General features: G+C 40.1%; 1 protein-coding gene across 1 annotated transcript; it reads right to left on the bottom strand.

The window, feature by feature from the left end:
- Positions 1-44,831: 44,831 nt before the first annotated feature.
- On the bottom strand, positions 44,832-116,035 carry KCNK10 (potassium two pore domain channel subfamily K member 10). Its single transcript, XM_065839436.2, has 8 exons — positions 115,531-116,035; positions 114,577-114,634; positions 91,374-91,702; positions 81,199-81,316; positions 77,839-77,999; positions 57,629-57,815; positions 54,403-54,545; positions 44,832-52,388 (listed from the first exon to the last, which is right to left on the bottom strand). Exons 2-8 carry the CDS (start codon positions 114,626-114,628, stop codon positions 51,759-51,761), a joined length of 1,620 nt encoding a protein of 539 aa, XP_065695508.1. The 5' UTR covers positions 114,629-114,634; positions 115,531-116,035; the 3' UTR covers positions 44,832-51,758.
- Between the last annotated feature and the right edge of the window lie 9,177 nt (positions 116,036-125,212).

Consider the following 125,212-nt stretch of genomic DNA (forward strand, 5'->3'; position numbering starts at 1 on the left):
AACAGATTGTAGCTAAACCATTTATTTTGTTTTCTGTAATCTCTTGTTTGCTTTTAATTCCACAGTGGCTAATTAAGATTCATAAGTAAATCCAGAAATGAGACAAATTCAGTAGAATTAACTGATATAACAATAATAACAGAGATTTTTACAATGCCCCTTTTAGTTATGAGTATCACATACACTGTGTAATTCCAGGCTATTAAAAAATGCTTGCTATGCATTTATTTAAGACTTGTACTAATGGCTCTAAGCACTGTGTCATCATTAATAGCAATAATAATTAGAACAATGAATCATTAAAGGAATCACTTCTGCAGCAGTTCATGTTTTTCCTTCACCTGTAAAAACCTTTTATTCTCTTAAATAGCTGAAGCAAGGGCTCTGAATCTCCCTATGCTTTGCCATTGCTGGCAATTAGCAGCACTAGATAATTAAGCAAACCCAAAATACAGCTTTTGGCTGACCCATCAGAGAAAATCTGCTTTGTGGTAGAAGCCTAGATAGTGAGGGACCTTCTTTGCTTTGATATTGCTCTTAATGGCACATAGGCCCAGAGAAAGACCTACCTTTTGTAAAGACACTTCAACATCATAAAGCAAAGGGACATATGCTGGCAAGACAATATCTCTCCTTGTGTTCAAAGCACTTTCTCCTCATAATTCATCTATTAGGACACAGAAAGAAGCAGCTGGTTGCTATCAATTATATACTAAAGGAGAAAGAAAAACCTGGCTTTGCCACTATTTCCATTACATACAGTCACTGTTCTTTAAATGTATTGCGCATGTGCAGGTGGTAGGAGATAATTGATCTTCATTTAGTTTCAAGGTAATAGCTTTCAAAGTTTCCCTGGAGACAGCACTATCGTGATGGATTCATTCATTGAACAACCATGAGACGTAATATGTTTCAATTAAAAAAAATTCCCCCTCAACCTGCAGTTCTTCACCTCTCTTGAAAAATCCAGTGAAATATCTTTTGGTAGAAATAAGGTAGTTTCATACATGTAGACATGTATGCACACATCTGTTCAACATTTGATGCAAGACCACCATTAGTTAAACTATGCTGGACATGAAAGAAGTAAAAGAGTCAGTTTCAGCCTTGCTGCAATGAGGTGTAAATCCAGATCATGTTTATTCATGCTCTGAATTTGTTTTGAGTACTTCAAGGTTTAGTCCTTGTTATTTGTAGGATTAATTTGGAGATATCCTGTTGATGGAAAAGTGTGTTAATTATTGTTATATCTTACTATATTTAGGTTTACAGAAGAAAGAAATATAGTTGATACTAACCTTAAAATGTACAAAGGGACAGAGTTGTTTTAAAGTTGTGATGTGAAGGCCAAAAAAGTATCAGCACAGAAGTATGTAATCCCAAGGGAGTTTGGCAGCATGTGTGAAATTCACTGGAGTTTGAAAACAACTCTTGTAGCAACAAACATTTCAGGACACTGTTATGAGTTTAAAAAGGAACTTCAGTCTAACAAGAAATGGTGTTACTATTTCTATACATCCACGTTGACAGACTTGAGCCACATTCAGCTTTTTTTGCCCTATAGACTCCAGCATGAATGCATCAAAATTCTTTATGAAAAACAATTTAATTATCACTTCCACAAAGTAGATCTGACACACTATAGACAGACAGATGAAGATTTCAGGACTGGAAAGACTAAGAACTGGAGTCATTTGCAGTACCTCATTCATTATCTGTATTCAGAAATTCAGTCCATGACTCAGATAGTTAGACTTGCCCTGATGCTCTCAGGCAATGGAGAGAATGGAGACCCCCCCCGGCTCCAGGCTAAATGCTGCTGTTTCCCTATGCCCCCAAAGAGGCAGTGAATTGGTGACATGGTTATGGGTTTGTTGCAAAGTTTGTACAAAATCTGTAAACATAATCAAAGCTGACTGTTCTAAAAAGAGAATAATTGCCAAATTGAATTGGAAAACAGATTGTTTTAATCAATCCACTTGGATGACACTTCAGTATATAAGCATGACAAAATGACTCTTCATTCAGGAACATGGGTGTGACTGTGCCTTCCGATTCTTTATCTATTCCACCGTAACTGAGCATGAATAATGTGCACTGGAAGCCAAATGTTACCCCAACTAATGGCATTAAGAATGAACGAATGTCTATTTGTGTAGCTGAACTATTGCTGAACCTGCAGACTTATGTAATTCTTGTTGCTAAGAAGCCCATTAGCATTGTATAATGACATGCAAATGGGTAAGACTTGTTCTGAATGAGAAATAGTAGACAAAAAAAACCCACTACATATCAAAATATACATCTAGAAAGCTCTTTGATTTCTGGTGGGGGGTTCTTAGCCAGATCATTGTGCCAGTCACTTCATGTACCTGTGCCTCTGTCCTTGCTCCTTTCTTTTTCTGTTTAGGCAAATAATTCTCCCCTGTAATTTAACAAAATACATAGCTTATATTTGATAATGATTAGGTAATAATGACTACCAAGATGAACAAGACTAACTTTAAAATTATAGATTGGGTCAAAATGAATCTTTACATTTTTACATCAACAGAAGACAATAATAGCAGGTAACAAGACTCCCTGTTCTACCTCTCTCTTCTTGCCTGGAACAAATATTTAAAGATCCCAAAATGCTCCACAGAATGAATTAATCATTTCCATTTTGAAGAGGGAGAAACTTAACACACTAGACAATACATGTAAAGTCATATGGTCTATCATGTATTTCAATAATTTTCTTCCAGCATTACATGTTTTTTAATTTCTAACTTTCAGCCCTGTACACAGCTGCATGGTCTTTTAATCCACAATTATGATTGTACACACTCCCTTTTGTATCACTCATATCCACACACAAATGTATATTAATACTTCATTTTCTTCCTCTGCCATGTATGTATGCAGATAATAGTTAGTTTTGGTGAGAAAACTACAATTTCATAATGTGAAATGTTTTCAGCTTTCAAATATATAGACAGAAAATTATTCACAACGCTAAAAGCTCCTGAGTATTTTTAATTAAATATTGAAAAGTAGAGTTATAGTGATGTTACTATGCAACCTAGCCAACAAAAACAACTATGAAAAGTCCTTCCAAACACTTAAAAATTTTTATTACTTACCCTCCTTATCAATAGGTGTTGATTATTAATTTTAAATAAAGCAATGGAAAGGAAAGAGCCAAGGCAGCCTGCTACCAGCCTCTTTACACTAATGGTTTGGAAGATACTGTTAGTATGCTCATACCCCTTCACTGAAGAATCAAATTATTTCAGCTTTCATACAGATAGCATTCAACTAAATTACTGAAGGTGCCCTTTACCACTTGGTGCATTGCCAGTTACCAAATGCCGTTACTTTCAAACTCAATGAAATGTTTTGGTACCACAAGGTTAAAGAGAAAACCTATTTGCAATGAATGAAAGGGCAGAAAATGTCACATATGGAAACAGAAAGACAGATTGAATAGTTACAGCAGAAGTCAGAGGTTCAAAGCATAGATGAGCTGTTTCCCCAGTAAGGTTGCTGGCTGTGAATTAAATGGGATATTCACCTTAGATTCAGGAGAATCTGCACAGTAAAGGATTTTGAATTGTGTGCTAAATATTTTATGCAGGCTCCTGTGAAGGAGAGGAAAGGTTAAGTATTACTTTTATATGACATTATGTTTAAAACATGTCAGAGGAAAAACTTGTAGTATAAAGTGGTGTGCTGTGTCAGGTCAGCCTTTCCATATCTAAATAATGCCCTTTAAACGTATGGATATTGTTGGGTTTGGGGCGAGGGTGAAACAGCCATGGCCTGTCACATGCACAGGTTTACATTCAAATACTGTAGTGTATAGGTAAGAATTACCTTCGAGAAGAAGTCTGCCTTCTGTTATTTCACGTGTCCTTATTGTAGTAGGCATTTTGCAATCTAAACTAAAATCAATTCAGATTAAAAGCAGTCATAAAGTCTAGACTCAAGTTTGCATGAAAAAGAGTCCCAGCTTGAAGTACAGGTGTAAGTCTGGAGCACACAACAACAGAACCTACTACAAATGGTCATCATCTTCGACAGAATTAAATTATTATGTGTATAGAAAATACTGGTGGTTGTGCATGTATACACTTTGCCTATCAAATCCAAGAAACTCCACTGACATCAGAAGAGGCCTTCCAAGTATGTTCTACATGATCTGTCCACAATTGTAACCACTAACAAAATAAAAGTATCAAGTGCATAGTCAGAAATCAACTGTCTAAATAATTAAAAACAATTAAACCAGGTTATCTTATTTCTCATCACCCTCAAAACTTGGGTCTGTAGGACAGCTGTAGATTTTCTCTTTTATTGTCATTTTAGCTGTACAAGGGCCTAGTCCTCAGCACTCTCATCCATTTGTCATTTCATTTTCCTCCAGCTAGTGATTTATGCTTTCCCTTCTGGCTAATAGTATCTGATTTCAATTACTTTACTTCCTTGGAAGTCCAGTTCCTACAACGAACTGAGAAACTGCCATTTTCTTTATTACCCTGGTCATTTTATTTTAACACAAACATCTCCTGTATCATGGCAACTTAGAAAGGCTTGTGCCTGCTACCTGAAATTGCCTCAGCTGTACATTTCACCATTCACATTCCCTTTTATGTTAGTTTTCTCCCTTTCAGACTCCTGAAACCCTTTTAAAAACTCTACTTCCAAAAACAGCTTTCTGTGACACATAAACATGTGAAAACCTTTCCATGTCAGTTAAAAAGATGTGAGGATGGTACAAATGTAAAACTAAAAGAGAACGTACGAGCTCCAAAAGCTTGGCTGAACAGTAGGGGATGCAGAAACAGCCATGGAGTACCTATTCCCTCTTACTCCCACACACCATAAAATATCTCCCCAAACTCATCTAACAGCCTCAAATCTTTAATAAAATACCCACAGCCACAACTCCAACAACAGATGGAGAAAGCAAGTGAACTCAAGGACATTCTTATTGCTCCAGGTCCTTTCCCAAGCAGGGAAGTTGTAGGACAGAACAGATCCAAGGCTATGATCCCATCCTACGCAGGCTTTGGGGGAGCCATGAAGACATGAAGCACAGACCAGCCAGCTCCTGCCACTTGGAGATCGAGAAAACTTCCCATCAAGCTCCAGCCGCAAACAGGATTGTTCAATCAATTTGTTGTGGGGTTTTTTATTTATTTTTTTAAGTTTGCAGCACATTTCTAATTGTGTATATGAAATGTACTAATTAGAAGACTTCATCATCTTATACGCAGTATCATATGAAAGAAAATTACCCTGCAGGCAGCGCTGGTCATTATTCATCCTTGTCAGCACTGAAGGTGTATTTTATTAATATACAGTTAAATGGGAGTCTCCACTGGAATAAACTGCAATCGCTTGCCATATATCTGGAAAACCCGTGACCCATGTTGGGAAGTGCTCTACATTCAGGTTAATTTACTTGACTGAAAGAGCATGTTCAAGCAACGCCACAGTGCTACTTACCTACAACGCAAGCAATTCATGAGGCTGCTTTCATTTAGAACAAGGTAAGCTGACTTTGAATGGTTGAAGTCCTTCACGGTCCATCCTGAATGACAGCTTTTCCACCAAGTGGCAGGGCTTTCTATGGGAGAATATTTCAGCACAGAAAAGCAGATAGAAATATGGAGATAAGCTAAATGAGGGATCTGCACTAGGGGTATTCAAAGAAGAATGAGGAGAGGCTAGTCCAGCCTTCCTTTCCACTTAAACATGTAAAGAGGGTATATCTTACCAAGCAAATCCTGCTTACTAATACATCACTTAACACAGCAAGCTGAGAGCTTATTTTTTGAGACTTGTACCCGTAACAGTGGCTCTCACAACCAAAGAAAAGAGGAGTGGAAAAAGTGGCCAGTTTGCCAAGCTATGAAGAAACTGATACAAAAGTACTGCCTTGTAAAAAATCCTCAGATGTACAGGTAAAAAGGCTTAAAACAGGAGAGGAACATTTCAGAAGCCAAATAATTTGTCCTCTTAAATCCTTCATATGCTTTTGACAATCTCCCCAAAAAGACATTTCACGTTGTAGAAGCAAAAGAGATTTATGCATGTATATAGTTTCGATAAAGCTTTTAAGGATGTAGGAGCAGCTAATATTTTGAGACTGGAACTGAACAAAAATAGAAATAAAATTAAAAATAAAAATAAAATTATTAACATCATCCCTGCCTTTCTAGAAGGAAGAAGAGATAAAACCAGTGGCATGCAAACTGTGCATGTCAGAATTTCCCTCTCCCCATTTACTGTAAACAAAGCTACTTGTGCAGAAGGCTGGGCCTCATCCTTCTCAGAAGTCAGTGCTTAGTAGTATTAATTATCTACACACTAAAGATAGGCTTTATGTGATTAGGACTGAAGTCCAGAATCAAGCAGAAAGTGAAGGCTGTCAGTGAGATGCAGATCTATTATTAAGTGCTCCTGAGCTGTCTGCCATACCTCTAAGCCCTGCTGTCGTTTCCAGCCGCTCCTCCTTCCCCAGGGATGTAAATCTGGGATACGTTCCTGAACCCAGAGAAACAGCAGGAGAGCTAAGGCTGTACTAAGGGCATGGAGAATCAGACCTGTCTTTCAAAGAGCTATTCTGGAGACAGCAACGCTGAACCGCAGCAGATGAGGTGATGAAGTACAAAACCTTCAGCAACAGTAGAGGGAACAAAGGAAGCTACAGACAAAGCACTTCTCCCTCTGTAAGATTACCAGTTTTTTATATCTGCTTTTATATGAAAAAAAAAGATCTTCTTTTGAAGTTTGAATTTTAAAAAAAGGTGAAAAGATAGCAGAATTTTTTGCTTTTACCAAAGCCAGTTATTTGCTCCAGCTGGTGATTTCAAAGTCTCCTCTACAAAAATATTTGAAAGGATGGGGAAAGCACCTGTAAGTAAACGAGAGCTTTGAACCAAAAATCAAAACTAGAAGATATAACCGTTTCTTTACATATACAGCCATCATTAAAGGGATAAGAGAGTTTGCTTATTGGAAGACATCTGATTTCAGTTTTACTCAAAGTTAATTTTTTCAAAGAATAAGAACTTGTCATATTTGCTACATCAAAAAAGAGACATCCTATAACACTTCTGTATCTATTGAAAAACTAAAATCCATTGGAGCCAGTGAGAATTCAAGAAGGAAGGAGTTGGGTATAAATCTCTGAGTCTTTTCTTTCCATACTCCCTGCCGATATTGGTGGTCATTATATATAATAATTCTCTCTAATCTTTGTAGTGTTTTTAAACCATTTCAGAGCAGTATCTCTGTTTGTATTTTTAATAAGGAAGGGAGATTATCATGCATGAGGAAACATATCTTTAAGCAACCAGGAAAACAAATGCACCTGGCTAGCCACCAGTTAATTGATGGGAATATAATCTGTAATTGTTGCACAAAAATTGTAATAATTTCCCTTATTTCTTTCCATCCTTCAGGAGAAAGGCAGCTGAACAATCTGGCAAGCCCTGGGTGTATTAAGTGATGCCCTTCGAAGCCCAAGGACCTAATGGCTGTGGCGCAGAGAGCTGGAACCATTAGGCCTTACTTTAATACTATATCACATAAACTTATAGCATTCCTATCGCCAGATCACTTCAGCTCCCTGTGCAGTCATTTATTTGTACGTTAATTCTGGGAGCAAAATGGGAGTAAAATATCACACAAGGGGCACTGAAACTTAATTCTTCAGAGTTTATAAAACCACTTGAGACATGGAGATGAAAGCTTATACTTTAAGTGTATAAATGCATATTATTTTCATAACCATTTGCAAGGACTAATTTCCCACTGCCTCTTCTATTACGCTTGTATTTCAGTTGCTTTGTTAATGGTCCTCAGCAGATTCAGTCTCAGCCTTTTTCCCATGTGTGCCAGGAGAGATACTTAAATACTGGACATTTTTTCATGGCCACTAGGAGCAGTCCTTTTCTTGATGCATCATATTACTGCCATGGAGCTAGATGTTTAATGTTATTATTGTAATCTTTCTGCCAACTACTGATTGACAGCAGCAAGGGTTGGGTTCAAATATAAAGGGATTACTAATAAAATGCCAGCTGGAGCATCTGCACAGAAACCCAGGGAAAAGAAAACTCAGTTTTCTGCCTTGACTTTATCTTAGCCAAGCAAATCAGTTGGCTTAACAATATTATCTTAAAGGGAGGAAAGAAAGAAAAAAAATAAATAAGATAAAGAAAGCAATGCACAACATCTAATTCCTCAAGTATGACAATATCAGGCAACCCTGTTCACCAGGGCAGGTGTTTGCCCAGCCCAGTGCTTTCCCCCTGCAAAGACATTGCAGCTCCAGGTGCCTATATTCACAGCTCTTGCTGCAGATCTCATAAGTGTCAAGAGCTCAGGGTAAAGACATTTTCAGGTGCCTACATAACGACTGTATTCTAGTCTGCCGGTGTCCCGGAACAAGTGCAAGCTCAGGACAGCTTTAACTCACTATAATGGAGAGTCTACTCTCCAGGTCCTACTATTTTCACAACCTTTCTGCTAGGATAGATAATAAAAATGCCTAAATCTATTCTTACTCAGTAAAATGCCATAATTTGCAGGGTGAGGGGTGATCCTGGTATATATTTGTCTGATGGTGAGTTGCTGTGCCCCAGAATGTTCATACATTCAGTTGAGGAACAGGAAAGAGTGGACAGAGATAGGTGTACATAATCCTTCCTCGGATTGTTTTATTTGGCTTAACTTGATTTTAAATGTGTCCTGAGGTTGTTGGCTCTTTCCTAATTCTTCCACACTTTATCATAAAGTGGCACAACAGCCAAAATAGTATGAGCAAGCTTATTTCACGTGGTACCCCAAGAATTCATTGGATCTGATTTCTGGTGCATCCTGGCTCAAGCTACATCTGAATCAGCAAACTGGAAGTCAAAGACTTGTTTTCTAGGCATTTCTGTTCTTTGAGTCATCCACCTCCTGGTTTATCATGGAAAATAATTATTCATTGTCACTATGATTGTTCTGATCCATAATCAAGGAAGCTCAATCCTGACAGATGGTCTGGAACTGTCTAGGTACAGATAAACACCACACAAGATTATTAAACTCCCTGTGCTGTAACCTTTCGTATTATGAAAGGATTATTCAAAACTATATAATAATCCAACAAAAGAGAGACTCACCTCAGCATTACTTGCTGCCAAAAGAATATGTTAAATATATTGAAAAGTTCAGACATTCTGAAATTACTGAGAAAAATTACACCTTTCTGGACCAGTATTCTTCAGAATAAAAAGGCTAATGGACCATTTCCTAACAGGGCAAAAACTCATCAAGAAAAAAATAGTGTTTGAACAAAGGCTATGTGGTGCTACTAGGAGCCTTTTTAGTGTTTTGAATCGTGATTTGTACACATGCTAACACTTTATAGGGGTCTTGTTTGCCTTTCTAGAGAGTAGTCAGGAGACATCTAGTCAAAATTAACTGCAGTCATCCTTAATTTAGGTCTGAGGTAGAAAACCACCAGCAAAAATTACTGAAGACCATGATTCCATCAAAAGAAAAAACTCATCCTGAGTTGTTGAAAATCCTACCTTCTTTTCTCATTTCTCTACAACGCAGCATTTGTGTTTAATATGCCTAGGTTTAGTTTGTGGTTGATACTTTTTCATGAGTGTCTAGAGCTCCAGCTGGGCTCCAACAGAGGTGCAGTATCCATCCTTCTTAGAAAACAAGCACTTATTTGAATCAATTGTGCGTCATCACTTCTGTAATCTCTGCATTCCGAGTAACCTAACCTTCGTAGTTAAACCCTGATGCCCTCAAGGTTGCATCCATATGTTATTGGAAAGGCAATTTACTCTGAATTAGGAAAAAAAGGGTCTCCTATTTCACCTGTGACCCCTCCATCACAAGGTGTTAGTACCGGCTGTGCAGCATTCCTGATTGCGTGGAGCTGGAGGCTGAGGAGGTGCTGCTGGTGGGCAGGGACAAGACTGATTCCGCATAAGCAAAGAAGCCTCAGAACATTTAGTGTTTTAGCTTTCTCTTTGCCATCGTGCTGAAAATCTGTATCCTTAATTTTCTGTTTCTGTGGAACAGTTATAAAGCAGGCGGGTGAAAGAGTCAGAAATCAGATACCCTTTTAACACACTGCAGTGGAAACTCACAGGCTAGTGTTTCAGATCTAAATTATATAATGAAGTTAAATGGTAAGAACAAAATAGCAGCTTTAAACCCAGCAAAACACAAAGAAAATTATGTTTATGTGACCATTGTGTTTCTCCACAAAGCTACTACTGGCACCTGACTGGAAAGTGAATAATATGCTTAAATATTACAGTGAAGAACATGGGGGAAAACCTATAAAGGATGGAAAAAATTAAGCACAGGCCTCCCAAGAATGTGCATGCAACTCCTGCCCAGTGCAATAGAAGGTTTCATGGACTATAAGAGGTGGGTGAGGGGATCTCCACCTACCTTCTAGACCAGATATCCTCATGACAGAGCCCATGGCATCATTCAGAATTATCAGGCCCCAAATGAAAGAACAACTTTTTATCACTGCAAGTATTTCTTCTGCTTCAAGAGTAAGGCCAGTGGAAGAAAGCAGTTTACCATGCTTACCTGTGTCTGTGCTGCCTGTACTACAGGTAGCCAGTAGCTGAATCAGAATTAGGTCTTAGGTCTCTTGACACCTAGGTCACCCTCCAAGAAAGCCCATCTCAAAGGTTTTCCAGTTATGCATGCTCACACAGGTATCCTTGCTTACTTCCCAAGGGCTGAATACTTGCAGATGTCACTAAAACCAGGCCTTCACCTGTTGAATATTCCTATTTGGACTATTCCTATTTGGATTATTCCAAATTTTAGCCTTAATCTAATTGCATATCACTTCCCAGTTTTGCACATTAAATATGTTGCACTTCGCAAAACTGAAATGTTGAGGAACTTTCAACTATTTTAAAAGGTATACACTTTGGTTTGTAAGAAATACAGAACTACATTGATTTAACATATCTGCTTCAGCCAAACAATAAAATTCACTTTTCAGTTTCACCCATGGCTAAGGACCATTTTCATGGAAATTCAATAAACATGAAATTGATACTATTTTGCAGAAACATTATGAAGTGGAGAGATGGAAATTTCACATCAAAAGCTACTTTCATGGTAAATGTTTCACCCAGCTCTCCTTTCAGAAAACCAATGTATTACTAAAAAGGTGTCTAAGGGGACACAGGAAATTGGAGGATTTTATTCCTCTTAAAAATAGGGGGCAAAAACTCTCTATAAAATGTTCATAATTCTGCATTCAAGCATTTTTGACAGAATCATTCTTACTGCTTCTTAGACCAGTGGATAAAGTGACTTCCAGCATCCCTTATAATTATTTTCATCTTATGCAATTCGCATATAATAATGCTGTGATTACTAATAATGCCATGAAAACAATTACTAGTTTGGTTATCTATACAGGAATCTACAAATCTGATTATCTAACAAACGAAAGTTTTTAGCAAAGCCACCTGATAGGCTTTTCAACTTTAACCTAAAACTACATCTTTTTGTCTCTTACAGAAAGAGAACTTAAAACATTTTTCCTCTTTTATTCTAAAGTGACATCTTCAGAAGGTGCGTCTCTGGTGTCATGTACCATTAAAGTCCTGATCTCATGTCTGTTGAAGTTAATACTTGTCTTACAACTGATTTCAATGAGATTTGCCTCTGACGGATAATCTATAATGATTGTTACTTGCTAATTTTTTACCAGTTTGTTTAAAATCATAAAGTACTATGTTGCCAAAAGTATCATTAAATGTAAAATAAACTTGATTTCCCTAATACCACCACCAAAATGTCTCCTATAAACCAACAGCCATTACACACAAACTCAGATATTCATCTCCATTTATCACATTTATTGCCCTTAAACAGAGACAGAGAAGGACAGACAAGGTGATGTCTATTATGATCTTTATGTTTCCTGCAAATTCCCTGCTTCCAACACTTAAATAATTGATCTCTGTGCCCCAGATATCATGAAAAATCTCCTATTAAAGTTTATTGGATATTTTGCCAAGCACATGAAATACTATCTGGAATTACACAGCTGTAGGTGAGGATGGTGTTGTTCATTAGTCTTCAACTGAGCCCAGGGGCACTGAAGTTGCTGGGAAATCTGCCATCAAATTCAAGTGGGCAGCTTCACCCCAATGGTTTCATAAAGCTCCTTGCAGAAGTAGGGCTATTACCACTTAACAAGTAATTTACATGCAACTCATCTGTAATCGTGTGGCACACTATCTTCTAGTCTATAAGACACTTCCTCCCTTAACAGGATTTTCCCCTCAATTTAAATAGAGACAAATTGAATATTACATTAACCTTTTTTTTTTTAAATTACTTTTTTTTCGGAATTTCAGTCTATGGAACCCAGACAATTGAATCATGTGACAATTTCAGGAGAAAAAAATGCTGAACTAACCCTGCTGTAGATTGTTCAGCTGAGTACTTATGTACTTGTAGGTGCCAGAACCATAGAATGTATAATGCAGCATTCAGATTTAAGGATTATTATTCTCTTTAAGCATTGCTATAAGAGGATCTCTTGTCTATTCAGTGTCAGGAGTCTGCTTATGAGTAGTGCCCATTTCCATGCTCCTTTGAACCTGTCTTGCTGGCTTCGTGCACTGGCAGAAGACAAATGTATACAGAACATAAATGGAGGTAAGGAGAGGGCAGGTAAAACACTGAGCAACAATGGGAATTTTCACAGGAAAAGAACAAATACTTGCATGTACCTACCAAAAATATATTTCTGCTCTTGCTTACATTATTCAGTTCCCTGTAATCTGAGCTTCACACTAAAAACATTTCAGCTTTGCCAGATGTATTTTGCCATAAACAAACAGCCACCGTGACAACCATGTTACTTATTGCAATGCTTTTAAGTTTTAGAGATGAGCAGGGAAAGTTTCATTTGCCTTCTACGATCGATTTGATACTTCTGCTATTTGGTTTTGCAGCCACAGAATCAAATCTTTGGGACCATTTTCATTTTAGTCCAACTTGACTGCAATGACCATGGTTCTACCAGAAATTAAATTCCGTCTTTTGTTTTCAATGTGCAAAAACAAAGCAAAGTATTACAAAGTAGAAGACATATAGGAGGTACATTTAACTACCAGATACCTCTTTTGTTATTCTACATGAATAGCCTTGATGGTCCAGCTTTAAGCAGTACTCTGGTGCTGTGGCTGTGATTCAGAGGCAGCTCACATGGTGAGCAGCATGGTGATGGGTCACTCTCTGAGGGAGCTCCAAGAAACACCTACATGGTGCAGAAAACCGTGAGTCAGATGTCAGCAGCTTCCCTCTGAAATACCACAAAACAAATGCCTTATTATGGTGCAAGAGTGATGGATTAAAAGTTAAATTAAAGCTTGAGCTAGATTATTTCAGATAATATAGCTGTTACACCCATTGCAGCCCAATGCTATCATTGGCCTGTACTGTGAGCTGTTATATAGCGTTTGGCTCAGTCAGAGGTGATGTCCAGGGACTGATGACTCTCAAGCCTTTTGGATGATGGGGATGCCCGCTGCAGGTATTGTGTGAGCACGGTGTGCTTGGGTGTCTTGGTGTGACATGGTTAGGCACTGGTCTGTGTGTCATCACCACATAGCACAGGAGGGAAACAGGATTTCAGGATTTTAAACTTGAGATTTATGAAGCTCTGGTGTGGTGGGCTGCACCATTCCCAAGGTATAAGGCGAATCTGAGGTATGAGGACCTTGTTTTTGACCAAAGATTGTTTTGCCTAATATCTCTTGCATAACATGGATGTACACATGGGCACGCCTGTCCCCTGCAGAAGCAGGAATAACAAGTGCAAATGCCTGGAGCAAGCTCCCACTCTAATGACTATGTTATTCCACAGATTCCCCCTTGCAGTCTCAGTTGTCTCCTTGCTCACAGCCTGCCTGGTGTTGGACCGTGTGGCTGTTCATCCCAACTCCAAACCACCTAAAAATGGGTCCAGCATGAAACTCAGTTGCAGGGTTTTGAGACACCATATTTCACAGCTACTCCTGCCATTACAGATGTGGAAGAGCCATCCAGCTTGATTTCTGTCATGAACTTCATAGACTCCAAAAGTGAGGGTGGCAAGAAATATTATTCATCCATCTGAGGGAAATGGGGGCCTGAATTCAAGGGTCTTTGACACTGACAGTCTAGGAGAATCCGGACCCCATCCTTCACACATTTCTGCTCACATAGCCTGCACACTGTAGCTGTGTGTACTGTAGTGATTTTCTTATGACCACTGAGATAGGATGAAAGGAAAATAAAAGATCATGTTTAAGTGTTTGCATCAAATAATCCAGCTCTGTTTTAATTTGCTAGAGACCTTTTGGTGGCAAACACTCCTTTGGACAGGCTGCAGTCTTGACCTCTAGTAGTGTTTGTAACATGTGAAAAGATCATGATTAGCCCAAGTATTCTCCAAGGAAATTTTTTCATATATCGCTGCTTTTGCTTGCACTCTGTGGCAACCTACACTATAAATCTCATGTTACATACATACGGACAGAACATGACTCCCGTAACTAACCTCACACACTCAGTTGCTTATTTATTGCATCACACATACATTGAAGCCTGAAAATTATTCAGTAAGGAAACCCACATATCTAATAATTAACAGGTCCGTGACTTTGCAGTCTGTCCGTCAATAATTCAGGGAAAGTGGAACTCCTCAAATTATTATTCAGTGAAAAGCCTGTTGTCTTCACTGCATACAGGAATTTTTTAGTGTCACACAGCTTGAATGGAGGAGTAGACATTTTTACTCCTGTTTCTCTACACAGACTCTTCTCCTGCGCTTGTTCACAAGGTATTTCTGTAAGCCCGCCTCAAAATGTCTGCAGGGAAAATATTTCTTCAATTGCAATGTTTTTTTGCTGTAAGACTATACCAAATTAATTTGGAGGTGGCAGTGGGAAGGGTAGATCAGAGCTAAAACAGAAAAAGCAACACAGAAAAGAAATGTAAGTGCCTTAAATTTGTAAATAAAAATTATTCAAAGTAATTATTTTTCTCGCAGCTTCTTACATCAAGAAAAGAGATTTAATAAAAAGACCTATAACCAAAATAAAGGCTTTTACAGCATCACCCAGCCACTGGCTGTGTTTTGTTTTCTGTGGTAAGAACACGCATGAATAGTTTAATGTGCCTGTCACAGACTGTTTGTGTTTAATGTACCTTTGAAACATACTGCGCGATTCATTCATAAAGTCAACACATTCATGTGGACTTTCTTCTGGGTCTTTCATTACCTGAATGTGGTACATCTTGTCTAAACATAAATGTTGTGTGACACTTCCATTTAGAACTGAAGGTGAAACTCCTCTTTGCTTCACCAAACTCGCATTGAATTTCTGTCTTAAAATAAGCATAGCTTTTAGTTGACTGCCTTCTGTCTTCAGGCAATTATACTTCATGATTTCAAGATATTGAACTACATTGATTCAAGACATTGGTTTTGATTTTGCTCTCTATGGAGTGCCTGTCTATATCCAGTTGTGCAGTAGCACCTGGTAAAGGGATTTCCTGCATGCTTACTGTTCTTTAATGACCTTTAATTAAAATTAATTTTCAATTTTTCAAAATACTGCCCTGCTTCACAGACCATGCCATTAGGATTGTTCATCTCAACAATTCTGCCCATAGTTCAGTCTCCAAACCCTAAGAAAGCACCAAATCTGCAAAGCATCGTACAAAAATGGAGAAAGACAAATGCATCTCACACTCTCACTGAAGAAACAAAAATGAAATTATGGAAGCCAGAACTCATGTTTGTTGAAGTGAGCAAGAGAAAAACTGCTTTTTCAGTATACCCATTTGTGTATCAAAAAGACTTTCAGTTTCCCTTGAATAGATTATTAAATTATCCACTTGCCCAGCATCCAGGAGGTTCTCAGCTGGCTACCTTCAAGTTGGCAGAGGCAGGAATGTACAGGCTGTTTCCACAGTGGTCTTCCATAAAAGAAATTCTCACAATAATCTTCCTTTTAATCAGAATTTCATTATCTCACAAGTCATACAGATTGCCATCATTCTAGACACCAGACAGATTACAGATGACACGAGATATGAGTGGGCAGGATGGGGACAAAACAGCTAGAATAAAACAGAATGAACTTTGCAAGCCAGACATATTTGGCTGCTGTACATTTGTGCTTTTAATATTTGTTAGGAGCACAATTCAGCCTTCTACTAAATGTTGGCAGTTTGGTATGTGGAGTCTCATTACAGCTTCAGTCATGACCCAACTGCTTTAGTCATGCAACAAGTTTAGATACATGACTTCTGTTGCTCATTTGTTTTCCTGTGACAGAAATGTAAAGCAGGTACATAGGCCCAAAGACATCCTTCTTCTTTCACTGCCTCCACAGTTTCCTTTGTCAGGAAAGCCCAAGAACTGTTTTCATTCATCAGGTGTTGAATACTCTGTGTGTACGTGTCCTTCAAATCATCGTTACATTTATACTTGACAGGGAATTAGGTGGTACAAGGTTCACTATCAGTTATAGGTCCTATTATGTTACAGGAATCCTCATCTGCTAAAATCCCTGTTGAACAGCATCATTACCTCTAGTAGTACTTTTCCTCTGTACAAGTTAAAAAACTGTCCGTTGTCTGCCATGTATTTTTGCACCTTAGGAAGTCATCCACATTATTCTAATTCTCTCTCCAAGAGTACAAGAAAAAAGCAGTTTCGATGGGCAACAGAAGCTGGACAAGCATTCCACTAAATCAAAGATGCCACTACTGCATGATGTTGAAAAGCAGAAAATGGTTAATTATTATAATATTTGCCCTGATGTGCAGAAGAATTACAGTAATGCAAGTAGAGAGTTTCAGGACAAAGCTTACTTTTATGTCAGTATTTTAGAGAAAGGAAGGAAAGGGAAGGAAGAGAAAGGAAGAAAAAAAAAAAAGAATGTAAAAGCTTTGGTCTTACATTATTCATCGAAAGTAGGTGAATAAGTGTCTCACAGTATAACGCTGGATATTGCAAAACTAAACTATTCAAAACAAAAACCAAGCACTGCATGGGAACAGTTCATGGAGGGACTGTTTGTTTTTATTAAAAAGGAATTAATGATAAAGACTTCAGGCATCACACAGCCTTCAGACCAGAATAAAGTAGTAAAATAGTCACCTAGTAAATAAGAGGTAGCATGATTTAATAACAAAGTATCAATATAATGCATAGGTGACAGTGAAGCCTGTGGATGAGATATACAATCAGTCGATTTTGGGAAAATATGACCTTCTACACCCAAGCCAGTCAGCAAATGTCAACAAAATCTGGACTTCATGCACCCCATCCCCCAGCCCCACCACCACTTTCAGATTGAATCCAGCTTAAAGTGTGCTATAAACAGGAAAGTGGGGTCTTTGGAATTTGTTTTTCCCTCCTACGCATTGTTTTGGATTGTTCCTTTATGTGGGAAACCTACAATTGATGCAACTCTGACAGACATGCAAAATGCTGTATCTGCAGGGCAGGTACCTGGCATTGAGCTTGGCCCACCTTATCCACAAGTCTTCTGTCTGTGTCACTGCACACTGGAGTGGAAAGGAGGGTCCTATCAGCGCATGTTGACAGACCATCTCCAAAACCAAAACTTTCTAGAGAAGAGACTGGACACAGTCCAAATTCAGGTAGCTACTGCTTCCCAGGAAGATATCTGCCATATGTCCTAGAAGGAAAGGTGGGGTAGAAGTTGAGGAGAGGCTCACTCTGGGGCCTCAGGCCCCTCCATCCCTGTGAGAGGCTGTTCCCACCTCTCAGCAGCAGCCACAGTGCAGTGGGGACACGGCCTGAGCAGATACAGTTGATAGCCCATTTAATCAGGTCTGCTGCAGAAAGACAGAGAGCAACCAGCTTTATTCAAAGCAGGCAAATGAGGCTTGACCAAGTCCCAAGAAGGGCACACGATTAGAAAAGCAAGGTTGAGCAGACCAAGCAGCACTAGAATAAATGGTGGATACAACACTTGTGCATGGTTTTGTGAGAGACGGTGGCTCTCAGCACACGGTTTGAGTGTGTGTGAAAGACAGTGGTCCTTAACACACGGCATAAATGTGGAAGGCTGAGCTATTGTGAATTATTTGTCTCAAAGCTTGCTTGCTAAAATAATATGCTTAAGGCCTGCTTGTTCCAGAAAAATGCTTGCTCACACTGCTTGCTTAATTGGGCCTGCTGTAAAGGCCTAAATACAGTGAATTAAAGTGCAAAATGCATGGTCACGGTGAATTGCTAGAAGTCAAAGAATGCTTCAAGCTTATGTAAGCCCAAGTGAAGCTCCAGCGATATCAGCTGCCAACATCTGCAATGAAGCCTACAGTGTGCTCAGGCAATGCCCACCACCAACTGCCATAAAATGACCAAGTTACGACTTGCAAGTGTGGCCATCCACCACCAGGACCAACACCTGTCACCTGGGACTGGTGGACCTGAGACCCAAGAGCTGCCAACACTTATCGGGACCTGGACTCTGATACCGGCATGACCCGAGATCTGCAAACTGCCAAGCGTTACCAGGACCTGAGACCTGCAAACTACCAGTGCTACTGAGGCCTGAAACCTGAGAGCTGCCCCACAGGAGACAATGTTTGGATCCCTGGCGGTGACTATCTCTTGCTTATCTTCTTGCATGCTTGCTTAACTTTCCTTCTAATTTCTCCCCCTTTGTTGCTCTAGATTTAGGTGTGAAAATGAAATAAATTTACTCTGTCTTTAGGCATAAAAATTAAATAAGATTGTTTAGTGGCAACTGACCTCATTTGTATCTTAATGTCACTCTTGGAATAATTTTTGAACCTTCCTGAGTCCAAAATTGGACCAGGACCCCACAGGCTTGCAACTGCAGGTCAAGGCACACAGCATTTCCTAAGGCAGTGTAGATACAGTTTCCAACACCAGCAAAAGTTCACAGAGTACCCAACCCAAGGTATTTTTATTCCACATTGGCATTACAGTTCTTCAAAGCTGCAATTTTATGATTCATCTAGATTGATTGTTATAATAGCAAATCTTTCAAATTAGTACAGTTTGTTTGCACTGAAGAACTGGGAACAGTCGTGTGAAGGAACCTACAAGCACAATATGTGATTTTTCCTACATTCATCCCAATTCAAACAGATGTATCCATCCTGTGCTACCCATTAACATTTTAAGTGACAGAAAATATCATTTGCTGACATACAGAGAATATATAATTAACAGCTGGCTAGTAAAAGAAACAGCTCACTGAAGAACATGTTGGAAGTAAACTGCTAATAAATACATTTGGAAGCATACAGTAGTATATTAACTCATTTATGTGATCCACAGAGAACTATGATTTGCCATAATGAGATACCGTCAGGATTTTTTGTTTATTTCATTTACCTGGCAAACTACTACAATCAAATGGCAATAAGGAGGACTTCAGAATATAAATTCCTGACCAGTTAAATGGTGTTTAAATCATGAACTTAACCACACATTTATTAAAGTTCTGTCTTCAGTGCCCCAGCGCTGCAAGCTGGAAAGACAAAACCATATTCCATCTCATATGGTTTCTGCTGGGAGACTTTGAATACGATTATTAGGGATTGGGGGAGGCATGAGAATTAATGCTGTAATAAAATCCACCAGTTTGTTATGAGCAGAGAAACAAAGATCTTTTTGTTGTTGTTGTGTTTACACTGAGGAATAACTTAATGTAAATATCTATTCCATTTGCAGTGTTTTCCATTAGAAAGTCAGCATTTACCTTGAGATATTTGACTAAACCTACAGGAGCTGCTGTCAGATACTGTAAGGGCAGAGGAACATATGATATAGGTAAGCATAGTTTTATATTGTGGATAGCTGGAAAAACTTGCTGTAATATCTAATTCTGCAAAATTTTAAGAACATATGCTTGCATTTAAAATTTGTAAACATGCAAAACCCCGTGTGTTCAGCAATGTACTGATCCTAAAGTACTGTTGAAAGATTTCCGTACACGTAGTTCCTACTTTGAACACTATGTGTGTTCTCCAGCAGTAAGCCGGGCCCCACCTTACTGAAAAAGCAATAATAGATATTTCCTGTCTTCAGTCTATGTTTAAGAATCTAAATCTTAGTGACATTTTCTAACACAGCTGCATTCATAAGGATTAAACTGCAGAGTATCTTATAAGCATGTTATAGACATGAACAGTAATTTACCGGTTAGAAACAGGTATTTAGAAATAATTATAAACAATAAGCAATTCATTGGATTTCATAAGCTATCTCAATGTGAAATGTCACTGAAATCTCCTTGATCTTTTATCTTTTTCTGCTAGCTATAGATATTTAGGAATATTCTCCTGTCTTTCCTTCATTTCCTTCTGGTTTTCACAAAATTAGGTCCTTCAAACAAAAGCAATGTGACTTATAAAAGAGCGATTATTATTATTCACAAGAAAATTGTCCCCTCGCATTGTATGTATCCATTTTTTGATGTGTGAATAGGGAACTTCTGAGGTTTGAACATAACTGTAGAAAGATGGGAACCTAAGTATCTCTAAACTTGTTGTCAGTGGATCCAAATTCTCTGCAACCGGGCCATTGCAGAAGTATTTGCACACATTCAAACCAATAGCAAACCTACTAAATCAGGTTTGGCCAGTGCTCTCCAAGCAGAGCTCTGAAGGGTGAGATAGTGAACAACCATGCTCTACACATCTGCCATGTCAATGCTGTTACCTGCTGAAATGGCTGTCTTTTGATGGAGTTAGAACAAGCCAGAAAAGGTGAGACGTAGGAGAAAATGTCAGAAGCCTTCATTGAGAAGCTAAACACAGACAAGACTGTGTGTAAAAATGGCACTAATAAAAAACGAAATTCAAGTATGTTCAGCATCCGAGGACATTTGCAGTTGCTGCTGTCCTACAATATACATGGTTCAGGTTCATCTCGCTCTGAAATGCAGCTTCTCTTGTGTTTCCTGTCTTTGCTGCAGATTTTATTGCTCACACAGCAGATTGTGTTGATCTGAAGAAACCAGAAAGAATCTTGAAAGAAGTGGTCACAGCAAAAGAAAGCTGCGGTGTGGAAACAGACATCAAAAAAAGATTTTAAGACATGTTTTCTTTTCTCCTTTCCTGTACAGTCTCAGCTGAAGTTACAAACATGACAAAAAAAGCAGGAGCTTTCAGTATCTGTTTTCAGAAAAGGCTGTTGGCTGTGAATCTGGATTCCTTTGTTCAGAGAAAGAGAAAATTTAGGAACAATCAAAGCATCACCACAATATTGATTATCAAACCATCCAACTGAAACATGGAGCCCTGTTATGGAGTACTGCAGAGAAATGGGGTTACTGAGGGAACTACAGAGGCAGACTGTCAGTGTTCGGTGATGGATGGGGAATGCAGCTCAAGAAGCTGACAAAGAGCTACCTATTGTCACAGTCAACTACTTGATTCTTTACCTGACAATGGAATTATTTTTCAAAAAGAAATTAGGGCAAAAAGGAGCCTTGAAATACATACTGTGCATTTTTTTAAACTGTTAGTTTTACCTGATTCTAGACTTTTTTTTTTAATCAACAGAACAAACTATTGGTTTAGGATTGCAACTGCAACAGCCTGGTAAAATATGTCTCCACAATCCACAAAGATCAATGGTTAAAAGGACTGAAAAGCTTCATTCTTCATCTACTTCTTCTGGCTAGGAGAAAAGAAAAATCAGGAAAGAAACATCATCATCTTCCTTTGTATCAAACTTCCAGTAAAGTCACTGTTTCCTGACACCAGATATTCAAGACTATTACACTGATGCTTATATTTAATGCTTTCTACATTTCTGATGTTGTTCCAGACCTGTGGTGTTTTACTTATAGTCAGATGCTCCTTCTCAATGAGAGCTCAGAGTAGAACATTGCTGACTACATGTGAGCAACATCAGATGAGAACGTAGTCCTAAATAGATTTGTATCTCATCACGTGCATACATAAGACATATGCCCATTTTAGGACTGATAAATATGAGCACAAACAAGCAGACAACCCAGTGAGTACTTCACTTCAGAGAGTGGAAGATCCTTTCTTTCTAGTCATGGAAAGTGAGAATTCTCAGTTTCTGCTTCCAGTCCAGATGAAAATGGCATCTCACAGAAGGCTGTTTAAAATTTGAACATCTGAATTGTTTGGCAGAAAACCTGAACTTTCGTAAAATGCAGTATATTTGCTTTGTATTTACCTTTTAATTTCATGGGGGTTTTAAAATATTTGCTATAAGACTGTAGAATTCCTTATCGATGTCAAGAGGGATTTTTTTTAACCTCTTATATGTTGCCTTAGATGCATCTGAAATAGTTTATAACAGATCAAAATTAGCAGGGTTCTTTAAACAGCCCCTGATCACGCAGACCTGTTTGAACAACCTTGCCAGCTATGTTTATGCTCAATCTGGGACCTTGATGACAGAAAACCAGAAAGCAATGGTGGGTGGAAGAAGAAAAGAAGTAACCTGCTCCTTTACCTAGCGAAGTGGTTTTGCGGGACAACCTGTTCTCTGCGGTTAAGTGCAAAAATTCTTAGGAAAGGAAGTATCAGACCCTGCTCTCAGAAATAAAGCAATTTGCGACCTAAGCAAGTCAATACTAGAGGGGCTTTCAGTGCTCGCTGTGCTGGTTTTTCAGCTGTCTCCACGTCTGCTCCCTGCTCAGACAGAAATACCTGCAGTTGCTGTAGTACTCTTCTAAATCAGCCTTGTGTCAGCACACTAGTGGTCCAGAACTGAGCTGGGATTAATCTTTCTTCTTCATTCTGCAACAATATCCCTCTGTTCCACTGGAAGGAAGCCACAAGCCATTTTTTTTTCTGGGTTGTGAACAACGTAACATTATATAATGAGAAGTGGAGAAGAGAGAAGCTTATGTGAAGAGCAATGGGATGTGATCTCTACTTCTTTTTTTGGGTAAAACAAAAAAAGAAACTGTACAGGCAACAAAGAATAAGCTTTTTGAAGAAGGCAGAAAGAATCAGTGTCCTACTACTAGGAACTTGCCTTTAAAAGGCAAGCAAAACAGGCTTCATGGAAAAAGGGAAAAAAAAACAAAACAAACAAACAAAAAAAAACCAACCAACCAAAACCATGCATCCATAAAAACTACACTAAATTCAGAGGTAGCCTTCAAGAACTGCTATGTAATATCTGCCACTTAAGACAGAGACTCCTTTACCATATAACCTCAAAATATGAATTTAATATGATGCTTTTGATACAGCTAAAAAGCCATACATGACACAGAAGAATATTAGCAAGGTCATTGCAGGAGTGTTTATACAATACAGTCCCTGCTGCTTGAGTTAAGTAAGTGTAACCTGTATTTGAGTTCTTGCATCACACCAAAACTGGCTGTACCTGTTTGCCTTAAGATTTTAAGTTTATGAAAATGTCAGCCACAATAACAAATCTGTGGCTTTGCAGGTATGCCAGGAGTATGTGCTCATAACAGGACTTTTCAAATGAATCCTTAGAATGCAGTTCAGCTGGACTTGGCCTAAGGATAGAATATTCCCACAGTCAATTATGTTGTATTAAGTTTCGCAAGTCATTTCAATTTAAATTTTATATGAACACTGTTTAAGTACTATGGATCCACTTCCTGGGAATTAATTATCATCTTAAATGAATGGACGAACCATCATCTCCACAAAATAATTAACTCACCCCAAAATCTCCTTTTCCTGATCGTTATTAAAACCAGAATACATTATAATCAAAGTAAATACAGATATTAATCACCATTCAGGAAAGGTTTGGGAAGTGGGTTTTCTGTTTGTTTTGGTTTTTGACTGTGGTCTTTCAAGCACTTGTTTCATAAGAACTTGGTCAAAACTGTTGTTAGTTGTGCAATGAAATGGTCATCTGTGCAGCCACTTGATGAAACTGGGGAGAAATAACACCAATGCCTGACTTGGACACTTCTACATAGACATGAATCCACAAAAATACCATTAATTGGTTTTAATGTAATTTATTACATACATAAGAAACATCAGTTCTGCATATATCCGTCCTGCTGACAGCCCAATCCCTACTTGGGTCTGAAGAATAGCTTGGAAAAAGGATGGGCAGGACTCAGCTGCTTACATTAAGGAAATACATTTCTGCCCACTTCCCCAAGGTCTCCTCAGATCTGGTTTGTATGTCAGAAGTTTTACCAGGAGCCCAGGACTAGGAATCACACCCAGACTGACACCTTCTTAGGCTGCCATGTACACACACAAACCTATCTGAGGAGTGTCAAAGGGAAGTCCACAATATATTCCACTAAATAGCACAAGCCACTTCCAAACACCTTCAATTAAATTAAAATCTGTGGTAAAGACCAAAAAAATCACAGCTATGGTGTGCCACAGGAAATTATAAGGAGACATCAGTGGCATAGCTGATGCCATAGGTCTGTAATTAAGTTGTTGCTATTATAAATCAAGCTGTATCTTGATGTCCCCAAGCTCCAAGGGACACAAAGCACTCACGTAGTTCTCGAGTCAGTAAAATTAGTGCTCTGAAAGAAGTTCACACAAAGGAACTGATTCTAGAAATTAATTTCCATCACATGTTTTTTTCCCTATCAGTCAGATTAATCATCTGTGGCACAAATGCTTTTCCTTTATAAATTATTCTCCTTCCATTACCCCATATTTGTCTGAAATATACTTAAAACAACTCAGTCTAACCATCTCTCTGGCAAACTATGCTAAACAAACGGTGGTGTGCTTCAAATAGCAGTTCCCCAAATCATCCTAGTGGACTTATTTGCATCCATTCTAACTTAAATCCCTTTATTGACAGCAATATGCAGTATTGCAAATCAAAGCTTATTGAATGGCAAAAGCAGGTTCACATCAGCTAAAATTCCTTTTCAGAGATGAACCAGCTGAACATTTCTTAATCATCACCCAGTCAACCCATCCACCCAGACTTTTCTCCTGTTCTTCAAATTGGCAAATACACAGTTTAGAGCAAAAATTGTTTTTCGTAATGCAGTAAGTGCATGACCTGGCATTTTATGCAGGTAAGCTCCAGTTAGAACTTCATCTAATTCTGATTATAAAGGAACTTAGTCCTTCTGTTGAGGCCAAAAGCTCTCTACAGGGTGTTTCAAAGAGATGGACCCAATTTTGTGGGTTGAATTTGTCCCAAATACCTCTCAAAGTGTCTTCTTCCACTGAGATCACCACTATCATGATTCTGGTTTTGGGGTCATCCAGATTAGTCACTAATGGTAACTGTCTTTAATGTATCCCCACAGGAAGAAGTCACAAATCGGGTCCATCTTTTTGAAACATCCTGTAATCTGTTTCTTTCCTCAGTTGACCGGCACAGTTCCAGACAAATTATACACCTAGCAAAATTTGTCATTCTTGGTCCACCTTTTCTTTTTATTTTTTTGAAGAAATCATTCTGTAAGTCTAAGAATCTCTTTTGTAAGAACTCTGTCCATTTGGCTCTGGAAAGCTAAAGATTATTGGAATGTAGTCTTTCATTCTGGGGAGATAGACTCAAGTTCAGGGCTTCTGAGTGAGAAGCAATGTGTAATGGGTTTCAGAAAGTCCAATATTCCCTCCAAAGATGAAGTACTGAGGGTATCTTGCCCTAGCTGTATTCTTCCCCTCAGGAAGCATTACAAGAAAGCCCAACAGGAGTCAATCCTTCCTCTGTATAACCCCTTGGTTAACCACTGAACTATGAGTTTAGTGCAATTTTTCTTGTGCTTTAGTGTCAGGAGGCTGGCAGCTTGAATGCATTATTATGAAACAGTATTTTATTCTCCATAGTTGAGACTAAAAATGGGTACATTTCATCTGCATTTCTACCCAATTTGTTCTCCAATCCAGAGAATAATGGGGCTGAACTTGCCATAGAAAGTCTCTTGGGTGAACGCAACAAACAACAATGTAAATTAGCAGGGAGCCTGAGAGGATCCTTAGCTGCCTGCTTCTTGCTTCTTTAACCTATTAAAATTTGAGAGTAGCATGAAAGGGTGGTTATTTTCTTTGCCTCCACCCTCCAACTGAAAGACCCTTGATGGTGGGATAAGAAATAAAAAGCAAAGGATCAGGAAATACTGCAAGGCTTTTCAGGTTAATAAAACAAAGAATGGCCTCTCATTCTGCAAACTGTCCAAGGTAATGTTCGGACTTTGGAAACCTAAAAGATATTTGGTAGATCTCAGTACATTTTTTAGTTTAATTACCAAATCTCAGTTTGGTAATTTTTAGGTGACAGAGGCAAAAAGAAGATATCCTTGCATTGGAATGACTCAACATCAAAACATGAAGAAAAAACAGCCAAATTGTCCTGTCTGCTTTCTAGTAATTGCAGAAGACTTCAAGTTTGTTATAAATGAATTGTTATGGGAAGACTTGTGTTGGTCTGTTTGATTTTCCTGCATTATGACATAGATTTACAGTTCTTACAACCTATGAAATTTATGTTTCGCAGTATAGACCCAGCTTAGTATAAATCAGATACCTTCTTGCCTAAACAGGCTCTGCCTGTAATGTGAAGACACACCCTGAATAGTATTAGCAGAGAAAAAAAAAAAGCTCTGGGGTCTGCACTTATTCTCCACCTGCTCTACACTTTTGGCAGAAATTAGGAGCCTGGGTCACAGGCAAGTGTTTTGTGCAGCACTTCTCTGGGAGAATGCTGCTCCTAATACAAATGACGTAGGAAATACCATAGGTTATGTAGCACTGACAGACTTTTTAAAGTCTCTTTTTTTCAGGCTGCTTTGCAAACTAAGGCCTAATAAGACTCTTAGCTTAAGCTGTATCATCTCCTTTTGACCTGAGAGGAAGGGAAATGTTCACACCAGAAATGAACTTTTCACCTATACACTAGAGAGGATCCCAGAATGAGATCTGATTAGCTTAGGTAAGCACAGATACAAAAATAAGCCTGAAGGTGAGGACTAGTTTGCTTATCTACACTTGGATCATTTAGTTACACCCACTTATACCTGTATGAGCTCTCCATTAGCGGTCAGCTAACAAAGGTGGGCTGTGCCCAGGCATAGCATTCCTGTGGTCCCAAACTCATGCTCAGGCTCCTGCCCCTGCTACCTCTCAACTTAGCAAGACCAACAGCCTGGGTGAGGTTCAGCACTAGTGACCTAGTCAGATATTAGCATTTCTCAATGTTGTAAAGTTTATAAGGATTCCACCATGAAGATGCTTATCTTTGTGTGTTAAGTATGTATGTGATAGTACCTTGAGCATTTCTTTAATGCAACATCAGCTTTACGGTACTTCTATTTGCCACTTTCAATGATAAACGTTTTCCATAGATTTCTCATAAAATCAGTTCTATAGGATACTTGAGAGGAAAAGGGCACTGATTCCTTTCATTTTGGTCCCCATCTCATATCTGGGATCAGCACAGTATTTCAATTTTGACAACAACAAAAAAAAAAAGATGCTTGGAGTTGGGTTAATAACTGCCTGCAGACTAGGAAAAAGAAGTCAAAAACTTTGAAAAGCTGTTCAGCAGTCATGAGACAAACAAACAAACAAACCCAGAACAAATCGCAGCTATCAACATGAATCTAAAACTACAGGCCCATAAATTCCTTTGGGCAGGTTATCCAAAGAAAATGGGTGATATGTAGGTAACTTCGAGCATATTTTTTTTTCTTCATTAGTTTAAACTAAAACCAAATGCAAATAGCATTTTTTGCTTGTAATGATCATACTCAAGCAGAATTCATCTGCCCTTGATTTTTTAAGAAAGATTGTTTCACCACACAGATTTCCTCCATAATGATTCCCTCTGCCAATAAAGCGAGACTTCATTACGTTTCCACATTTCTCTCGGGAGGAGTTTGGAGGGTTTTTTCTTTTATAATATAGTTGTACCTGCTTCTAATAACTTGCAAAACAGCTAAATTCTAGCTACATTGAGTTTCCCCAAATTGCGTCACTGGCTCTCCTGTGAGAAGACTCATATAGGTCTACTGAAAATAATTACTGTTTACAATGAGTTTCTATATTTCATAAAAAGAGAGGTCTTATTTTCTGTTTATACAAAAGTCTCACTTGCATGAAAAAGCAGAGATAAACAGTGTTTAGCAATCACAGGATTAACTGTTTTCCTTACAGGCATCTACATTCCTAATTATATTTTGAAACATAAAAAATATGATGGGAGTTTTCTCTCCCATATTCAAATATTCATCATGTTTTGAAAAGTCAATTTATTACACATTGGGAATTTTTGCATTTCAACCATCAGACATGCTTAGACCCCAGCTGTAATATTATATCCATTTTCAAAACAGGTGCTCATGACTTTCCTCCATCACCTCTACCTCTAGTGAAGATAAACATGCCAGTATTTACCATTTCAAAGAGACCAGCCTTTTATCTCTGCTCACAGTGCTAGAACTCAAATCCCTCATAACTTCTAATCTCTTGTGCACGGGTCATTGCAGAACACAGTTACAAAATCACTATTCCCTCTGGATCAAACACTCAACCAAAAACACCCACGCCCTTCAGTGTGAGTCCTTTGTGCTGTAATATCTTCTCAGATGTCACCTTTCTATCAGACAAAGTATAGTTGTCTTTCAGCCTTACCAGCTTTGTCCCTCCCCAGTTATCTCGCATAGCACACTAACCCACATATGGGCACTCTTCCCTCCTCCCTGCCACCACTGCCAGCTCATCCATCTATCTGATTTTCCCACACCCATATGCCCTTTCTGCTCCACATCACCCATACACGGTAAACAATTGAGGACTGTGACAAAATAGCCCCTAAATGTTGTGAAGAAGAACAAAAAAATAGTGAAAAAAGAGCAGAGAAATGTTTTTCATTCACACCAGGGGGAGTGAGCCCAGCTCCCTGAGGTCAGGCGGACCTGCCCTTCGTCCTCTGTTTGCACATGTGAGCAACATGGTGGGGCTGGAAAGGTGTGCTCAGGTCTACTGCAGCCATCCCTTGGTGAGCAAGGGCCTGGCCACACACCCTGCTTTTGGAGAGCACTTGGGGGAGCTGTCTGGTCAGGGACAGCCTGCCGAGCCGAGCCAGCCTTGATGGGATGTGAACTCTCAGACAGTAGGGTCCAATCAGGTCACTTACCTTTAGGTGTCTACTGGAGCACTAAACACCAGCCTTTGGATATCCAGCAGGCACAAGCAAAAGAACAATTCATATCACCGAGACCTAGGCAGACACCTACTGACTTCTCACCTTAGTACTCGCCATAGCGTGGAACATGAGCTGGGTGTCTAAACTCTCACCTGATGAAGGCTTCTAATCACAGATGTCCCAAACTCAAAATGAAGCCTCCACTTCCCCACCTCTCAGTCATCTTACACTCTTATACTGTCCCACTCCTTGTAGTATCTTGCTATTTAGAACACCCTGATGGAAGTCAGAGACATGAAAAAGTAAAGCAAAAAGGTTGTAGCAAGGCAAGAAATTGCACCCAGATTTACCCAGTGCCATGGTTAGTGCATGAATCCAAGGACTGTCATTTGGCCACTGCAGGCTTTCTGGGCTGGAGTCTGTTCAGAGCTGGCATCTCCTTCAGAGTCTGGGCAAGATCTAACATAAACAATAAAAACAGAAGTTTTAGATGTTTACAACAGTCCAGAGTGATGTAGTGAGATTTCAAGTGCATTTTATGTTTTTGATATTATTTATGTTGTTATGGGCCCCTCACTACAAGAAAGACATGGAGGTGCTGGAGAGAGTGCAGAGGAGGCGACAAAGCTGGTGAGGGGCCGGGAGCCCAAGCCTAATGAGGCGTGGCTGGGGGAACTGGTGCTGTTCAGCCTGGAGAACAGGAGGCTGAGGGGAGACCTTATCGCTGTCTACAACTACCTGAAAGGAGGTTGTAGCATGGAGAGTGTTGGTCTCTTCTCCCATGTAGCACGCGATAGGATGAGAGGAAATGGCCTCAAGTTGCACCAGGGGAGGTTTAGATTGAATATTAGGAAAAATTTCTTCATGGAAAGGGTTGTCAAGCATTGGAGCACGCCGGCCAGGGAAGTGGTTGAGTCATCATCCCTGGAGGTATTTGAAAGACACATAGATGAGTCTCTTAGGGACATGGTTTAGTGCCAGTTAGTGGTTGGACTTGATCTTGAGGGTCTCTTCCAGCCAAAATTATTCTATGATTGTATCTGACTTCAGAAGGGTTCACAAGCAGAGAGAGCTTCCCAGAGGGAAGACAACTTCCACAGAGCAGCATATTTCTCTGCTCTCACCATGTTTCACTTTGCAAGGAAAAAGCTGTATCTAACCCTGATAAAATCTTGGCCGACAGAAAAAAAATGCACTAAAACTGATCCCATAGGTCATTACAATAGAGAATAAGGGAACATATCTTCATAACAAGCTTGTACAAGACACATGAATATTTAGGCCTGCCTGAGCATGTCTGCAGACACGGCTGCAGGCGCATGGCAGCCGGGATACGCATCCTGCTGCTCTCACCTTGCAGCACAGGTAACAAGAGCAGGGACAATGCAACCACATGCACTCCCACACAGTTTTGCAAGCCAAACAGAGTGCAGATTTCCAGGGTTGGAGTTGTTCTTCTTAAAACCAGCTAGTGAATATACTTAGTCTTGTGGACCTGTAACAGCCCCCTCACCCCCACTTTCTAGGTCTGTTCCTATTTACTTTTGCTAGCTGTTATGAAGCTGCTACTGGGATACCTAGCTGTCCTGAAATTGCTTCTGCCGTATTTTTTAAGCACTAAAAGGATCACCATCACTGTGCTACCTTCCAAAGTTCCAGCTCCTGCTAACTGTGGCATCAAAGTGTTTCATTATTAAATCTAGCAAGGAGCTAATTTTTTTTTTCTATTGTATTTTACATTACTGCCTTGAGCCATATGGATGATAAGTAGTAATATAAATGACTGCTTCAGTTATTAACACTGGTGACCTTTGCTAAAACACAGTAAGGTGGAGAAAATCATAGTCAGGCTGCTTTGCTATATTGTCTGGTAGTCTGAACAGTGAAGTGGAGGAGAAGCAGGAGGAGGAGGATTTGATGCATGTTCCACTCCTACCTATCTCATGGTACTGTCATGTAAAGGAGTTTAGTGAGACATAAAGCTAAGATGGACATATCATCTGGCCCAGCACAATACTCTTACTTGGCGTGGAGAGCTAAAGCACATTTCTAAAATGCTCTATGATCCTCAGATAGACAACTAGATTCCCAGTAGTGTTCTGCAGTATTTATTTTCCTTGGATTGAAGCTCTGAGGAGTGTACTCCATTACTAACCACTTGGGGCTTGTCAAGATTATTTCATATGTTTGGATTTATCACAATGTTCAGGCAAGAGACTGAATAGGTAGGCGATCTTCTGCCCCTAGGGATGATATACTTAATTTGTGCTATGTGCATCTTCTGATTGCAAACTCCATGCTGAGGGGCAGGTGGGGGAGCTAGTGCAGAGGAGACAACAGCAGATTTCCCTCCCATATCCACCTACATTCACTTCACTTTGGGGGTGAATGCTGTAGCTCTGTCTTAAACCTCAGTCAGTGAACAGCCTGGAAAACACCAGAGAGTGAAGATTAGCAAATAAGAGCCCATTATGGCAGGCTGCTCAGGCAGAGAAGCTGCTCAGCTCCCTGGAGAACTTAGTAATCTACCATCGAGTTGTTCTCCGATCCTCAGTCAACTTCAGCTACGTGGTTTCCCCAAGGCCTATCACAGTGATTAATGCTGATTTTCTCAAGTGGAGACATTGCAGTGTTATCACTCAGTGGATGAAGTCCAGAGTGCCAGCCGGAGCAGGAATTGCTTGGGTGAGCTCTGTGCACTCACCCTGAGCAGTAAGGTGAAGGTACAACTTTTCTCCCCTGTGCACAGAGCCCTGGAAGCTCAAAGTAGAACCTCTGTGTTATGTAACATAGCCCTGTGAGAGACTCAAAGGCACCTTACCAAATGTGCTTGAGATTTCTGCTTTGCTGTGAGAAAGATAAAGCAGAGTGGAAAACTACACCTGCATGAATCCTTGAAATACAGGTGAAAACAGCAGGTGTGCTGATCTTCTAGCAAGGACTGAGCTCTGCTGTACCTGCATTCCTGCTCCTGTACCTCTGCCCAGGTGCTTTGGTGTTTTTTCAGAGATTCCCTTGCTAGTGAGGTAACGAAAATAAATTTCCTCTTTGTATTTCATTCATGGTTTGTGCTCATTCCTGCAACCTGCCTGTGTTGGCTCACACACTCACCACCAGTAAGTCAGTGTGTTCTCTGAAGGACTCTAACAAATGCCTGAGAAAACACTGTTAATGTTAACCTGTGATGCTTTGGGCTTCCCTCTCCCATGGGCTTGTGAATTAAAGAGGTGATGAGTGCCAGCAGCCCACACAGATTCCCACAAGTGCATCCTGGCAGAACTCCCTCCCCTTCTAAGCCCAGCAGGATCTGTGTCCACACAGAAGTCTGGTGATCAGTGACTGTCCCTGGGAGCAGGTGGCAGCTCTCTCCAGCTGCACTTTATGCAGCACCAGCCACTGCAATTAGCTGTAATGTAATTAGGAGTGAGGAGAAGAACATACTTTGCAGAGATGGTTTGGGAGCCTGAGGTAAAAGGCTTTTGTCCATCAGCTGGTGGGCTGAGTAATTTAAAAATCCTCAAATAAGTGATGCTGAGCTCTAGCAAGTTTCAGATGATCAGAGAAGGAATTTCATCTCTGTCTCATCTGAGAAAACAAACAATAAAGGGAGGTAATAAGAAGTTCCCAGTGGCTTCTTTTAAAAGAAGTATGTCATGAACAACATGAAATAACATCAAAAGCTTGTGTATAAAAATCCACATAATCTGGCACCTGTTGACTGTACACTTTTTTCTGAAAACAAGATAATGGAAAAGCACATTAAAAGGAGATAAGGACTCTGAAAGGTAAGACCAAAGGAACAATGGCTTCATTGCTGTGCTTCTGACAAGTCCAGGCAATGGCTGCAGTTTTCCCATAATGACAAAACGGGTGTTTTGCAGTGACTAGAAAAGCACCCAATATCCTCTCCCTCCTCATCATAGGAGTCACAAGGACAGAACATGAAAAGGGCAGGTGGGGAGGAGCTGCCACCTCAAGAAGGGGCAGAGGAGGAACACAGAGCAGACATGGCACAGCATGGCACGGCACAGCTGGAGGTGCAGCAGCCACCCAGGACCACTCTTGCCAAGGGTTAGCAATAAAGCCCAGAACCACTGCAGCATGTGCAAGGATGTATTCACACAAAAATGTTCATGTCATCTTGGTGACCAGATTCTGCTCTCCTACCATCTGCTACTGGTGTATTTACTGTACAGTGAAGATTGAAATGTATTAGAATAAGTAAGCAAAAGACCAAGCCATATGGTTTCCAGCAGTCTTTTGAATTATCTGCAGGCTCATCAGGAATCACTCAACCATCTATAATAGTGGAACACCGAGACCTCAAGGAGCCAGTGACACTTTTGCAGACACAATTTCATCTCTCTCTCCCTTTCCTGTGGGCCCCTTGAGCTTAGAAAGAACCCAGCACTTATTTCTTCAGTGTTGGGGAATCTCACGCTTCAGAGCTACAGCTAATTACTGCTGCAGAGCAGAGGGAGTACCAGGCAGCTACACACAGCACTAAGCAATGGAGGGCAGAGCAGGTTTGTCATCTCCTTGTTTGCTTAAAACCACTTTTTCGCAAAGCATCTGGCACACACAACAGCATTGCCACAAAGGATGGCTGGTCCCAGGTGGTATGCTGGAGTCCACCTTCAAATGGGAGAGCTCATCCCCACTCTCCTGGCTTCTTACTGCCTTTGGTCCCCCTGACAGACAGTCATGACCTGCCAGGCACAGTGACAGTACCTCCCCCCTGGGTGAAATGGCACAAGCCTTTTTTTGAAGTCAATCTTTAGTAAAAATGTATAAAGTCACAAGAGGGGGAGGGAGACAGGCAGCCACGTTGGTCTGGTTGAAAGAGGCAGATGTGAACACCTCTGAATGACATTTGAATTTGGCTCCTTTCATTAACCAAAGTCCTTTGTTGCCTTTATACCTGCTTAGGAGACAGCATAAAGGAGGTATTGTTGTCAAGCCATTCTGCAGCAGGCAGGAATCCACATTAATCACTCCACAGTGGTTGCTGACAATCTCAGGAAAAAAGGGCACATCCCACTTTGAACTACAGTGACAGTTAGAAGCCACTTGCAAATTAATGCAGATAACCTCGGAAGACTGTGGCTGGCTAACACAAATGCAGTGACTCGCAAAATGAAAAAAGAAAAGAAAAACATAATCAATAATTCAGAAGATTTCCTGAATGAGATATTAAATGATGCAGTGTGCTCCAAACCCTCAGCTATCTCTTTCTACTACAGTGAGCTGTAAGCAAGTTAAACATTTTTTGTTCCTCTTTGATGCATATATAAACAGATAATCTCATTGAAGTGGCATGGCATGGTAACATGGATTGATGATACTGGACATGCACAGCCCTGTTTTATTTATCTATTACCATTAGCAAGGGTCCCCAGAGACATACTGCTATATTGAAATGAAGTCCCCATCCTTATCCAAGACATGACACTGTCTACTTATACTGGTATGTAAATGCAGCAGTGTCATTTTGGATTTACACACCTAAGGAGTACAGGAGATAGTCTTTAGATAGTACTTGGGGACCTCGCTTCTTGAAAAGAAGAAAAGCTTTTCAAATAGTTCATTCTATACATAGCAAAGACTATAAATTATTTTGATTTCTTCCAAGTCCTTATCCGTTAACCACATAGGAATATTTTCTGAAACTTAATTTAAAATCCATATTTAATTTTTTTTCATTTTGAAATATGCATTTTCCTATCACCATATCTACTTCTAAACTCTTCAGTGAAATGAGTACGGTGCTGTCAGCTGAAGGAATAAGAAAGACCTGTGAACACTGGGCACTGTAGAGTGCTACTTAGTTGGTAGGACTTTTCCCCAGCCACTGCAGGACCTGTTCTAGCCCAAGCTATGCAAGACCCTGTCTTCTTCCCAATTTAAATTAATCTGACTCTTTACATAACCCTGCAGGTAAGCAAAGCTGCTGTGGTTCTCCTTTGGCCTTACTACGTGTTTCAGAATATTTCCTGATAGGACTGAAGGGTCAGTTTCCATTTTTCTATTCCTGTTTGCTCATACAGGCCCACAAATCCCTGCATTAAACCGAAGCGACTTATATAAGAAGTAAAATTCCAAAAATATTTACTCCCCTGCTCTCTCCATGTTGTTCATAAATCATTGAAAAGTCTTTTGATAATATTATGCCTAAGCCATTTCCTCAGTTTGAAATGGAACCATTTATTGTATAGAGTTTTCTAACTGGAATATAAATCAGAACTCTTTGGCAAAGCTTTCTCTTCCATGATTAATAGTCTACTGGATACAGAAATAAAGGTTTTCAAAACACAGTCTGTTGGAGCTAGGTGAAAATGCAATCTTTTTTTCATTTCATATCCTCCAGGTTACATTACCTGTAACAGACATTGAAAGGGTACAGAATGAGCCTTACATTTTTTCTCCTTGCAATTTTACAGGTGATGTGTAACATGTTCAACCCTCTTCATTTGAGAGAACAAGATTTTTGTACCTAGAAAGGACTAAATTGATGCATAAGTGACTTGATCTCAAAAGCAGCCAATAAACGTTAAGCTGATAGTGTGGTTCTACTCTGACAAGCTGCTACATAAAACTGGTAATTGAGCTTGACCACTTTGCAGTGTCTGTTCAAAGCCATAGCAAAGCAGTGCCAAAAGTAAATACTTTCTGCTCCTTACTTGTTACCCCAGCACAATTAATGCAGCCAAATGAGAGGGAACTGGACTCATTTTTTTTCCCTGTATTTTACTTGAACCTCACTGAGATCAATGGAGTGGCTCAGCCATCACAGGAGTTTCGGTTGGAAGAGGTAACAGCCTCTTTTAAGGCTGATAGAGCTTTAAAAAACAGATCTTCACTATGGCTGTTGAAGTAAAGAACTGACTCTGTGATGCTCCAGATGAAGGACGTCAGGATCCCAGCCTGCAACAGCTTTGTAAAAAGCCATATTTTCTTCAGTCACTGGAGGATGAACTGGGGCATTTTATGGTAATTAAAAAAACAAAAACAAAAACAAAACCACAACAAAAGCTGAATTAATCACAGCCTGTAAAAGAAGAGATGCATTACATGAAAAACACAGATTGTCACTGGATTTGGAAATAATTATGTACAAAGAGAAGAAAATACAATGTAGCATATGCAAGCATGGCCAAGTATTACCAGTTTCAAAGGAAAATGTTGCTGTACTACTTCAATTTTTTACTGCAGATTACAGAAGAGCAAACCAAATCCAGTGCTCACTGAGATCTGTGATTGGAATTGATTTGGAAGAGAAACATACCTTCTACAGGACCTAAATGCTATTTTTTCTTCCTTTGAAGAATGAAACAGCAGAAAAGATACTGGGTTAAGTCCATCTGGATTTATCAACTACCTACAATAAAGGAAGAAAAAGAAAGGGAGACTGCTGCTAAAAGTAAAGCTGTTGCCATAAGGGTGTATCGTCATAAGGAACTTCTCTGGGATGGATGAAGATGGCTATGTCTAGAAGCTCTCAGGAGAGCTCTGAATATCAAGCTTAGAGGGAGGTGCTCTACCCAGAAAGCTCTAATCTGTGTGTAAAAGGACAGCATGGGAGACAACCAGGAGGGACTCCACTTCCTGCAGGATTGTTCCATAAGCATTTGCTCAGGGCAGAAGAGGGACTGGAGAGCACTGAAGAGCCCACTCCCTAGCTCCAGAGTGACTGGCCAGATTGATTTGGGATGGCACTTCTCAAAGCCTATTGTAATCCTTTTTTCTGCCAGAAGCTCATATTCTTTCCATCTTGCCAGGGCAACCGATCATGACAAGTCAAAGTCTTGTATCAAAACCAACAGGTTCCCCCAGCTTCTAAGTCTCAGGTTCACTGCATGGCACAAGCTGAAAGGAGCACTTTCACTCTGCATTGGTAATGTGATATTTGCAGAGACTTAAATAAATAAATAAATAAATGAGGAGTACTGCAAAAAACATTGCTTTTGGCAGGGCAAGAGAAAAAGCATTGGCAAAAAAAGAGACTGGACACTTGTATAGCAGGACTCTGGAGAAGAGTCCTATTTCATGACTTCTCTAGCTAACTCCTCACTTGTCAGTTACTTCATTGGTTCGACTAGCCTTCACAGGACACAAAGGGGTAGTCATGAAAAGATGGAACTGGTAATAGAGACGGAGACAGAATGTCAAGAAACGTGGGGGTTCAGTGTGTTGACCGTGTGGAAGGGAGTTCACGAGGTAGTTCCAAAACCCAGCCACTGTTTCCACCTTTGATCAAAGAGTAACTCAAAATCCACAAGCAACTTGTGAAACGCTTTCGGAAAACCAAAACCAAAACCCTGCTGCTTTCTAGTTCCAAGGCCAAAAATAAAGCTCTGCTTGAAGGGAGAGGAAAACAAACTCTGCCATTTCTGAAGCTGATCTTTGTGGATTTGTGTAGATGCTGACTTTAATGTCCTTTTAGAAATCTGAAACCCCATGACTTCCTGAATACTTCAACTGGAAAATAGTATATTTTTTTTTTAATTGAGCTTTTCATTAACTAGCAAACATGATGGCTTCGTGGAGCCTTTTGCATTCCATTAATAATGCACCATCTGCTATAAACCTAAGATATTATACAAGGACTTAAACTGAACTGCATGCATGAAGCATTTTCTGAGGCATCCATGGTCTTATCTATGCATGAGTCACTTTTATATGGTCTTACCTATATATGTGTCACTTTTATACAGGGTTTATACAGCAAACAAGAAGTAAAACACTCGATAAGTGAGCACAGTGCAGAACACATGGCATGAGACAGAAAACCCATGACAAATATGTGATTACATAAATCAAAGATTGTCTCATAAAGTAGATATAAGAGGAAGTAAGGTGCACAGACAATCTTAATTCTGGTATTTCCTATTTTTCTGAGTGCCTGACTACAAATTTAACAATGAGTAATAAAAAACCAAAAAAGTACATGGAATCCTATCAAATTTTAATCCAGCGCTTATTTATAGGTGCAGCTGTGAGAAAGTCATAGTGTAATGGAGAGAGGAAAGCTGACCTGCTACTAGAACACATAGTAGCAAGTCAGTGCTAAAACCCTAGCTCTGACGCAGGTTTCTTTGTAACCTCAGATAGTACATTTCCTATGCTATAAAGTATGAATAATTATATTTCCTACATATATGTGACAAGAATTTAATTTTTATTCCTGGCACAGGAGATCTGTCAAGGAAGTTTTCCACTGAAAAAAAAAAAAAAAGGAAAAAAAAAAAGTATGTGAAAGTAAAACATATTAATCATCATGTCTCTAACACCACTGAAATTTCATGGAAATTCTATGACTATTAAAATACAATGCAGTACTTTAAATATGAAGCTGAAACAAATACCCTAAGGAAGAAAACATCCTAAGTTCTACTAGATTTCCCAAGCACTAGCTTGTCTTTCCTCATGGTTCTGCCCCATGCGCAGCAGCCTCAGCGCCACTCAGAGATTTGGTGAGCAACGGGACGGTGGCCGCCTGCTCCTGCTTGAACCAGACATGCCTCCTGCTGGCTACACTGTTTGACTCCCACTGCTCACTTGGCTTGACAAACCAAATTCAAGTTGAATACCATGTTGAATTATTTCATCTGGAAGAGAAAAAAATGACAAAGCATTTTTTTTCACTTCATAAGCCAAATTTTTTTCATGAGGAGTTAATAGATGGTTCCTCTAAACTTTCAGGGAAAGGTTAATTTTAAATGGAAATGTGATATTTTGGTTGAGATTGAAAAGATATTTAATGCAAATAGAATTTGGCTGGAGTTTTTTACTGCTTTTATATTTCTCAGAGAAGATAATATTTCATTTTTGTTTGACCCCCAAATTACCTTATTGTCTTCCAGAGTTTATATTTGATCTGAAAGATCACTGATTTGAGTTCCAGTTTTACCAAGATTGCATCTCTTTTCCAGTCTGTTCTTAGCCCAGTGGTTGAGGTTTTCCCATGGTATTTTGCTAACCTTGTGCAATTTTGCACTTAATGCTTGATCAAAATCCCTGTTTGAAGTGTGATTCAAACATAGTATCCCTTAATCCAATCAATGCCCATTTTTCTTTCCTACGATTGGGGAGGGGGGGAAATAACAACAACCAAAAAAACCAAACCCAAACTAAAAACCCATAAAACAAACAAACAAACAACACAAAACAACAACAACAAAAAGCACCACAAAAACCAACCAACACACCACAATCTTATTCTTTAGCAGAGTTTGCTTCTCTGGAAAACTATTGCTAGTACCTGTCAAGATATAAGGGCACTATTGTTACAATGTAAATGAACTGGTAAGACTTCGGTGATTATGATTGTGAAAATACTGAGAAACAAAGTGTGTATTTCTGCCTCTAAATGGACCAGAGATGCCACAGAAGAAGTCCCCCCCAACACAGAAGAAACCCCACATCTGACTACTCTGCACTTTTTTTCATTTACTGTTAGCACTGCAGTGTCCTAACATTTGCCTGTTTCACAGCTGATAACACGTTCAAATAGTTCCCCAGCCAAGGGACACTGACGTATCTGAGTTTACTGCTGAACAGGTTGACATTTCAGCTGATGTTTTCTGACCTTCTGCATTCCGGATACATATTGATTGTGACACAGGCTATTAACAGTTACATTAATGGAGATGAAAACCTCCCCCAAAGAGTCTGCACGTTCTTTCTACAGCCTATTTTCACCTCCAAAGGTCATAGGGCTGTTAAACAAAGCTCTTTTTCTGAGTCCATAAGCACCTGTAGATCTCCTTTTAATTCTTAGTACAAACTTATCAGTAAACCTACTAAATAACTAAGCAATACCAGCATACACACAGAGGAAAAGTTTTAACTATTTCCTCTTACTGATCTACATTTTTGCATATATCACATTATGGTTTTTTGAAACTTTTTTCAGCACCTGAGGGCATGCCCAATGTACTCATTTCCCCATCATCTGGGTGCTCCGTGGGAATTTACTATGCATGTTAATAACAGATAAGTCCGTCTAGGCCCATACACAGAGATCCACACAGTGACTGAAATGGTCATTGCTTAAAACAACTAGCCTCAGGACCAAAAATATGATAGTCAGCATTGCGTTTATAGGGAGTACCTCAGTTTTCTTGGCCTTCACAGCTACCCCTCACACAACAAAAAATCTATATCAGCAACTGCCTTGTAGAGAGCTTGGATTAAAATTACTATAGGTCAGCCCTTGCTAGGGGTGTTAATGAGGAGCAGATGAGAAGGAATACGAAACCAAGGCGGGGGGTGTGATCAATGTTGGCAAGAGAAGTTGCCAAGCACAGCCTGAACCTGTTTTGCTGTTGCTTTAAATTGGCTTGTTTGGGAACTGCCAAATAAGAGCTTATGAGGTTAGATTGCTTCATGCAGAATTTCAAACAGCTATTGCGAATTTATTAGTGCTCAGCCTAAGAAAGGGAGACTCAGTCTACAGAGAGGAAACCACCTAATTTAATAAACCAGAGCAGACTTAGGAAGGTAGGAAACTTAAGAAATGAAAAGCAGAAATTAAACTATTTATTCAAAGCTCTTGCTAAGCTGTGAAAGGTAAAACAATCTCTTGCTGGAAAGGAATTAATATTTGCAGGGTGAGATAGTAAGAATTTTACTTACCAGTTTATTTTAAGACAAGCCTAGACTTTCAGGATGGTTCCTCCTCTTTTCATTCCCGTGAAAAACCCAGTCATACACCTTCCCTCCATCAGCAAGACTCTGCTGTTTGCTATAAATCATTCTCAGCAGGCAGCTGTGTAGAAGCGATTCAAGGGAAAGAAGTGACAATTGCAGCTTATAAGGTTTGTTTGTGTTTTTTTAATTGACTTTAGTTTGGGTTTTTGTTTAGTTTTGTGTGTGTGTGTGTGGCATTGTTGTTTTGTTGTGCATTTGGTTTTGGGTTTTGTGGGGTTTTTTTGTTGTTGTTCTGGTTTGTTTGTTTGTTTGTTTTAACTTGACATATGATGCTTAGTTTATCAAATTGTTCTACAGCAGGATGACAAATGGAAATAAAACATTATAATTAGCTTTACTGTGCAGCATGCATTCCCCTCAAGATGGGCCTGCTCTGGGAAATAGACTGGACTGAACAGCTGAGCAGGCTGTTGTCTTTAAGACCCCTGCAGCTGGAGGATTAAAAACTTCAGTGTAAATCTGACAGCACAACTTGTATATTTCTGCACCTAAGGCTCACTGGAAATCTTGTTGTTGCTCAGATGGTGCTTATTTCCCTTGTAATAAAACATGCAGTCATCATTTGTCTGTGCTTAATCCCTCAGAAGCCTGCTGCTGCATTCACACTGCAGATCAGCATCACTTTGCCTGGCTCCAGTCTCTGAACACACTTTAGCAGATGTGACAAGGATTGCAGGAGCTCTTGCTTTTCCTGCTGCAACACCTTGAAAGACATCCCCAGGTCTGTAATGTGACATCATAAAAAATGGCCTCATGAGGTTCCTGTCAGTCTTGAATGACTCTTTGTGAAACAATCTCACTTTACACACAGTTTTATTCCTTTTTCAATTCTTGCATTCCCAGTTTGTGCTCTGGAACGTGCTGAGTACTTTCTTTCCCACAGACCCTTGCAGGAAGAAGAGATTTGCAGGCCAAATTCTGTCGTTTGTGGAATTTTGTGTGTCTCTGCGTTTATATGTGTGTTAGTGACCTGCTATACTGCTTGGACACCCACAAGTCTATGGGGCCAGATGGGATACATTCAAGGATGCTGAGGGAGCTGACAGAGGTGATCACTCAGCCACTTTCCATTATCTATCAGCAATCCTGGCTAACTGGAGAGGTCCCAGTTGACTGGAAGCTGGCAAACATGACACCCATCTACAGGAAGGGCCGGAAGGGTGATCTGGGAAACTACAGACCTGCCAGTCCAACCTCAGTGCCGGGGAAGGTCATGGAACAGATCGTCCTGAGTGACATCACACAGCACATACAAGAACACCATGCGATCAGCCCTGTCAACATGGGTTTATGAAAGGCAGGTCCTGTTTGACCAACCTGATCTCCTTCTACAACAAGGCAATCTGTCACTAGACAGATGAGGGAAAGGCTGTGGATGTTGTGTACTTAGACTTCAGTAAAGCCTTTGACGCTGTATCTCACAGCATTCTCCTGGAGAATTCTCATGGCCTGGATGGGTGTACTCTGCGATGGATAAAAAACTGGTTGGAGGGCTGAGCCCAAAGAGTTGTGGTAAATGGAGGCAATCCAGTTGGTGGCCAGTCGTGAGTGGTGTTCCCTGCGGCTCGGTATTGGGGCCAGCTCTGTTTAATATCTATATCAGTGATCTGGACAAGGGGATTGAGTGCATTCTCAGTAAGTTTGCAGACAACACCAAATTGGGTGGGAGTGTTGAGCTGCTGGAGGGTAGGAAGGCCATACAGAGGTATCTGGACCAGCTGGATCAATGGGCTGAGGCCAATTGTATGAGGTTTAACAAGGCCAAGTGCCTGGTTCTGCACTTGAGTCACAACAAGCCCAGGAAGTGCTACAGGCTCAGGGAAGAGTGGCTGGAAAGCTGCCTGGCAGAGAGAGATCTGGGGGTGTTGATAGGATCTGGGTGGTGGGATAGGAGCCAGCAGTGTGCCCAGGTGGCCAAAAAGGCCAACAGCATCCTGGCTTGCATCAGGAAAAGTGTAGCCAGCAGGACTAGGGAAGTGATTGTGCCACTGTACTCAGCACTGGTGAGGCCCCACTTGGAATCCTGTGTTCAGTTTTGAGCCCTCATCATCAGAAAGACACTGAAATACTAGAGAGTGTGCAGAGGAGATGATGAAGCTGTTGAGGGATCTGTAGCACAAGTCTTATGAGGAGCGGCTGAGGGAACTGGGGCTGTTTAGCCTGGAGAAAAGGAGGCTGAGGGGAGACCTTATCGCTGTGTACAACTACCTGAAAGGAGGTTGTAGCATGGAGGGTGGTGGTGTTTTGTGGTTTTGGTTTTTTTTTCCCCAGGAATTACATTATTCATGTTTTTTCCTGATTTTGGTTGAACATGGAAATCAATTGTCCACTTCAAGAAAATCTCCAGTGTCCTCTGTGGAAATGATCAGAAGCCTTTCTGGAAAGCAGCTTGACACTTGCCAGACCAAGCAACGTGCTGTGAAATCTTTGTGGAATCCTCCTTCCTGTGCTATTCAGTTTTAGCAAGTTAGTTCTAAATATATCATTTTTAATGCAATTTTAATCTTTTTTCTACCATGTAACGATTTGTTTCAAAAATAGTTGGTGTTACACAAAATAGCAGATTGGACTGAGAAAACGGTGTTTCAGCAAGAATCCTAGTGCAACCCTTATCATACTGCATACAGATTTTGGAGCAGAAAACGTATTTCACAACATGTCACATTATCCACCCTGTTGCTCTTTTTTTTTTTTTCCATTGTCTTTTTTAGTCACCTCTAGGGACAATTACTTGGGTCAGCTGGCCGGACAGATTATCTGGCTGGAGGACTCAAAGTAGCCTTCTTTATATCCCAGGCAATGGGTCACAAAGTCAGAGCAGACAGCTGTAGGTAGATAGGGTCAGGCCCTGGATATGGAAATCAAGTGAACAAGCAGAATGAGAATGTGCATAAACTAGAAAATGCAAATAACCATTGCAAGAAAAAGCAAGTGATATAGAGTAGCTAAAGTAGGTCTGATTCAGAGACACGTGCTCATAGGGGAAAACATAATTTGGGAATAGGGGACGTAGGGGATAGGCTTCGAAGACATTTTTCTTCACCTACACAACTAATACACAAGTAGCAAGTATGAGCTGTGTAGCATGAACAGCATATAAAGAGTAGCACAGAAATGAGAGGGTTTTGCTCAGTCCAGAGCATGTTGGGCTTTTTTTTCTTTCCCCTCAGTGCCAAGAAAAGGCTCAGCCATGAAGGGTCTTTATATGCATTATATGGAAGTAACAACCATGCTTACAGAAATTGTCATATCCATTTACTGAAAAATGAATTGTAGTTCAAGGGTTTGCATCCTCTGTGAGTGTACTATGACTGGTGTGTGTTGCAGCTTCCCAAGTTGATGGAAAAACAAGGCAGCAGGGGAAACTGAGGCCTCACATAGAAGGTAGTTAACATGAAGACACCAAAAAAGCTGCAAAATGACAAAAGAATTAACACCAAAAGACAATCTCAACCTTGTCTGTGCTTCTCAAGTTCTAAAAGCTTCCCCTCTTCCCTCCTCTCTGCATTAGTAAATTTTTCCAAACATCCTGGCAAATAATTTCTGTGGAGAGAGACTAGCAAAGAGAGATGAAGCCTCCTCAAGGCTCCACTTCTTCCTTCCCTACTGACTGGTAATCATGTGCAGAACCACAGCTCCGTATGAGCAGATGTATGGCTGGAGGTTTGTGCCTCTCTTTTGAAACCAGCCCAGCACCACCAATTCCCAAATTAGAGACCAAAGAGAAAGGGGAAGGGGGGAAAAAACCAAACACGAATGTCCACCAGTAGTGAAGCAGCAACGCACTGTTTTCCACAAGTATGCACAAAAGGGAAGATTAATTACAGTTCCTCTGCCATTGCTGGATAATAGGACAACAGAGAGAGAAAAAACAAAACAAAACAAACAACAACAAAAACCCAAACAAACAAACAAAAAAAAAAACCACACACAGGAAAAGTGTTTTCATCAACCAGGTCTTTGTTGCATTTTTTTTTCCATCTTTGTAAAACATTACATCATAAAATAAAGACGATAGCAGCAAAACTTATCAAGATGGTACAAGCACATTCTGCTCTGTACCCTGGTAATGACATGTATGAAATTGTTCCTTTTCTGAAAATGCATTTCTAAAGCACCATAAAGTCTTACAGAGAGAAAGAGGGACAGAGACAAAAGAGCAGATAGAACATCCTGGCAACTGGATTTACTGATTGCTTATAATTTGAAGTTAATCAGGAAGAAATAGTAGGTCAGCATGCCACTGAAGTGTTTCCCCAAATTTTAAGAAAGTTTGTTTTGTTTTTCTTTTTTTCCAAAGGCAAGGCTGAAAATGACTAATAACGGTTTCTCAGCCCCGTCCACAAGGTCCAGGTCAAATTCTCTTAGAAATGAATTCAGTATAAAGCTACATTGGAACACTGGCCTGAATAAATTCGAATTGTTGGGAAGCTGTGATGCAGAGACAAATCCTGCCTTTTTCTAATTATAGCTACTATGACTCCAGGATCTGAGAAACTGCTAAATAGTAGGCTGAAAGCTGGTATGTTTGGCTTACATCTCACAATAGGCACTGTAAGCTTTCCTCTTTAAGCACGCAGCTCTCACAAGGAAAAAGAGTGTGTGTGTGAAATATATTTGGGAGACTAACATACTCTCTCACATGTCAAATACCACCTGCCTGTGATTTGGTCTCAAGGAGTTCAGCCAAGGAAAGCAAATCCTATTTGCCTCCAAAGGCCACCTGATAGACAAATCCCCGCTTTCCCCTAGAAGCAGTAGCACTAGTTTTAACTGGTGATAAGACTCACCTCAGATGTAACCCATAACCAGAGACGATGGAGCATGGAGGTTCACATCTACCTGCATGGGGGTGGAGGGGGCATCACCACTAAAACCATGTGCCAGAACTGGCTGCATATGTGTTGTGTGCTGGGTGGGCAGGTGCTCATGTTCGCACGGGGCCTTTTTTCAACCAGTTCCTGAGAACTCACCAGTCTTGTGGCTGGGACCTGCCTTTAGAGTGACCTGTTCAACCCAGCATGATCCAGCTCGCTGAGCATGTGCTGGCTACATCAGAATATCCACAAATTAGCTTTTGCAACTGCTTCCTCAGTATTTGATTTCAACAGCATGAGTCAACGGAGTCTAACATCATTACGTACTTCAGTTGCACTGGCAGGAGGAAAAAAATATGGTCCAGCCCAGCATTGCTAATAAGGAGGGTAACTGCTACTGGTAGCAAAGGAGATGGGGACCTCGGGAAGAATTAGGTAACTGAAAGGAATTCAGATCTGCAGTTTTTTGGATGATATTTTTCAGGCAACTAGTTTCATACATTAATCTACAAGCCCTTATCTGAGCTTCATAGAATTGTGTTCATTTGCATTTGTGTTTTCATTTATATATAATTGCCTAAGGAACTGTTTCTGAAGCTGGGCTGATCTGTATTTTAGTACGGATATAATGGCATCCCACTAACTGTAAATGGCACTGTAGAGATGAGTTAAAACAGCAGGTCTTTGCTCTAAAAAGCTTTAAAGTAACAAGCTAGCTCTGCTTTACTGCACTGACTTGATGGGGGCAGATTTCAGCCTTAGGTTAGAAAAAAACACAGTTCAAAACAAAGACATCTACAGGAGGGACTGAAGCAGTTCCCAGTCACCTTTTAAACTCGTATCTGCTTATTAGAAGACTATTAGTTCTAGGTTAGTATGCCACATAACATAAAATTTGGTCTTTGTCTGTTATTTATTTTTAGTGAGAGCAGCAGACATCATGCAGCCTGACAACACAAACAGGCTCCTGAGAAAACCAAAGCTGGCAAACAAAAAGCCCATGTACAGTATAAACACAAATTCTTCAGGAAAATCCAGGGTTTTTTAAGAACAGGGTTTCTAACACCCTGAACTCACAGACACACTTCCATTTATTATGGGTTAGAGAATTTTGCAGAAAGTCTCTGGCATTGCCCATTAATGGTTTGGAATAAGCAGACTTGTATTAGAGACATCATAAAGCCAAACAGCAGAAGCTCAGATGATTTATAATTTCACAGCAACAACCAAAATCAGATTTAATGACCACTGGGGTTTTTTATTTACTATTATTTCTAATAACACTTATTAGAAATAATGTTCCCTATTAAAGGATGACAACATTCACAGACAGACACGTGGATGAAGATACAAACCTTTTCAAAACCACTCATGCAAAATCTGCACAAACTCAGTGGTTAATGGTTCAGGAGGATCTACAAAGAAGTATCCCAGAATTCTCCTGCACGAGACAGTAGAAAGTGGGACTGCAGAGCTGAAAGCTGTAAGAAAACAGAAACTCAGTCTTCCTCTGTGTGTGAGGACTGTGCCTACAGAAAAACCATGCTTCCTTTGCTCTTTCAGGTCCCAATTCCTATGTCAAATCATGTCATGCTCAGTGCAGGATCTGAGAGCTAAAGTCAGTAAGTCATCATTTTGTTTGACATTTTACTTTCAGGCTGCTGTGAAAGGGTGTCATTTAGAGCAAGGAATTTGGGATATGGTTCAGACTACCTTTTGCTAAATCTTTCATTAATGGTGGAACAGCCTGACCAGAAATAATATCACAAGTTTTTAATAGGTATTATGAAATGCCAAAGGATGAGAATTTTAGCCGTAAAAACACTTGATATTTGAACTGCGATTCACTCCCAAGCTGTTGCATACAATTAAAACCAAGGGATGGCCTTTACAAGGAGAGAAGCAATTTAAGATATTAAAATGTCATTTTAGTTGTCAGACATTTTGGCCTGGCCCCTATGCATTACACCATTTGCACTTCCTGTATTATAATAAAAATTATGTGTACTGAGGTATTTACTAGGCAATCGTAAGGGAGAAAATATTTACTCCACTAGCAGATGGGCACCTTTCTCAGCAAGTCTCACAGACACAAAAATGGGTGGAAATGAAAGAGAGCATTTTTCTTTTATGTGAAAGGTCATCAAAGGCTCTGTTCAATATCTCACTGGGAGTGAATTCAGCATCACCCTTTGTCCCTGAAACTGTCATATTCCAAACCAGCAGGTGCTGAAGACACAGCTGATAAAATGTCAGCCAGGGACTCGTGCATGACATGGCCAGGCAGAACCTAGAGACACCGACACTGTCAGCGAGAGACTGGACAGCACATAGACAGAAAACTCAAAACCTTTAGAGATGAAGAATATGTCAAGATTGCATTGCCCTTCTATCACATCAAAGAACCAGTTCTGAATTTGGCCACCAAACTTTGCCTCCTCAGTCACTTTGTCCATGTTGACCTGTTTTCCATGATTTGCCTGCTGCCCAGCTCCCTTCTCACACAGACAAGTCCTACAAGACACTGACTTTTGCCTTTCTGGACTGTAATCAGCAGAAATGCCATGGCTGCGACTAAGCCTTATATTTCACATACAGGAAACGCATGTCCCATATCCTTACAGCTGCCTGTGCATCTGTGCAGGACTTTTCCACTATGGGCAAGCATTTCTCAGAGAACAACTCAGTTGAGGAACAAATAACACTGCATGGATGATGTTGGTTTGGGGATTTGGTAACCAAGGAGAATTGTTAGCCCAGTCGGTATGTATTGCATGCTTTCAGAGTCAGATGAGATGCTTTAATGTGCTTGATCCTTCACACAGGCAAAGCACAGTAGTGTAACCAGGCATCACTTTAATTCCCAGGACTCAAATTGCATGTCTGAGAACTTCCAAGCTTTGTCTGGAATTCAAATACAAATCAAAAACTACTGGAGAGTGTCCAGAAGAGGATCACAAAGTTGCTGAAGGGTTTAGAGCAGGAGACATATGAGAACCCAACAAAGTCACTGGGTTTGTTCAGGCTGGAGGAGACTGAGGGGAGACCTCATCACAGTCTGCAGCTTCCTCACAAGGGGAGGAGGAGCAGCAGGTGCTGATCTCTTCTCTCTGGTGACCAGTGACAGAACCCAAGGCAATGGCAGGAAGATGTGCCAGGGGAGATTTGGGTTGGACATTAGGAAAAGGTTCTTCACCCAGAAGGTGGTGGAGCCCTGGAACAGGCTCCCCAGGGAGGTGTCACGGCCCCAAGCCTGACAGTGTTCAAGAAGAGACTGGACAACACCCTCAGACACATGGGGTGAACTGTGGGGCTGTCCTGTGCAGGGACAGGAGTTGGACTCTATGATCCTGATGGGTCCATTCCAACTCACAACATTCTGTGATTCCATGATTCTATCATCTAAATTGTAGCTTTTGCTCCTAACTGCCCACTAGGCCACAGTAAAACCCCAGATCTGAAGAATATAAAAGCTTAGTGAATCCATGCTGGCACTACAGAATTAGCACAACATGATTTGCTCTATTTCTGAGTGACTTTAGAAGATTAGTTCACAAGTGGCACTTGAAGCTAAACTTCCTCCCAGGCCTGCTGAAAACCAGGACCATCAGGAGAGCTAAAGGACGTTGGTGCTCAAACAGACCTGCATCTCGCTGGTGTCTGCCCATGGCTTGAGGATGCCGGGATCTGAGGATGGCCACAAGCTGCCGCCTGCATCCCTGTGAAGCCCAGCACAGGGCTGGGTGGATCAGAAGCCTCCAGGAGCCACAGCAGCTCTTGAGTCAGACGAAACCTCCCACGGAATGGGGCTCACTGCCCTGCTTCCAGTGAGCTAAAGCCAGAGCACAGCCCTGTGCCTTAAGAGATTAATTGGTGAACCAAGCACAATTGAATTTCTGTTGGATCTTACTGAGTTAAAGCAATCCCAAATGACCTAAAATTTTTCAGACTTTTTTTTTCATCCTTAATGTTCACATAACAAAATTAGAAAGATGATATGATACTTCAAGTGAAGTGAACCAGCAGACAGAATTTCTTTCCTCCTCTGCACTAGTGGTATTTGGCTCGTTCCTGCAAACTGTGCAGACAATTAGATATGCAAATATATAACTCAAAATCTGCATTTGCATTGCCATGCTTCTATTCATAGCCATGGCAATCATGTATTCCAGTGACCACTTAGATTTTTGAGTTGGTACATTGTGCATAAAATCTCAGAAACTATAACAGAAAATGAAGCATGCATTTTTGTGTACGCAGAGATGGGCATGCAGTTCTAAACGTCTGTGTCTGGATGACTTGTGAGTGTCTGTATGTTTGATCAGCTTGTAAGGTTTGGTATGTCTCTGCCATCTCCATCCATGCTTACTTTACCTATAAGCCTACAGTTAGAATTGCAGGATATTTAAGATCTTGTGAAGGCGCCGGGAAAGCATCTCTGGCACAATCACGTGTATCTCATTTCCAGCATGCAAAATCTTCTATCTGCAATGGCAAACACAGTAGCCCACAGGCTGAGTCTATCAAAATTAGTGTGTCTTACAATTCCCATTAATTATTTTGCAGCCTTTTCTTTTAATATTTATTGTGAAGTCTAGGGACATTTGTACTTCTTATATGTGTACCTCCTATTTCTTATATCCATATATCCAGAAACTGCAAAAGATTTTTTTAAATGCCCATGGTCTGGTTACATTTCACTTTAGTCTCAAAATGCAGAGAACTCATGTTTAGATTTTATCAAGAGATAGCAAATGACAAACAAAGATAGTACCTGAATGGAAATAAAACAAGAAGTTCCAAATACCTGTTTAAAAACTTACAAAATATGATAGCATTAATGGCACTTAAAGCTATAAGCACTTAAAAGATTACCACCATATTTTTTCAACTTCTTTTCACAAATTTCTGTTTCTTCTTTTTTCTGAGATTATGACTGCAGCTCATGTCTAAACCCACACTCAGCAAAAGGCGCAGAGAGCCCTGAGATTCAATGGATACTCTGGCCCTCATGTGAAGAGTGTATATGGTCTTATGTCTATTTTTAAAAATTCAGATTCAGCTACAGAGAACAGCAGTTTGCTGACATGCAAGAGCTATAGCTTTCCTTCTGTCTTCATAGTCTTACAGCATTAAAATTGAAGATTTTTTCCAGTGGTAGAAAGTGTGAATGAGAAATTTTTAAAAATGGTTAGCCCACTATTTTATACACCTAGTTAATATCATTAATGTCCTCTTCTTTTATACAACATAGCACAACATGTTGCATTTTCTTCATATGCACTTTCTTGCCATGAGTTTACATTGAATCATTGAATACTTCCTACACAAGAAAAAAAATCCATTTGTTTCTTTTCCTTTTTTTATGTCACTGGTTAAGATAAATACCCACCGAGGATTTTTCTTTTTTTTTTTTTCTTTTTTTTTTAATGAAAAGAGCAATCCAAACCTTAAACATGTCTGCATTGATTTTTCAGACCAGCACGCAGCTGGTGGCTGTGTCCATGGACATTCTTTTGGAGTTTAGAAATATAATGCATCTGATTCAAAAATGGAAAAAAAAAAAAATCTAGCTTGGATCACGTGCCAAAACTTAAACTAAGCCTTTCTGAAAGTTTCTAGTTCACTCCAATCATTTCTCCTATTTTTTATCACCAGGGGAAGCATTTATGAATGCATATTCCATGACAAAGCTGCACTCTTTTTCATCCCTTTCAAAGGCTCTTATTACATAGCTGCCTTTTGTCTGATATTATGCCATGATGGGAGCACCCTGGTGATATTGTCATGGTTCAGTCTCTTCCTTTGTGTCTTGCCCTGGTATTCTTATACAGGTTGGAATTTCCATGTGCGTAGCTTTCTGTTGCCATTTTGCAGTGTTGTGTTCCTGAATTGTTTTGGCAGAGCAAGCTTGAGTCTTTATGGCACAGTGAAATATTCTTCAATGCTATATAATTCAGACTGAATAAGGAGTCTGTATAAGGCACGTGTCTCAATATATCTATATGTATATAAAAACACTAACATTGTTAATTCAAGTCAAGCATCTTTTACATTTGATTTCTGTCTTCAAGTAACGCTTTGTTTTCATGTTCCCTTTCTTTGGTTTTATTTGGGATCACTCCATTCTCCAGGTCTGAGTGCTGCACAATGCAGCTGGTCAGGACTGCAGTGCTAGAAGAGTTCTCAGAATTGCACATCTTCTCTGTCTCCTCTTCCTTCTTTTCTTCATCCAAGGAGTAGTTTCGGAAGGTCTCATAAATTTTACGCACATCCTCAGGGATGGTCTTTTTGAGGTCTTTATTTTTCCTCTTGGTCATCTTAGCAGATGATCCAAATTTGTTAATGATGTTGTCCTCAGATGCCCCCTGCCCATGTTTGTTTAGCTGATCTGACCCTTTAAGGCGCAGGTTGTTAGGCCTGTTATTGATGCTTTCCTGAGATGAGGCCTTGAAGCGTCCTGATTCCAAGGCATTAAAGACAGACCGCTTCTCTGGAGATAGCATGTCTAAGGAGTGGGCTCGCTGGTCCAGGCCCAGGCGCCGGCGCTCCATGCTCCGGATGGTGGCTGCCCGCTGAAGTTTGTCGTGGATCTCCACGCTGAGCCGCCTCCGTGTCTCTCTGAACTCCGCCGTCACATTCGCTTTCCACTCCACTGCATGGGCCTTTATTTCTCCAACCTTGACAACAAGAAGGAAGAAAAATGAACAAAAGAAAAAATATATCAAAATGAAGTGACAGTCTTTCCTACAGAACAGCAGCACAAGCACTTTCTTCTCTGCTGTAGAATGAGAGACCAGTCCCAGTTCCTGTGCGTACATCTGGACCAAAACATCAGCAGCAAAGTGGTTATACTGGGCAAGCTCTAAGCACACCAACTAGTGACTAGCTAATGGCTTATGTGGCATATGACTTGTCTGCCTGTTTCCCATTTTGCCAGCCCACACATTTTATAACTGTGTTACATAAGGGGAGGTGTTCATGCTAATCTGCCCTTGGTTAAGAACAAAACTCCTGATTTATAATGTCAGTGGTAGATAGTCAGGAGTGAGCAAAATTGATCACCCATAGTTATAGCAATATGCTTCAGAACAGCACAACGACCAGGGTAGCAACAGAGTAACATATTTTCCTGTATTGCTCATGGATGGAGCTGTTCAGTCCCACTGAAGGTTCTGTTTAGTGCCACAGAGCAATTAACATTGGGAATATCTATCTGATAATTTCAAGTGGATCCCTGACTGATCCAGTATAGGGTCCATTCTCAGAGACAAACAGATCTGTCTTGAATGGAGATTTCCATTGCATAACTGTCCAAATACCACCCTCTCAAGCCAGCTGGAGGAGTTTTCAAAACACATCAATGTTCTCTGTGGGTACCATAAGCATGTCCTTAAATGCCTCACTGTTATAGTTTACGCCTTTGTACCTGAGACCAGAATAATGACTAAGAATAAAGCACTGACATGGCTGCTGTATTGAATAAATATTTATTCTGAAGTGAGAAAAAAGAAGATAAATGACCAAGCAACATCTCAGGCAATGCAGGTCTTTTTCCAACTTCAGCTAAAGGAGAACAGACTGAGGAGCACGATGTCTGCAGGAGCCCACCAAGCTCAATCATTTGCTTGCACTGCTGTAGTCAGAACTCAGTTTCTGCATCCAGTGGTCCACAAGGAGTTCATCTTTTGTTCCTCAGGCTAGCTGAGTAGATCTGTATTCAGAACAGTATTACTTGTGGCAGCAAGCATCTCACATCCACCATGACAGATCAGATTCCCACCTGTGGGTGCCTGCTGATGATCAACTTAACAGCCAAACCCCTCTGTGAAGCCCCCTTCATTCATAGAAATGCACAGGGGATGCACTAGGCCTCAGGTAGCACAGCTGCCTTCATAAATGATAAACAGTGATACTCCTCTGCCAAACTTTGTATATGTCTGCTCTTTGGCTAACCCAGTCAGGTTAGCTTTGCTAGTAATGCAGGAGATGGCCTTAAAAATTGAAATTCTATTATCAACATCCTCCACAGTAGGCTTCAGCTCTAGAGTCATGGAAATTGCCTTCTGTTTTCCACTCTTATGTGAGTGAAGCATTAGCAATACTGTCTTTAAATCACAGAGGGCATGGTCTGAGTGAATTTAATCATGTTCTTCCTGATGCTGACTACTCAGTTTCTTCAATTTTTAATAATATGGTACTCAGTAAGGGGCCTGATTCTAAAGTATTATTCAGAAATATATTCCCCGATGTAGGGAAAAGTGAGAAAACTCAATACAAACCCCTGGTTTAAAGGCAGGTTCTTGTTTCATACTGAAGAGAGCCAACTAATGTCTTTAAAACCTATGCATCTCCAATTTTTTAAAGGGAGAACAGTGAAATTTTTATTACAATTTTGTAGACAGTTTCAGAGTGAAGGCTGGCTTCTCTTACTCCATAATTGCAATCCTACTGATGTATTCTGTATATTTGGTAGTACTGACAGAGGTGTAACAACCTAGGTTGCTTCAGCTGCATTTTTTCCTCCCTTTGTGAAGGAGCTAAAGATAAGAGCTAATTGGATACCAAAGGCAGCCAGTTGAGCAAACTACAGGGAATATTGAGCACTGGTTATGCAGAGGAGCATCCTTCTTTAGATAAGCACTTAAAGCTCTCTTATGAAATGACAAACTACTGCGAAATTACTAGTCATACCTCTTCTTTTGTCTTCTTAGATAGGACTCTTAACCAGTCTCCAATCATACTCAGCACAGCAGCAAAATAGGCAAGGCCAACAAGGATCCAGAACCACACTAAGGGTTTATACCACTCCCGGTAATGGATGTCAGCATTTCCTCCTGAAATAAGCATATACTTACGCTTAGGAATTATGAGATGTGAAAATTATGACAAAATATCTGCAATTCTGATAAATTCCTGAAAGTATTTCTTAACTCTTGTCAACAGTGCCGTAATTCTAATAACAGATGAGAGGCCTGTCAGATGGGAGAAACACAGTTCTTAATTTAAGACTTTCTAAAATTACCTGTCATTCTGCTGCTATGTGACCAGAGCACCTAGTAAACACTTTCCTTTATATTGCTCATACTCTGAAGCAAGTCTGAAATTCCTGCTTTTATCAAGCAGCATGATCACATTTCCAAGAAAAAAGTATAATACAGCTACCCTTCCTCATTTTCAACTGCCTGAAGCCTGGTAGCTGAGAAACTTTACAGTTTAATCCCCTCACATTATAGATTTTCTAGGGTTTTTTGGTTTTAACTACAGGATTCAGAGACCTATGTGCAAGAGAAAGAAAAGCAGCTTTGTCTTCCTCTACAACTTAGGATATCTGACAGGAAGCCAACTCTGCATCAGCTCTGATAATAAGGAGATATCATCTGCTTGGCTATCAGTTATAGGGATGCATTCTCTGGCCAGTGACTTGAGAGGAGATATAGATCAAATGAAGCAACAAATATCCTATATTGTTTTCACGCAAGTTTTAGGATGAGCTGGTAAAAAAAAGTATGAGGCATTTGGCAACTCTAATGGACTATAAAGAGCCCAACATAAATGCAGCAGCAGCCAGGCTGCTACCTACCACAGAACAGAATACACAGCAACCACAACCTTACTTTTGAGACTCCCAGTCCTCTCACATTGCTATGTGAACTGTAGAAGAAGAGACAGTGAGAGGCAAGCATGGCCCTGAGGTGAAGAGAGAGCGGCAAAGGGGCTGCACAGTCATGTCCCTCAACGCAGGTGAAGAAGCGTGACCCTTAGTGGTACCTCTGTCTCAAGATCAAGCCTACCAGGGCACTCAGGCAGAGGACTGCATATTTCCTGGACTACAGTCTTGGTTAGACAAGAGCTAGACACCAACCTGTACCTCTGTATAACTACAGAGAGCTTTTAGGATTTTGCCCCATTAAAATCACCAGACAACACAGTTCAGAGCTCCCCCCATAGCTTTTGGCAATTGGAGACATTCCTATGACTCTAATTTTATCCAGACTTTGTATGAGCATACACGCAGTAAGCAAACATCCCCATGGAAGCTCAGACATTTGAGAATTGGCAGGGACCCAAATATTGGTTTTGATGTTAATCTCTCCCCATGCACCGCATGAATCACTCTCTTTTTTCCAGTCTTTAAGAGTGGGAAACAATGGGAGGTGGGCCCTGCTGTTGCTACGGTACAGCAAGGCTCTTCTGATCATACAAGTCCCTGAGGAAGCTTGCTATGATGCTGATTGTCTAGGTCTGTCTCACAGAGTAATCAGGCGACTGAGAAAGTAGGAGACCACTTTTTTCAGCCTATCAGATATTCTGTTTTTTTCAGGTTCCATCCACAGTTTTATTTCCCACAATAGTACAAAAATCTTCCCAGTTTGGGAAGAGCTGGGACACATTCAAGGTGGAATAAATCAGCACAGCTCCACTGATGTGGTTTTACCCAATGCAATGTAGTATTTTCGCTTTCATGTTGAAGGGACAAAGATATGGAGAGATTGAAGTGACAGAAAATCAAAGCCACAGAAAATCTGTCCCAAAACCAGCAATAAACCCCAAATCTCCTGGTGATCACTTGCCTTAAACTCTTAGATCAACTCTGAAGTTTGCTCATTCAGGGTTCGCCATTTGATTTTTGAAAAATTCTGGTCCTTAGTAGCCACCCAGCTGTGGATTATATTCTCCTAATCATGTTGGATTTAGACCAATTTAAAGCAATATTGAGGGCTTTTTTACTATTATGCTATTAAAGAAAACAATATTGAAGTGTGATATGCTTAAGAAAAGTATTGTGAGACAGAATATCAGTGAGCTTCTCTTCACATTTACATGGTTAAAATGGACCAAGCTCATACAATCACTTCTGTAATTGAATGCTCATAAAATGCTTCTTTTTCATATCTGGAGCTCCCTTTGTTCAGTGCCTTTATTTCCTCAATAATTCATGTCTTCTATACCAGTGTGTCATTAAAAGGGAAGATCACAGTGTTGTCTACAAAAAGACTTGTCTACACCTCTTCAGCAAAGATACCCTTATATATCCCTGTAGTTTCATTTGATGTTTTCAACTCATTCATATTTCACTGATTTATAGAAAGTAACAAAACACTACCATAATAGGGCTGTTTGTAACACAGGCATCTTAATGCCTTTAGCTAGGACCACTAACAGGAATGAGGAGTAGGGGTCATGCGCTAATGGGAAAAAAAAAAAAAATCCACTTATTTTAACCACCTTTATGTTAGCAAAGCAGTAGAATGAAAAAAAATAAAAATCATCTCTCCAGCCAACAGTCTTAACTCCCTCTTCATAAACTGAAAAGGATGGATATTTATAGTTCCTGCTAGTAGTCCTAGCACTGAGATGCATACCCCATTATTCCTTCTCTTTCTACAGCAGTTTTTCTTAATAGGGTACCCACAACATCAAAATTTCTGCTAAGGTTAGAGAACAAAATTCAGCTTCTGAAATGCTTCAGCTCATGTAGTAGCAGCCCATTACTGCACGGAACCAGAGGTTTCTCCAGCCCTGTGGCTCAGCCCTACTTTGTAAAAGCTTCATCCATTCATCATTCTGGCTACTTGCTTCAGGAATCACCCTCAGCCTGAGACCTAATGCACTAATACAAATCTCGAATTCAATGGGAAAGTCATTTAACTTGTGCATAATTCATTGCACAGTGAAGTATAATCAGGATTTTCCAGGTTCCCATTATCTATACTGCTGAAAGCTTGCAATCTGCAGATGGCAAGGCACCTGGACATTAAATCAGTCTGGTGTCCTCTTGCACAGTAACCCCAACAGAAACACCAGGCATAATTTCACTGGAATATAATGCACTGTAAAAAGCCTCCTTCCCACAGTGGATAACAAATTCTAAGAGCCAAGGCCCTCATGCACAGCACCGAGGCTCAAAGCTGCTCACCTGCTACAAAATCACCGAAGCCAACAGTAGTCAAAGTGACAACCACAAAGTAGGTGGACTCCAAGGCTGTCCATCCCTCGATGTGTTTGAAGATCACTGCAGGAATGGTCACAAAGACAATGCAGCCTGCCAGGATGAAAAGGATGGTAGAGATCACCCGGATCTTCGTTTGACTCACTTGCTTTTTCTAGAAAAAGGAAATAGCAAGAGAAAAAACATATTTTTGAGTGGATTTCTAGGACTGTATACCTTGTGAATGGAAGACTGATTGTTCTGGTGTCACTCAGTATTTCTCTTTCTGCCTCTTGTGAGCTTATTAGGTAGAAAACAACACTGCCTCCCCATTAACGAGAGCCCCCCCCGAGGTGACAGAAGATCTCTATGTCTGGTCCCAGAAAAATGGTGATTCGCATTTTCCATGCACTATGCAGTTACTAACCTACCAGAAACACAGCCTAGAAAAACAGTTCTGAGCTTCAGAAAGGCTCCAGTACACTCCAGTTGGGTTCGATGTGTAAGAAGTAGTGCACATTCACACCTTCATGCATGTATATGTACACCCACATTGCCTCGCCAGCCTCAAGCATTCAAAAAGTAAGACCAAGATTGAAATGAAAATAAACACTTTTTTTCTTCTAAAATCCTGAGATTTTACGTAGAAATAATTAATGCTTTGAGTTTTCTAGACTTTCCTCTGACTCAGGATTTCCAGCTTTCATTCACAAAGGTTAAATCATTTTCAAAAATAGATAGCTATATTATTGGCTCAGTCCATAAATAAAGGATTTATGTCAAATACCTAACAACCTGAGATAAAATTACCTACGCAAATCCACACTGGAAAGCTCTTGAACAAAGAGCATGTGTGTTACCAGCTGGTATAAACCAAATACAAGTAGTGTAATTGCAACATTTGACACTCATAGATCATACAAACTCTCCCTTTATTTAATATAAACTTACATTTTGCTTCCAATAATACTGATGCAAGCCTGGATTAACACAACTGATGGATTTATTTCTGGTTTTCTGTGCTGTAAGTAAACTCAAAATTCAATAGAGTTTCATGAGAAAGCTGGAAATTACTAGAAATCTTACTATGGATTAATTACAGTGGTGGTGTAAATTCTGCATTTATTCTGGAAAAGGAACGTGCAGGTCACTGTAAGTCACGTATTTCCAAATCAAGCATCTCCCTTAACCCAGAAATGAGATCTCATTTCAGATTAGGACATTGCCTAGACAGGAAATAAGGTCTCAGAAGTTATCATTCTAATACAGAAAAAGGATATTGCCTGAGCTGGTTAATATCTAACCAGTTTGTGAGCAGTACTACTGCTTCCACTAAAGCAAGAGAATTTCTTTTAGAGGTGCAATGTCAGACCCTCCTTAGCCACTCATCTGACCTGGGATGCTCTGCAGTTAGAATGCAGGTAGCTGCATAAATACACCATGTTTCAGAAATCCTTTTATTTCTAAAACTGTTTGAGACAATCTCTGTGCTTAATTTTTTTTTCTTTTTGTGTGTATGCGTTGTTTTCTGTGTCTGGCTGAACAAAAAATAGGTAAATAGAATTAGTAATATAATCCCATAAATAAAGATTAATCAAATACAAGACATGGAAAAAACTGTCACTGAAGTACCAAGAAGAAAAACAACACAAAAACATAAAACCTGACTTGACTTTTTCTTTCCTTTTTTCCTGTAAAGCCATTATAAGCAGATTGCTAAACTACTAAAGGATGATCTAACTTCTTTAAGAGCTATGGACACACATGCACAATGCCAGGATTTCAGAGCTACTTATGTGTAGTAAAGGGAAAGCAACTGATCACATAATGTTATATGGTGTCTTAGATTGGCACATGTGCTTTTTGTTGTGGAGGACCAGGATTTAACCAAGTTCTTGTTTATTTTATGATTTGGCCAAGGTGACTTATTCAGCTCTACTAAATGCTTAGTTTCCTGATACATAAAAATGAAATGGCAGACACCTTACTACAGTGGCAGTTATAAGGTACATGCAGTGGTGTATGGCACTGGGAATCCTTGGACAAAATGTACTTTGAAGCTGCCAAACACTACTAGTAAAGCAAAGTTATGCATAATAATCCTTCCTCCAGTCCCCATATAGCAATATTAAAATGCATTTCAGTATGTGTCAGGATTGTCATATCTCATGGTAGAAACAGCAGTGCAAAAAATGGCCTAGAAAGCAGCACCAAATGTTCAGGACATCCACTTATTCATGAGTGATAAATTCAGCCAAAGTTTGTTGGGTTTTTTAAGTAAAAATGGAAATGATGTTAATGAGAGGCTCTGCAGACAGGCCTGACTCATGGTTATTGTGCACCTCAGTCGCTTGCACAAAAGCAGAACAGCTGAGGGTCTATTTTTTCCTTATTCTTCCACTGGTACAAATGAAGTCAGAAAGCAAATGTGAATCAGGCACAGCATTTTCAGAGCTACTGAAAAGAGCACAAAAGCAAGACGCAGAAGTAGAATTACTTAATGGACAACACATTCAGGATGCATGTGAAAAGGGGGTCTTTTTAGTTAGACATGCATTCAGCAGATATTCACAGTAGAGCAGAACTGCTACAGATCCAAAAAATACTAAGGCATAAATACCGTTATTCGTGGAATAGGTACACTGTAGTAATCAGACATTACAAAAAGGCTGGTTTGCATGTTTTCTTTGCAGATGGAGTTGCCCTTGCTGTTTTCCTACAAAGAACATTTTGTGCTGCCCAGGTGATCAGAAATAAGGAAATGCAACTTTTACATTCCAGTTTTGCCACAGTTGTATCAAGACAAGACTAAGCCATTGCAATGGTACACTGTACCAAGTCATTATTAAAAGAAACATAACAAATATAGATTATATCTATATATGGTAGAGATATAAAAATACAATAAAGGCTGAGAAATCTGAAAATATTAATACAAACTTTCCTTTTAAATAGTATTTGCAATCTGGAGCAGTACACTGGCAAGTAGCTGAGCAACTCCAGCCAGGCTAATACATCCTGTGAGCCCATTTTGTGGCATATAGAATTTCTATACATGTCAAAACGAAATAGGAAGAGAGGCCTTTCTCCAGAGAACGTAGTTCATCTCATAGCACTCTAAGTAAAATGAAAATACTTTTGAAAGAAATGTTTTCTACTTATTTTTATTTTTTTTTAATTTTGTTTTACCAACAAGTTCTCTCCAGGTTGATGAAGCAGATAATTCATGAGACATTCATCAAATTAAAATAAATTAGTGCCTGCTAATGAGAGAGGCTTCAATTTAAATTTTCCTAGAGCTAATCTGGAAAAAGATTTAAGGAGGACTCTTAAAAGAAATTAATGGATATTTTTCTGTCATGAGTTATAATAATGAAGGGTCATTTATAAATTTCTGAAATTTCTAAAATTTCTAAAAAACTAAAAGACGGTAAATTTAGATTACATATAAGGAAGAATTTTTTTACAGTGAGGGTGGTGACACACTGGCCCAGGTTGCTCGGAGAGGTGGTAGATGCCCCATCCCTGGAGACATTCAAGGCCAGGTTGGACGGGGCTCTGAACAACCTGATCTAGTTGAAAATGTCCCTGCTCATTGCAGGGTGGTTGGACTAGGTGATCTTTGGAGGTCCCTTGTAACCTAAACTATTACATCATCCTATGTTTCTATAATTTCCATTTACTAATGAAGAAGCTGATTGTATTTTTAAGGTGGTTGAGTGCCAAACGGGCAATGTCATTGCATATGACACCATCTTGTTCTTACTAATTCAAACAACCCAGTGTCAGTCTGCTCCAGTGCCAAGAGGGGTGAGAACATTCTGACTGAGACATCTTTATCAGTGGAATTCAGTTCCTATGCATCTTTTCCATCAATAATTGTAACCTTGCTTCTCCTTTCTTTTCTATTACGTACATAACGGTCTTATCAATTTTGGTCTTATACAATAATTTCAGGAGTTAAAAGAAATCTTTTCTAATTTTTTTTCCCCTCTCTCTCTGATCCTACAGATCAAAGCTGATGAACTGGATTCTTTCATGGCTTCTGCCACTTTTCTGACCTGACTGATGACAACAAAAGGACCAAAGTTCCCAAGTTCCCACACTGAGGCCACAGGGATGAAACCTGTTCCTTCAAAAAGGGAGGAGACATTAAGTATACGATCAATAGATGTTAGAGGCATTAATCAGAGTAGACTAAAAAATATATGGAACATATTTCCATGAACATCATATTTCAAATATGTTTATTCCAATATTTTGTAGTGTCACCTCCCATTTCACAGAAACTCGCCCAATATACAGTACTACTCAACCAAAAATACCACTGGAACATTTGCTGCTTCACAGTGAGCTCAAATGGTTCTTTTGTCTTCCAAACATTTTCTTTTCTGAATTCCTGACAAATATCCTCAAGACTCCAAGCAAATTTTTTACCTTTTCAGCTAGATGACCAATGGCATACTGTTAGTGCTCATATACTGTGTCTTCATGGAATATACTGTTGTCATCTCTTCACAAGGCTCTGTATTTTGGAGCACTTCTCCAAAGAAAACATATTTCTTTAACATTTATTTTGTCTCCTTCAATTACTCTTAACTTAATGACTTCTCCAATGCTGCCAACTATTCTTGGAACAGATTGTCTCTGCCCATGCACTAATTAAACAGCTTCTACACCACTTTCTCCAGATCAAGGTATTTCAACAAGTAGAAAGCTAGTCTTTGTACTCAAAGCATAAAACAGAGTAACAGATATATCAGTTCTACTTTTTTCTCTGCCACAAACATTAGGCATGTCTTCAGTCAAAACATTTATGCTAGGTGAGTGCAGACAGTGCAGTTAGACACAAGGTCACACTGTTGTCCTTTCAGACCAGTCAAATGCAAGCCAGCCTTGGTCCAGAGCCTGGCACACACCTCAGTAAAGAGCAATGCCCATCTGAATAGGCTGTATGGAAAGACTGGCCCAGCACTGGGTTGACAGAGCTCCTCCATGATATGGTGGCATCAGCCTCACTGCTGCCTATGCCTGTCACTGCAGATTTCTTTCTAACTTCTCCTAGCTCCTTCACATTCTAAATGAGACTGAAATTAAATGTATTTTGAATATCACTGGCTTAGAGATAACATCTAAGAACAATACATGAATCTTTTGTTCTTCTGTGTTCTCTGTACACAGCCAGTACCAGACAGCTCCAACAGACCCACTACAGGACACTGAGCCCCTCAGCCAAGACGGCGACACCTCTGGGAAAGTATTTAAGAAAGTGCAGCAATGCTTGACAGGCAGAGGAGGAGGTGACAGAGCAGGGAAGAGCAATGGCAGGGGATGGGAGGTGATGGATGGCAGAGCAGGTACTTCCCTGAATGACTGTAGGACCAGTGCTGGGGCAGAGGAAAAGAGCTGAGGAGGAAGGAGCACCAGAGAGAATCTGCTGTGTCCTGACCCCAATCGCTGTGCTGCTGCCTGCCACCCTGGGGGGACCAAGTGTGACCCGCAGCAATAACATGGGCAGAGATGTCTGGGGTGAAATGAGCCTGGGAAAGGGTGAGGAAAGGTATTTTGAACTTTTGTTTCTTTGTTTTTTATTTCCAAATACCCAACTCAGTAACTAAAATTTTATACTAATTAGCAATAAATTAAATACCCAAGTCAAGTTTGTTTTGCCCGTGACAGTACTTGATCAGTGATTTCACTGTCTTTATTTTGACCCATGAGTTTTCTCATTCTTGTTTTTCCTATTTTCTCCCCATCCTGCTGCAGGCAGGGGAGTGAGCAAGTGGCTGTGTGGGTGCTTGCTGCCAGCCAGAGCCTATTCACCACATCCATGAAGCATAACAGCAGAATTTTAAATAACATATTTTAAAATACATACATTTCAGACACCTCCATGGGTTAAGAAAAATGGTTTGAGCAATTCCACTAGAGACAGGCTTCCCCCACTCTAACCAGCTTTCTTGGTGCCTCAGCGCTATTTTAATTCTCATGTTTTATAAAGAAAGCTACTATTGCTGCACAAGATGCAAAAACCATCCCCTATTTCTTAACTGTAATAAGTACCATAGGGGAGTCAGATATATAAAAAGCTGTAAGTTCTCACATTTGTTACTAAGCTTGGGAAAGACAGTCCTGAATACACGCAAGGCACAAGTCAGAGTAAAGAATAATATTTTTTACATTGCTGTTTTTCCCCATAAAAGCACATTTCTGCGGAGTGTTTGTCTAGACCCAGATGGAATATGCAGCAAGCTTCTCACAGAGCAGCAGCCCTCTCTAATGTTATTTTTATAAAACTCTAGGCATGGATCTTGCTGCAGTCATAATGTGAGTACTGATACTGTGTTAGGAAAATACAGAAACACTGGCTCAGAAATTTTCTAGGCTTGATATACCCCATTCCAATCTTCTTCCTCTCTCTAGAAAGCACACACAGGGCTGATACGCACCAACTAATTACTGCACATTGTTTATTATGCTACTGAAGAAACAAAAACAACATTAACAATCCCAGAACAGAGGTCTGTTCTGGCTGAACTGTATTCAGCCCAAGAAAAAAATATGTGTGAAATGAATGGGATCCATGTATATATGTGCTTTTCTCAGACATGAGACAAAGCACGACAGAGGCTCACGGCACAGACTTAAGCAATTTCAAAGGATGCTCTCAGAGGTTGAATTCGGAATGTATTGCTACTTCCTTCCTTCAATTCTCTTCTGAGTCACACCTATATTCCCCTCTTCAGGGAGTACAATAATGGGTTAATAATACATGTTCCACATCACTTCCCTGTACCTGAATGGATTCTACCTTGCCACTCCTGGTAAGCCTGATTTTCATCAGTGTTGAGTCAATGCTTTCATCTTGTTCATCAGTTAAAAATAAAATGCAGTTATGATGGGGCAAAGTGCCACATAGCAGCAAGACAAGATTTATGAGTACATGCTCAGCATCTAATTAACGAATGCACTGAGAAAGAGAAAGACAATTAGTGTAGCTAGATCAATGAGAGATCTAGTTATCTGTTGCATCACATGGCCACACTCAAAGACTCAGCAAGAAAAATAAAATTGAAATTCGTATTAGAATTATCTCCGCTTAGCAGGGCAGATAACTTCAATATTCTTTTTTAAAAAAAATCTCTGTTTGGACATTCATTTTTTGTTCTATTATTTTGTTGTTTTGTTTTCTTCCTCTCCAGTGGAATAAAGCATCCAGATTCCTCCATACTGTTGAGTTTGCAGGATGTTTCACTAGTGATTAGGAATGCAACATCAGCATTTGTAAGGTTAGAGTGGAGACTTTTTTGGACCAGATATTGAAAGGTTTAATAGTGGCCTTTGGAAATAGGGAGTAGATCTTCAAGCCAGACTCCTTGTATCTGTTTCTGGCCTGCAGTTTTCTATGTCTGCTTAGTTTGGAATAACTGGCTAAGCAGCCTTCTCTCTTCCTTTCTCAGGTACAATAACATACATCATTCTCTACAAGAAATTCTTGCAGAAGCCTCCAAAGCAAACTTTGTATTTACAATGAGATTCGTCATGGCTATTAACAGTATAAAGATTGCAATATTGCAGTCTTTCTACAGAAAAAGTCTATTTGTGACTACCCAAGTAACGAAAGTGTATTCTCTCAGATAACTTGCCAACAGAGAGTGAGTTTTACTCTGGGTGGGATACAGATTCCAGAGAAGTGTAAGGAAAGTAAGAGGTGGAAGACAGATCAGCTCCTCACAGGAAAAATGTAGAAATAGTGGAAAATGTCTCAGCCCTAGAAGTCCCCCTCCATGACATAACTCTCCCCCTGCTCCTCCTAGACTTCTCCAACACTTTACAGGAGCTGCCACTGCTGCCTGCTTAGAGCTTCTGTGTCCAAAGGTAAAAAGAGGGCAGTGTAAGGTGAAGGATGCATCAAATACTTTGTCCCATGGCTCAACATAGTCTGTGTTGCCCCAATGGCACATATATGTGCCAAGGAAAAATATGAACATGTAAGTTAACGTTAGTGGTTCATATGATAGCTTGACAGTCCTGAAAGGTGAAGGATGAATACATAAAGCAACAGAGCACCACATTCAGCCTGTACCAAACCTTGAAGCAGCATGTCTTGAGTAAGAAAGCAGCAGAGTTATCATGCCTGGGATGAGGCACCACATACAGATACCCTCATGAAGTAATTTCTACCTGTTGCCTTCCAAGATCCATTGCCTCCCCTCACACTCAGTCTCTGATGCTTCCCCAAAGGTTGCCCACAGGAGTCCTGGAGGATACTCTGAAGAACACTAACTAGAATGGCTTTGTTTGCTGAGAGAGAAGGATGATCAACAATCACCGTATGGTGAGTGATGTTGTGTTGCAGCTGCTTTTCTGTCTTGCTTTTCCTTTACTCCCCATATTGCAAATCTAAACAATCTTGAGTTTAGGATGTTCTTCAGGATATAAAACAGGTTTTCAGTTATGGCAACACACAACACACAGGATTTGGTATTTCAGCACTTCACCATTCTGTGGGAAACTACAGTGGCCCTGTGGAATACTTGACAAAGAGTATGGGAACAGAGATCAGCCTTGAAGATATTAAGGTTTACCCTTGAGAAGGATGGGAGTAAAGGAGTATCCAGAGATATTAAGTTGTACTTGTGAGAGAGAAGGGAGTAGAAGAGTATCATTGATGACAGAAAAACTGGCCAATGAGATGTTACTGCTGTAACTTGTAACCAAGAGTGAAGAGACACGTGAATTGGTAGAACTGTATAAAAATGCACTTGTAGCAATAAATTGTATCTACTACTTTCATCCTGGAAGAACTTGGCCCATGTCATTTGTCCATCTCAACTGCAACACCATTCATCATCAGGAACACAGAGATGTTTCTACGACAAGATGACCAAAACTTAAGGCAATAACGAAAGGAGGGTATTCACTATCAGTGCTTCGGAAAGATCTTAATATCCAGGCTGATGGTTGAAAATTTCACATGTACTTTGGCATTAATCAGCAGCTTCCACTGAAGTATCTTATTTTTTAAGCTTCACACAGAGTATTGAAGGAACCCTAGCTGCTCAGCAGACTAAGTCATGCTTTCAGCTCCTGTTTGTCTTGTGTTTCATGGGAGATAATTGCTGGAGACTTGTGGGGTTTATTTCCAATGCACTTCACTGCAATTAAAAATTATGTCACTAATATGAATTTTAGCACAAGGAGGACAGGTATACTTTTACCCTTTAGAACAGTGGTTCCTGAACATTCCAACCATAAAGATGGGCTGTTTAACTTTCTTAATAAGAAAACCGGGATTCAGTTCTGCACGAAAATGCAACTCCTTGCCACTTGTTATATTCAGATAGTTCTGCATACTAACCTGGTTTCAAACCAAAGGAGAGGCAGCAAACACTGGTCTTTGATATAGAGAAAGAAATAGTGCTCATCTTCTCTTCACCAAAGAAAACAGAAAATAAGCAGATAGAAGGAATAATAGAACAGCTGGAAAAGAACAGAGATCATATTCCAGAAAAAAACCCTGATGCGCGTAAAAAACACCCTGAGTACATTTAAAAGGGGGGGGGGAAGTGGAAAAAAGCCCCTTCCTGAAAATTTACTTCATCATTGCTCTATTGTTTTTATGTTCTTCTTAAAGGATGATAAATCATCACCCACAGATTGATCCATCGTCCACAGAAGGGTTTGGAAACCCATATACTCAGTGTCATTCGCCAAAAACTCTCTTAACTTGCATTTTAATCAGTTTTTTTACCACTAATTGCCTCCTATACCTGTATTTGGTTTATTAATTAATTCTGTGCAAACATTCAAACAGGTGCTAAAATGTTAGGCACCCTACAAAAAAAATTTTTAAAAAAGCTAAAGTAGATGGAAAAAAAAAAAAAAACTAAAGTAGATGAAGAAAAACCCCTGAACATAACAGTGGATCTTGGTTTCATATACTACAATAGCTGCAGTCTATCCACGATGAGAAAGTAATGCAATGAAAATTGTTTCCCAAATGAAAAATGAACTATTGCAAATTACTGTAATACAGATAGATACCTGAACAGTGATAAATAAAGCATTTATATTAATTATGGATTCCTGTACTAGTTTTTGTACAATGTTCTAAGAGCTGTAAAATATTATGAGCACTGCAGTTCAGTGACAAGAGTATGAATCCAGTAAGAAGAATTACTGAAGGTTTGAACCTCCAGTAATTTTAAATAATGAAGAAAAAAATAATGAAAATATATTAAAAAGCCTCTCGTAAGTAGGCAAAACAGTACAAGATTCCGTCTGAAACATCCTGTCATCAACAGCTTAACACTCACAGAGAAAGGTACTACAGAAATAACAGTGATAATTACTCTGGGGGATGGGCTTCAATGCACATTAGGTTTCAGTTTCCATGCACTGAAGCTGACTTCAGATTTCCAGATAACAGTATACTCTAGATTTAAGCTAGTTTTAAAGACTAGTTTTGAAACAGTGTTTGCTCCTCTGTTTATACTATCATCTTTTTAGTGAGACTGCTTTGATTCTAAAATTGGAGCAATTACTATCTCTTCCTGGTGTCACCATGTTCTCCCTTCTTACAGCTGCTGCCTTCTCTTTCTAGCAACCCCAGGAATCCCCTTTCAGCTGCTACCAGGCTCAACACCTCCTGGAGTTCTCCTTAGAGGCAGACTCACCTCAAGACCTTCATGATCCTCTCTTTGAAGTTGCCTCAGGCTGAGGCTATACTTCTGGCAAGTCCTTGAAGGCCTAACAGACATCATTGATAAATTGTTTAAAACATCTTTCAAAGATGTCAAGATCTGAATTTAACTGTTCAGCTTAATATTAACCCATAAATTACATGCCAATTTGCAAGAGGTTATTCCTTGCTGGATTAAAGAAAGACATGCTCCACAAATAGCCCATGTAAGCTTTATACTCTAAACTTGTTCTCAATAACAAAGACCAGTGAATAAGAACAAATCAGCAAAACATTTGCTGCACATGAGTTAATTTCTCTAAAGCAGATCAGCTGTAAGCATCACTAACTGAATTAAATACCCATTTATGCGAAAGAAAATGCCAAAAGCTGGAATCCCTAGATTTTGTCATATATTTTTTAACACTGGCATACTATCTCAGCACTGTGCAGCAAAAAGATACTTTCCTGCATCTCAGATATAATGGAGGGGGAAAGTGATCCAAAGGGTAAAACCAACATATTCAAGGCCATACCATAAGCCAGTGGTTGAACCTAAAATAGAATCCAGAGACAAATTTGGCTCTGGTGGATGAAGAGTCACTGCATGTAATGAAGTCATAGCTTGCACCAGTAGCTGTTTAGTTCACCCATAGGATTATCATCTGCCAGTATGTTCTACTGAGCACTGGAGCACGAGGACTACTAAAGCTTTCACCACCTGTGCATTTCCTTCTGGCTCTTCAGTTTGACTAGCAGGTCTCAACACAGATGTGCCAGTCTCTTGCCTTCCTTTCCCGATTTCTTACACCTGGTGATCAAGAGCTCTTGTGCTCAACGGAAAGCATCTTTGAAGTTCTGTCAGTTCTGTTCTGCTCACTTGCCCCTGACGGCAGTTTCTCAGGGGGTCCTGTTAACCAACTCCTTGAACAGCTGATCATTGGCTTTCCTAAAATTCAGGCTCCTGACTTTACTCTTTAACTGATCCACATCCCTCAGGACTGCAAACTCCACCATTGCATGATCGCTGCAGCCCAGGCTACCAGCTGATTATTATCAGCTAAGTTACAAAAAGCATGTCTTCAGATTTAAAACAGAAGAACTGAAAATGAAATTAAAATATTTGCTACATACATAAAGCACTATGGATGTATTGCTGGCAAATACTGGAGTGTGTCTAGATTTTTTTTATTTTCCTTATGTTGTAAAGTCCATTTTTAGCCAAATATGCTTTATGAGGGTTATGAAGGATAACGGATTGCCTGCAGATCTCTTCTGCTGGTATGTGACTATGCATGCATGTTAATGTTAACTGCAAAATTCAGATCTGGATCTACGTTTTGTTTTTAAATCACTCCTAAATTTCATGATACTGAGATCTGAAATGTACATTCAAGTTCAGACCTAACTGAAGTAAAGACCACATAAGTATCTATATATACAAACCAATTCTCTGCTGACCTACAAGCACCCCTTTTTAAATCTCCCTCAGGAAACTGTGATTCTCAGGTGCACCTTTAAGGTATTATGGGCAAAAGAACAGATAGTAAGGTGAGATTACTTACATTCATTTCTTAGTGATACTACTCTGGGTTTGTAAATCATTGCTCTAAAACACCTCTTCGTATCTGTACAAGCTCTCACTACACATATTATTTTTTTTCCTGAGCAAGTTATTCTGCTGAAAAAAAAAACAGAAGAAGCTTCAAAGAACCAAATTCCCAACTAGTGAGAGATGCAGAGAATCAGAGGAATCAACTGAAAAATGTTTCAGGTCAGCATACTTTATAGTCTGCATAGTGTCTCTCACCTTTGGTCTTCCAGTCACAAAGTGATCTTGTGTATGACAAAAGTTTGTGCATCACTTCTTCCTCAAAGTTTTCCTGCAGGTAACTTACCAAGTATGAAACATAAGAAACATTATTTTTGATGGGGAAAGTGAATTAAGGAAATTGTGAAGGAAAATTTCTTCTGCCGTGTAGCAAATGGCTGTTTGCTCCTACTCGCCCTTTCGTCTCACAATATCTTCACGATAGCTCCACTTATCATCCCTAACTACTTCTTTCAGCCTCTCAGCCTCATTTTGTCTTTAATTTCCATCTGACTTCTTCCCTTCAAAACTTCCTGCTTCAAAATCAACCTGCTATTTGCTACTGTTACATCATTTTCCTGAGCATTTAAAAACATTGTTTACAAATTAGTGTTTCCACAGTCTCCGTACACTGAGGCCCTGTTCCTGGGTAGCTTCTATGGAATCAAAGTGCTAATAACCAATAACAGAATGTAATGGTCTTCATTGCAACAAATAGAAATCCCTACTATGTAAAGGAAACGTAGGATTCCCTTCTGCTGACTGATTTTTCATATTTCTCAGACTTATTTTTTGGTGGAAATGACCCAGGAAATTGTTTGGCCAAGCTCTGAACACTGAAAATTCAGCTCATAAATCTTCTGTCATTTTGGAATAATACTGTGTATGTGCACCACTAGGTTGAATTTCATGCACCATCCTGACAACTCTGTCCAGAGACAGGATTCCAGCAGATGGCAGATTGATCATTGTGCTGAACTGTATCCTTGTGGAAGTTCTTGAGTTTATTTTTAAGTGACTTTTTTCCTCACAGAAAAGCATAATGAACGGTATTATACTAAAAAAAAAAAAAAAGACAGGGTATTAATATCTTGAGTGGGTTTTTAGAAGCTGGTGTAATAATACACTGATGTTGCCTAGTAATGAAATGTAATAAAACAAAAGAGATTGTGTTGATTTTTGATGTATTTTCATTAGCTAACAGGAAGTAGAGAGGAAGCTTTTCCATCAGTCTTCCATTAATTGAATCTGCTCAGAAATGCAGGTGTCAAATCATATATTCAGAACTACAAATAGTAACATATCACCTAGGTTATAACATATTTTCCTATTAACTGTGTGCCAAATTTTGAATTCAGTAGCAAGACTGCAAATCCAGCAGTGAACTGGATTTGAACTGGCTCTGGAAATGGTCTCACCTGAAAGTTTGATTCAGCTGCCAAAAATCAGAAGATGCGATGCTGAGGTGGGTCTGGAGGAGAAGGTGCAGGGTGGGGGCTGCCTGGCAGGAAGCAGACGGGGTCCCTGGGCATGGCATTGCCCTAGGACAGCAGAAGTCAAGGTGGTACTTCAAGGAACCTTCAAACAACTTTGAACAGAAAACTTTTGTTGAGAACTCACTCACCAGTCCTGCACTGGTATCAGGCATAATGTCACAGGTTTGATGTGTGCCAAGGGAAAGAAGAGGAGAGAGAGCAAGAGGACAGATAATATAGAAAATGGATAGGCAGAGGGGAAACAAAGAAAAAATACTGTATTTTTAAGTATTCCTCCTCTGCACCACTACTCTCTCATACAAAGTTTCTTTCCCAGAATCTGCTTTCCACTCATTTTCAGATAAGGCATCTGTAAAGACAATTCCTTTCATTTGTACAGTAACAAGAGAGACCAGAGAAGACAAAAATCTCTAAAAATAAGTTGAATCTTTAAGAGAAAGAGTAGCTAGGGTAGATCAGATGTATTCAGAAAGACAAACAACTAAGTTTAGGAAAGTTAGAGCTTTGGCAGTTGCTAAAATAAAGCTTTCCACCAGCTTAGAGGGACTTCTCTTACTCCTGCCCCTGCCCCAGCCTCCAATTAAGAACAACTTTTCCTAGGACTGCATCAAAGTTAAGATAATGCCTACTGCTGTCTTTCAGAAAAAGAAAAAAAGGTGTATGTCATTTTCATAACACTTACATGTCTCTCAGATCTAAAGCAAAGAATTTCTCATGAGATCAATGGCCAAACAGGTTCTCTAAGCTGAAAACATGAAAGACAGGTAGCAGATGTCTGTTTTGACAATTCCCTCCTTCAGTGGAGTTGTTTACAGAGGTGTTGCCTTTCTGCACCAAGTAGTGTCAATTCTTGAGAGCTGAGCTCCAGGGGCACAGCCACGCCACCGGTCATGTCTCTGCCTGCTTGCTCACATCCCCGTATTGCAATGCACACCCTACCAGCTGTGTTGCCAGACCTGACCTCAGCGTCACACTGTAAGCCAGAGGAGTGGAACCAGTAACCAAGTCCAGGAACTGCTCACAGTGGCTTCACCTTAGAAGCCAGAAAATCCTGGAGTGCTCTCAGAAGCATGTTGTGCGAAGGCTGAATGCCTGTGCCTGTTCTGAACTGCAAGATAAGGCAAAAGCTGTCAGGTCATGCTTATGCCGCCAACTTCCGGTGAGAATCTAAACACTCATTATAAAGTTTGAATAAAGACTATCTGAATCTAGCTTACACTTAACTCATGCTAATGACAGATTCTGCATTCTGTAACTCTGCACTCTGCCTATGGAGTGCTCTCCTGTCTTCAGATGCTTGCAATCTCTGTGCATACAGAGCAAGCCAAAAGAATCGAACCTGTTCTGCTGTTTATTATAGAAACAGTCTCAAGTTGTTCAAAGGATCCCTTACATGTGTAAGATAACAATACTACTTTTATGGTTTTAAGTCACCTTGGAATGCATATTTCATTTCTGTAGTGTCTGGAAAGCTTTGCCAGATGAAAAAAATTTGTAAGAATTATCAACTTTTAAATTAGATTTAGCGTGTGTACATGATTTTCTCAGATGGGCTTGGAGAACTGATTCATTACTGAACTCAGATACTGAATGCTTGTGACCAGTGCATATAGTGAATCTGGTGACCCTGTATATATCCATTTTCTGGGGAATCACACTTGTATGGACGTGAGAACAGACTAGTAGCCAGGTTCTGCCCAGATGGGATGGGACTGAAGATGGGACATACAGGAATAATCAGTAGCTGAGTACGTAGGGCTTGTGTGGGGGATGCTTTGGTTTATGTCTCTGACCTGCTTGATGTTCATTTATTTGTACCACACACAGTTACTCCAGTATGACAAATGGCAGAATAGCCAATGCATGGTGTTTGGGATACCTCCTCGTATCCGAGGCAGCATCACTCTGCCAGTGACTCCCTTTCCTAATACAATACATGAAAAGTTCCTGTTTTTACAAAGCCTTATGTTGCAATTAAATACTTCCAGTCCTACTTAGTCACAAATGAATAGCTGTTTCTCTGCTTATCTACACACTGAAATAGGGGCAACACTTTGGATTACAAAATGAGCAGTGGTATGTGTCCAGGTCTTCTGCTGAAATATTTTGCCAATACTGTGGGTAGTGTGTATTTGATATGAACAGATCTCTTTCCCCCTTTATGGAGTTCAAACTGTTCTTAAAATTGCCACTGAGTGCGTGGGCTGATCACTGCAATAGATAAAGGAGGCAATCTCAGGCTCTAATTTGTGCTGCTAATTAATGCAGGTTCGGTGGGGCTCCACACAGGTCATGTCAGAGGCAGCAGAAGTGCACTAGCACAACTCCTCTGGGAAGCATCCTCCTTTCATCTTCCCAGCTATGCTGGGGGATGCCAGGGGCAAGCTGTCCCTCACCTGGTGTGGGCTCATGCTTAGTTACGCTGCTGAGCAGAGCATGAGGCCTGTTAAAGACATGAGTTGGGTGAAAAGACCGCTATGCCAACAGAGACTCCTTCCTCCCCTTCCTGGCTGCCAGTGTGTGCAAACTGCCTCTTACCTAGCTCCAAAAATGATTCTAACCACACTGCGAGATTCAGTTGCCTTCAAATCCCATCCACCCGCACAGATGGTGAAAAAGTTTCAAGGATTTCAGGAACTTTCTGCTGCTCTGACACCAGACATGTAACATCCCTAAGAGTGAACAGGATAAACAGAGGCAACTGGAGACAGGCAGAAGCAGTGTGTTGAGGCACATGCATATGGAAACTTGATATACTATAATGTTGCAGACTCATGCAAAGTTTCTTCCCATTCCCTTCCCCAAGGGTACAAGCTGGACTGTCCCAAATTGCATTTGAGGACCCACTAGAAGGCAAATAATACAGGTACCTAGTGAATGCCATCTTAGAGACTCAGCTACAAGGCCTGTGGGGGCAGACCTAGCACTGACTTTCATTTCTGTTAATTGCTGCTCAAAATGGGATAACAAGAATTGCATGCGATATTCATGCTGCAAAAGCACAATGAATTGTGTGATGGTAAAATGATCTTTTGGTTTCCAAACCCTTGGCTGACAGTCTTTCTTCCTTTCGTAACTGCTGCAAAGTTTTGCAGTGTTATTTTGAGAGAACCATCCATAATAATCCCAGGTCCCTTTGTGAATAGTGAAATTTGATACCATGCCTGTATGAATATAGTAGGATTTCTTTCCTCAAACTCAAGAAATATGCATTATTTTGCATTGCCAACATTAGATTTCATTTATCATCTTATCACCCTTTTGCAGGTTCCATTTTTGCTATCTTGAAACATCTAGGGACGTAATTTGCTCTGTCACCTACATACTCATCTTGTTGGAACCATTGTAGGCCATCCCTATCAAAACAGTAAGACCCCAAAAGGACTTCAGTAGAATCACACTGATAATGCTACCATCTATTCCTAATCTCCATTCACCCTTTAAGCACATACTAATGCGTGACACCTTCTCTCTTATCTCATCAGAGTTGCATTTCCTTATAGCCTTTGATGACAAAACCTGTCAAAAGCTTTCTGGAAATTCAATTTGTTATATCACTAAATGACTGATACACACTCAATGATCCCTTAGCTAACTCCACAAGATTTGTAAGGCATACCACACCACCTTGTATTTTATTACCTCTGTCAGTGTCTTTTTAGCCTTCATTTGTTCGTTTTATTTTCCTCCTAACTATTCTAATTTTTATGTCCTCTATATAAAGGTGTAGCAGGTTGCTTACACCCACAAACATGCTGAATTTGAGTTCATTATGGAGACAGTTACAAAGTAAGAAACAAGAGTTACACATGAACTAAATTTTGTTTACTGCTTAAGATTAAATCAAAATCTATTACTTGATTTGTGGATTCTCTGATTAAGTACAAACATTTATGAAGTCTAACAACGTAAACACGAAGTGATATTTACGTAGTTATTAAAATTATTATTATATTCTGCATGATAAAGTATATATAATGTATAATGTATTAATGATCACTTATAATATGTCAAATATTATGTAAATAATCACATAAAGTGAAACCACTGATACTAAGACTAGCCACTATGACGCATGTAAACTGTAAACTATATAATTAATATTTCAAATAGCTGAACCTCATTACTAGGAACATTGAAGGAAATTATGTATAACCTCATCAACCAAATCACAAACAAAAATGTACACAATGGATTTATGAGAATAAATTTAGGAAAATAAAAGGAATAAACCTGTATCTTGCTAAACAAGAGGACCACAGATCTCTAAATTGCTTTGGAAGCTGATAAAAGGCCAAGAGGGAAAAGAAAACAATTTAGATTGTTACAAACAACAAGCAACTGCATTGATTCAAGCAAAGGAAGGAATCCTTTAAACACCAAAAGAACTCCCACTACGTGCCAAAGGGCTATGATCTGTATGAAACAGTCTGAGCATTCAAGAATTTTAAAATATTTCAAGTAGAATATGTTTTATTTTATACATAAATTATCATATTGACAGTTTAATGGTCTTGACCACATCACCCGGAAAGCCAGTAGTACAGCTGACAATTACTCAAAGATTTTCTAACTCTCAATTCATAAAATTACTATGAGATTGTGGTTTTTCTTGGGCAGAAGCAGGCTGGAAGGTTCAGGTATTCCTTTGAGGTGAAGCAGGTATAATAAAAAGCTAGATAAGAAAAAATCTAGTGATCTTATCTATTTTTGGTTTTGTAGGCCCAAGCTGAGCCATCTTTCAATAACCTTATTTACATTTCACAAAAACACGGGCCATTTTCAAGTGTCCTCCAGTTAGGCATACACATCTTCACTCACCCATAACCACCAGACCTTTCTCCACATTTAGCCTGAGATACTTCTTATAGCTGGTCTGGGACACTTCACAGTAATTTAGGTGGAGAGAGATTCTCCTCCCCCCCTACTCTGCCTTGGTGAGACCACATCTGCAATATTGTGTCCAGTTCTGGGCCCCTCAGGTCCAGAAGGACAGGGAACTGCTGGAGAGAGTCCAGCACAGGGCAACAAAGATGATGAAGGGGGTGGAGCATCTCCCATGTGAGGAAAGGCTGAGGGAGCTGGGGCTCTTTAGTTTGGAGGAGACTGAGGGGTGACCTCATTAATGTTTATAAATATGTAAAGTGTGAGTGTCAGGAGGATGGAGCCAGGCTCTTCTCAGTGACAACCAATGGTAAGACAAGGGCTAATGCATGCAAACTGGAACACGGGAGGTTCCACTTAAATATGAGAAGAAATTTCTTCTCAGTAAGGGTAACAGAGCACTGGAACAGGCTGTCCAGGGGGGTTGTGGAGTCTCCTTCTCTGGAGACATTCAAAACTCGCTTGGACACATTCCTGTGTAGCCTCATCTAGGTGTTCCTGCTCCAGCAGGGGGATTGGACTAGATGATCTTTTGGGGTCCCTTCCAATCCCTAACATTCTGTGATTCTGTGAATCAAAGAGAAATTGCTCATTTTCCACTCTAATACTCAATTACTTCTTTTCAAAAAACAGTTACAAGTAATTTGCTCTCATCTGTGCAAATGTTTTAGAAATAGAGGCCTATTAGACTAACCAGCTTGGACAGCTTCTCATCCATTCCATCCCTAGCAAGACTTAACCCCAGTTATGCCACCTCTGGGAGAACCTCACACAGGTCACTTCTGGAAGTTCTACTTCATAGAGAATCCCTGAAGTGAACCATTGGCACATTAGCAAAAGGACATTTGCCAGGTCTGTGGCACTGCTTGTGAAAGAATTGCTTACAGGCTCAAAAATGGAGAGTACTGGCAACATGAGGTGAAATGACACATTGGGACATCCCTACAGAAATCTAGTGCAGGAGGTTTACATGGTAGGTAGGGCAGGTAAATACCATGAAGATGATTCCAGTAAGTGGCCTTATGCCAGTTTTTGTAGCTGTAGGTCTACTAGAACACATCAGTCCTGTCACAGTGAAGGTAAATCACTCAGCCATCTCTCTTCCCAAGTTCACATTAACTCCAGTAACACCGTTTTGCAAGTCTTCTATGCTTTATTAGTAACACAGTCACGACCTACTCTGGATACCTTTTCCTCCAGTTCTACTATCTTCTCTCTGTTTTCAGTGAATGGACACATATGTCCAAAGCAATCTGAAGGCTGTTTTGCCACCAGTCTTTGTAAGCAACCCAGCTTAGGATATACATTCTCCAGAGATAGCCTCAAGAAGGAAACTCAGAGCTTGATCTATAATCCCTGCAGTCATCATCTAGAGAAGCCTATTTCACTTCATTGACTAGAGGCCCCTAAGGAGACTAAGCATCATCTCAACTAGGCATGTCAGTATTTCACAGTGCCCAACATGCAAAAAGGACTGCAGACAACAGCAACAGCATTAAAAGCAAGATATACAACACAAGCAGAAAATTGACAGTGAGCTTACTCTGAAAACTTTTTCCACCCTTGCGATACCCTTCCCAAAGATTGTTCCAAGTTGGTCTCCAACCCCAGCCAGCAAGAAGCCAAACAGTGGAATCCCGAAGATGGCATACAAGATGCAGAAAACCTTGCCTCCGACAGTGCTTGGGGCTATGTTCCCATACCCTGAGGAGAAAAAAAACATTGTCAGAACCTATACAGGACGTTTTAGAAAAACTAATGGGTTTAGAAAAACTGGTGTTCCTGCAGGCATATCTTTTTTCCACATGTAATTCCTATTTGCAGACTTTCCATGGCATGATGTCATTTACCAAGCAAGCTAGTCCCTGCAATTTGGTTCTTCTTGCAGCCTCAGTTACCCATATTTTTTATAGATTCAGGACCTAACTAAAGTTGTTGTTTGATTAATTAACCTGGCTTGATTTATCATGGCACAAAAATCCCCCTGTGCTGGCCTTGTGCCTGCACGCTGCTGCTCTTCTTGGGCTGTGCCAGTGACCTCCTGATGGGAGCATGGTTCACCTGACAAAGCTCATTTTCAGTGGGTAGCTCCTACTTTCCTCAGCCTCTCATCACACTGACCAGTCACACTGTGAACACCAAACTGTACCCACATTCTGTGAATCTGGCCTTGAACTATTTGTTCAGTTTCTCCTTCAATTTGGAAAAAAGAGCCTAACATTTGCATTTCGTAAGTGTTTTCAATTTCTTTTAGAAATATAGTTTTTAAGTCTTCTCTCTGAAGATCCTATTCCATTTATATTTAAAGGCTGTAATGAAGTCACATAGATGCCTGCCTTCCACCCTCTGTTAGGGTAACTTGGGGCTGTCAAACTGATCGTAGATTCTGACCAAGACATCTGACCAACTGCACATTGTGACAGAAAACTCTTATTTTGTCCCAAGCATGTCTGGCTGTGTTTGGTGTCAATTTTCAGCCTTGTAACTCCATATAAAATATTGGGAATACCCGATACTGGCAGAAAAGGCCTAATTATCAGCACAGGGCATATAAAAGATGGACTCAGAGGTCTATCATGGACAGCAGATCTTCTGTTAACTATTCCAAAATACTGTAGTCCTCTTTACCCTGATGTTTCTATAGCTAGAGAGCAAATAAGCAGCAGATCAGGCAATCTAGGGAGAGGGAGATGGAAAGCATGAGCAATGGGGCCTTTGCACCTTGCAAAGTAGCAGGAATCTTGTTTGGAGCACTCCTCTGGGGTATTCTTAAAAGCCTAATATACTGATGACTGCACAGGACAGCCCTCCACCTGTCCTATGCAGTAATCTACATGTAGTCACTCCAGTTTGTTCAGATACCTCTTCCCTTCCCTGCACCACCCGTGTGAATTTAACTGTAGGAATGTACGCACAGCACTATGACTAGCAGTCACGGTAATGCTGTTAAAATGTTAATGTTAAAAAGAAGAAACAAGAATTGTGGTAGTAATATTTACACCTTTTCATTTAAGTTAAGGTATCTTTACTGAAATGTTATAGATATTTGTATTTTGATTATACATAATTACACAACCCTGTCTGCCTAGCAATGCACAGTCCTTTTCATGGTTGCATCCATGATCCCAGATTTCTCCTCAAAGTCCAAGAAAATCCAGGCTCCACAGGCCAATGGACTGAGGTTGACTAGGCAGTCTGCAGAGTGTCTGTATAGCCCTAACAGAGCTCTGGTGGATAAAATAAAATCATTTTCATGCCTATACACAATATGAAGACTTTATGCAGTGTATGAAAATCTAATTCATGGAGAATTTAAAGCAAATATGGGCAGAAATCCAAGTTCTTTTCTGTAAGTTATTTAAATAGCAGATGTCAATGAACATGCCTACATAAACTATGCCTACATAGTGACATTTAATTTAATGAGTAATTTAAAAGCTTGTAACTTGGGTTTACTGAGTAAACAAATATTAAGGGAGGGTTTTCTTACATTTGATTTAGAAATTATCTCTTTTTCTCCGCCCCCTGGTTTTATACTACCATTGAAAGTAGATGGTAATGTATATGGAGGAAAACAGAGGGGAGTACAGTCTATACAATCTCTCCTTCGCCCACACACAGAAAAGGCAGAGCCAAAGGCACAGACTCCACTGTTTGAAATTATCACCACAGCAAGTCTTGTAACTGCCACAGGATTTTGTTGTTGTTGTTGTTGCATTACCTGCATAAAGAAGTAGTAGAATTGTCAGATTCTCACACTTCAATGAAGGAGTTATGTGATTGTGAGTTTATTTGTCTATACAGTCACCAGTGTCTGCATCACAATTGTAATACAAAAAAGCACTTTATCCCATATCTAAATAAGAATAATACTCAAAGGCAATGCAAATAAAAAGCAACAATTTGCCAGTGATTTCCAAATAATCAGATCTCTTGACCGCTAACCATGACAGCACTGAAATCTAGTTTAAAATTATCAAACCACTGTATAATTATCAGCAGATTAACTTTATCATCAATACTATCAGTTTTTTCCCCTCAGACCATGTTCTGAAATTCCAGCTGCCTGAATAAAACTTCAAACTTCATGGCTCACAGAGAAAAGGATAAAGACCTTAGCATATCTAAGGATTCAGAGATCAAGAGACTAAGAACATTGGACATGATGTATAGGGGGGACAGATAAGGGCCTGAATAGTGAAATTACTGAAATTAGTGGTTCAAGAAAAATAAATGGAGCCATTCAGTATACCCTTCATCTAATACAGAGAAATGTGTCAATATTTAAAGGCCATAAGTTCTAGAATAGAAAAAAAAAACCATGGTGGTTTTCTTACACAATGTACAATTTGTGGAATTCTTTCCAAATATTAGTATGAAAACAAGGAAGAATTTTTCAAGGGACACAATATTTAAGTGAAAATATTTCCAGTTACAAGCAGTAGCGTATGAGAAGAATTACTTATATGAGACTTAAGAGCATAACCCAAAAGTAATTGATGTACTTAGGCAGAAAGTTACCCTTATGGGTAAATAATCTGTAATATTTAAATCCAAATTCCCAATGACTGGGGAACAGCTATTTCATTGGGTACTGCTGCTTGTTTTTTTTACTGAAAATTAGGACCAACTGTATCTACATCAAGAACAGGGTTATAAAGCCTTAGCCACATCAGTGCTATTTGTTTTCAGTTCAGCATTGCTATTCTACCCTGATTACATAAACAGGTTCTGATCTTTACCCAGAGGATCAATGCCCTTGAGACATACCAGAGGCATGACTTCTGAGAATTAAAATACAGTTCAGCCACTTTATTTCTTTGTGATCTACCCTCCTCAAATTTATTTCATAACCCTGGTCTCAATGTGACTACGTATTTTAAAAGATAAACAATACGCATACCTATTGTTGTGATGACTGTTCCAGCAAAGAAAAAGGCACTTCCGAGGTCCCAATGACTGCTGTTGTTAGAGGAATTTCCTATGGGACTGACTCCTGCATTATCAGCATCAATAGCATGCTGCAAAGAAAGAGACAATAAATCAGCCTTATGCACACCTTACCATATCCTACACAAGTCAGCATAGGCTCCAAAGGCAAATTTCCAGAGAACTTAGATTTAAACGTTTTAATACCTGCTGAAATGATAGTAGCATCCTCCGCATACAAGAGCTGAATATATGACTGAACTAGCTATTAAGGTGGAAGAAAGATACAACACATAGACAAATGATGAAAGATACAAAGGAGTTGCAAAGTAGAGGACTGACACCACAGAGATCCATTGATATCATTCTTGCAGCAATAACTGCCAGAAGAAAACTTCCCCAATGGGTACAGCTGATGTTAGAAGCAGCAAGAAGGGTGGTAAATACAAGTAATGTTTGTGAAGCCAGCTGAAGCTAGTCAGCCAAGGATTTTAATTCCCAGACAATTAATAATTGATGAAGTTATTTATATTTTATGCTAACTAAAGAAAAAAAAAAAAGAGATATATCTATATATCCCATTTGAAATGCACAAATGGGATAGCTACGGAAACACCATCAAACAGCTTTGTGATCAGCTAGGACTTCCCAGTTCCCACACTGGACATGGTCACTTGTCCACAAATGTACCACGGTACAGAGACTTATAGCTAATGCTTGAATGAACTAAAGCCAGAAGAGAACCTGAGGTAGCTGTACTGCTTCCAGGTCACCCTCTTATGTCTTACACAGCATTGGACCAAACCAGGCACACATATCGGTCAGCTGCAAGTTTTCTTCGGAATTTCTAAAAATGCACCATATTGCATCACGGGGACATGCGTTTGCCTTTCATTGCAGCCTCACAGTCCAAAGGAAGATAGAGCTAAATACATTAGCCTCCAAAGCTCAGAAATAGATCTCTTATCAGCATCTGGCACATCCCACTGCAAAGGAACCAAGCTTCTCTCTGTCTTTCACCATTTCCAGCTCTTTGCTTTTCTCCCATTCTTTTCCCACCTCACTTCTTGTTGCTGTTACCATGCTATTCATGCTGTTGCCAGACCTTCTCCTTGTCTCTCACTCTGACATTTGCTTCTCCTCCTAAATATTGCCACCAGCCTTTAGGCTTGGTTATTTCAGTTAACTTATTGCCAGGTTCAACAGGAGAGGCAAAGTGCTACCTTTTACATCGTATCTTTTCCGGACTTATTCAGCACAGAATTCCCACCTATCGATCTAAGTTCATTTAGACTTTTCCATTTTAACCACTTATCTTTTCCTTCTGACTCTTATGAACCATGAATTGTTTCTCTGTGACTTTTAACTTCATCTTTTCCTATACAGTTTATGGGCAAAGCAAGGTTAACCATCCTGTTTTACCATTGTCCAGCTTCTAATCTGTTCCTGCATATGATTTCTCTCCTGATCATCTCTCTAACCTCATATTTTCTTGTGCTTTTAGCACTGACTTTTAAATTTATGAATTTAACACCTCTTCCATCCCTGGCTTTCATGATACACTTTTTCTCTCATTCATCTCTTCCCTCTGATGGCTCATTTATCACATTTTTTCTTTTCTTCCCCTTCCATCTTGCACTTTGCCTCACTTATTTTTGCCTGTATTTCCAACTGACTTCATCATCACAAATGTTCCTCTACCACTTTTTTCCCTTGGGCTAGTTTCTGCTAATCAGCTCCGCAGTTATTAGTTATTCTTCACATTGCCCCACAAAAAGGGAAAGGAGTGGGGAGAAGAGGCACAGTGGCAAGAACAGAGGCCAGGTGTATATAAGGGAATTGGTATGCTACAGCCTTTTTTAATGGCAGCGCTGCTACATGCCAGGCTCAGTTGATTGTGAAATTACAGCATGAGCAAACTCCAGACTGGACTGGTGTGGGCAGAAAGCCAGGGTTCCTCAGCACCCATCGATCACTGCAGAAACAGGGATACAGAGAGAAGTGTTGAGGACCAAGCCCTTTGAAAGGGCTTCTGTACTAGTTGCTGGCATATTGCAGGTGGTGTAAAAGCAGAGATCATTTTTTTTGTTTATCCAGAGGAGCATAAATCAGTAAAACAGACAGGCTGCTTGTTTAAATAGGTCATGACACACTGTCAGCTACCCCAGCACGGTACTTCTGCCAAGGAATGCTGCTTGCCTTCCCCATGACTGTGTGAATGTCAGCGAGCTAATTACAAGACTTTAATCACATTTGAGTTTCCACAGTTTAGCAAGTCTGTTAAGGCCAAACACTAACCCCTGAAGTGAAGGATCATCCCGTTGCCTTAGGTAGCTTTGGGATTCTCAGGTTCCCTTCATATCCAAAACAAATTAATTTTTTCTTTAAAGCCTGACTGACATCATTCATATATAAATATCCAACTATCCCAATGCTATAACTTAATACATAGCATTTTGCATACAGTGACAGAGGACAGAAAGGGAGCAGTATGAGAGCAGCCCTGTAGTTAGCAGCACTTAAATACGCAATTATGTAAAGGATGCCTTACTGCCACCACCCCATATGTATCCTGCTAGATGAAAACTGACACAAAACTCAAAGAACAGCACTATCAATGGCAAGACTCTCCTAGTTCACACAGAAAATGAAATTTTACTTTTTCCCATCTGTGAAACTTCAGGTAGGCTTTGCAGCATGACCTGAAGAGCTGCTTATTCAGGTTATCTTGGAGTTGGGAAAGAACTAATTTCCAGAGTGCTAACTGCTCTGTTGGCAAACCCTTCACATTTATGACATTTTAAACTAGTAGTTTCAGGTATTTTTACAGTTGAAGTATCATCAAAAGTAACAGGTCACCGAAGTATCCATAGCTGTTTCACTTGTACTCCTTTCCTAATCCCTTCTTTTCAAGAGGAGTTACTCAAACAGTGAACAACTTTTTATTTATTTATTTATTTAAAAAGCATTCTTCTTTAATGAACGATTATGAATCTGTGGTACTTTATATTTTGAATGCCAGATACACAAGGAATGTAATAAATTGGAATATCTCAAAGGGCTGAAATGATCTTTCTTTCTGTTCAAGTAGTGGACCTAAAGCCAGCATGCAGATGGGAGTGAAGGAAATGACAAAACTACCTGTCCTGGTTTTGTTAAAAAACAAGTTTCTCTTTTAGTGAATTTTGCCTGTCATCTAAAGCCGTCATATTAGCTGCATTTTCCTGGAGAACCAGACACATGTTTTGGTAAACCTAGCAATGGAATGCAAACTTATTGATAAGTACGGATGGACATCTCGCGAGAGGGGCAACAAGAAACCAGTGACCGAGAGACTGACCAACGGTGTATAACATTCCATTCACGTGAATACTTCATATAAAAGTGGGAGATCACGAGGATCTCGGCCCTTTTCCCTTTTCCTTCCCTTTTTCCTCATGGCCAACATTAGGAGAGGACCTTGCTGGTTGTCCCTGCGAACTGAGGCCTAGTGAGAGACTGAATCCAGCTCCGGTTGGCTACAGAGTCTAATCCAGGACTTTGGGTGCTGGCTCTGCAGCTGCTGAGACTTTCAAGATTGGTTTTATATATTTTGTATTATTTTCTCTATTTTTATTAGTAGCATTAGTAAAACATCTTTAATTTTTCCAACTCTCTTCTCTCTGTCCTTCTTTCCCTCCCGATCGCCTGTCCTGAGCGGGAAGTGGGGAGAGGGAGGGGCAAAAGGGGGAAGTGGAGGGGAGAGGAGGCTAACAATACATCTGCCAGGGTTTGATTGTCACCCCACAATCTAAACCCTCGACACTACCAAAGTAAACCTAAGTACTTAATTTAAAAACAAACAAACAAACATCAACCACCAACAACCACACTGGATTTCTGATCACAAATTTCAGTTTGCTTTCCTCAGCCCCTTTGGTATCGGTACAATACAGCCAAAGAATCGCAGAATGATTAGGGTTGGAAGGGACCTGGAGATCACCTAGTCCAACCCAGCTGCTAAGGCAGGATCACCTAGAGTCCCTCTGTAACCAAGAGGATCCGCTCTGGTGAATCTGCATGGCACTGAAGGCAAACTCCACAGAAAGAAAGCCCAGCATATGTGGAGATACTGGGACGACTGAGTCCTATATTTCCAAAGGAAGTGTGATCCAGACTCCATCCCCATCTGAAATAGGATTTACCAGCTCTACCTGTCAATATGCAGGCAGAAATATTTAAAGGCCATGAGGCGTGGACCAACCCTGGGCTGTGTGGTTGTCAATGTACAGGATTCAGAGTCTGAAGAAGGGTATAGTGAACACTAAATTGTCTCATCAGGTGTCAAGAGTTCTTCCCCACAACAGAAGATCAAAATTATATCTATTCTCTATGGATAAAATCAAGGATATTTTCCTTATACCAAAGAGAAACTAGTGGGGTTTCACCATCACAGTCCCTGCCCCAGCGACACCATACGAGGGCTGGGCTCCAGCTCCCCCAGCCCAGCCCTGCTCAGACACAGGCTCTACCAAGCTGGGGCCTACCCAAGCTGGGGCTGATGTCCTGACCCAGCCTCAGCCTGCCCCTGTCCCCAGGGAGGTGCCTGACAGTCTGGGTTGCAGGATGGCCCCAGCCCATGCTCCCTGGCTGGCGGTGGTAGGGTCTGCAGCTGACACCTCCCTGTCCCCTAGTGTGCAGGTGGTCCTCACCATGCCCCGATGCTCACATATCTGACCCTCCTGGGCGCGTGAGTGAGCACATGCCAGCCTTCACTACTGTATTAGGTACCTTGTTCACTAATTAAGACAATTATATCAAGAAAAAAATCTAGAGTCATGCCCACATGCAGCAAGATGGCTTGGAGCTAGTGCAGCTGATGAGGAGACAGGAATCAAGTAGACCTTTTCTCATTTCTCTGTTAAGAAAGGCTTTATCTAGTTCACTTGTTCATGTTCCTTTAATTTCTCCAGTAAGATGCCAAGCATTAAGAAGACAAATCTTTTCCAAGGACAAGCATAATACCCTTCTTGAATGCTGAGCTACTCAAAGGATGCACCCCATGTGTAACCAAGGGTAGGAATTTGATAAGAAAATTCTTGTCATCTTTTTTCTAGTTCCATTAATTCCTCTCCATAGATCATGCTAATCCAATAATTATTATCTCCCTCTACAATTCTTTTCCAAGCAGATTACTATCAAGCATACAAAAGGTTGTTTCAATTGCCTTTCATGCTCAGATGTTTCTCTATTACAATTATTAAGATGCTTCTCATTAGCAAGCAGCTTTTAAAGACTAATTCCTTAATAACTTTTCTCTATACTCCCTACTTGTCTCTTTATTCTCACCACCCCTCATACAGTGATTAAGGGATGTTCCTTATAAACTCCCATTTACTCACTTTTCTACAACAGCATTTTCAAAGGACCAAGGCCAGCAATTGTTGTTCAGGGATAATAAAAATTAATAAGCTTTGAAAGCCCATCCCTTAAATATTTCTGCCTACCCCATAAAGGTCTTTAGGTGATAATTAGCTGGACAGTGATCTACCTATACTTATAGTGATTTCATTGTCCTGCGTGCACTGTGTCTGAGGGCAGACCTACAGCATTCAACAAGGGCCATGCACAGAGATCTAAGTCCACAGAGCTGAGTTCCCTGCAGAAGTCTTAGCTAGGTTCTGGGAACAACGTAGCTACAGGACAGCTGCAGACTTCTGCAGCACCCCTGGCTCAATCTGCCTTCTACACGATTGGAGTACTTCTGGACTGAAGCTACAAATCAGGGTGCATGCACCAACTTAGAGAGGACCCAAAAGATGTTAATTATTTTTTTCATATACATTTAGGGGGAATAAGGTAAAACAAAGACAGGGGTGGAAGGGAAATCGGGACATGGAGAAGAGAGCCTCCAGAGGCAAAGGAAGAAGGTTCAATTGCTTTTCTCTAGAGTCCAAATAGACCTTTCCTGTCTTAAGCAACAGGCAAGTGTCCCCCATAGTTAAATCAAAGTACTCATTTTTTTCCTGCTCCATCAGAACTTTCTTCTAGTACATGAAAGCCATCCAAGGTCTCTTCATTTTACAAGGAAACACCCTGTAAAGACAAGCTGGCTCATGACACTAGTGAACCTGTCAAGCAGCTGAAAACTGAAACATCTTCACAGGATGTTCCCTTTCTTGCTTACCTGCAGCGGGAAAGTAGTTCAGAACACTAATCAAAAGTGCCTATTCATGGTATGAACTCTTACTAACATAATTAGCCAGTAAAGCCTGACTAGTTTATTTCCAGCTCTGCTTCCTTTTCAGCTTATAGTCTAACTCATTAGAGTTGCTGTAGTCATTAGTGGACATTGATAATACAACTTGGTTCCCAGGTGGGTGATTTTTTTTTTTATATACTATAATCACTCACACTCCTAAATTAAACCCTGAAGGAAAAGGAAGAAGAAAGCAGCCTGCCAATAACCTAAGTAACTTCTTACAGTAGTGAGCCACCCTATCTTACATCACTGTGCAGTGCTCATTATGTAAGTTTTTACTCATACACGGTTCATAGGCTACATAGACACCAAACATGAATTACTTTGCCAAAACACATTGATGATCTTCCTGCCTGCCTCTCCTAATGACAGATAGCACCTGATCTTTCTGATAGGCATAACCTCCCCACTATGCAATCTAAGTGCGTGTTATTACCAAGGCAAGGTGACTTCTTTTTGACCCAAGCTACTAATAAGCTTATGCCATGACATACGAGAAAAAAAAATGTAATATCATGTTAGCACATGTAACTATCAATGTCATTTCTGTTTTCAACTGTAGGTCCAGTCACTTGAGCCCTGCTGCCTTCTGTTATTTGTTCAAATGGCTACAATACAGCTAAATTCACTCAAAGCAACTCAAGTTTCATTGTCTTCTACCATATTCTAGATTGCACTTCTAACTCTGAAAATTTGGCTTTAAAAGCATCAAGATAAAGCATCTGATTTTGTGATTTTCTTATTCCAGCATTCATCATTGTGCCAAGTTGTAGATCATATAAGAAATATATAATTAACTGGCTTCACCGCAACAAATGTCTTGAGAAGCAGAAATGGGCTTTAAAAATGTACAGATGAGAACTTCCACTTCAGGTGACTTTGGACAATACAGAGTGCACTTGTTATTGCTAAGAAAATATTATCAGTCATTGTGTTAGTATTAGACAGGTCTGAGCCAAAAACAAAGAGAAAAATACAAAATTTAAAATACTTTGAATCTTCCTAGGGATTTGCACTGCTTTCATGATTTCTATAGTCTGTGAATGAACTTCACAGTCTGGACTCAGCAATTTGCACTACCAGTGCCAATATTTGCAATGAGTTATTGGATATCAAGTTGGAAAAGATATCTCATCCACACTAAATTTTAACAGCTTCCTCATATAGTGCTGTACATCTTCCTTGTAGGTTTTTCAAAGGAGAATCCTTTGGAAGACTGAAATTTAGGCAAAGGGGTAAATTTTTCCATCATTAGCCTTGTAAAGACCATGACACTCCTCTCCTCCTTAAAAAATTCTTCCAGAGCCGCCCCCACAGTAAAAGGATACAAGCCAGTTCTTAGGTCTCCCTTTTTGTACTTTTTCCATATTCTTCAAAGCACAGAGGTGAATCAACATAGTCATTCTCAAGAGTATGACCCAGGTTCACCAAAAGGCCTTCAGGTAGTCAAATTACATTAATAACAAATACCTCCCCTGGCAGTAGCCAGGTGCTGACGGCATGCAGCACAGCAGCCAGGACCCATGGAGGTTGCCACATCAGTCTGAAATCACAGTTGTAAATGCAGATGCAGCACTTGGTGCAATGCAGAAATGGCTTGTGCCAGCCAGGGAGATGACACTTTTGAGTTCATTGACGTGAAGGCCTGAGAGCATAATATTAACCCCCAAATTTTATCTTCAAGCAGTGGTTCACTGTTCTTCTGTTTAAGTCAGTTACAATCAGAGTTTTCTGTATCAGCACACCCAACTACACCCCTGGAGCCAGTTTCACCTCTAGACATTTAGAAGAATCCAAAGGAACTTGTTCTTTATTGACAAATCTGTTCCAACATTTCACATCACTTGGCCTTAAGACATTCACATGCTAAGTTGCTAAACACATTTAATTTACCTTTGCAAAATAATTTCCAGTTACCCAGTATAATGCCTGAGGACATACTGCAATCTCAGGAGATTATAAGATTTATTCATAATATTTGCCTTCTAATAACACAGTATGACTGGTTTTTTATTTTAGTGTCACCACTTTTGAGGTTAAAGAAGGAAAAATGTATAATATAAAAATAGCTTAGGCTAGAGAATAGCAGCTATTTAAAAATCTTGGTATTGCAGTCAGTATGCAGGAGTCTACCATCCTGGTGAGGTGCTTTGCTTGCTGCGCCTATTATGTATTCTGCTTTCTGCTAGAAAACAAAGCACTTACATATTTTCTAATAGTTCTATTCCCATCAAGGGAATATGAATTTCTTGCTTTTAGTATTTTTTAAAACTCCTTTAATTAGCCAGCACACAACCTAAGAAGCTGCAAGAAATACAGATCTTTGCAACACCGCCGTGAAACACATCTGAGCCAGTATGCCTGAAAAGAATCCACCCTGCCAACCAAACATGTTCACCTGTCTTTTGCAGACAGGTGAAGGATGTGATCCAAGCCAGGCCTGATCCAAAAGCTGTATAGTCACATCAGCACAATTCCGCTTCCTGAAGCAGTTTTGGCTTCCTAGCTACAGTACCGGGCTGCCCAAAGTTACACAGCTTCTGACTCAGAACTGACCTGTCTCCTGTGAATACAGAGCACAAGCAGGGAGAGCCCACCTCTATCTGCAAAGAAACAGAAAGATTTTGTTTTGCTTGGGAGAAGCAGAAGAGCATTGCTGTCTACACACACAGAAAAGGGAGAGGAACCAGCTAAGCAATGGGGAGGGGTCTGTGGAAGAACAACTACAAGGAAACTGAATGAGTTTGGGCTGAAAACTAAGAGAATGCTCTTGCCATCACAGCAATGAGATACTAGAACAGGTTCCTAAAAGAAATACTAAGGTTAGAAGCTTGATTCACTTACAGAAAGGGCTTTGTAACATGGTTGGGTAGACGGACACAAGGATCCAGGGGATAACTTCATGTTCTTTACAGCCTGAAATCACAGGGGAGCTGTGGTATCACATCACAGAGGGAAACACAATGTGCTCTTGGAACGCTCAGACACATATTCAGGTCTGAAATACCAGGCTGAAGTTCGACTTTGGAATATATTCCTTAGGTATCTCACATTTCTTATCTAATCACCATTTTCTCCAGGCTAAGTTACAGGTTTCTACATGGTATCCTTGAAGATTACTGAAGTCTTGTAAGATCCATACTTTCCTTGTGTAGAGTAAAACACAATTCTAACCTGGATAGACATTTCTTGCATGTTATTCCTCTCTCCACTGATAAGAGATATCTAGACAGAGATCATTGATACAGATATCTAGACATTTGATACTTATTTCAAAATTTATTCTAAAGCGTTGCATATTAGACCAGACTAAAAGTTCAGTACTTCCTAAATGCCATTTATTTTATATTTATATTTATATTTATATTTATATTTATATTTATATTTATATTTATATTTTATATTTTATATTTTTAATTGTATACCTTTGTCATTCATTTACCTAAAATTCACGGCAGTAAACCCATAAACTAATGTGCCATTAAGTTCAGAATTCTTGGCTGAATATTTATTTCAAAATTCTCACCTATCATTTCTGTTGGCTCTATGGGTTGCTGTGTTTAACTTTGGAGGAAGAATTAGACTTCATATAATTTGAAGATTTGCAGAGACAGGTAAATGTCTTGCAAATCTGTCACCTCACAAAAAAGTATTCTAGATTTAAAGTTCTTATTTCCTTCACACGCGTTTTTCATTACTCTAGTTAAGACATTTGACATCTATTTACAATGTTCTATTTACAATGTTTTGGACATAAAGTTTCTGTTTCCAGGGCTTCAAAATGACTGGGAAAGAGTCTGCTCTTCACATTGCCTATTGCAAGGGCTCTGAACGATTCTGTTCACCTATTCAGCTGATCAATGAACTACCAAACTTCCAAGAAATGCTGTTTTCATCACATGGCCTACCTGAATCAGCGTCTCCAGCTCCAGCTGGGTTACACAAACGTGTTCTCGAAGAAAGACAGCCTTCTCTAGCGCAATCGTGTTCTTCTGCTTGCTCTCAAAGGGCTGCTCCAGGGCACGGAAGACAAGTCCTCCTGTCACCAGGTAAACCACCACCACAACAAAGATGGCCACCACTGTTTTCCACTTCATGACTGTCTGCAGACCCTTAGAAGGAGCTTCCATGGTAGCGACAACAGTGGCTCGGGAGGCAACAGAGAGTCGTGGAGCTGGGTAATGCCCGTTAGTTTTGGGCTCAGGTTCACAAGCTGGCACTGGTGAGGGAACAGCCACTGAAACACAAAGTAAAAACCCTTATTCAAAATCAAATCCCTAAGGGTATGACTTTGACCTTCATGTACAACTTTCTTAAATACCAAGACAATCGCATAAACCATGTTATTCACACAGATGCAATTTTTTTTATCTGGAAGGCTCCATATGCATTTTGTCCATCCATACACAAATCACCTCAAGGGTTTGCTTCACTCATTACCTCTAGAACTGGACAGGCCAGTTGCACAAGCGAAGATTTCAGAAGGATGCAGAAAACCATTTATCCAATAAGAACATGAACATTTTTACTAGTTAGGATATAAATTACACAAGATTATGTTTGGTGAGGGGTCCTGGCAATTATTTATGTCTTTAAATCATAATACTAATAGTATTAACAGTGTTAGGAAATTGAACTGTTAATGATCAGTAATCATCACCTGCTCTGGTATTGACAGGAAAATGTTTGCCTCGCCAACATAAGCAGGGCCATATTATCTACACAGATTCAAAAAACCATCACTTCTGAAAATATTCTTAAAGCCTGAAAGCTTCACAACTTTCAGCATATATGGTTCTTCAGCCAAAGCATACTAGATATCTGAGGTCAAAGTCACTCAAATGTCAAGCACAACAGCGAACCTCCCAGGTCTGGACTGAGACACTGTATAGCCCACGTGTCCTTAGCAGCCCATCAGAGCTAATGAGCCCTGACTTTCAGCCAGACTTATTAGCCTGATCACTGCCTAAAGCTACCAAGGCATCCAAATCAAAGATGGCTCACCTCCAAATAATTCAGGTGTCTCAGCATCACACTTCCCCACGCTCTGTTGCCAGTGTTAGCAATGGCAGGATGAGGCCGGGTTCCTCAGCATCCACTGGTATAATGGTACCACATGCAGGCTTAAAGATGCTGAATTCATTTTAAACCAAATCCATGCTGTAATCTTACCACGGTGCAGCTGTCACTGGCCTGTAATTTCTTTGAAACTGGATTGATTTATTTCATATCAGACCTACATCAGATTACAGTTAAAATACAGTCACTTTAGCTGCATTCTCGGAACTTATTCCAAAAGTGTCTTCGCTGTTTTGCTCAGAAATTAAAGCAAAAGAGTTTACAACTTTTGATACAATCTGGACATACAACATGATTATATCTTGAAGTGGGCTACAACTCTTTCCCAATAGAAATAATTTTATGCTATTGAATAATTTAAGAACTCAGCTGTTTACTACAGACATGTTTTCCTAGAAGTAATACATCTCTGAAGCATTGTATCAAGGATAGAGCTTCCAGCTTAATTGCTAACCAATAAACTACAGAAATCTACAGTTGCTTTACACTTACAGTTAATATTTCTTTTCATATGTGACTTGGAGGCTCCAGATACTAAACATATTAGAAAGGATTCAGGATCAGAGGAAAAGCCTCTGTGGTTGATTCCCTTTGTGTGTATCTCAGTTTTGCAACACTCTGTGGCCCAGCCGCTCTGTTTGAACATCAAAAGATCATTATGGTTCCCACCAGGATGGAGTGACATAAAACTGAAAAGGATACTTTCTCTTACTTCCACATATATTTCACATAAGTTCTAATAACTTGAAGTGACAACAGGGAGAAGAGGGACAGTATTAGAAAGAAGTCACATTTTTTGTAAAAGAGATCACTTATTTCATTCTCTAAATCTCCTGAAAGGAATCTTGTAGTAGATAATGAGCTCCAGCACGAAATATCCAAAAAGTGTTCAGAAGAAACATAAAATAGAGAGGTTGCATGAAGCAGTTAGAACCTTCCTTCCTCTCTAGGCAAATATCTTAAATCTGAGTCATGACACCTCCTTACCAAGCAAAGTAAATTCGAGTATTCCCAAAAGTGGCTCAGCTGATGTAAATCAGTGTCACATAACTTCCATGGATTCCATGAAATTCAATTAATCTAAATTCGGGTCTGTAACTACTGTGCATATTGTTAATCAGCACAAAATCTGCAAGCCTGAGGGCTGATTTTATGCCCTTGACATTACTCAGCAAAATAGTCCTGGTTTCCAAGGCTCACATGGTAAGAAAGGAGCAGAATTCATATGACAGAAACAGCACACTACAATTTTTTTGCAACAGCTATCTACCTTATCATGACTGGTATACTCCAGTGTAGGCTGGGTGAGCCTTTCAGTGGAGAGAGATGTCTGACTTCGATATCCCACAAATGGTAAGCCAAGAGGAAGAAAGTAAAGAGCTAGTAGAGCTAAAACAGCTTTTTTGACTTTTCCTCTGTGCTAGTATAAATGTTGTTTCTTATTGAAATCATATTTCTGGCAAAATGTTAGTAACACATTTACAGTAAAATCATGGCCTGATTGATTCTGTCTTCAAGTGAAAATGTGTTGTACTGATTTAAGAACAAGACAGAAAGTTCAGGGTAAAGAACATAAAATGTTCTTATAAATATTGTGTCACTTAAACAGCCCAATGAATTACTGTGCTTGGTTTGCCTATCCCTAAAATAAAAGACAACTCTTTTCTTAAGAAGAACTGTGTTAAAGTCTTTCATTTTCTGCTATTAGTAATGGCTACCCTAAGTATATCTAGAAACATTGATTCTAAAGTATTTTATATTATATAAATTAATACAGAGGAAGACTCTACTAAAGCACCTAGTTGAGCAACAGATGTATAACAGAGACAGTCTTCTTACAAAGCTGATGCAGAAGGCACAGCCGCAGTCAATACCCCAGAGATGTTTCACGGTACATTTTAAGCAGCAGTCAGGTATTGGAAAAACAGTGTAGCTACTCCATCTAGCAGATATCTCACTCTTTACACCAAGAGGGCAGGGTTACTGACTTGAGCACGTGGTGATAAGTCAGAAATCACCATTTCTAATTGGAACTCTGCCTCCATGAACGTGTGCTCTCAGAAAAGTGCCACCATGGTGTCACAAACTACTAATAGAAAAAAAAAAAAAAATAGAAAAAATAGTGCTAACATGAGTGTCCTGTAAGAATCCATGTCTGTACAATTTTTGAACAAACATGAACATAAAAGCTATATAAAATTCCAGAATTTTAACAAGAAGTTTCGCTAAAATCAAATGATGGACTACAATGGCAATTCAATAATGTGCAGAAGTATGCAAACAGTTTAAGAAAATGAAGGACTACATAAATTCTTGGATTTGTAGAGGTAGCTTAGACTATAGTTTAGGACAAACAGGGCAAAAGAGAAGAGCATATGTTTAAAATAAATGCAGAACAATCCTTGGTTAATTTATCCATGTTGTTTCAAAACAAGCTTCTGTCAGAACAGGCTTTTCCCACAACAGAGTCTCTTCCATGTGTGCTTGTTACATTATATCAAAGAATTAACCTGCCTCGCTGAAAGCAAGGATGAATCTCCACTCGCATGCACTGAATCAGTGCCCAGGTATCCTCAAAGGAACGCAACAGTGTTTTGACACAAGCCTCATGCCAGTAAGAGGATGCCACTGGGGAAAGAAACATGAGTTCCTGTTTGGATAAGCTTGAAAATAAAGCAACTGAAGATATCGATGTTACAAGTCAAATTAAAATGTTTGGATCTGTACAGTTGTTCCCCCCCAAGAGTACCGAATTACCTGCACCTGAGGTAGTGAGAAACAGTACAGCCACGCCTTCCACTGATATGTGAGGAGCTTAAATACCTGAGATTTCTGCTAATATTTACAAGAATTAAGGAAACAAAACTGTTACTGACCATCAAGAAGACTGGGGCAAAGCTTAAGCAGCTTAAGCCACTGGCTGTTGGAGCAGGTGACCGTTGCAGGTTCCAACTGAAACTTTCTGTTCTAAAGCAAAATGCTGTAACGTGTAACACTGGAGCTACTGAAACGATGCAAAATAGGGCATTGCTTCAGATTAAAAATTGTCCTTTATTACTGCAGGTATGCTTTACTTTAGGACACTAATGTTTGTAAGAGCAAGTTAGACTAATTTCTGCCAGAAATATTTAGGTATAGTTAGCCCTGCTTTGCAGCAGCAGGGTGAGCTAGATAACCTGTTATGATTCTGTGAAAATAGTTCTAATTTAAAGGGAAAATTTTCAGACAGAGAGGTTCAAAGTACAGTCACCGCAGAAGGAGTGCAGAAGCTGTGCAGAAGAGCTTCCAAGGACAGCTCCAAGTCAGAGCCAAAATGCTGAGGATGTTCAACTTGAAAATGTTATGTGTGGCTTTGCCACACTGACCTATATCCTGGCAACTATCTTATCCAATACGCCAAGAACATTCGAGATACAAAAAAAAAATGGTTTTAGAGGAGAGTTTCTCAACTGATTTAAACCAAATATATATATTTTTTTTTCTTTCTTTTTTTTTTTTTTTAATTAACACACCCTCCTATGTCATATGGCTGCCACAATTTTTATCTTACAAAAAATTTAAGTCAGGTTTAATGGAGTGTCTTATGTAGTGCTTTCTTTTCTTCCATGTTTTTGTGTTACAGGAGCACACAGGAATGTATGTACTTTTTAAGGCAACTATAATTCTTGACACATCTGATGCAAGTGTTGCTTTCACAGGATTCAGCACAGAATTAGATTGAGGCCATATATACTCACACATTCATAAACCCAGCAGCTGGCTTTAGGTTAAATACATGAGTTGATAAAAAATGAAACTGGACATTTCATCTCCCATTTTAGCGGGTTCATCCAAGGAAGGCAGCAAAGTACTTTCAGCCCAAGTAAAAAGGTTCTTTGATGCGCATCTGAAGGCAACTACTGGTATGTTTCCCCAAAACCCTCATAATATGATGGGAGGTTTTTCTAAAGAAAGGCAATTATGCTTTCTTCAAACATTTACATAGTTAAGCACTCAAAACTTCCCATGGAATCTTCATCTTAAAACTAGAAGATTAGTTTGAATTATAAAGTAATCTTATCACGCAGCCCAGTTTCACTGGGAAAATGAGCAAATCATCCTCCCTACAGCTTTTGCAAGATCCTACACTGGGTTATCAGCACTTGTACATCCTTCGTGTAGCACTGCTTAATAAGCCAGCATCCTCTCCTGAAGTAATTCAGAAATACGGTATTTTGTCAAGTGTTTAAAGTTGCAGAACAGAGACCTAGAGCACCAAGGGTCAGAAATGTCTGTGAAATGGTAGCCAAGTCTACTATGGCTTCTCTGAACTGGCCACTAAACAGGGGTGGATCTCCCTCATCTAAAATGGATTGTAAAGCACTGGGGGGTGAAGGGACTCCATGGGCCATGATTGTTTTGGCATCCTAGCAGGAGCCTCATTTATTTTGTTTTCAGTGGACAGAGTATTCTAGTTGTTTGGGTTCCTCCCCCACCCCTCTTCCAAAATGGCCACACGCTGAAGTTAAGATCAAAAGGCTTCCTGATTGAATGCCATGGAAAGGCAGGAAAATGAGCAGCGCACCAGTGAACAACATACAATCTTGCACTCCAAGACTCTGGCTCATCTCCAGCCAGAAGTTCCTGAGGGATATGGGCATCTAGCATTTGCTTCCAATCTCACAACCTTCCCACAAACTCCCTAAACTGGTTTCAGCTACTGGCTGCTTGGGTTAAGATAGCATGGCTGCGCCTGGAAGTCAGAGCAAGGATACGAGGCATGTTAGAGGAAAAGCTCAGGCAATTAGTGTATTAAGCTATCAGCTATATGAACTTCTCATGAACATGTCACAAACATGAGTTTATGGATGAAGGGAATTTCTACATCCAACAGGAAGCAGGTGGTTTCTATTTGCATGATGGAAGTAATGAAACATGGAAGTTTCTGTCCATGTGTAACCAAAAAATCATTATGCCATTAAAATTTTGCATTATGAGGACACAGCTAATCATTTCCACCACCTGCTTTGCTTGCTACTCCAGCAGCCTCCCCACCCCCATTCTTCATCTCTGTCGTGGTTTTTTAACAGGTTTTGTAAAGTAGAGAGCACCCATTTGAACAGCACAATGCATGATGGACTTTTACACACTCAAAAATCTGATGCTGGTTTAGAAAGTCTGGCTTTTAGAGTAAAAATCCCAGTAGATAATGACTGTGTCTGCCTTTGTGTTTGTGCAGCATCTTTGCATGATGTGGGCTAATTAACAGGTGACACTGCAGCTGTGATCAAGAAATAGGAGACAAAATCCTGCCTGCAGGCTACAATTACATATGGGGCAGAACACTAGTATCCCTGTGGCTGTTGTTCAGGATTGAGGCATAATAATAAGCACTGCTGTCTGGGGACCACGGGATCTATACAGCCAAGGATCAAGAAAACTGCTCTCAGCACTGACACATTTTACACTGGTCCCTCTGTATATCCCCAAGGTGTTCAACCGCACGGCTTGAGCAGTGAAAGTCATCATGAGCCTGCCACACAAGGGGAATTTCACCCTACTGTTTGTACAGCATTTTGCTGCAAACTGCCACTGAAGTGAAAAGCACTGCTATTAGATTTACTATTTGTGAAAGCAAAGCTTGACGTATTGTTTGTTTGGAAAATGCAGAGAGTGCCTTCGAGCACATAGCTTTTCACTGCAGCAGTACCCCACTGGTTAAATCTAACATTGTTTTCCCTGAAGTGGATTCTCTAATGCAGTATTAGCGCTGCTGACTTCAGCAACATCTCAGCAGTGTGCTGCAAATGCAGTCATCAGTGGCAAGGCATTCAACAAAGTACAGAGACAGGTAAAGGCAGAAAGGGCTACATGCATTCAATCCAGAAGACTGCATGTGCTGTTAGAAAGCAAGTAGCACTGATTGCTCCCAACGGCTCCTTTCCCAGAGTGCGGCAGGGAGAAGGGAAAAGTATGTTAGGTTACAAAACTGCATATGGCATAAAGTCACTGTTTGCTTCCAATTATAGGATAATACTAGTGAAACAGAGTAAAAGTTCACATACTGAGTTATCTCTGTTGGTGGGGAAAGAAATGTCAGTAATATGTATCAGAGGGAATTCTGTCTAACCATTGCTTTGCCATCCCTGGCAGCAGCTTTGGGGAAAATGTCAAATAAAAAGGTTTCTGCAATTTTTCTATCATTTGTCATCTATTCCCAGCTAGTGCTTGAAATTATGATTCTCAGTAAGTTTCAAAAAAAATCTACATAATTCTGCTTCATCAGTTATAACTGAAACAGACTAATTAATAGCTCTTGTTTATTTCATTTGGAACACAGTTGTTAAGTGAAAACAAAAAACCACCATTTCGTAACATGACTTTAATTCTTCTTCATTAGAAAACTATACTTTCAGCAAAAATTAAAAAAAAAAAAAAAATCTAGACAGCCTAAATTGGAAGATGGTAGAAATTAAAAAATCAGTGTGGTCTGAGTTATGGTCTCTCTGTAGAAAGAGCTTCTCAACTATGAGAGTCTTCACAGAGTGGGGATGCTGGTGCCCTGGAGATCAGAAGAACTAAGGGGAACTTAAGCCTCTTCTCAGTTCCTGGAGAGCTTCCTTAGTGGCAAACAAGAAACTCTGCGATACAGTAAATCATCAGAGAGAATCTTGCCTTCCACTGAAGGACACTGTCATTCCTATTGGACAGCAGTTTCTTCCAAAGGACAAATCTTGTGAGAATCTTTCCCAATTTCCACTGTCCATCCTACAAGAGTATTGTTGCTTCCAGAGTATTGCTGCTTAAGTTGTTCAGCAAGTGTCTGACTGAAACCAAGTCCCTGGCTATCTGATCTCTAGGACAGGGTATTTGGTTTAGGTGCCAAGGTGGAGGTGGCTACAGTGGTGGCGTCTGCGAGAAGGCCAGGGGCTGCCCCATGCTGGACAGAGTCAGTTCCTGCTGACACCAACAGACCACCACAGGACACAGCTCAGCCCATCAGTGAAGCTGGCCACACCTCTGGGAAAATATGGCTAAGAAAGGGGAAAATGTTGTGTAAGAACGTAAGAAATGAGGAAAAAAAAGTGTGAGAAACAATCGTGAAGACACCAAAGTCAGTGAAGGAGAAAGGGATACTCCAGGAGCTGTAGGAGGTATTCTTCTGCAGCCTGTGTGAGTTTTGGAAGAGACCAGGGTGGAGCAGGTATTTCCCTGCAGCCCACAGAGAAGACCACATCAGAGCAGATATCCACACTGCAGCATGTGGAAGACTCCAGATCAGAGCTGGCTGATTTTACTGAAGGACTGCTGCCCTTTGACAGATCACGCTGGAGGAGGTTTATCCAGAAGGACTGCAACCCACAGGAAGGGCCTATGCTGGAGCAAGGGAAAGGTGTGAGGAGGAAGGTGAAGCCTAGAGGAACTGTTATGAACTCACCACAACCCCCTATTCCCGATCTCCCCTGCACCATGTGGGCTGAGGAGGAAGAGGAGTCTGGAATGAACGAGTGAAGCTGGACCTAGGAAAAAATAAAGGCGGGGAAGGTATTTTAACCTTTGTCTTTGTTTCTCACAATCCAAATCTATTTTAATTGGCAATAAATTATATTTCGTCAAGTCTGGTTTGCCTGTGATGGGAATTACTAAGTGATTTTCCTGTCTTTATCTCGACCCACGAACCTTTCCATCTTATTTTCTCCCACTCTCCTGTTGACAAGGAGGAGTGAGAGAGTGGCTGTGTGGGCATCTGGCAGCCAGGTAAGGTCAGCCCACCACAGGCAGTTTGCATGGGGGCAATAAAGGTGAGGACACAACTCAGACTTTGTTGTTCAGCAATGTTTTTCCTCTGAGTCTCACCAGTCATGGAGTGCATATGGATTTTGGTGAAAAAGTAATCAGACCATTACAATCATGCCCTAAGAATATCAATGTATAGATCAGGACTTAAACTACAGTGATGAACATGAGTTAGCTACAGAGAGAGAAAGCAGCCTTCCAACAATAATGCCTTTTTCTCACTCTCTACTGGAGTTGGGTCAATATGGAACAAAAACATTAATTTGCCTTGTTCAGTGAATTTGATTTTTTCACTTTTTATCATCTCTCATTCTCATTTTTCCTTCCCACAAACAAGCGTTTTATTTCACTCATTTTCTATACACATTTGAGAAAACACATATTAGCAGCATCCATTTTAACTTAAAGCTAAATGTTAAATTTATTAAATATTTCAGGTTGGCAGGAAGTGTATACACTCTTAACCAATGAAGAAAATGTAGCAACACAATGTGATATCTCTGACCGACAATTTTAAAAAACACAAGAATGGCTAGAAATCGGGCTCCGGGTAAACTTCACTGGTTGGATTACTTATTAATCTAGTTGTGATTAGTTTTACAAGGGTGTAAAAGATTGAAAAGTCTAAGCAATTACCATTCCCCTTCCCTATGCCATGTCCTTTTTCTTTGTTCTCAATGGATTTTTTGAGGCTGTTGAAAGACTCTCTGGTATTCTATCATTTCACTTCAGCAATTCTGAACCTAGTCTCCCTAAAGAAGTAGAAAAGATGTACAAGCTAATTTAATTTTAGTCAAGAAAGTACAGTGAGAGAATGAGGAGGGTCTGAATACCACTTTTATACTTATTGTATTTCTGAAAGGCACTGCCATTTCTAATTGTAAATTCTTCAAAGCACAAAAGAATGGCAGTTCAAGCACCCATCTCACAAGAAGCTTTCAAAGTAGAGAAAGGAAAAACTCACAATGGCTGCTTAGGAAAATAAAAAGTCTGCAGGACTAAAATATCAGTGCCCTTAACCATATAAAACCCAGAGAAATCTTATTATGCCAACAAATCCAATCCTGATTAATAGTTACATATTATAATTATTTATTTCATAGAGTAAACTCTTCACAACAGGGGCCCTAATATCAGCAATGTTTAGAACAGGAGTGTCACTGCTTTGAATATATTACAAATAGCAATAATTACTGTAAATCACTGTCTTTCAAGCAATTCTGGAAAAGTCTGATGCCGGACAACAACAATTTTCCTTAATCTTTCATGTGAAGAATTCAAAAGTATTTTTAGGCTCCTTGTTGAAGACTGATCCAACTTTCATTAAGATTGCACAGAAATCAGGTTCAAGCCAAGAAAAGCTGGGTAGCTTTGTCAGCATAGTGCTGAGCTTCTGATTATAGGCCTCGCCACTTAACAGAACATATTTGGTTCAAAGCAGTGTTATACCACACAGGTTCAAGTTCAGTTTCCTTGGGCTGCCCTAGCTCAGGCAGCAGCATTCAACTCTCACTGAATAGAGCTGTGTAGGTATAGCCTGGACAAAAAAGAAACTGCTTAACCAAGATCATGAAACAAATGACAAGGCCGGAGTAGAAATCCACTCTCCTGCCCCCAGACTTGTGTGTTTTAAGACCTATCCAAAAAGAGACACCCCTATTTTTGACATCTGTACTTTACTTCTTTAAAATTTTGTCCATTTTTGGCTCCCACACAGCTTTTCATACAACTGCATATAGTTAGCAGCCAGTGAAGATGAAGACACGTTTTTCTTTCTTCAGGCTAATAGAAAGGGGAAGCAAACTCTGAATGGCACAGAAAGGCCTGCTCTATTCAACATCTTTCTCTGCTTCACTTATCACCAAAATATTGAATGGTGACTAAATAATGACATGCTTCATTGAGAGTACAGGAATAGAGGAGAGAATATGCTAGCAAACTACAGGAGGCAAACACTGGATCTGCATTTAAATATGGGAAATATCAGTCTCTTCCTTCAATCAGTTTTGACAGATCTCTTATCTTGGTGTGAACCACAGTAAATCAAACTCCACCACATATTCAAATGTCATTTGTCCATGACACAAAATCAACGCAGTCAACTTTTCAACTTTGATTTTCATTTCAATTTTCCAAAGTAATATCTTAATATAAATGAAGATGCTGTTTGGACTAAGTGCAAATATGTGAACTGTAGTCTCATGAACTAAAATAAGACACTGAATAACTGAAGACAATGATGAATTCTTCCCTAAATCCCTTAAAAATAGGTCAAGAAATAACTGATTTATCTGTACCAAGGAAATACAGGACTATATATTAGGAAAAAAAATAGCTATTATTGTTAATACAAGGATAGTTAAGCATGGAAACAGCAATTGAGATATTGAAATCTCCTTCATTGCAAGTATTTAAGAACAGGGCAAAATCATCTGCCAGAAATAATTCAGATAAGTGTTTTCAATTTGTGCCCTGCATACTCCTATGGACCCAAGAAGAAAAGCTATCAGTGAAGGGCAACAAAGGAAAACAGCCTAATGTTGTAGGGTTGTATTCATCATCCAGGATCTGTAAACAAATCGGTGAAATGCTAAGGATATTAAAAAAAGAAAACAAACAAAATCATTCATCTTGATATTCTAGTCCTGACTCGCAGCAGGAAAATGCTCTTGAAATCCTTTCCCTCCCCTTCTATGTAAAACAGCTAAACACAGCTCAGCATTCCTGTTTGCATCAGTTGTGCCAAGTCTGTAATAATCTTTCATGATTATCTAAATATCTCAAAGTATTTCACAAATAATACATAAACCCCTGTGACACTGAAGAAAAACAATACTGTACGTGTTCACAGTTTGTCTCAAGTAAACACTGCCACAGAGACGTTAGCCAATTAATTATATTCAAGAGTACTTTCAAAAGTTGATTAAAACAAGGTCTTTTTCATATGTACATCAAACAAGTGCAATGATTTGTCACCAATGTATTAGCAAATCTTCAAGTTCTTTTAGGGGACATGCTCTTTTCCACTACACATGACAAAATGCTCGTCTGTGTGTTACAAGATTACTAGACAGCCATAAATCAGACTCCTTTCTTTTGTTGGTCATCCAGGAAAAATAATGGTACTCATGTGTAAGCTGCTCTTGCTGATCATTTACAAGAACTTCCAGATTCTGACCCAGCCTCTCTGCTGTCAGAACCACAATCAGAGCCTGCCCATGAACCTAAAATGGACTTCCCGAAAGTTATTCTCCTGCAATGACAGTCTCAGAGATCCTGCCTACTGAGGCTGTGCAAATGGCAGGGAAACAAGAGGAAGCCCCAGGCTGGCTTGTGCAGGTATCAGCCAGAACTTATCCACTGACAGTAAAAAAATTTCGGCAAAAGTCACGGTCATGGGATGCTGGGATACTTTCCCCTCCCTCCTCCCTCTGTCAGGCACTGAGCTTTTCTAAAGCATACATGACAGTTCACTGGTCGAAAGAATGGATGTGCTAAGACAGGACATGAACTCCAGGAACAGCTGAAAGCATCTTCATTTTTTTCTTTCTGGACTGGCTTCAGGACAGCAGTCCTCAAGCAGTTCCTATCTAAGACTTACTGGCACTAACATGAAGATGCACTGCTACTGACACCATTTGTAGCACTACTTACAGAGCTGCCAAGTCCAGGCGGATACTTGAGGGAGATTTGTCTTGTGCTGGAGTGAGATTGCACACTGCTGGAGGGCAGTTCGAATTTTGTTTCCCTTGCTTTGCTTTCTCTTTCTCCTGACCTCTCTTCCACCCTGCCCTTCTCCAAATCCATCCATCTGCTCTTGTCCCTCACTCCTCTCCAGCCGTGCTGGCAGCGTGGGAGGCAGCAGACCCATAACTCACTGCTCAGTTCCTCTTGTCGGGACCTGGCACTCTGCTGCCCTCCCCACTGCCTCTGACACTTGAGCCCAGAGCAAGGAGCCAAGCACATGTTCACATGTGACGGGACTCGCCAATGAACTCCAGGTACTGGAAAACAGAAAATAGAGTAGAAGAGCATTACAGTGAGGAGTAGGAAATGTTGAGGGGACAGTAGAAGCGATTGCCAGGGGAAAGTCCCAAATAAGGAGCCCTCCTGCTTCAAGATCAGTGACTGTGTTTGTTCCAACACACTCACTGGCAGCAGTGCTATCATCAGATTTATGAAGCTATTTATAGAGAAACTGAATACAAAGAAACCGAAGAGAAATTCTCACCTTTCCCTTTCTGAAATAAGACTAAAAAAACTACTTCCCTGATAAAAAAAAGTCTCCCTAACATTAGATCAGTATTTCTTGCTCTTGCTAAAATTGGGAGTACTAGTTCATGCAGGTGTCTGCTCTGTCAAAAGCCAAATAGGAAGCAAGTGCTTTTGGCTCCATATCTTGGGGTTTAGACATGACTTTGCTAAAAAGAGTTCCTGTCAGAAGAGAGGAGCATTCCATTGTTTGTCCTTATTAGGTAATGGCTAGAAAAACTGCTTTCTTGTGAGAATGTCACAAGTCTTGAGTACAAACACCAAGGAATAAATAGCTATGCTCTGGTTCTCTGCAGACTTCACCCTTCAATGAACAACAAACAGGTTGAAGCTGCTGCTTATTCATTAAAAAAAAAAAAAATGATTGCACCATGACATGCTATTGGACGAAACGGGTCAATTACACTTTCCTCACCAGAAAGTGTCCCTGGATTCCAGTAACATTTAGGAGGAGTCTGAACTGCCCACCACAGGACTTGAAGCTCTGCTTCAAAGTGCTCATATGATCATGTAGTTTTAGTCGGTGTGCTGCTTCTAGAGCAGCTGGACTGGGATCTTAGAAATATCCTATCTCTATGATTCACAAAAGAAATTCAGCTAATGGTCTTATGTTCAGACCAACCACTGATAGAAACCAAAGCCTTGCAACAATTTAGCCTAAGAAGGCCTGTGTACACTCTTACTGACAGAAACCTAGTAGTAAGCCAAGCAAGTGGGGAGACAAAACCAAAGCAAAGCCTCATGCTGATCTTCGTAGCAGGATCTACTCTACATGTGAAATGTGATTGATGCTGCTGTCTGCCAGGGGTACCACCTAACAGTGGAGTGACAGAATCTCTTGATCACCTCAGTCACACAAAGAAGACTTCAGCAGCACCACTGACTACATTACAGACTGGAACTGAGAGACAATACATTGCTCAGCCAGGGCAGTACAGTATCTCCTGCAGGACTCTCTTAGGTTAAAAGCCAAGCAGTAGACCCTCCACATCGGAGTAAGGCCAGAAAACATACGCAATGTGAACTCTGATCCCCAAATAAGAATAGAGTCAGCACTAATTCTTCCCCTTCAAAGATTTCTTGGGTCATCCTTAGGAATGTATCTGCACATTACTGACCCTACCTACAGAGCTCAAACTGATGCTCCCCTTAAAAACAACAATTAAGAATTTCTGTATCAGTCTAGTGGTGTTTTCCCCGATCTGGTCAATGACTGGAATTTACAGGAAAATGCTCTGAATTAAAGCAAATCTCAGTAATGATCTGGTGTTGTTTCTGTAGCTGTCATAACGGTTGCTACACAAGGCTTCTCTGCACAACCCTTTCTTGTGCAATTTAAATTTGGCAGTCTTAACATTTAAGTAATCGGTGATGGATCAGAGTTAACCTAGAGGAATGTCTTTGAGATGTGTGAGCTGCTTCTTTTATTTCATCTGAGAGTTTCTGCACTACCATTTCTTTTATAATTCTTCCATCATTGAGGTTTTTCACACATAGTAGCTAGTGACTGCCTTTTGTTTCTCTAAAATGGAAAGCTGAAATTTGAGAGCATAAAAGCCCCAGACAAGCTGTCAGTATTTATTTGCTGTTTGCACATCATGCCAGTCCTATTATATCGCAGTATTGGGTAAGAAAGAAATAATCCAAGCACGCTTGAACAGCATATCACTGAACCTTAAGAATCTCAGTGGCACAAGTTTAAGGTGCCAAAATCCAAAATCCTCATCCAGTAAAGTCAGCAACATGTTGTCTTTTCTTCCTAGGGAAGAAAAGATGAGTCAGTCCTGCTGAGATACGAACATATGGCTCTAACAAATCTAGATACTCAAAGCCTGATACTTAAAGCACTGTGATGATCCTGTTGGATAGTGATACCAAAATAACTTGTACTGCTTTGTAAGATGTTGTTAGGGTGTTAACTTTTGTTATTCCCTACTAGTTAAACAGTCAATTGTCTACAGCAAACAACAGTCACACAGTCATGCATAATCTATGGGTTATCAGAAAGACAGAGAACTGAAGCAATTTAAAGATCTATTGAATGCATCTCCCTGGGGGCAGAATTGAAGAACAAATGTAAGAAATGTAAGCATGTTTCTCCAATGAAGGACTAGCCAAATGAACAGATCATCATCTATTAAAGACACTTCATGAGATGAAAATATTTTGTAATATGTCCATAAGATTATTTATACTGTGTTTTAGTTTTGCTCACAGAGGAAGACCCTGATACACGCCTGAGGAACCAACAGAGAACATAAAGTTACTTCATTTTTTAAAAATATGCTCGAGGTTACATGCTTCCTTCTAATAGGCAGGAGGAACATCATGTGCTTGAAAACAGTGAATTCTAGTTGGAGGCAGCCAAACTTGTCTTCATGTCCGCTCTTTTTTTTTTTCAGATAATTTTCAGCCTTACCACAGGTATACTCTTTTCAGTCTGCAAGTTCTGCACTGCTGGCAGCAGATTTGACACTCACACTTTGGGTCTGTTCTTTTGTAATCTACATTACCTGAAGCAGCTTTTCTTTGTCTCTCCTTGTTAGGTTTTTACTTCTTTTCAAATCTCTTAAACAGCAAACTCAAACAAAATACTAGACCTAACTATGTCTGGACTTCTAAAAAAAACTGAACCCACACCCAGACTTTGAAGGTGATCACTATCCCTACTCAGGACACCAGATCCTAAATGTAACAAGTTCCAATCCCTTTCATATGTTTTATATGTCCTGTCCCTTGTCACAACTCCAGCTTTCAGCAGGATGTTCCACTAACATTTTAAAAATAGAAAAATAAAATTAAGCCAGGCTTGTGTATTGCCTTCCAGTTTTTTTTTCCCCTCTATACAAGTTTTAATAAAAGATTCTATCTCCTTACTGACTTTCATTTCCATTTCCAACACCAAGATATGCCCACACTGAAATTTCCAGTATAACCTCAAAATCTTACCAGTGATCTCCTATGCTTGTATTTTGGGACATCTGAATAACACAGTAAAGCACGCATTTGGAACACTTTGCCAATAGTAAGATTTGTAATAGCATAAGAGCTGTATTAGCAGTTAACGAAAAAGAAGAAGTCTGAGTTATTGGTCTCAGCATTCCCAGACCAAGGAAATATTCCCTAAATTCTGTGGTTTATTAACATGGTAAGAGATTCATAGTTCACTTCTGAAATACCATTTTGTTTAAATAATTTGACTCAATGTTTGATTGTGACTGTGAAAAGCAGCTCAGAAAGTATGCTGGGAGAATAATAATGCTCCATGGACTAAAAAGGATTGGTACTACCACCCTGAAGTACAAGGGCATATGATATATGCTGTTCTCATTTGTTTTACCTCATTGAGGTAACCGGTGAGAACTGCATGGTAGGTTATTTATGAAGATCAGTGGGTTCATCTTAGAGCACATTTTCCACTATAGTAAAATGTTTTTTTTATCTACATGCTTTACAGACAAACAATAGAAGCATAGCAGTGTCTCAGGAAGTAGAATATGAGCAGCCTGTCTGACAAAGGTGAGGTCCCAGGAAGTTTTCAGTTTCTTACAGAAAAGAAAAGAGAGGCATTCCTATTAAAAAAAGGTATTAAAAAGGTAGTATTTAGGCTTTTCCTGAATGTCACTTCTTTTACATTAAAATTCTATAAAAAACTGTTCAGCCTTTATATTCTCTGCTTTACCTTTTGCTGTTACACTGAAATTATTACAAAATAAAGGTTAGGCATTCTCATCACACTGAGTTCTGAAATATTCTGTGTTGAATCCTAGTGTGTTTCTGACCCTTTTCTTATCCTGACCTCCTCATTGTTCCCTCTCCATTTCACTCCAGGTACTTACCCTATTTACAACACAGCACCTAGGGCCCCTCTTCTCCCAGTGATTTCTGGCACTACTCTACTTTTAACTCTGTAAAGCTTGTGGGGACAACACAGGTCTGATACTTTAAAAATGAAGAATCTGATGTTGCTCGCACTGAAGTGAGTGGTAAAATTCATAGCTCTGGATTAAATCAATAGAGTAAGAATTAAACTGTATCACCATATATATGCACTCTTCTTTCTGAAGCTGATATAGCCTACACACTAGCTACAAAAATCCACATAGATGCCAAAAGCTGAATCACAGCCTACCCAATCACAGCTGATATCATATATCCTTCTCCCAAAAGCAAACGCCATCACTTCAGGTAGCATCAGTTTTCAAGAGTTGCCCAAGGGACTGTTCAGTCCAAAAGCCTATTAATGGATTACTCTTCTACAAATGTAGCAAAAAACAGCATTCATATTCTTCACTGAAATAATAATTCTGTCTTAACTTCTCCCACAGCTGACAATTCTACTGCACTTCCCTGTCTTAGATTTACAGCTTCATACAGCCTTTGATTCTTTTCATTCTCCTTTTCTCACACTATCGATGACATCTTAATGATACCCTATCCGCCCTTCATCTTTCTTGGCTTGACTAGAGTTCAGTCTTTCCTCACTATTACTAAGAAAGCTGCTGTCCAGTCTTCCACTCTGCCACTTGTTATTACTAATTTTAGATTTCTGAATCCTTAGTGTTTCCATTTCCAGGGCGTCCTAAAGATGATGATGATGATGAAACCAATAGCTCTCCACTGTCTCTTTCCTCTTCTGCTAATTCAGTTGGATCTTCCTATCTCTTGCCACATTAGGGTACACAGTATTCATCTGCCTCTCTTGCAATCTCCACATGGCCTTTTGTAAAGTTCTGATTTCTTCATTTGCTTCTATTTGTTTTCCAAACTCTTCAAATTTTCCACCTTACTGTATTTTCCACTACTGTGTCTATATACCATGCACTTCCAGGAGTGTCTTCCTGTTTATCCAGTTTCTATTCTTCTTCAAATCTGTCTTCAGAAAGAAAATCCTCACAGTTGTTCTGCAACCCATGCTTATTAGGCACAGCAGAGTCCTGGTCTATCCGATGGGTCAGTGACACAAGTAGCACATGATCAGTACTCTGCTGAACATGGGTCCTTTGGTGGGATCAGAGCTACTTTTTAACAGATCATAGCCTTCCATAGCAGTCTTCTTACACGAGCTACTAAAAACTGACTTCATAGTGCAGAAAGATATTGTCTAGCCCACAGTTTCACTCCACTTATTTTCATACATTTCTTGAAAACAAAGGACAGAAATTGACACCCTCATTCTACTCATCTAATCGAGTCTACCTTCTGCATCGGTCTCTTTGAACAAATGGATAGGAAAAGAAGGAACGGCAGCAGTTTGTAAGACTCTGCAGACAGTGTCAGTTTAATTTATACTGAGTAGAGGACGCTGAAGATTTTTTCCAATAGCCGTCAAGGGATGATTCAATCCTGGTATCTGCATGAAATCGTTTGGGACTCAGCTCAGCTTTCCCACATATAGGTGTCCAGTGCTGCTTGAGGTGTCTCAGCTGAAGCTAGAAATCCTATGGCAGGTGACACAGGACTTATGGAAGACTTGAGCCCCTCTGGAGCAGCAGCTGGGGAATATCAAGGGTCTCTAGATACCTCTAATGGGAAACTCAATTGAGTCTTCAGTGTCTGCAAAGAAGCGCAGGTAATACTAGTTGCAAAGTGCAGAGATAACCTTATTTCTTAATTGATGTGATCTGTGTATGATGACAGGCTGTTTTGCTCCCTCCTAATTGTTTTAGCATTTGATTGCAATACATATGCTCTTCTTTCAATAGCAGATCTTAGATTGCTCTAAACAAGTTAATTATATTTCACAACACCCTTGTGCATTAGGGAAGTATTAATATTCTCACTTTGCAGTCGGGGAAAAAAGGTGGAAAAGAAAGGGTAAGTGGCTTACTGAAGGTTAATCAGTAAGTCAGTGGCAAAATCTGAAGAGGAACTCCAGACTCACAGCCACAGCTTGATTTCCCTATGGACCACTAACTCCCATGTTAAATGTAAAGATGATAATAAATGCATGATTTTAGGGTTCCAAGCTGCAGAAAGTCATCCTACACAAACAATGGCTTTGTGAAAGGACATGGGAACTTGTATCAAAACTTCAGAGTTCCAAAAGGTCAATATAGAGATGAAGATCTATCTGGAAATTCAAAAGGCATTGACAATCTGTATCACTGCAATGACAGCAAAAAACTGAAGGCACAAAGGATAGAATGAGACTCAACTCCATTTTCTGCCTGCCACCATGAAGATGGACATCCTTCCCCTGGAAAACACTTCTCACCATCACCTTTCAGTAGTGATTCCCAGGGATAATATTTGAGTATACTGGAAAGTGCCTCATCTACCTTTCCTTTCTACAAAGAAACAGCCATTTTAAGCAGATAATTAGTAGATAAAAAACAATTATATTGCTGTAACATCCAGATATCTCAGTTAGGATGAGGGATTCACTGTGGTTTATACACTGTATAAAAATATATGTGCAAAGAGTTTATAAGCCAATTTAAGCACAGAGAACAGGTGGGTGGAACAGCAGGAGGAATGTTGGAAAGAGAAGAGATGAGAACAATTACACGAATTAATGTATTCATCTGCTGCTATAAACCCAACCTTATATTCTGAAAAGTTTAGATGGGAAAGTATGAGAGTATGAAACTAAAAATCTGGTCTTTCACTCATTTCAGTTAGTATCACATTACCTGAATTGTACCAAATGGAAGAAGCAAAAATCAGTGATAGGTAGATCAACTGTTTTATGATAGTGTAAATTCAGGCTGATTCCACCAATAACACAAATGCCACGTTTTTTTTTTTTCAAATGAGAGGTCAGATAGTGTGAGACCCTGTACCCCTCCTTAATGCATCCAACTGTCCCTAAAACAAATATACTCTTGAGGTGCCTGCTTGGGTTTTTTACTCATTTATTACCCTATTCACTCACTGTATATGAACAATGGTTTTTAATCAATATATATGAGATTCTATAACATATTTCACATTGGAATGTTACGGACTTTTGGGATGGAGTTTGATGTGTTTATTAACAGGATCATATAGTTTGATTGCTTGGAATAGTAGGGGACTTGACTTGGGGAATCTGAACCCTGTGTGGTTCCAGGTTTATGAAATATTTGGTTTATCTAGAAGACACACTCAGCATTTGCAGGGAACGCGCAGGTATACTCCCTATCCAAGGCCAGGGAAGATACTACATGACAGGATAACAGCACAGTTCAATATCCATGCCCTGTTTGTTCCAGTTTAATGGCTGAGACATCAGTGTCCGATTAGCTGTCTGTCAGACACCGTCCCTCATGTCAGTTCTATTCTTCTAAACTTGTTCTCTCCATGAAATCTTCCTATGATATATTGATCTTTGCTAGTGTGAACTGAGAATACCAGTTTTATGCCAGATGGAAGTTACCAGGAGACTCTAATCTATTTACGTATGTAAATATTTATAGTTCAGTTAGCCTTAGGAGTCTGAGCATCAATTCTTTTCAATGACTATCATTCTGACCTGGGTTTAAACCAGCAACACCATCAGTCCCAAGCCAGCCATATCTCCACAGCAAGAGCCCTGGGCTTTAGGAATGTGCATAGTATCTAGAAAATATTGCCTGGAATAATCAGATCTAAACAATCTTTGAGATACCATAGCTGTCACTTACATCCTTGGAGTGCTAGCTTGCTTGCCAGGAACATCAGTTGATATATTTCAAGTACTGTTAGTACAAGCTAGCACAATTCCTACTAGACAAAACTGTGGAAACTGCACGTTCTCTGTCTGACGACTACAACAGGGCACAATCACACAATACGCACTGAAATGAGCCTGGTATTTGAGTGTGAACATTAAGTGGACATGAGCTCTGCTTTTAATACCTAGGACTCCCTGTATTCTTGCACCACCAGTGTTCTACATGTTGATCCTTATATGTGAGAAAAGCTGCTTCAGTGCTTAACTCCAAGAATATCACATAGGATGGAACACTAAACAACATTCTTCACATATGCATGCAGAGAACTGACTACATATGTGACTGTAAATCAAAATAACTTTAGGGCTCTAGGTGATTTTGTGTAGATCTTTGCTAACATTTACATTTACATAAAACAAATTTTTGTTTACAAAAGAATGGAATTCTGATCTACCCTGTTTCAGACCCATATCACTAATTCTTCAGTGGGACTGTGTGAGTACAATGCCATTGTATTATTCCTGTATTGGGTAAAGGATTGGGTCTTAGACAACTTTTTCTTACCACTTTGCCTTTTTCAATTTCATCAATTTTTTATCTATTTCCTGAGTCCCTTGGAGAATTAGAAATTAACATTTTTTGCTTCCTTCCTGGCTACACAATTAGCATCCTTGCTGCCTGGTTAACGAAGTCAATAAACTGAGGGGTAATAACAGGTAGGATTCTGCAGTCCTTAGCAGGGATTCAGCTTGGCAGAGAGGAAACCTGCTGGGTTTGTGGTCTTTTATATGTTCAGGTACTCTACAGTTTTGGAAACATTAGTAAATTGTGACCAACCACCTGTTGAATCCACATGCTTTGAAGCCAACTGCCAAGCAAAGGAGCTGCATACAGAATGCCATGGGTACAGCCTCCTGCTTGCCTTGTCAGGGGAGGAGGGGAAAGGAGTTTTTTGCGGCAAAAGGCATTTTGCGATATACAAAATGAAGCAACAGCAAACACAAATTTAGCAAAGCACTTGGGAAGAGCAAGTTTTAACCACACAGAATTTTGACCATAGGATAAGGAATATGCTGTTATTAAAATAATCAAATCTCTTTTAGCACTACTATCCATATGTTCATTATGAAGCTAAGGGTGGAGGAGGTCAATTTCAGCTTTCATCTAATTAAAGACATAGCAATGCTTAAACTAAAGCTTAATTGTGTATACTACTCAAACAGCATATCAGATCTGCTCAGCAGAAAGATGTCTGTTCTGCTGTGTTCCTCCTACACCAAGGGGAACTGTTTCTAACGTTTCATTTGCAGACATGAGGACACAGAGAATGACAGACAAACTGGCCACTAAAACCAAACCTGCGGAATAAAGATGAATAAGCAAAGCCCATGCAATCACTTCATACTTTCTGCAAGCACTGCTGTACAGCGACTGGCTGCCAGCCGTTCTGCTGCAAACCTGAGCATATGGCTTCAAGTTGCTCTGCTCCTGTACTGATGCACAGAAATATGACACACCAGTATACAAATTACCAGTAGGGTTTTTTCAGTCTCTTCTTCTGTAGGTTGCATACGAACCTCCTCCCCATGCCAGGAAAAAAAGAGCATTTCATTATGATTTATTTTAAAACACCACTTGGATCATTTTATTGAAAACCACTGCACTGGCGTAAATCTTCTTCCACCATCACACAAGCACACTCCCCAAGACAGACTCCAAACCTAACTATAGGGTTAATCAAACTATTCACTTGGGCTGACCAATTGTTAACAGGACAGAGTAAAGAGTCTAAAGGTCCCTTTGGGCTCCATTATTTAATGTGTCTTTTTATACCATCCACACTATGGCTTATATTGCAGTAGCATTTTGCTCCAGTTACTTAACAACACACATTTTCCACCAAGGAGCCCTGAGCAAGCAGTCACATCTGTGTCCACTCCTGTACCACCCATTTAGCAGAGACAATGATCACTAGAAACAACAAAGGAGCCACAGATAAAACAAAACAATGCTGTGAGCCAGAGATCACTGCCATCCCAGGCAAGTTTGCCATGGAAATACTAAAGAAAAAGGGAGGGGAGCAAAGAGAGGTTTCAAATATAGAACTAGAAAACTTACACCTACAAGAGGTTTTACCCATACACCCACCCAACTCCACATCTGAGGAGCATTTTCTAATGCACTGCTAGGATTGAACAAGAAAGACTGAGCAATGCACATGGGCAGCAGACGAGCATCACACGTCTCCTCCCATTTGGAGTCAAATAGTCTCCTACGAGTCACTAGGCACAAGGAATAATTATAATTGTTATTATTATAGTAATGATAGTAATAGAGAATCACCAACCTTGAGGATCCCAGTTCACCTGTTTTCTTGGAGTCTCGATTGGAAATTTCATCGCTTCCTTTTTGCACAGGGAAGAAAAACAATTAAATAAATTCCCAACCTTCCTGTCTCAGTGCTGCAGTCAAACAAATTAATTTCAAATTATAGGGAGCCTGCGCTGTTTGTCTGAGGGGAACTGGTGGTTGCCAAGGAAAGAAATACACAAATAAATCAAAGAAGGTGGGGAGAGGCGGGGAGGGGAGTGGAGGGTTTGTACCGGCGAGGTGACTGAGGGGTGCAGGCACCCCAGCAGAGAGAGGGGAAGAAGGGATGGAGTGAGGACCGGGGAGGGTCTGAGGAGGAGCGGGAACGGAGCCGGCTGAGCTGAGCAGAGCAGCGGATCCAGGATGCTGCTGGCTCCTGGGGAGGCTCCGCAGCTGGTTCGCCCGCTCCACCTGCAGATGTCAGGGTGGCGGGGTCCCCGCTGCAGCCCAGCCCCTCTGCTGCGCCCACCTGACGGGGCACCCGGGCTGGCGAGCCCGCAGCCTGGCAGAGATGGGGGAGTCGGCCAGCCCCCCCGCACGCCCCCAGGACACCTCCCACACGCACACATGCTCAGCCACCCCCCAGAAATGAGCCCACCTCAGTTCAGCCCCGGGCACTACAGGGGTAACTAAAGTCAGCCACGGCAGAGAGCCGCAGCGGCATGGCTGGGGCGAGGCTGGGGACCATCCCCGTCTGGATGAATGCACTAGCAGCCTGGCTCGTCAGGGAGAGCCGGAGTAGGAAAAGAAGACGGAGTAGGAGGAAGAGGAGGGAGCCACCCTATAGCTTTGGAGGGAATTCACGGAGCCCCTCTCTGCACTGGCTTTAAGAGGGGTGGGGTGAGGAAGCGAGGGGAAGAGGCTGCCAGTCCCTTTGTACGAGGCGGCGGCGGGGTGCCCTAGGGCGGGGGCAGCTCCGGCTGGTACTTACTGGGTATCCTTTCCCGGAGGAGGATGCAGGCTTGTTTGGTGGAGTTTGCAGCCGGAGATACGCTCGCCTAAGCTACGAGCAGCGGCAGCAGCACATGGCAGGAGTACGGCAGCATCCAGAGGCTCTGCAGCGCAGGGGGAGGGGAAGGGCAGGCGATCGCCCGAGCCCCCGCAGGCTCCGGGGGACCAGGACCGAGCAGCCCGAAAGCCAGGGCACTCCTGCGTCCCTTTCTGTCCGCGCTGTGGACGGGGTCAGACACCTGGCATCAAGGCAAAGGCTGGCACGGCGGAGCTGAATGATGTGGCCAGGCTGCGGGGAGGGGGCGGGAGGGCTAGGAGGGGACATTTGGCTTTACCTTGTGCAATTACCAGACCCTCGCGACTTGCCAAGTCTGCATTCTTTTCCTGCTCCAGGCTTTCCATCAGACCCAGAGCAGGCTGGTAGCACCAGGAAGGTCTCCAGTTCCAGTTACAATGTATGCCCCAGCTCCCCTCCCTTAGCCGGCAAGACAAAACCCGAGCCCCTCTGGGGGCCTGAAGGAACACTGTGCGAGATTAACCCTGTCCTGCCTCCTCTCTTCGACAGTGGAAATCAGCTCCTTGTGTGAAGGGGATCATTGGCTGGGGATGGTTTAGGGGAGAGATCCACAAATTCACGTGGGTCATGGGTCAGAGACAGAATCACTGCTGAGGTCCATAGCCATGATCTTCTGAATTTTCAAGACACATGGTTGTGGCTGGACTTGGGTGGCTGAGACAATTTGTCCCTTGCTTTTTGCCTCGTACTTTTTTTTGTGCAACTACCTTCTCTGTCTTGCCTTTCTATCTGTTGCTCAGATGCTAGTTAACCAAAGGGATACATCTACCCAGGTGAAAAAACAAAAACAAAAACAAGAACAAACAACAACAGCAAAAACCCAGTCTGAAATGTGTGGCTCTCCTCTGGAAACTCTTATTGTGGAGGCTGGCACACTCTTTTCATATCCATATTCAGGAAGCTAAATAAATAGACGTGTTCACGCTTGTCTCCAGTCTTTGTTCAGTCCTAAACTGGAAGGGGAAATCAACATTTGTGAATCCACCGCCTTCATTTAGTGGTGGTGTGCGATGTCCTGGAAAGCAATATGGTTTGAAGGAACTAGATGGAAGTAGTGCAGCAAGTTTTCTTGGGGGGAGGTGCTGGCTGTCTCTTCTTTCCCTAATCCAAGTGCCCCTGTGGTTCTTGTTTTGTGCTGTACAGGAGGAGGTGGGAGAGGCTGCTCTAAAGAGCGGACATGGTGAGAATGATAATGAGCCTGCTCAGTCAGACTTGAATTTGAGATTATTGCAATGATGACATCAGGAGCACAAGGTATTTCCTTTGCAAGCAAACCACGATACATTCTGAATAGGCTTCGGGATTCCCGTTAGCATTACTTCTACAAACTGAATGGAAACAAAAGTGAGAGTAGGCTTTGCTAATTGTACTGTGAGATGACTTGAATCATGATTAGGAAATCTTTTCAATATTCTAATAACCAAAAAGGCTTCAAAGAAGGCTTCTGAACCCCACAAAAGATCACTTATCAAATACGTGTCAATAAAGAACTACTTAAATATTTATACACACAAATATATCACCCATATATGCATGTCTATAACTTTTCCTTTGCATTCAAAACAGATGCGAGTTTACTGGTATCTTCCTCGTACATTACTGGGAAAAACTGACATATAGATATATATTACCCAATTGTGATTTGGAGGTCAGTCACCCTAACACAAGCACTACTTTGTCTTTGTGCCATAACTGTTCACTGATGAGGTTAGTATTGTGCCACAGACACCTGTTCATTGAGAGCTCACCTAAGATCACCAAACATCAAACAGGTTACTAAAAGGCCAACAGCAATAAATTCCTGCACAGGAAGTCTATAGTCTACAGGTGAAATCTTTAGGTACTTCATTACCAGAAACAGATCCTGATTGTTACTGTCTAAAGAAGAGGAATTTTCATGCGGCCATATGAATCCTCTGTTATTAAACTGATCTTAGATGGACATCTCATATTTGTTTGACTTACAGTAACAGTAAGTAGAGAATAATGACACAATACCATATTCCTGTTTCTTGTATCATCTTAATGTTCCCATAGTATCAAAAAGTTAAAAACCTTGTGGCAAATCAATTGTGATCTGTCAGGTACATAAATGCATGACATCATGTAATTGTTTCGCAATTTTTTACCATGTTGTGTTCATGGAAATCTTGCTCAATTATTTCGATGCCTCAGACCTGCAGTTTTATCTAGTGGACAAATTTATTCCCAAAGTAACTCATTTGAAATCAATAGGGTTACTCCAGAGATGGATTTGGCACAATGAGCGCATCTTTCTCTGACAGCACAGCTGTTGCATAGAAACGTAACTGTTATCTTATGCAAATAAAAGGCCTTTCACCCCTCAGTGATATTGAATTCTCATAATAGGGAGAACTAGTGCCTTGAAGCTATAGTGTTTCAAGCTGTTACTCTGTCAACTTTTATAAATTAAGTGGATTCAGTAATGTTTAATATTTAACTGAAAGACCACCAAGAGAAAAAACTAAATATAGCATAATCAATCTACTTTAGTACCTGCCTAAGAATTTTCAGGATACAACTTCATATCAGTAGTTTATCAAACTGGTCTGCCTTTTCATTTAGGGTTCGTTGTTCAGACTTAATGTCCTCAGAGTTGGTGTTAGATGAGAATAAGCACCTTAGAGGACTGAGCCTGTGACAGTCACAACAAAATAGACAAGAGGCTTTCTAATACAAGCAGTCTCATTGAAAGAAAAAATAAAACGCTAACTGCCCTTTTACTGTTCATTAGTAATATGGCATGAGTGACTTAGAAGCTGTTCTGATGTAGCTCAAAGAAAGACACAGCAGAATAGATAAATAACTAGTTCTTATACCTACTTAAATCCAGTGAGTAGAAATGGAAAAATGCATCAAGAGTAGACAGAAATCATCTGTAACTTGTATGTTCCATTTTTTGAATGCACTGAAGAGATGAGACATGGTTAGATGAAGTCTGGAAAGTCTTTGTGTCATCACTTTGCAAGATGCTCATTTGTTTATATAACTATTCAGTTTATGGTGAACTATATGGTTGTTTGAAATCTGGTATTTCTGATTGTGAAGTTCATTCTTCATTCAGTTCATCACCACAGGACTTCTGGTATTTACACTCAGACCAAGAGAGATAGAGAATAACCCAAGTGAAGTGCATCCTGTTCTTTATATTCTATTGACCAATCCTTCAGTACTAAGAATTTGGACAGGATCCAGTACAGAATCCTTTTATAACTTCTTTACTCTCTAGGAAGCCTTTTGTCTAGGAGGACATTTAAAGCCTTCTCTCTAGGATAACCTGAAGGTCTTTTTTTCAGATGGTTTTCAGAAACATTAGTATAGCTAGGAATCAAGTTAACTCAGAATCAGGACTACTATGTACTGTGTAAGGAAAAGCAGCTTACTATTTTTATTGTCTTCCACTGCATGCAGTTTCTTAGCATTTTTTAAGTCATAGGATGCAGTGCTGTGCCTTTATTCATTCAGGGATTAATCCATAGAACAGAAAATTTGTTTATTGGCAGAAATGGTTTCAATGGAATAATTGAGTCTACCTGAGGCAACTACACCTCAGTAACAACCTATCTTCTCAGATCTGACCTGTTTGAGTTACCACATACTGTCTGCAGGTTCCTTTGGTCAGTGACACTGATCAGAATACACTATGGATCCTGCCTCTCATATCCTTACACATCATTCATATCCTCAGACCCACTTTAAGCATCTACCCTCTACACGCCAGGAGAGGAGAAGGGGTACCTGGTTCACAGTTTGTAGTTATCTTCTTCATCCTCAGTTCTTTTCTGGTAGCCATTCCTCATTAGCCAGACTCCATATTTCAGACACCTGCTATATCAGTCCTTTTGTATGGCCAGCAAGGACTACAGTACAGTAGTTTACCTCACTTTGTTATTCTATCTGAAAAAGTACAGTACATGCACAGTATTAGTGTAATACGATAATGTAGCATTTTTTTTTTCAGTTAAGGTCTGGCATGTAAAAAAGCATTAACTCAAGCTGCATAGTATCGAGTCTCTGAACCCACTTACATCTCTTCCTCATTAGTTGAATTTGACTTCAGTACAATCACTCCTGAATCATAGTCATGGGAGAATTACAATCTGGTTCTTAGTTTTTTCCATTATGTCCCTGAAGAATCCTCATAAGATCAAAAGCTGATATCTGACAAAAATAGCAAATCTGATTAATAAAAACAAGCCGCCAATTTCATTTTCTAGCAGGACTATTCTCTTCCCATGTGTCATTTTTTTCAAGATTTCTTACTAGATAGATACATGATGCTTTACCTTAGCAGGTTGATAACTTTCCTCTATATTAAACAGGAAATTTGGAGGCTAGCTTTCGGAGATACCTATTTTTCTTTGACATTCTCTCCACTAAGGGAGGGTGGAGGCGAAGCCAGCCCAGGCTGCGGACGCCGTTCAGGACCCTGGCCAGTTCCGCTCCCGGGCCGCCCCGCAGCCGGGCCCGGGCGGACCCGGGGGCTGGTCCTGGGCCAGAAACGGGATGCAAGAGAACCCGGGTCTGAGCCTCCCTGGTGCGTGAGCTTCCTGGCCCATGTGAGAGCTTGGCCTGCCAAGGCAATGCAGTGTCAATGCAGTGACAATGCAGACTTTGGAAAGGAACATAGCAGCAGGCTCAGGGGAAGAGCAACACACAAAATAGCCGGAGAGGGAAAACAAGGGGCAGCAGACGAAGGGCATTCAATGTCAGGAACATATTGACAGAAATACATGCAGCCATGCTAGTAACAAGGTAAAAAGGGAACAGGAAAACCCCAACCACAGTGATACAAATTGAGAGAAGAATAGATGGCCTTGACATGAAAAGGGTAAGGGTAAAAACGTGGGACACACGCTCTTCAGCTTGAAGGCCAAATGGGACATAAATAAATGGAAATGTTTAATGCATGATGGAAATATATTAAACCACACCTGCACATAGGAGTCATTCAAGGAGTGGTATAAAATTGGACTACTTCAGTATCAAGGAAGATGGGGCCAAACAGCATGGTTTTATGCATATGCTGGTAGCTCTAATGCCTTTTTGTCTAATGCCTCCAAAGTGTAAGAAATACACTTACAAAGCTTTGTACTTAGAACATGCTGGAATCTTGGGCAAAGACTTTGGATTATTTTATGAATTGCTGTATAGCCTGACTATTCCCTTCTTAATCTGCAGGACTAGTGGAACTAATCCAGCTACCTGGAAGGATGTTTATCCTGTACTCTGACTTTACTTTCCACAGACATGACAGCAGCCTTATCAGCCAGTGGGGCAGGGTCAAGGGCCATACACACCAAAGACTTTAATGCTGGTCTCAGCAGCATTGTCTTAGAACCTATTTTACCGAGAACTTTCATCATTTCTTAAAATCGAGTATGGCCCTAACTGCAGCTGTTCCTGTCAGTGTTTTTTAATGCAGTGTATCATCTCAGCAGCCTATTAAATGTGAGGATTAATGCAGCTATAGAAAAGTTAAAGTAGGGAGGAACAATCTGCACAGACACCATCCACTGTGACCAGTCCTCCTATAGCTTTTAGTCATGCCTGTTTCTTTTCTACTCTGAACTGCAGGGGAAGAAAGAAGCTATACTGAGCATTAAAAGGGCTGAATACAACTCTCGCATTAATCATCGCTGTTACAGTACTTAGAAGAGCTTTACTACTTTCTAAATTAGGTAACATATTTCTCACATGGCTCATGTAGTAAGAAGCTGTTCCCAAAATATAGAATATTAGTATGCAGCTGTGGAATAAGGAATGAGATGAGGCTTCCTATTCAGTTTGACTACGAGAATTCTCCTACACCTTCCCTCAACTTTGTTGCTCAGGACATGTGTCTTTTCAGCCACACAGATGTGTAACTTTTGCAACCAGTAGTTTAGCCACTGTTCGAAAGGCTAACATGCTGAACTGCCTGAGTCTCTGCATTTGCACACCAGTGACACCTCCAGTGCTGGATCTCTCAGGGGAAAACGACTTTGAAATAGGATGCTATTTCAAGCAAAATCGAAACAATAAATTATTATTCTATTGTAGGAAGAATGGGGGCTATGCTCTCAGTGTAAATTATAAAACATTAGCATTAATTATAAGAACAGTGTGCCAGGTACTATAATAACAATTAGAAAAACAGTTCACAACTGCATGTCTTAATGTAATAGCAAGGAAAAAGCTATTCTTGCATTTGTCAAGATGTGTAGCCTAACACTAGGTGCATCCCAGTTTGAGTTTCTACACCAACTATACACATACACACACATATAGTCATGAACAAGAAACACAAATACAAAGCCGTGAGTGGAATCTAGTGGACTTGGTAAAAAAGAAAGCAATAAAAAGACTGGATCCATCCTAGTACATAGCATCACCTTCTACAACAACTACCCTGATTATCGTATTCTACATTTCATTAACTGTTTCATAGTATTTTGTGGGAGCAGATATAGTGGAATTACAACAATTTAAGTGCAACATGGCAAGAGACCGCAGTGTTATTCACACATGACATACTCTCAGCAAAGTGAGAAGCTCACTGTGAATCAACCCATAGGCAGTGGCTTCTTGCAGTTAGCAGATCTGCTACTGCCTACAAACCAACAGGTGACACGCATTTCATTCTGTTACACATGAAAAGAAATGTGTTGCCATATATAATTATAGTAAGCTTCTGGACTATATGTAGTCTGGGAATATAAAGGCAGTAAAGAGGTTATGGGAGCTGGGAAGTGTACTGAGATAACGTATTTATATGTTGAATAATGGAAAAATGTATTATACATTAACTTCGTAAGCTACCTGTTGCAGAGTGTCTACAACCAGCCTCTTTTATCTGTTTACATTTTGAATGCACACATTCTTTAAGCCGTTTATGGAGTAATTCAGGAATGCATCCTTACAGCTCTAAAACAGCTGCACTTACTTTTGTGTGCAAAACATAGGAAAGTCTTGGGATCTTCTTTTTAAAAGGAGCAATATAAATAATTTTATATATTTTACATCTTTACATTGTATTTGTCCACAAAGATCCCATTTATAGTTCTATACAAAATAATGCTACACGGGTTATCTCTAGTCCCAGTGTCTTAACATGGTTGATGAACAGCCAGATCAAAATAATTTGTACTACAAAATGCATGTACAACTCAGATAAGCAGTCTGTGGGTTTGTTTTTTGTTTGCTTGTTTTTGGTTTTTTCCTATTGTCACAAAGAAATAGTTTCACAAGGGAAAGACCTCTACCTCATTTAGAGCACTTCTTTGAAATACTAAAGAGTACCGCGGACTGGTGACTATTTTTGCTACAGAGGCCGTCAACTAAAGCTTTCAAAAGTGACAAGTGATTTTCCAGTTGAAGACACCTTGAAAAAAAAACAGTTTTCAAACAGTGCTGAGTATTCATTCTGAGAAAAAGTTTAAAACATTAAATCATCTCCAGTTGACCATTCAAGAACTCAGGGATCCAAAACAACTAGTCCTGATCCATACTTATAAATGAATGTAGCACAGGTTCATGAAGGTATTTAGGCAAGCAACACTGAATGAGTAAATGGCAGTTAGGCACCTATGTACCTTGTGGATCTCATTTTAAGTACACACCACTCAATCCAGCAGTATTATAACCACGCTAGTGGAATTAAAGAAGAAAATAATTTAGCACAGAACTATGTTGGTGAGCATTTTGAGTAAAGAAAGGCAATGGAATGAATGATCACCATCATAATTAGCTGTCTGCATAGACAGTGATGAAAATGGACTCCATTGCAGAGATCAGAAGTAGTGCAAAAGTGTACATGTATGGTGTAAGTTTTCTGAATGTCAAGTTGGAACTCAGAGCAGCTATGGTTATAAAAATGTTGACAGAAATTTGACTCTACTGCCATTAGACACTGCTAAATATATAAACAGGTGTGGAAGTTTGCTATTACATGTCCTTGCTAGATAGATCAATAACTTGCCTTTGCCAATGCCTGTACTTGATATTTCAAAGAGAACTATAACACAGCTAATTGTATTTTCTTTAGAATCTTCCAGCTGAGTATCTGAAAACACTCTACTAGCAAAAGTGAATCATGGAAACCTTTTAGAATAAATATTATTATGGCCATTTACAGATGACGTAATTGGTGTATAGAATGGTCTAGCATCTCATGCAATTTCATGAGAGTCCTGAATACAGTGAAAAATGAAAATGAGATTTTCCAAAGCCCAGCCACTTAATCAGGAAAAAAAAATGGTAATTTCATGATGTAAGAAGCCAGACTGCTATACTGAAAAATACTGCTGTTAAAGAAGTATTATAAGAATCAAGACTTATACATATCTGTTACTCTCATATTGTTTGGTAAAAATATACCTCTTATTCCAGTAGTTTATTCCCTAAAAATCTTTGCATAAACCTTGTACATCAACTTCTGTTTTCTCACTCCCAAAATTCTCTTTGTCTTTTCAATCTTTATTCTGCTGTCTTGAAAAGCAACGGCCAAAACCTGAATGAAATAAAGATGCATTCATTGAAGATATATTGCAATTTTATTTACCAAGGAAACTTTTTTTCATTATGTTCTGCATTTTTCAATATTATAAAGCATTTTATTTCTTTCGTAATTAGGTAAAGACATATGCTCAATGTAAGCTACAGAAGAGCTGAGATCCTATTGTTTCTTTGTTTCTTGTAGGAATCTCATGTTTTTTCTGATTCAGAGGTGTGACATCTTCATGGAAGGCAAGACGTGGTTTGGTTCTGGTTCACTGTGATTTGGGATGGATATTTAAACAAGTAGGGTTTACAAAACAACAGGTTTGAGATACAGTGGACAGGTGCTTTGTGCATGAAAAATCTCTAAGATTGCAGCTGTTTGTCATGAAATTTTCCAAAATGAGTAATATTTCAGTTTTGGATTTAGGAATGATATCACTAAAACAAACATCTATTTTTGGCTTACTTTATCCTCTACCATGACATTCATTATTCATTAATCAGGGGTTAGTAATAAAAGGCAGTCAACTTCCTTTTGTTAGCAGTTGTTTCTGATTCACACATAGTGGTAGGAGGAAATCCAGCTGTTGCAAACATTGGATACACAACAGTCTGACAGCCCATAGCATCTTTAGAGCTGGAGAGGCTGCCATGGGAACCAACAAAAGTAAACCAGTATAGCTATACATTTCATATTTTGGAGAAACAAGTTTTCAGATCAATGACAGTGCAGCAGCCGCAACACAGCAAACATAAGCTCGTTACCAGTAATGTAATCCTCAAAACCTACAGAGATCCAAAAGGAATGGCCACTGAAATCTTCAAATGAAAAGAAAATTATCAGTAGTCAAAAAAGGCAGTCTAGCTCTCTTTTCAGCAAATGAAATTGCAATCATTTTCTCTTACAAAGAAAAAGGAGCAGAATTGATGTGTCTGAACCACCCCATCCCCATTGGTACTTTTTAAATGGAAGATTTTTGCTACTATCTCAACTTCTAATAGAAGAAACACTTTATCTTCAGTCATTTCCAAAGCAACAAGGAAAATATATCTCCATATCTGCAAATCTAAAGACAATGGTCTC

The sequence above is a fragment of the Patagioenas fasciata genome, chromosome 5, assembly GCF_037038585.1.
Source record: "Patagioenas fasciata isolate bPatFas1 chromosome 5, bPatFas1.hap1, whole genome shotgun sequence".
NCBI classification, from domain to species: Eukaryota; Metazoa; Chordata; class Aves; order Columbiformes; family Columbidae; genus Patagioenas; species Patagioenas fasciata.

What these genes read in the sequence shown, in the direction of transcription:
- KCNK10 (XM_065839436.2), bottom strand. Translation starts at nt 114,628, where the DNA reads ATGAAATTTCCAATCGAGACTCCAAGAAAACAGGTGAACTGGGATCCT. An exon ending in GGTGAACTGGGATCCTCAAG is followed by an intron (nt 91,703 to 114,576) that starts GTTGGTGATTCT and finishes TTTGTGTTTCAG; the next exon opens with TGGCTGTTCCCTCACCAGTG. An exon ending in CTTCGGTGATTTTGTAGCAG is followed by an intron (nt 54,546 to 57,628) that starts GTGAGCAGCTTT and finishes TGCTTATTTCAG; the next exon opens with GAGGAAATGCTGACATCCAT.